The sequence below is a fragment of the Eptesicus fuscus genome, chromosome 10 (assembly GCF_027574615.1).
Source record: "Eptesicus fuscus isolate TK198812 chromosome 10, DD_ASM_mEF_20220401, whole genome shotgun sequence".
Lineage (NCBI taxonomy): Eukaryota > Metazoa > Chordata > Mammalia > Chiroptera > Vespertilionidae > Eptesicus > Eptesicus fuscus.
In genome coordinates this window covers 7,515,600-7,658,635 of record NC_072482.1, presented here as the reverse complement: position 1 = coordinate 7,658,635, position 143,036 = coordinate 7,515,600, and the positions used below count along the sequence as shown (strand labels likewise).

General features: G+C 50.2%; 2 protein-coding genes and 1 non-coding gene across 8 annotated transcripts; 1 reads left to right on the top strand and 2 right to left on the bottom strand.

Moving 5' to 3' along the window:
* Positions 1-53,077: 53,077 nt before the first annotated feature.
* Positions 53,078-53,207, bottom strand: LOC114235311 (small nucleolar RNA SNORA68). Its single transcript, XR_003621498.2, has one exon. It is a non-coding gene; the product is annotated as a small nucleolar RNA SNORA68 (small nucleolar RNA).
* An 11,554-nt stretch (positions 53,208-64,761) lies between these two features.
* On the top strand, positions 64,762-83,574 carry CCDC167 (coiled-coil domain containing 167). Of its 4 annotated transcripts, none has more exons than XM_054721906.1 (6): positions 64,770-64,841; positions 77,194-77,283; positions 80,210-80,304; positions 80,478-80,530; positions 81,845-82,017; positions 83,389-83,521. In XM_054721906.1, the coding sequence occupies exons 1-5, from the start codon at positions 64,800-64,802 to the stop codon at positions 81,946-81,948; spliced, it is 384 nt and encodes a 127-aa protein (XP_054577881.1). In that variant the 5' UTR covers positions 64,770-64,799; the 3' UTR covers positions 81,949-82,017; positions 83,389-83,521. The 4 variants fall into 4 exon arrangements, with proteins under 4 accessions (XP_054577882.1, XP_054577881.1, XP_028016991.2 ...); XM_028161190.2 differs by having other exon boundaries at positions 83,384-83,521; XM_054721905.1 differs by lacking the exon at positions 81,845-82,017 and having other exon boundaries at positions 83,384-83,574.
* Positions 83,575-83,589: 15 nt separating this feature from the next.
* On the bottom strand, positions 83,590-140,483 carry CMTR1 (cap methyltransferase 1). Of its 3 annotated transcripts, none has more exons than XM_054721902.1 (24): positions 140,331-140,483; positions 137,953-138,090; positions 124,640-124,782; positions 116,464-116,622; positions 113,586-113,678; positions 111,113-111,184; positions 109,698-109,792; positions 109,501-109,573; positions 103,924-104,122; positions 102,855-102,973; positions 100,604-100,700; positions 100,152-100,284; positions 99,285-99,464; positions 94,266-94,322; positions 93,473-93,530; positions 92,926-92,994; positions 91,872-92,003; positions 90,561-90,683; positions 89,818-89,909; positions 88,971-89,039; positions 87,556-87,603; positions 86,299-86,411; positions 85,588-85,696; positions 83,590-84,900 (listed from the first exon to the last, which is right to left on the bottom strand). In XM_054721902.1, exons 2-24 carry the CDS (start codon positions 138,083-138,085, stop codon positions 84,744-84,746), a joined length of 2,523 nt encoding a protein of 840 aa, XP_054577877.1. In that variant the 5' UTR covers positions 138,086-138,090; positions 140,331-140,483; the 3' UTR covers positions 83,590-84,743. The 3 variants fall into 3 exon arrangements, with proteins under 3 accessions (XP_054577877.1, XP_054577878.1, XP_054577879.1); XM_054721903.1 differs by having other exon boundaries at positions 83,590-84,876; positions 140,331-140,482; XM_054721904.1 differs by lacking the exon at positions 94,266-94,322.
* Positions 140,484-143,036: the final 2,553 nt, after the last annotated feature.

The window sequence follows — 143,036 nt, the reverse complement described above, 5'->3', positions numbered from 1 at the left end:
CTCACACACACACACCTCACGCACACACCTCACACACACACCTCACACACACACACCTCACACGCACACACCTCACACGCACACCTCACACACACCTCTCACACGCACACACCTCTCACACGCACACACCTCACACACACCTCACACACACACCTCACACACACACACCTCTCACGCACACACCTCTCACACACACACACCTCACACACACCTCACACGCACACACCTCACACGCACACACCTCACACACACACACCTCACACACACACCTCACGCACACACCTCACACACACCTCACACACACACACCTCACGCACACACCTCACTCTCACACACACACCTCACACACACCTCACGCACACACCTCACACGCACACAGATGGGAATAGATGCACCAGGATGGGCAGCTGCAGATGCCCCTCAGCTCCTGCTCAGATCTGACTCCAGCTTGGATGGTGCACAACTGCAGAGGAGGAGACAGGAGGAGCATAAGCCCAGGAGCCTGGCCTCCGGAGGGCGGGGTCCTGTCACTGCTGGGACAAAGGGCCCTTGCCCAACGCAGGCTTCACTGCCGCCTGTGGAAGCTCAGACCGAGCCCTCCAGGGAGGCAGACCTGCTGCCTGTGGAAGCTCAGACCCAGCCCTCCAGGGAGGCAGACCTGCTGCCTGTGGAAGCTCAGACCCAGCCCTCCAGGGAGGCAGACCTGCTGCCTGTGGAAGCTCAGACCCAGCCCTCCAGGGAGGCAGACCTGCTGCCTGTGGAAGCTCAGACCCAGCCCTCCAGGGAGGCAGACCTGCTGCCTGCAGGGCACAGTTCCCTTCAGCAGCCACTTATTCCCCCACCCCAAGGCCCCGGAGCACAGACCCTTGGCGAACCCTCTGCAGAGAGCCAGCCAGGGAGGCACAGAGAGCTTAAGTGACCAGCTCAATGCACCACAGCCTGGAAGCGCAGGGTTGTACCACCACCAAGCGCAGGGAGTCTCAGTCCTGAGAGTTCGGAGGGCAGCCAGGGAGGAAGAATGAGACACGTGGAGGAGGTGTCAAAGGTGGCATTGTGCACGTGCTGGCTTCCCCCCCAAACTGTGGCCCAGGCCCCACCCCTGCTTCACATGCCCTCCAGTTCACTGCCCTTGAGAAGAAAGAATCATCTGGCTACTTAGCCTCTGCCCAAAGTGATGCCAAAACTGTCTTTAAGACGCAGTGGGGGTTGCCCAGGATTGGCCAGAGGTTGAAGGGGGCAGAGGGGAATTCCAGGCAGAAGGGACCGCTTAGCACAGGCAGAGAGGCCTGGGGCGAGGGGAGCAGACGCTGCTTCTGGGTGACGCTTCGCAGGAGCAGAAAGGACTGCAGGAGACAGAGGCAGGGCCGGCCCCGGGCGGCCTTGTTCTCCATCTGAGACGCCTACAGTAGGGAGCTACTGAGGGGCTCCGAGCAAAGGAGTAACCGGTTCAGATCTGTAACGTGGAGGGTGGATTGGAGACCGCGGGTATGGAGACTGAGCAGCAGATTAGGAGGTGGAGGGGAATGATGGGGACCACATCAGGGTCACAGGATTGGCTTGGGGTGCGGGGGGAGTCAAGAAATGTTTTGGAGGTCAAAATATCAGGACCTAAGAGGATGGAGACAGAGAGACACGTGAAGTCAAGGCTGACTCCTGGGTGTCTGGCCTGGGTGGGGTGAGTGGCTGGGCCACCCTCTGAAGGGCCACGTGGGAGGAAGAGCAGGCCTCGGGAGGTGTCCAGTTGGGAGCATGTTGCACTTGAGGTACCTGATGGTGCAAAGACCGGCTCTCCGGGGGTAGGTTGGACATTCTGGCCTGAGCCCTGTGGGTGAAGGCTGGGTGGACCAGCAAGGTCTGTGGTGGCTGAAACCCAAGGGGGAGTAGAAGTGACTGACGGGGACAGAGCAGAGCAGGAGACCAGGCCAGCAGGGCCGAGAAGGGGCTGTCAGAGAAGGGAGTTGGTAGAGCACTGTGTTGGGGAGGGAGGGGGAGGGGGAAGGGAGGAGGAGGCAGTGGTGCAGGTCAGGGGCAGCAGAAAGCGCCAGTGAGAAAACACTGAGCGACCCACACACCTGGCACTGAGCGTCTTCATAGTCAGGGTCCAGGAGGAAACTCAGGCCACATTCAAACTGAATGATTCAAAGAGGGTTTAATGAAGGTGTGGGCAAGGTGCAATGGTGTGGGGGGTTGTAGGGCAGGGGTCGGCAAACCGCGGCTCGCGAGCCACATGCGGCCTCTTTGGCCCCTTGAGTGTGGCTCGGCGTTAGAACCACTTCTTCAAAATAGACTCGCCCAGGCTGAAAACCGACTTCTGCGCATGGACCACGAAGTTTCAATCGCACTGTACGTGCGCGCCAGCACGTGGTATTTTGTGGAAGAGCCACACTCAAGGGGCCAAAGAGCCGCATGTGGCTTGCAAGCCGCGGTTTGCCGACCACTGGTGCAAGGAAACTGACAGTGGGTCCTAAAGCTCAGGGCTAGTGACCGGGAAGCCAGGCCCAGGCGACCTGGAGGGTGAGCCACGTGGAGGAGCCACTGGACAGGAGCTATGGGGGTGGGGGGGGCGGGCGGAGCGGGGGGAGGACACAGCAAGTCAGGAGATTAAGCGCTGTCCTTCCCCTCCATCTCCTGTGAGTCTCCCCATTGGTGGGTCCCAGCCTGAAGCCAGAGGGCAGGGAGCCTGGGCCACATGACCCACAGAGTCAGCCCTGGAGCTCACACACCGACCATCAGGCCGCACCACCGTGATGCGCAAGCCGGTAGTGCACCGACCCACCTAAGTCATGGGCGGCACTGGATCCGGGCCCTTTGTTCCTTGCTCTCAGCTCTGCTTCTTTTGCCTGAATCACCATTCCTCCAGGGCACGGGTAGCCCCACACCTAACCTCATCCCAAAGGGCGAAGACACTCTTCCCTGCTAGTTCCAGCAGCAAAGTCCTGGGCAAAGTGTCTGAGCGGCCCGGCCCAGGCCACATGCCAGTCCCAGAGCCAGCCCTCTGCCTGGGCGGGGAGGAGGGAGCCTGTGCTGGGCAGGGCCACCCAGGGGCACTCCGACAGAGCAGAGCGTGGCAGCTGCTGGCAGAGGAGTCTTGCAGATTCAACGCGGGAACGTGATGAGGAAGCAAGCTGGGACCAAGTTATGGCCCTTTGTGTTTCTAAATGAAGCAGGAGGTGAGGAGACAGCAGGGGGAAGCTTTCCTTCTTTGCCTTCTGCTGGGCGTCTACCAAAAATACACGGAGATGTGTGCTCGCACACACCAGAAACACACATGCTTGCATATACAGGGCTATAAATGTACAGGCACATACATATGCCTATGCAAACATGCCTGCTCACTTTACACTCATGTACAGACTTATGCATAGTCACCGACATTATACACCTATCAGTCAGGATAGGCCAGGTTATGCTTGATTAACAAACAACTCCAAAATCTCAGTGGCTCAAAAACACAAAGACGTCTTGCTCACACTGCATGTCCACCATAGCCTCTGCTCATCCTGGTCACTGTGCCGGAGGGAAGGGTGACCCCGGAAAGGTCTCATACTGCTGATCAAACCCCTCCGCCCAGAAGTGACATTTTCTCATGTTCACAGGCCAGAACTGGTCATAGCCCCCCCAAGGAAGCCGGAGACCCTGGACTTTTGAGCAAATAGTGATGGCCACAGCTAACAACGGTGTGAGCTCGCACACTCCCCACTCTTCTCAGCATTCTCAGCTTATTCTTTTATTTCTCAGACTCCTGACAACTCCCTGTTCCCGGAAATGAAGGTCAAAAGTTCCCTGCCAGGAGCTAGAGGTCATGGTAATGACCCTCCCTGTTTATTTCAGGCCCCTTCTGCCACCCCCAGCTCCCCACCGGGGCCCCCACCATCCAGCTCCCCTCCACCCCACTCTCCCTTGCCTCCCCTGCCCCATGCTTCTCCCCGCCTGCCAAGGAGAGAGAAGGGACAGCTGCACGTTTAGTCAGTCTGCTCCTCCCTGACACCCTGCCACTTGCTTCGCGTTCCCCGCTCCCCCCCCTTTCTTCTGTCTGCCATTGCCTTGAGAGCTTACTGAGAGTGAGCCGGGGACACGCAGAGGGGCAGGCCGCTAGGAGCTGGAGAGACAGGGAGGGGAGGTCCCTGGGACCTGGGGGTGACACAAACAAAGACCCGACAGGACCTGAGATGTAGAGACACAGACACAGACAGAGGCAGAAAAGAGACATTAAATGTGGCAGGGAGAGAAGCGGAGACACAGCCAGCGACAGGGGCAGATGGAAAGAGCCACAGATTGACAGAGACTAAAACAGAGACAGAAGCAGGTGGGCGCAGAGACAGCGCCCGGGCAGAAGAGACGGATGAGCCCAGAAAAGAGCAGAGGGACAGAAAAGGCTGCTGAGCTCCAGGGTAGAGGCCGTGCTGTGTCCGGGCCGTGTGTGTGTGTGTGTGTGTGTGTGTGTGTGTGTGTGTGTACAGCTCTGGTGTTTGAGCCCCATTATCTTCCACTGAAAGCAGGCGCTGAGATATCTTTAACGATAAGGAGAAGAAGTGGCCTTTTTCAAGCAAGTGGCCGGGATTTGAGGCGCAAGCCCGGGGGACTGGCAGGGTTTCCTTGGAGATTTCTAGTGCTGAGTGTTGGGCTCAATAGCACTGGCGCTGTCACTTGGAGGAGCCTGCGGGGACTGGACTGTGAATACATTCTCAGCTGCCTGCACCCCACCTCTGCCTCCTGCTCGCTGTGGCAGGCAGAGGCCACCCGGGAGGGAGGACAGAGCCGGGAGGGAAGAGGGGCAGAGCTGGAAAGAGAGGAGGCATGGGCCTTCAGGGAGCCCTGGGTCTGAGCAGAGGTTCAAGCGAGTTCTCTCACCAAATGATTATGGAACCTGGGCCAGCCTCCGTGCCAGGCCTCGGAGACCCCGCGGAAGACAAAACCACGTGGCCCCCGCCTGGGTTTTAGTCTAGCAGAGCAGACAGACTCCAAATAAACTGCAAATATAATAGGGCAAGTGAGGTCCAATGCTTGCAAAGGAGAAGTTTCCCATGTGAGGGAATGACGGCGATGGGGTGTCTTTACACTGAGTGATATTGTGACCAGGACCTTCCTGAAGAGGATGAGCCCTGGCCCCCCAACAAGAGGGAAAATGTGTGTGGCCTGGGTGGGAGTGCGGACACAGGGCCCAGACGGACGGAGCAGCGACACCAGGCTGGGCACTAATACCAAGCGGAGGGTGGGCTTGACTCTAAGGACAAGGAGAGAGACGTGAGTGTACTCATCCGCGGGTCCGGCACCGCTCCAGGGGCTGACACCCAGCTAAGGTGTTGGGACACACGTAAGAGGATTGTGGAGCAGAGGAAACCGGCACATCTGATCATGTCACTCCTGTGCTCAACTCCCTTCCGTGGCTCCCACCATCCTCAGAAAAAAGTCTAGACTGCTTAGCAGAACTGCCAACGCCCTCCCACCCCGTCCCCTACTTCCTCTGTCTCCTCGGATCCTGCCATCCCTCCGGATCCTGCCATTCCTCCGGATCCTGCCATTCCTCCGGATCCTGCCATCCCTCCGGATCCTGCCAGTCCTCCGGATCCTGCCAGTCCTCCGGATCCTGCCATTCCTCCGGATCCTGCCATCCCTCCGGATCCTGCCATTCCTCCGGATCCTGCCATTCCTCCGGATCCTGCCATTCCTCCGGCTCGGACTCTGCCCTGGAGCAACTCCCGCTGCTCTCTCCCTCCACCAGCCCAGTCCTGGCCTCCTTCAAGGCTCAGCTCTAGTCTCCTGCTTGGTGCAGCGTTTGTTGAGCCCTGCCCCACCCCAATGCAACTGACCACTCCCCCTCGCACCACTCCCCCTCCGGGCTGCACAGCACCAGGTTCCCAGGAACATTTCATTGCCCTTGTCTATCTGTCTGTCTCCCAGATGGAGTCCAGGGAGAGCAGGACCATACCTGTCAGGATCCCCAGGTGAATTATCTCAGTGGTCAGGTAGCTGGTTAGAGGCAGAGCTATTTTTCCAAAGAGTTTGTTTCAATTTCCACCCCCAGCGCCTCCACAGGATAATCGGAGGTAAGGCCTTGTCGTGGGGAGAAGAGCCTGGGGCCAGGGTTGGGGAGACTCGTCCAAGAAACCATCCAGCCCTTCTCATTGCGTCCTGGACAAGGTGGGTCACCGGCAGCTCTGACGTGGCCGGGTCCTCGCTCTTGCCACGGCCGCGCACACTGGCAGTCTGATCTGGAAATCCCGCCTCTACCCACACCCTTGTGTTCCCCTCGGTGCCAAAAGGTTCAGGTTCCGTCGGGTCGGACTAAGCGATCTTCCTGGAGTGGGTCGTGCAGAACACCTACCCGGGCACACAAACAAGGCTAGCTCTTTGTATACAAAAATTTAAAACCTTTTTTAAAAATGAATTTTTTGAGGAAATGAGTGTGGTGAGAGCTCCCTGGGAGGGCCTGGGGGGCTGTGGGGACAGAAAAGTCGGGGAGGCGGGGAGGGGTCAGAAGAAGCAAGGCAGGGGCCAGGGGAGCCTGGGAGAAGGAAATACCACCGAGAATGGTGGAAACCGTGAGGCCCAGCCCTCACCCTGGGAGGCAGCAGGAGGAGGCCCATGGAGAGGGAAAGCTGGGAGAGAGAGGATGGAGGCCACACCTGAGTCCCTCCCTGCTGCTGGCACCTCCCCGCTGAGCACTCCTGGAGGAGAGGGGGTTCTCAAGTCCAGTGTGGTTTGGGTCCCCATAAACCAGTCCCCAGAGGACCACACAGCTAAGTCAGCTCCCTGGACATCATCCTGTCAGCACCTACGGAGGCTGGGGCTGTGCTTGGCCCCACTCGGCCCTGAGCCCCGCTGCCGAGACAGCTGCGCTCAGCCCCACTGGACAGCAGGACTTGCCGCCTGGCGTGGGGAAGGCCCGGTGAGGGGGCCTGAGTGGAGCGGCCGGCCAGAGGGATGTGGCAGCACAGAGAGCAGACAGACTCTCCAGACACCAGGCCCAGACGAAAGGATGGACAGGGACAGAGACAGGCCTGTTCTAGAAAGCCATAGAAATGAATGGTACTGATGTAGTCTTTTGTGCCTGGCTGTTTTCACTTAGCCTAATGTGTTGAGATTCGTTTATATTGTTGTGTATCAGTTAGTTGTTTCTTTTTAGTGCTGAGTAGTATTCTATTACATAAATATACTAGAGGCCCAGTGCACAAATTTGTGCATGGGTGAGGTCTGGCTAGCTCGCCCCGATTGGGGTTGATCGGCTGGCCAGCCGGCCCCACCCCCTGGTCGAACTCCCAGTTGAGGGGACAATTTTTATATTAGCCTTTTATTATACACTGAGTGGCCAGATTATTATGATCTCTGAATGCATAATAATCTGGCTACTCAGTGTGTGTGTGTGTGTGTGTGTGTGTGTATAGGCCTGGTGCATGAATTCGTGCATGCGTAGGGTCCGGCCAGCCTGGCCAGGGGGAGGGACATGGGCTGTTGGCCAGCCTGCCTGCTGGTCAAACTCCTGGTCAAGGGGAAAATTTGCATATTAGCCTTTTATTATATAGGATATACACTGAGTGGCCAGATTATTATGCGTTCAGAGATCATAATAATCTGGCCAGTCAGTGTATACCTGGTATAAGTACAACTAGCTTATGCATCTGTTGATAAACCAACCTTTGGGTTGGTTCTAGCTTTGAAATATTCTGGATAATGCCACTCGATATCCTTGAACAGGCTTTGCGTGGACAGATGTCTTTTTATTTATTCTGGGTAAATATGTAAAAGTGGAAATGGCCGCATCGCATTGTGTGTTTCACTTTATATGAAACTATAACCAGTTTTCAAAGACATTAGATTGTTCACAGTTCAATGTTCCAGTTCCATTGTTCACCAACATTTCACTTCGTCACCCTTTTTAATTTTGTTCATTCTCATGTCTGCCCCCTTTAAGACCACTGACTCCTCCCTGTTCGGCCAGCAGCAGGGACAGACTCCTGGCAAGGTGCGCCCATTCTTGGTTTCTGCCAGGACGGGGCGTGTCACACCCTGCGCATGCTCCATTGGTGAGGACTAGGAACAAGGCCCCATCAACATGCAAAAGGTCTGAAAAGTGGGACCCCCGCCTCGGCAGCTGCTCCCACAACACAGAAAGGGGGTCCCAAATTTGTGGTGGGGGCCGGCCAGCTGTGCCTCTGTTGCCAGCATTTATTGGACGTCGGTTCTGGGCCAGGCCTTTCACATGATTTGTTCTGTTCTTCACAACAATCCGTTGGGCCCATTTTATACCCGAAGAACGGCAAGACCAGAGAGGCTGAGAGGCTGAGCCCAGGTGGCACAGCCTGGATTTGAACCCAGGAGAGGATGGGAATAAGGCATTTGAAGGCTGCCGCGGCTCCCAGCTGCCCGTCAGAAGCGGCTTCCCTGACAGGGAGGGTGACGGGAAATGAAAGTGGATGGTGGTAAATGTTTTACTTCCCCGCTGTGTCATCCCTGCGGTGTGGGGCTTTACGGAGGGCCCATGTGCCACTTGACCCGCTCACCCAGCAGGTGATAGAGGGTGATGCTCCCCCCTAGCAGGCTCCAGCACAACCCACCCATGCGCGGCTTGTAAATTGTTATGGCCCAATGGAGAGCTTGCCCTTAAATGTCACTCATCCGGGAATTAAGGTGAAGACAGGCAGAGGGACCTGCCACGGGCACAGCCCGAGGTGGGGGCTGCCGCGGGGTCAGCCTCCTCCGGGAGGGCAGACACTAGGTCTGTGGTTAATGAAAAGTCCCCCTGTCCCCCCAGGTGTTCAAGATCTCCAATAAAGACCTCTGCTTCCGAGGGGGCGTGGGGCAGGGGCAGGCCTGAAAAGCTGGCATTAGACTGGACTGGCTAGGAATACAGACCAGGCTCCGTGGGGCCCTCCTCCCCACCTGCCTCCGCTCTCTGATGCTGGGCCTCTCCCCCTCCCTCTGCCCCTCCGTCTCTCCTTCTCCTTCCCTCCCTCTCCCTCCTCCTTCCTTCCCATCTTCCTCTCTCACCCCAGCTGTCTGCGAGGATCTTGGGTTTCTCTTTGCCTCAGTGGACCCTGAGGGCAGCGTTGAGGAGGAATCTTAATGAGGCTGACCGGGACAGAGGGCCAGGGACAGCACGCCAGAGGGATGGGCCGGCTCTGCTTTCCAGCTTCCCTTTCTAGCTTGTGGGGGCAAGGAGAGGTCGGTTCCAGCTTCTCCCTGGAGGCCTTTCTCTGGAAGAAGGTAGACCCTCCCTGGCTCCTCTCCCATACTTTCTTTTTCCATTGCCAAACAGATCTCACGTCCAGAAAAGTGCGTGAAACAAAGGCTTCATTTAACAAATCATTTTAAAGCAAACACCAGGGGAGCCACCACCTCTGATAAGGACCAGACATTGCCTGCACCCAACGACTCCATGACCCCATGCACCTCCACCCCCCCCACTCCCGCCCCTGCCCACCCCTCCCCCCGAGCTCCCAGGCAATCGCCCCTGCTTCTCCTATAGCTGTGCGCTCCCTCAGCACAACCGGCTGTTGCTGGGCCTGTTTCTGGACTTTGCACGAACAGAATCAGGTTCTGGATTCTTGTGTCTGGCTTCCTTTAGCCGACCTGGCGCTGTTTGTGCGGCCCATCCGCGGGGTTTGTGTGGTCGCAGTTCATTCATTCTCATTGTCGTCGTAGAGAGACCGTGGCTGTCTGTGCGCTGCAGCCCCGCCACCTGAGCCCAGCCCCTCGTCCTCACCAGCCGCAGCACCTGGGGGCTCCGGGCCACCTGCGCAGGGGTGTGTGGCTGTCCTCACCGCAGCCTGAGGCCTGGCTGGCAGGACCCTCTGCAGACAGAGCACACAGTTCGGATCACTGGGGCGAGCTGGACCCAAGCTCTCCTACCCTCCTGGGTGCCTAGTGGTTGCATTTGGTACCTAAGTGTTGCCTGGAGACGTTTGCTGAGTGAATGAACGACCGCCCTCCCAAGACCCCTCAAACCAGCTGCTAGGTGGCCAGTCCTTCCTCCCTTCCTCCCCGCTGCCAAGCACACCTGCTCTTGGCACACGCGTCTCTCTCTGAGACTCCGCAGGCTGGCAGACCCCGCCCAGACTCACCACCCCCCTCCTGCTTTCCCTCCGGACGGCGTAACTGCTCTGCCCTCACTAACTGCCTGTTCCCGGCCCAGGAAGGAACTATGTGGACTGTGCCACCTGTCACCTGTTGCAGGCCCCACCCCCTCCTGCCTGGAAGTCCCCCTAGGTCTAACCTCCATCCTCCCACCCGGCTTTGCTACTTGTCTGGCTCTGATAAGGTTGGGGGCGGGGGGGGGGGGAGGTTCAGCAAAAATAGCACATCAACGCCTTTGCAAGGCATTGTTCGATGTAAGAAGCACTTCCTGATACACTAATTGAGTGTGGATGGTTATTATCATCCCGCTCTAAGTAGTTTACATTTTTAACTCATTGAACCCTCAGAACAACCACCTCTACAGTAGGTACTGTTACTCTCCCCACTTACAGAGAAGGAAGCTGAGAAGTTAGGGAGCCTGTTTAAGATAGAGCTGCCAGATAAAATACAGAATGAGCAGTTGAATTTGAATTTCAGATAAACAAGGAATTTTTAAAAGTACGTCCCAAATGTTGCATATGAAATTCAAATGGGCATCCTGTATTTTTGATTTGCTAAATCTGGCAACCCTAGTCCAAGGTCACTGAGCAAGAAATGGTGGAGTCAGGACTCAAACCCCTGCTTGCCACCACCCTCCACTCCAACCGGGTCTGCAGAGGGCCCTGGTGCCCACGAGAGAAGCAGATGGATTGGAGACTATTTAGCAAACCAAACCAGCAGGGTTAGGAAGCAGATCCAACGGAGGCTGAAAGAAGCCCTGTTTGTGGCTCTGGTGGGTACGGCTTAGAGACGAGGCCTCAGCACAGAGGGGCAGAGCCCCCAGAGGCCAAGATCAGGTCCCCTGGCAGGTACAGGTCCCTAGGGCCAGGGCCATACCCTCTAATGCCCATTCTCCACCAGCCACCAAGGGGGATGTCCGTCCTGCCTGGCTCGCACCCAGTCACCTCAGTCCTGCCAGCTGCCCAAGGGCCCCATTCCCAGGTGGAAAGTGCCCCTGCCCCCCAGGTGGTCACTAGCTCCAATAAAGACCTCTGCTCCCCTGGAGGTGTCGGGGCGGTGGCAAGTGGGGGTTTGAATCCCGTAACCAAACCACCTCATCAGACTGACTGCCGGGACCTCAGCAGGCCAGCCTCCTGCCCCGGCCCCCTGCCCTCCCGCCCTCCCTCCCCCAGGGCTACTCGCGTTATTTAGATGCGAGGTAGCCATACAACTTCCCCATTGTAAAAACCCCAAGAAAGAATGCGATGGTGTCTGAGGCTGCAAATGCAGATATATGCCTTTATTTTGCACCAAATAACGCATTTAATTACTTCTTCGGGGGGGGAAGCCTGTTTGGCAGATAGCGAAGGCAAGGCTAATAATAGCACTTTGCACGAGGGCCTCAACTCCGAGGAAGAGCGGGGAAAGGGCCCTGCTTCTGTTCCCGACAACTTGGAAGCTCCTGGACAAGCGGGCCCCTTCCTCCAGAGCAGAGGGAGTCAGGAAGAAAATGCTGTGCGTTTTCACTTTTAACTCGCTGTTTTGGTCCTTCCCAGCCATCAGATTGGAGGACCCTGGAGAGACTGGGGTGGGTGTCGCCGTCTGGTGGAAAGAGAGTGTGGAGGTGGGGCATGTCCTTGTCCCCTCCTTCTACCCCCACCTCGAGGGGCACAGCCCGAAGGAGCCCCGCCCCCAAGGGAAGGCCTGCACTGGCTGGGATGCAGTGTTTTTTAAATATTATCTTTCAATCGCAGTTTACATTCCACACTGTTTTTTATTCGTTTTAAATGTGCAAAGAGCACAGAACAGCAAGTCAAGAGAATCTGTTCGGCCGGTTTGGGCTCACTATGCTCCATGTCTGGGGCTCAGTCCTGCTGTGGGTGTTGGGCCTCATGGTCCTGGCCTGTAAAATGAGGCTCATGAGACAGCACAGGGGAGCCGTGAGGGTGAAATGAGCTGGTTCCTGGCTGCTGGGTGTTTTGGGGGAAGTCGCTGCCCCTCTCCAGGCTCTGATTTTCCCAGGGAAATGTAGGGCTGGGCTGGGATATCAAAACAGCGTAGGGGAACAGGCCATCGAGGCCTGGACCTAAATCCTGGTTAGACGGCCTGGGCCAGGACGGCCAGGCCCCTGAGCCTCAGCCGTGGTCGCCATCCCACCGCCGTCATCACAGCGAGCTCTCTGGGGCTTGCTGTGGGGACCCTGTTTATTCTAAGTTGCTTTACTTGTTCCTAACGACATTTGTTCCTCATGACAACCCTGGGAGGCGAGTCCTATTATTATCCCCCACAGAGGCCCAGTCATGCACCTCTTAGGGTTGTCACTGGGAAGATTTCAATGTCGGTTGTGTGCCCACACGTGGTCTCACTGAGCCTCTCTGCTCCATCCCCACCCCCATTCAGTCAGCACCTTCCAGGAGTCTGTCCTCACAGCCAAGGCTCCCAGGAACCCTTTACACACCACATGGCTGCAGAATTAATAAAGTGCAGTAACCACAGATTGGAAAAGAGACCAGGGGACTGGCTCCTGGAGCAAAACTATTAAAAGAGAAAGAAGCCACTCAGCTCTGCAAAGGAGGAGTGGGAATGGGGCCCAGGCCTCCTCTTAGATGCTGGGCAACACCGGGCGAGGGAGCGTCCCTAACCAGCTCAATGTGTCTGCTGTCGGCCATAAAGGCGCAGCTTATGGGCGCTGTGGTGACAGGAGGACGAGGAGTAACAAAACAACCTCCCTGGAGGGGGATAAGAAGGCAGGTTTATTACCTCAGCAAAGAGCGATGCTGGGGCTGGAGAGCCCACCTCACCCCGCCTCGGGGGCGGCCACCCTCCACCAGCTGCTGGTCACAGGTGGGCGATGGCAGCAAGGCCTCCACTCTTTGCCCTTGGCCTTGTGGAGACTTGTCCACCTCCCGCCCAACAGCAGCGGCCAGGACAGGCTTCTTGACTTTGCCGTCCTCCATCCTCACCGATCGGGCAGAGTGTCCCCCTTCCTCTGCCTTTCCTGACGTCAGGGCTGACTGCCTGGGCTCAAATCCCAGCTTTGCCACTTACTGGCTGTGTGACCTTTGGCAAGTCGCTTCACCTCGCTGGGCTTCAGTGTCATCCTCTGTGAAATGGGTATAATAACAGAAACCACTTCATGCATAGGTGTGGGGATTAAATGAGCCTTGTAAAGGCTTAGCCCAGTGTGTGGCACCGAATAAGCCCTCCATAAATGTTGGGTTTTGTTATTAAGAGCGGTTTGGCCCTTACCATATTGTATTATAATTTCACTAGAGGCCTGGTGCACAAAATTCATGCAGGGGGGGGGGGTGTCCCCTCAGCCCAGCCTGCACCCTTTCCAATCTGGGACCCCTCGAACATCCCTCTCACAATCCAGGACTGCTGACTCCCAACCACTTGCCTGCCTGCCTGCCTGCCTGCCTGATTGCCCCTAACCACTTCTGCCTGCCAGTCTGATCACCCCCTAACCACTCCCCTGCCAGCCTGATCGACACCTAACTGCTCCCCTGCCAGCCTGATTGCCCCCAACTGCCCTCCCCTGCCAGCCTGATCGTCCCCAACTGCCCTCCCCTGCTGGTCTGGTCACCCCTAACTGCCCTCCCCTGCTGTCCTGGTTGCCCCTAACTGCCCTTCCCTGCTGGACCGATTGCCTACAACTGCCCTCCCCTGCCAGCCATCTTGTGGCGGCCATTTTGTGACCACATGGGATTGGCCATCTTGTGCGAGGGTTTGATGGTCAATTTGCATATTACCTCTTTATTATATAGGATGATGAGTCTGTCCCCCCAATTAGACCTCGGGCTCTGGACTTCTCATGTCCTCATAACAACCTCATGACATAGTTATTATGTCCCCATTTTAAAGATGATGACACTGAAGCTCAGAGCAATTAACCCACTGCTTTCCTCAAAGTCACCCAGAGGGAACCAGACGGGGGACAGATGTCAAAAGTGGACCCATGGCCCTTCCACTCTGCTCCCAGGGCCCAGCCCTCGTTGCCCCCCAAGACCCAGTTCTGCTGCCCCAGCCTGTGGCCGGTGCTGGCCTGCTAAGCAGGAAATGAAGACTCCAGAGCCCAGGCAGGAAGCAGGTAAGGACGAGTAGTCCCAGCTCCGGGGGCACAGCAGCCAGAAGTAGGGGTGCGGGCCTCTGGCTGTGGGTGCCAGCGCTGAGATCATCTGAGCTCGGAGGGGAGCTGTGGCCACTCAGACAAGGAACACCGGACAGAGCCCCTGTATCACCAGGAAGATGCAGCTGCTGAGAGAGCGTGTGCGCACACAGACACACAGACACAGACACACAGACACACAGACACACAGGTGCACACATACTCTCACACGTGCCCACTCATGCCCACACAACCGCTGTGCCCGCCTCTTAAGGAGGGACTCGGCGCCGTGATGGGGTTGACAGGGCTCCTTGTCACACAGGAGGCTGTGGGGGATCATGCACAACGCGAGGTGAGGTGGAGCCCCAGAGTTCTCCTCGGGAGTTCAGCGTGAAGGGTGAGAGGTCAGAGGTCTGCTGTCGGCCGGTCTGATGCACCCAAACAGGTCCACGACCCTGCCCGTCCCCTGCCCCGCAGAAGCCTCAGAGTTCAGGGACATCTGATCCACCTGCGGAGATATTTTAAAATCCTGGCTCCTGGGCCACCACATCAGATATTATCATCCCATTTAGCAGGTGTGAAAACCGAGGCCCAGCGAGGCTAGGCAATTTGCCCAGGATGTGACTCCAGGGTCCAACTCTGAACCACGGTATTGGGCCCTGTCTCAGGCACCTGCAGACTTGGGTGCAGGCATCTGAGGAGGCCACAACCAATCCCTTGGTGGGGCAAGACCGAAGCAGGGGGCAGAGATGGGGAAAAAGGGTCAGGACCCCAGGCATAGAGGCAGGGTTCCAGGCAGGGCTCTGTTTTTCCACTGTTTCCACACAGGGCTCCCCAAGGACAGGGCTGTGTCCCCCTCAGACTGGGGCTCCCTGAGGACAGGGCTGTGTCTCCCCTCAGACGGGGGCTCCCTGAGGACAGGCCTGTGTCCCCCTCAGACTGGGGCTCCCTGAGGACAGGGCTGTGTCTCCCTCAGACTGGGGCTCCCTGAGGACAGGGCTGTGTCTCCCCTCAGACTGGGGCTCCCAGAGGACAGGGCCGTGTCCCCCTCAGACGGGGGCTCTCTGAGGACAGGGCCGTGTCCCCCTCAGACTGGGGCTCCCAGAGGACAGGCTGTGTCCCCCTCAGACGGGGGCTCCCAGAGGAGGGGGCTGCCTTCTCCCTGGGTGTCACTCACTAATCTCCTGTAATAAGACTTTAGCCTCCTGGGGGCTCTAGGGATGGCACCATGTGTGTTCCATGTACAGTCGCCCCCTTATCTATAAGAATACGCTCTCAGACCCCCGGTGGGTGGCCGAAACGAGGATAATGCCAAATTCTATACGGATGCTCCTTGCTTTACGATGGGGTGACGTGCTGATATATCCATCATTAAGCTGAAAAGGCCTTTAATACACCTACCCTGCTGAACATCACAGCTTAGCTAGCCTGCCTTATCAGGGCTCAAAACACAATAGCCTCAAACAGCCGGCAACACAGCGCTGGGGTGTCACAGGGCTGCCGGGAGCGGCCGCCGCCCAGCGCCATGAAAGAGGATCCTACAGCAGATCGACAGCCTGGGGAGAGATCAAAGTTCAGAGTATGAAGTATGCTTTCTGCTGAGTCTGACTGTGCTGCTTTGGCACGATCTTAAAGCTGTACAATCGTTAAGTCAAACCATCATAATTTGGGGACAGTTTATATATACTAAATATTTTCTTATACGTACACACCTATAGTGAAGTTTAATTTATAAATTAGACACAATAAGAGATTAACAATAAGTAATGATAAAATAGAATATGCCTTGGCCAGATGGATACATACACCAAAAGGTTTTGGGTTTGAATCCTGGTCAGGGCACATACCCAGGTTTCGGATTCCATCTCCTGACGAGGCACATAGGGGTGGCAACTGATCGATGTTTCTCTTTTTCTTTCCCTCTCTCCTTTCCTCTCTCTCTAAAATCAATTTAAAAAACATATCCTCGGGTGAAGATTAAAAAACCAGAACAATAAAATAGAATAATAAAATAAAATTATAACAATATACTGTAATAAACGTTATGTGAATGCGGGCTCTCTCTCTTTCTCTCTCTCTGTGATAACTGAGATGCTACTAAGTGACTAATGAGCCGGGATCGTAGATATTGTGGATACACTTGACAAAGGCATGATTCGTGGCCCCACATGAGATTTCATCACGCTACTCAGAATGGCACACAATTTAAAACTTATGAATTGTTTATTTCGGGAATTTTCCATTTAATATTTTCAGACTGTGGTAGACTGCGGGTCACTGACAGCACAGAGAGCAAAATCACAGATAAGGGGGCACTACTGGACTCAGTAATGCCTTTCATCCTCCGGGAGGTGGGCATCCAGTTGGAGAATGAAAGGTCCTGGAGGAGGTATAAAGAGCCGGTGAGAGTCCTGGAGTCCAGGTTTTGGTGGGGGCGGGGCTGATGGAGGTCATGTCCGGGACATACCCTGGTCCCTGGCCCTGTCCCAGCCCAGACAGCAGCTCCCACAGACCCGGCCCTGCCCTGTCCCAGCACAGACAGCAGCTCCCACAGACCCGTCCCAGCACAGACAGCAGCTCCCACAGACCTGGCCCTGCCCTGTCCCAGCACAGACAGCAGCTCCCACAGACCCGGCCCTGCCCTGTCCCAGCACAGACAGCAGCTCCCACAGACCTGTCCCAGCACAGACAGCAGCTCCCACAGACCCGGCCCTGCCCTGTCCCAGCACAGACAGCAGCTCCCACAGACCCGGCCCTGCCCTGTCCCAGCACAGACAGCAGCTCCCACAGACCTGGCCCTGGCCCTGGCCCTGGCCTCAGGGGCAGGCAGGTGTGTGGATGGCTCCCGATGCCCAGCCCTCTCCGGAGCCCAGAGGAAGCTTCTGTGCTGGGGAACCAGAAGGACCATCTCTGCACGTGACCCGCACAGATTGCTTGAGTTATTCTCCCAGCCTGGACGGCTCACCCCTCCCAGATTCCATCTTTCCAAAACCTCCAAGGCCAGCCCCGTTCCGACCAGCTCGGCTGGTCCTCTCAGCCTTCTCTGACCCCCTGTGGCACTCAAGTGTGGCCCTGACTCCAGCCCTCAACCTCGGCGTTGACTGGACTCACCAGGGGAGTTTCCTCAAACACGAAAGCCCGGGCTTCATCACCAGGGGTTCAGATGTAATAGGAAGGGCCGCAGGGCATCGATTCTGTGTGCTTCCCCAGGTGACGCTAATATGCCACCAAGATTGAGAACAAGGGCCCCGGGGACCAGGCTGCGGTCTCCTCCAGAAAGAGGAGCCATTGTTCATCGCCAAGTCCCAGCGCCTAGCCCCATGTCCAGCTCATCGTAGGTGCTCCATAAATGTTTGCTAACAATTGCATGTTTAATGATTGCACGACAGGAGCCAATCCTGAAGGTGCCTGAAGGTGAACAGGACTGGAGTCGCTCTTCCTCTCCAGCAGGTGAGGCAGTGATTAAGAGCTTATCTCTCTTGACTGACAAACTGGATTCAAATTCTGCCACCCGCTCAGCCTTGGGCAGGCTGCGCCTCAGTTTCCTCATCTGTAAATGGGGCTAACAGCCCATTGTGAGGAGGAGGGACAGCGTATCTGCAAAGGCGTAGCTTAGTCTGTTGGTGGGCATCTGAGTCCTGGCAGGAAACCACCGAGGGGATGAGCCGTTTGCAAAGATGTGGGCAGAGTTGAATAAAACAACAGGGATGTTAGTTAGCACTGTTAGCACCCTGGTCCTTGAGGGGCCAGGGGAGGGAGTGGTCCGGAGCCTGGAGGCAGAGCCTGGTGCCCCTGGTGCTGCAGGAGAGGGGCGAGACAGCACCAGGGGCACTGAGCGAGCAGCCACTGCATCCCATCCCCAAGGCCTGCCTCTCCGCGCTCCCTCCCATCCTTCGTCCCCTAGTGCTGCCTCCCATTGGGCAATGCCAGCCCGCCCAGGTCACGGGAGCCCAGGGATGCAGTCATGCAATCCATGGAGGTCAGCCTCCACAGGGAGGAAGAGGACAGAGGGTGGCTACGAGGAGCAGGCAGAACATACTCAGCACCCTGCCTGTGGTAAACACTGATTAACTGTCATTGCGGTGGCCTCTGTATCCACAGGTCCAGCATCTTCATATTTGACTGATCGCAGATCGCTTGATGCCTGAACAATACAGCATAACTATTTACCTACCATTTACACTGAATGAGGTTTTGTAAGTAAACTAGAGATGATTTCAAACATAGGGGAGGATGTGCGTGGGTTATATGCAAATACTACACACTTTTAAAGAAGGGACTCGAGCAGGGGTGGACTTGGGTGTCTGTAGGGGGTCCTGGATGGCTGTACTGTTATGATTCTTCATGTGCCTCAGCGGATCACCTGGTGACGTCTGACCTTGACATTTCAGTGTTGTGTGCACATGTCGTCAGGCCCGGGAGCCGGGCCAGCTGCTCGGCAGCCCCGTCCGCACGCGGCAGGTGCCCCATGAACGACGGCACATTTCCATGTTTAGCCATGGGCTGCAGCGTGTTTGACAAGCCGTCGAAACGGCCTTGCGTCGCAAGCTTCATTACAGCGGAAGCGGGTGCTCCGGTATGCAGATGGGGCCACGCTATTCCTTTCCCATTTGTTTGCAGAAAGCCCAGGCTTGGCGTGCCATCTTTGCAAATAGTAACAAATCGGCATGCTCGCTGCCTCCACAGCTGCGGTGTCCCTGGGTGAAGAGGCCAAAACGGTGTTTGAACACTGTGTCTGGTTACCCGTAATAGAATCTGACACGCTCCTTAAAATGTGAGAGAGGCTAGAGGGAGGGGACCCAAAGTGTGATGTGTGTGCCCTCAAGCCCTCTGCGGACTCACTGTCTCCATCTACAAAGTGGCCTGGGCCCACTGCCCTCCGCTGCCTCTGCAGCTTTCCTATCCCTCGGCTTTGTGGACCCCCCCCCCCACACACACACACACACACGCACACTGCTCTGGGAGCCACAAACCTCCGAGAACCACCAGCTTCCCAGTCCCCAAGGGAAGCCCTGTTCACTAAAATGAAATAAAACCGACAATTACCAAATGTATTTGGAAAATGGGTCAAATTGAATGAAGTCTACTTAATGGAGTGTAACTATTCAAGTGACAGTTAAAATACTTCTACTGTAGCCCCCAAAGCAACAGTATTCATAAATCCATCAGGACCCTCAAGCCCCAGTCCCACTCTATCAGCTTCCTTAACCTCTCTGTGCCTCGGTTTCCTCGTCTGTAATGCGGGGGTAATAATACCTCCTCATGGGACTGTTGGGAGATTAGATGAATCGATTCCTATAAATCGGTGGTTGGCAAACTGCGGCTCGCGAGCCACATGCGGCTCTTTGGCCCCTTGAATGTGGCTCTTTCACAAAATACCACGGTCTGAGCGAGTCTATTTTGAAGAAGTGGCGTTAGAAGAAGTTTAAGTTTAAAAAATTTGGCTCTCAAAAGAAATTTCAATCGTTGTACTGTTGATATTTGGCTCTGTTGACTAATGAGTTCACCGACCACTGCTATAAACCATTCAGAATGGGTGTGGCACCAGTGAGTGCTCAGAAATTGCTAACTGCTGTCATTATTATTGTGTGTGGTGGTAGTATTTCTATTAAAGAGAAGGGACTGCCCGACCGGCGTGGCTCAGCGGTTGAGTGTCAACCTATGAACTGGTAGATCATAGTTCGATTCCCAGTCAGGGCACAGGCCCAGGTTGCAAGTTTGATCCCCAGTGTTGGGCATGCAGGAGGCAGCCAATCAATGATTCTCTCTCATCATTGATGTTTCTGTCTCTCTCTCCCTCTCCCTTGCTCTCTGAAATCAACAAAAATATATTTTAAAAAAAGAGAGAGAGAAAGAAGGGACTTACGACAATCTGTTACATAAAGATGCCCATTTAGCAGAATCTGCCCTGTCCTGACCATCCTGAGGAAGTGCCCTAGACTCCTGGTCACTACCCATCCCCGTGGTCCTTTCGCTGCCCCACTCATCACACCTCCACCCAGCACTCATCACACCTCCACCACAGCACTCATCACACCTCCACCCCAGCACTCATCACACCTCAGCCCAGCACTCATCACACCTCATCCCCAGCACTCATCACACCTCCACCCTAGCACTCATCACACCTCAACCCCAGCACTCATCACACTTCATCCCCAGCACTCATCACACCTCATCCCCAGCACTCATCACACCTCCACCCCAGCACTCATCACACCTCAACCCCAGCACTCATCACACTCCATTCCCAGCACTCATCACACCTCATCCCCAGCACTCATCACACCTCCACCCCAGGACTCATCACACCTCAACCCCAGCACTCATCACACCTCATCCCCAGCACTCATCACACACTCATCACACCTCAACCCCAGCACTCATCACACCTCATCCCCAGCACTCATCACACCTCATCCCCAGCACTCATCACACCTCCACCCCAGCACTCATCATACCTCAATCCCAGCACTCATCACACCTCATCCCCAGCACTCATCACACACTCATCACACCTCAACCCCAGCACTCATCACACCTCATCCCCAGCACTCATCACACACTTATCACACCTCAACCCCAGCACTCATCACACCTCAACCCCAGCACTCATCACACTTCATCCCCAGCACTCATCACACCTCATCCCCAGCACTCATCACACCTCATCCCCAGCACTCATCACACCTCCACCCCAGCACTCATCATACCTCAATCCCAGCACTCATCACACCTCATCCCCAGCACTCATCACACCTCCACCCCAGCACTCATCATACCTCAATCCCAGCACTCATCACACCTCATCCCCAGCACTCATCACACCGAAACCTCCTCTTATCTCTCCACTTAGTGCCCGTCTCTTCGCCTTAGTGTGGCTTCCACGAGGGCACAGACCTTGTTGTTCTGTGCACAGCTGACTCCCAGCCCCTAGAATGACATCCAGCTGTTTTTCCATAAATTCTTGTCCTGTGAATGAACATCTACATCCAAAAAGCGTGCAGCATTGACCGGGCATGAGGATACAGCACTGACAGGCGTGAGGATGAACTCTGCAAAACCCGGGTCAGCGCTGGGCCCCACGTAGACACCCAGCACGCACTGCACGTCTGTGCACACACATCCTGCCTGGAGTGCCAGTGCACAGGACTGTCCATTACGTGGATTTGTGTTTTGACTTCAGGATAAAGCAAGATCAGAAAAGAACATAGAAAAGAAACAAAACAACATCCCATTCCTTGGGGTGAAGTCCCAGGCTCAGCACCCTTAGGCCGCCGTCTCCCTCCCCCCACACACACCGGTAGATCTGGAATGCGGGAACTTCTCATCCTGGAAATGCGCTTCCTGGAGAGGGTGATGCACACTTTTGGGTGCCAGTTTACAAAGCTCACTGGAGCCCTCAGCCTACCTTGTGATCCCCCCAGGTACCGTGACCCCCTCTGAGAAATGCAGAAGCCGGGGTGGAGGCAGTTGCAGCCTTCTCTCAGCCTGGCCCGGCCCGGCTCTTTCCAATCACACCTCGAGGCCTGCACAGACCCAGCTGACTAGAGCAAGGAAAGGGGTTTGTGTATTTCAAATACATTTTCAGCTACAAGGGGAATGAAACTAAAAGCAATGGGTTAACCAGAATATTCTATGAACCAGGAACACACACACACATCCACCCCAACACTCTAGCTGGAAGGGACCTTAAACATCATCCTGAGGGTGCTCCCCAGGCTTTCGGGGAGCCGGTGTTCCTAATGGATCATCTGGCAGCCTCGGGACCCAGGGACAAGCACAGGAGCCCACCTTCCCCGAGAAGCAGTTAGTTACCAGGTTTACATCTGCTAAGCTCCAGCCCTTCAGGTCACAGATAAGTCATTTCCCCCCACACACTTTACAGATGAGGAAACTGAGGCACAGAGAGGTTCAGGAACATGCTCAACGTTACTCAGTTGGTAAGTGGCCAAGCCTGGATTCCTATCTAAGTAGTCAGACTCCTGAGCTCAAGTTTCACCACTACATCCCGCCATCTCTCCAAGGGGGATGGGGTATTGGCGAATTTTAAAGAAGTAAAAAGATATATTGGCAAGATATATCCATTTTATTGACTAGGTTTTAAATCACAGAGATAACAGTTGTGAAAAGTCATGATTATCCCTTTGGTTGTAAAACTTGCCTTGTAATAACATGGTCAGCGAGTGAAGCTGCAGCAGACAGCACATCACTTCGCCTGGTGGACCTGGCAGGAAGTGTGTTTGGGTCACGGTTATAAAACACTCCTGCCTCCCAGGAATGGCACACTCATCTCAACGTTCTCCTTTTAGATACAAAATACCTGAAGCCCAGAGAGGTTTGGTGACTTGTCAGAGGTCACACAGTAAGTTAGCAGGAGAGCCTAACCCACTCAGTTCAATGAACATTATATCACATCTGCCACATGATTAAGTTATGTTCTTTGCACTCGAAGCCAGAGAGGAAGCCGGAGGCCAGCTTGTTAGCCAGTTGGGGGCTGGTGGGGGAGGATTAAAACCAGCCCCTCCCATCACCCCAGCCACAGCCTGAGTCTATTTTCTGCCTAAGTGCAGCTGTTGCTGGGGGGTAGTCACTTAAGGGTTTTAGCCCTTGGTTCTCCTCAGGAGAGGAAAAGGAAAGGGCAGATACCTACTGATCCTTTTATTTGAAGGCCAATGAATCCCTTTCACCTCTGAGAAACTTCCAAATAGCCCTCTCTCTTCCGGTAATTCTAGGAGAATGAAAATGGACTCCCACCTGCTTCTCCTACCACTGCTTCTCCCACCATTCAAGCTAATTGCTTAGGGAGAAGCCAGAAACAGCTTCCTTGTGTGCCTGTGGCCTCCCACCCACCCCTCCTCCTCCTCCCCCCAAGTCTGGGGGGTATTAATAACCCCCATCAGTGATGTCACAGGACCGGGTGGGAAGGAGGCCACTGTCCTGCAGGGGACGTGAAGACAGAGGGCTCCAGCGAGGTGGCCAGGAGTGGGGCGAGCAGAGGAGGGGGTCCAGGAGTCCCTCTGAAGGTCTGCACTGGAGGCTTTCAGGGGAGGTGACAGCGCTTCTTACAGCTGATTTCCTCCCCCTGCCAAGCAGCAAAGCTGGCAAAGCCACAGCGTTTTCACAGCATATTTGTGTATCTGGCGTTCTCCACTCACGTGCCCGCGGGGACCATAAGAGATGCTGGGGGAGGAGCGGGGACAGCATGGTCCTCGAAAATTTCAAAGTCAGTTCCGGAGGTAATGACAAACTCAGGGCTGGGCGGGTGGAGGACTAGATGGGAGGCGCCCTTTGCCAGTGAAGACGGGCCCCTCCAGGAACCTCTTCTAGGGGTCAGGAGAACCATGGGTGCTGGGGGTCAGGAGAACCATGGGTGCTGGGGGTCAGGAGAACCATGGGTGCTGGGGGTCAGGAGAACCATGGGTGCTGGGGGTCAGGAGAACCACGGGGTGCTGGGGGTCAGGAGAACCACGGGGGTGCTGGGGGTCAGGAGAACCATGGGGTGTTGGGGGTCAAGAGAACCATGGGTGCTGGGGGTCAGGAGAACCATGGGTGCTGGGGGTCAGGAGAACGATGGGGTGTTGGGGGTCAGGAGAACTATGGGGTGTTGGGGGTCAGGAGAACCATGGGGTGCTGGGGGTCAGGAGAACCATGGGTGCTGGGGGACAGGAGAACGATGGGGTGCTGGGGGTCAGGAGAACCATGGGTGCTGGGGGTCAGGAGAACCATGGGTGCTGGGGGTCAGGAGAACCATGGGTGCTGGGGGTCAGGAGAACCATGGGGTGCTGGGGGTCAGGAGAACCATGGGGTGCTGGGGGTCAGGAGAACCACGGGGTGCTGGGGGTCAGGAGAACCATGGGGGTGCTGGGGGTCAGGAGAACCATGGGTGCTGGGGGTCAGGAGAACCATGGGTGCTGGGGGTCAGGAGAACCATGGGTGCTGGGGGTCAGGAGAACCATGGGTGCTGGGGATCAGGAGAACCATGGGTGCTGGGGGTCAGGAGAACCATGGGTGCTGGGGGTCAGGAGAACTATGGGTGCTGGGGGTCAGGAGAACCATGGGTGCTGGGGGTCAGGAGAACCATGGGTGCTGGGGGTCAGGAGAACCATGGGTGCTGGGGGTCAGGAGAACCACGGGGTGCTGGGGGTCAGGAGAACCACGGGGTGCTGGGGGTCAGGAGAACCACGGGGGTGCTGGGGGTCAGGAGAACCATGGGGGTACTGGGGGTCAAGAGAACCATGGGTGCTGGGGGTCAGGAGAACCATGGGTGCTGGGGGTCAGGAGAACAATGGGGTGCTGGGGGTCAGGAGAACGGTGGGGTGCTGGGGGTCAGGAGAACGGTGGGGTGCTGGGGGTCAGGAGAACCATGGGTGCTGGGGGACAGGAGAACGATGGGGTGCTGGGGGTCAGGAGAACCATGGGTGCTGGGGGTCAGGAGAACCATGGGTGCTGGGGGTCAGGAGAACCATGGGTGCTGGGGGTCAGGAGAACCATGGGTGCTGGGGGTCAGGAGAACCATGGGGTGCTGGGGGTCAGGAGAACCACGGGGTGCTGGGGGTCAGGAGAACCACGGGGGTGCTGGGGGTCAGGAGAACCATGGGTGCTGGGGGTCAGGAGAACCATGGGTGCTGGGGGTCAGGAGAACCATGGGTGCTGGGGGTCAGGAGAACCATGGGTGCTGGGGATCAGGAGAACCATGGGTGCTGGGGGTCAGGAGAACCATGGGTGCTGGGGGTCAGGAGAACTATGGGTGCTGGGGGTCAGGAGAACCATGGGTGCTGGGGGTCAGGAGAACCATGGGTGCTGGGGGTCAGGAGAACCATGGGTGCTGGGGGTCAGGAGAACCACGGGGTGCTGGGGGTCAGGAGAACCACGGGGTGCTGGGGGTCAGGAGAACCACGGGGGTGCTGGGGGTCAGGAGAACCATGGGTGCTGGGGGTCAGGAGAACCATGGGTGCTGGGGGTCAGGAGAACGGTGGGGTGCTGGGGGTCAGGAGAACCATGGGTGCTGGGGGTCAGGAGAACCATGGGTGCTGGGGATCAGGAGAACCATGGGTGCTGGGGGTCAGGAGAACCATGGGTGCTGGGGGTCAGGAGAACCATGGGTGCTGGGGGTCAGGAGAACCAAGGGGTGCTGGGGGTCAGGAGAACCATGGGGTGCTGGGGGTCAGGAGAACCACGGGGGTGCTGGGGGTCAGGAGAACCATGGGGGTACTGGGGGTCAAGAGAACCATGGGTGCTGGGGGTCAGGAGAACCATGGGTGCTGGGGGTCAGGAGAACGATGGGGTGCTGGGGGTCAGGAGAACCATGGGGTGCTGGGGGTCAGGAGAACCATGGGGTGCTGGGGGTCAGGAGAACCATGGGTGCTGGGGGTCAGGAGAACCATGGGGTGCTGGGGGTCAGGAGAACCATGGGGGTGCTGGGGGTCAGGAGAACCATGGGGGTGCTGGGGGTCAGGAGAACCATGGGTGCTGGGGGTCAGGAGAACCATAGGTGCTGGGGGTCAGGAGAACCATGGGGTGCTGGGTGTCAGGAGAACCATGGGTGCTGGGGGTCAGGATAACCATGGGGTGCTGGGGGTCAGGAGAATCATGGGAGGGCTCGGGGTCAGGCGAACCATGGAGTGTTGGGGGTCAGGAGAACCATGGGGTGCTGGGGGTCAGGGGAACCATGGGAGGGCTGGGTCTGAGATGCTGACGTAGCTTCCCAAGGTCACCTGCCCACTTGACCCCGTCCCCCAGGATGGCTGGGTGGGGGAGGGGAGAATTGAAGAGCACTTCCCCCCACTTGTCTCTTTCTCCCTCCCCGTGGAGGGTGGGGGCACAGGAGCAGGCCCCAGGCCCCTTGGAACACCCCATGACCCCACACTCTGAGAGAAAGGACAAGACAGCTGTTTCAGAGAGAACTGGAGAGCTCCTCTTCCCGGTCGGCTAGACTAAACCCACGCACCTGCGAGGATGTTTCTAGCCCAGCAGCCTAGACCAGCAGTCCCACGTGCCCGTGATTTCTTATTCTGTTTTGGGATCTAGAAAGGCTATGGCCTCCTGAAGATCGGGGGCTCTGCGTCAGCTGGAAGCTGGTCGGTGCTGGTCGGAGCTCTGAGGACACTGGGCAGGTTCACCCCCAGATGACGGCGTGGGGTACGTACAGGAGGGCTGCCCTGAAATACCAGAAGGCTGTCCTGTGGCTCCTGCGGAGCTCACTCTTCTGTGTGCTGCCCCAAGGGCAAGAGCTGGGACCGGGGAGATGGGACCGGAGACTAGACGTGGGCTCTAGAAAAGGGTCCATTTTCTGAGAGGGGTTAGCGAGAGGCTGTGAGCCTCGCTGGGCGGTGGAGCTTCCGGAAGGGCCCAAAGCACCAGGTGAGAGTTGGCCCAGGTGGCTCTTAAGATCCTGTCCAAACCCAAGTCGTGAGTGATGATGGATGCTCTGATCTCATCGCCCCCAGCCCTAGGGCTGTGACCATAGGGAGAGGCAGAGGCAGAGGCAAATGGGCCGGAGGCCGCAGGGACCCAGCCACAGCCAGCGAGGCCACCGAATAAGTCAGGCAAACAGCTGCGGCAGAGGGATGAGCACAGCGGTGCCACTGCCGGCCGGAAGACTTCCCCGCTGTCTGCAGCCCAACGGACAAACACCTAGGAAATAAATCTTCCTGCTGGCCAGGGTAGTGTTCCTCCTCAGCACCTCGGGGGAGCGAGGCCTCAGCTCATCCGGTTCCCTGCAGGGGGCCCCCTCATTCTTCACCAGAGAACCTGGGCCAGTGCGGGGAGTGACTTGCCCACAGTCACACAGGTGGTGAGGGCAGGGGTGGGGCAAGGCCCCAGGGCTCCCCACTTGCAAGCCGGTGCCCTTTCCTGCCCTTGGCTGCCCCCACAGCACCATCTGCTCCTGCGGCAGCTGGGATTCCTTTAAAAAAATATGTTCTTCTCGGGCAAGTTCCAAAGTGGACTCGGATGATGTATGTGCGCTTGCTGACCCAGGAGGAGCAGGCGGAGTGGGCTCCGGACCTTTCTGGAACACCAGGAATGTGTTACCCTCTGGTCTCCAGCCTCCGTGTTTCTTCCCCACCATCCTCTCTCCCATCCTCTCCCATTCTCGCCGAGCGAGCATTTGCCATCCTTCACCTTTCTGAGCCTTTGCTTCCTTCCGGGAACCCCCTCACACCTAGTCCCCCAGCTGCCTGTTGGGCTGATCAACTCCTCCACTGGAAGGTTCAAAGTGTTGCCACACACACACACACACACACACACACACACACACACACACCAACAAGAGAATGTGCATTTTAAGCCAGGCTCTGCTGGGGGGCGGGGAGGGGGAGGAGGCTGTATGTAGACTCCAGGACTTGACATCAAGGACTTTCAGGAGGATGTGAAGAAATGGGGGTGGGGCAGGTCAGAGATGCCTCCCTGGGCTCCTCAGTTGATGGTTAGGAGGGCTGGGCTGGCGGAGGGGGCACTAGCCAAGAGCGGAGGCAGATACCAGAAATGTGGGCACACTGCCGCAGGCACCAATGGCAGGACCGTCCTCGGCCGGGCGTGTTCTCCGGGACAATGACCTCTCCCTGTTGGCTGGTAGACCCCGGGGACGATAGGGGGATGGCCACCACTAATGCACATCGGGACAGACGACCACATGACCCATGCAGACCATCTTCTTTCACCGCCCAAAACAGACCCCCATCTCACTGACTTGGGTACCCTCCTGGGGTTCGTTAGCCACACACTGTCTGGATGCCAGAGGCTGAGACAACGAGCTCGGGAGGTCCCGCTGGAGGTTTGGGGCTCCACGGAGCCCCAGGAGCAGGGAGGGCAGAGCAGAGTCTCGGTCGGGAATCCTGTGGATACGGACCAATACCAACCAAGGGCGCTTGTTCAGCGGCTTCACGGCTGCGCGCAGGGTCCCGGGCTCCTGTCCCCTCCCCCGCACCCCTCTCGGACCCGGGCAATTTCCCCAGAAGTGTCCTCATGCTGCGCCCTGCGAGGCCTCCGTACCAATTGACTGGATTTCAATCAGAAATCCATCTCCCTTAAGGACCACTTTGGATAAAAGCAGAGTAACCTGCAATCTAGATGCTGATGCCAAGCCATAATGGGGGAGCCAGAGAGAGGTCGGCTGCCCAATTCCAGCCCCCGCCCCCAGCGGGGGTGAAACCGGGCCTCGGCCGCGCAGACTCCGCTGCCAGGGACCTGGGGAGGGTGGGAGCCTGATCTCCCCCATCTCTGCCGCTGGCGGGACAAGGGCTCCTGCAGGCCAGCTCACGGGGCCCGGGTGACCTTGAGGGCCGGAAGGGCCGCGGGCTCCCCACTTCTCCCCCCACCCCAACCTCATCGCCAGCTGCCACTTCGGCCACCCCTTCCTCTCCCGGCCTATGCTACAGTCGGGGAAGGGTCGCTCAGAGGGAGACGGTGACTGCTCCAGGCCCCTCTCCCTCGGAGACCCCGCACCCTGCGGGCGGGCGGGGCTGCGGGACGGAAGGGGCCCGCGGAGCGCGGGCGGCGGCGGTGCGCAGCGCGGGCAGCTCCCGGTAAATAATGCCGCCTCCCGGGCCAGCCGCCGCAGGGAGTGGATCAAAGTAACACCGCGCCGCGGATTGCAGTGTAATCGCCGTAATTTAGGGCCCCATGGGTGAGCCGCTTCGGGAAGGCTGAGCCGGGACGCAAGGTGACTGGAGCGTCTGCGCCGGCTTTGACCTCTGGATTTCCTCCAAGCTAAGTGAGGCCATAAAAAATTCAGAGCCCAGGCTGTCTCCCAGCAAATGGGCTGTGGGCAGAGAGATGGTATTCTCTAGCTAGAGCCAGCGAGACGGATGTCCGGCCCGAGCAAAGCGAGGTCGCTGGGCGCGCACCGCTGGACACACGGAGTGTCCGCGCTGCGCCCGTCCTCTCGCCGGGAGCGGAGGGGGCCGGGCAGTGTGTCAGGGCGACTCGGGCCGCCCCTGCCGCTGGCCCGAGGACCCGTCCCTCCCACGGACTGCTCCGCAGCCATCTTCCAGACCCTCCCAGACCCAGCTGCGCCGAGGCTGCTCCCTGCCCGGCGGCGCGAGGAGTCGGGACATTGAATACTCCCGCCCCGGCTCTCCGGCGAGGCCCGCTGCCTCCTCCCCTCCCCCAGCCCCGCCAGGGACAGTCATTCTGGGGCGGAGAGATGATAACAGGAAATGTATTTGCAGGCTCCCTTCTAACTTCTTGATGGGAGCCAGCTGGAAGCGCATGAGCTGTGTGCTGCCCTCTGGGGCTCCGCTCCTGGTGACCCAGAAGGTGATAATCACGAGCTTCTCTCAGGAAAGACAAAGAAATGGAAAGATTTATTGGGCCCTGCAGCCTGTCACAGTGCATCAGCGAGAGCCCTGTGTCCCTGGCCCCTCCCCGGTGCCACAGGGGCGGTGTGTGGATCTTCAGAAGCCCCCAGCCCCGCGCCTTATTGTCAGGACCCGAGTTCCCCTTCCTCCTCGCCCCTCTCCAAATCATTTCCGTCTCTCGGCGAAGGGATGCCACAGACCACAGGCTGTTCTGGACCGACAACCTGCTGGTATCCCCCAACACCCCTCCCCACTCTTCCCCTCCTCCCCCCCCCCCCCACACACACCTCTGGCTGTTTCTCTTTAGCGGGCAGCGAGCCTGAGAGCCAGCCACGCTGAGGTGCATTCTTACAGCAGAACATGCCACCGCGGCAAGAACGAGGGAGGGTCACATGTGCGTGGAAGGATGTCTGGGATATATTGCTCAACAGAAAAGCAAGTTGCAGCATAGCATGTAGAGAAGGGTCTCATTGTGTTGCATTTTAAATAAAGGCTATATATACTCACATGCTTGCATATGCATAGAAAATGTCTGGGAAGATTAAAATGACTGTTAACAGTGGTTGTGCTATGGGATAAGGAGAAAGGGACTTTAACCTCCCACGCTTACTCATTTGTACTGTTAAATTTTTCTAACAAACAATTGCATTGTTTTCATAATTTAAACATAAATCTTTTCCCCCTCAAAAAAAAAAGGAAAGAAAAATAAACCTTCCACTCCAATCCCTTCATTTGAAACTGGGCCCAGAGAGGGAAAGGGACTCTCCCAGGTTGCACAGTGATCACAGCCCGTCCCTGGTCCCGGTCCCTGTACCAGGCTCCTTCCCGGGCACACAGCTCTGCCAGCCAGGCCCCACAGGCCCCCGAGGGCCTCAAGGAACCCCTTCTCACAGCACCAAGGGCTCCTGACAGGAGCATGACCTGGCTTGAGGGAGCAATCAGATAAAGGCAGGGGAACCAAAAACTAGAGGCGGAGACAAATTTGGACACCTGGCTGGTGGCCTGCACTTGCCCATGACCCTGCCCTCACCCAGCAGACAGGCCCAGTCTCCTGACACAGCGGGCTTCTCGGGGTCCAGCCTCATCAGGGGTGAGGATGAAGGTCATGCCCAGGGTGACCAACCATCTTGATTTGTCCAGAACTGAGAGGGCTCCAAGGATGCGGGCCTGTCAGAGCTAACATTGGGACAGTCTTGGTCAAAATGGGACATGGCCACTCTTGCCGTGCCAGCCACGTCTGCAGCAACCCACTGAGAGTCTGGCAAGGGCATCCCTTGGCAACTCAAGGGTAAAAGTTCTAGAAGCTCGTCTCTGGGCAAAGACAGCCGGCCGCTGCTCTGGCTTTTCTGAGAAGTAAGAAGCTGCAAGAGTTAATTTATGTCTTGTCAGTTGTGATTTCCTCTGGATCCAAGCACAAGCACGCCTGCGCGGGCGCACACACACACACACACACACACAACATCCCTCCTTACCTCTATCTAGAGGCATGTCAGCAAGGGCCCAGATATACCACCCAGAGCTCCCTGTGCCTCTTTGAGCAACGTAATCCTCAAAACCTCCTCGAGTCTTTAATTACACACGGGGCACATCACAGTTTCTCATGCGCCCTCCCCACCTCAGGAGACAAAAAGGAAATTTCACACCCTGGTGAGCCGGCTCCTCTTCTCCTCTTTGATGCCAGCCTGGGGTTAAAAAGCAGGGACAGGCAACACCCGCCTCCTTCGAGTCCTGATTCCTTTGCTGATTTTGAGATTCAAAGCATGCATCTTAAAGATCATAATCTGATTTTGCCGCGCCCGCCTTCCCAGCCGATTAATGGCCCCCTGGCTTCCGCACTGCAGCACCCAGTGCTCTGCAGAAGGCCACATGTCCCAACCCTCCCCCCCACACACACACAACACCTGCCTCTGGCCCCACCTGAGGCTCGTTCGTTAGTAACCCAGAGAAGAAAAGCCTAAAATTAAGCCGGGTGGGAGGTGCATTGGGGGGTGGGGGGTGAGGGTGTCAGAGATGGAATGGGCAATCCAAGTTCAAATTCTGGTTCTGTCACCAGCTAGCTGTGTGACTTGGGACAAATTGCCTCCTCTGTCTGGACTTCAGTTTTCTCATCCACAAGTTGAGGGCTAGATCTTGGTGGTCTCTAACGTCCCTTTAGACCCAATGAACTAGACTTCCTCAGCTTAAATCCTGGCTCCCCCTTCTAGCTGGGTGAACTTGGACAAGTCACTTAACCTTTCTGTGCCTCAGCGTCTTTATCTACCTCACTGGGTTGTAGTAAGGATTAAGTGAGTTAATATTTATAAAGTGCTTAAATAGTGCCAAGCGCACGCTAAAGCAGTTACAACAGAGATATTGGTGGCCCTGCCATATGCCCTCGGCACAAACTAGTCCCACGTGTGGCTCTTGGACTTCCTCTAGCTCCGAGCACCTGTGCTTCTCTGCCTGACAGTCTGCTGTTGTTTTTTAAATATAGTTTTATTGCTTTCAAAGAGGAAGGGAGAGGAAGAGAGAGGTAGAAACATCCATGATGAGAGAGAATCATTGATCAGCTGCCTGCTGCATGCCCCACACTGGGGATTGAACCCGCAACCCAGGCATGTGCCCTGACCAGGAATCAAACTGTGACCTCCTGGTTCATAGGTCGAAGTTCAACTACTGAGCCACGCCCAGAGGGCCTGATAGTGTGTTTGATGCCCCTGCCCCACCCCAGCCTGCTTGTCCTGAGCCCCGGACAGGCTGGAAGTGCAAGGAGTTTAAGTGCCCAGAACAGCCCTTGGCCAATGAAGGTTGGGAGCTGGCATATAAATACCCCAACCCCCTCACTGAGATAAATCAGAGGCTTGTTCTGAGGCTCCCAGAGGTCCAGCAACACTGAGCCCAGACCCAGGGCGGCAACTGCTCTTCAACATGCCCTTTCCTGGCTTCCCTCCTCCCCTGTCCCCCTTGCCCAGTGCTTCCCAAGGTCACCCTCCACATAAACTCCTGGCACTCAAGTCCTCGCCTCAGTTATCGCCCTGTGCCCGTGCACTTTGAAGACATCACCTTCCCTGTGGCAACAGCCTTGTGACGGGCGTGTGACTGTTGCACGTTACAGGTGCGGAAACAGACCCCACCGAGCCTGGGCCCTGCCGGAGGTCGCACAGCGGGTAAGCGGCCCAGCTGGGATTTGAACCCACATGTGTCTGACTCCACAGGCTCTGTATCTCCATCGGCCTCCCTCGTCTCCCTGCTTCGGGGACAGACACCTCATTCCTTCAGAGGCACAGCGGCAGCTCCTTGCTCCAGGCAGGGAAAAGGGGCGCAGGGCCAGGGCCATCTGTGAAACTTCCTGTCTGGCAGCCCCCCACAAGGACTCCTTTTCCAATCACACAGACACCCACTGAGCCCTTGGGTGGTGTAGTCCTGGGCAGAGCTATCAGGCTCTTGGTATCACAGCCCCTGTTTAAATGCTAACATATGGGGACCCTTGTGGGAAAGTGGCCTCCCAAGGTGCCGGGCTGCTGCCTGCCCAAGGGGGCCCGTGCTTTCTAGCCCCCAGCTGAGCCCCCCTCGGCCTCTGGAAGTGCGTGCTGACATCAAGAGCAGGGGCTGCTGCCTGAGACTGCGGAGCCTCCCAGTCACCTCCCAGAGAGGACCTCGCTTCACACTTGGGCTCATTACAGTTCCTGAGGCTTTGCCAGGCATTTAGTTATCAATAGCTTTTATACGCACGTGGTTGCAATTTCACAAAGCCTTCCTCCCTCCCTGTACCACTTCCCCCACTGAACACAGCAGCCGCTGGTGCTGCTTTACTGTGAATCCTTCCAAGAGATCTTCTCCAGCAGAAAAGCCACAGAGGAGGCATTACAGCACACCCTTTCTTTCCCTGCCCCCCAGAACAATGGATCTTGCAGATCTTTCTATCTATCTATATAAAAGCCTAATATGCAAAGTGTCCCCTTGGGAGTTCGACCGACTGGGAGTTTGATCGCTCCCTATGATGTGCACTGACCACCAGGGGTGGTGCGGAATGAAGGGAGGCCCCGGCCGGCGACCAGCAGCCGCTAGGGACCCTATCCATGCATAAATTTCGTGCACTGGGCCTCTAGTATGTCATAAAGAACTTTCTTGTCCTTTGTATGGCTGTCTAGTATTCCAGTGCATTTTTGTCCTGTAATTGGTTTAACCAATCCCCATTGGCTGGATATTTGAGTGATTTCCAAACTTTTGCTAATACAAACCTTGTACAGTGTGATTTTGCACCTTGGAAGTGTATCTACAGAAAAAATGGCTGGAGATGGAATTGCTGGGGCAAGAGGTATGTGCATTTATAATTTGAAAGATGCTGCCAAACTGACCTTCAAAGATGGAGAATCATTTCCACTGTCACCAGGCTTGTGCCCTGCTGAGAGCCAACCGTGTGTGTATGCCCTTGCTGACTTGGATCTCACAGCAGCCCTAGGAGGGTGGCATATTATTATCCTTGTTTGATGAGCAAGTTGAGAGATTCGGTGTTGCCCAAGACAACCTGATACACAAACCTTTTGTTGAGCATTTAATTATATGCCAGGCTCTGTGCTAAGTGCTTTACATTCATTATCTTATTGAACCCTTCCAAGTAATACTACGTGCCGTCACGCTTACCATCAGCATTAATTTTACAGATGAACCAGGTGTTGGAGCTCAGAGAGGTTAAGAAGCTTTCCCAGCATCACACAGCTGGTAACTGGCACAGCCAGATTGAAACTTCTCAGTGTGGCTCCTGGGCTGTAGCTTCAGCCAGGGGCTCTCACTGACTTTGTGCTTACTGTCTTATTGTGTACCCCCAAGTTCTTTAGTCTCTGTGGCGGGGGGGCCGGGGGGGGCGGTACACAGGCAGACTTCCTTCAAGGCTTTTGACATATAATCGAGGAGCCAGAGACTGAGAGAAGGTCAGAGCTGGAAAGAACCACAGAAATGTTTTTTAAAAGGGGTCTCGGTCCAAAGCAGAGAGGGAGGGGATGGAAATATGAGGGGATGGTTCTGGCTGCTTCGATGCCTCCATGCCTCGGGGCTCACTGGGGTGCTAAGCTGCCCCACCCTGCATGGGAGGGTCTCACAAAGAGCTGTTCCCTGAAAATGCCCACAGCACCCCTACTGAGGAACTCTGGGACCTTTTATTCTGCAGAGGAGGAAACACGGAGGATCCGCTTGGGGCAGGGACAGGAATACAGCCGGTCCACTGGGAGGCAAAGCCAGGAAGCAACTGCTCTGCTGACCCCCAGGCCAGGGCTCAGCGCTCTGAACGCTGCCTGCTGTTGCCTCCTGCACACACTTAAACCAAGAGAACCTTACCAAGCAGCTTAGTGTGTTCCTGTGTGTGTGTGTGTGTGTGTGTGTGTGTGTGTGTGTGTGTGTAGGGGGGTGTAATTATTCAGCACCTGCTGCACACACATAACCATTTAAGTTCCATGATAACTCTGTAATTTCACAGTCCCCGGCTGGAGAAGGAGGGTTCTGAGAGTTTGAGAGCATGGTGGATGCTAAGTGGAGAAGATCTGGGGAGAAGCCTGAAACCCAAGCAGAGGGCTTAACCTCGACTATGACATGGACCCCGCTGAGCTAACAAGGGGATGGCAGGTTCTTGAACCAGGACATGACTTGGTCAGATTTGTGTTTTAGGACACGAACGCTGGTGGCGGTGCCTTGCGCATGCCCTCCCCGGCCTGGAACGCCTTCCCAGCCTGTGCCCCTGGAGAACGACAGCTGAAAGTCTCTGTGAAGCACTCCTGACCCTGGAAATTTGACCTGGTGCATCCATGCCTCTTTGTTAGATGGGGAACCCCTAAGGCAGTGTCTGGGTCTTACCTTTGCACCCCCAGTGTCAGGCAAGCAATGGAAGCTCCATAAATGCTAATGGAATGAATGGATGGATGAATGAATGAATGAATGAATGAATGAAGTAACAAAGGCCTGACTGAGATAATGACAGTAGGAAGAAAAAAGGAAACGTGAAGCCAAGTTGAAGGAAGATGGACAGGGCCTCTTGACTGGTTAGATATAATAATAACAGCTCGCACTTATACAGCACTCACTGTATACCAGACTCCATAAGGGAGATACTATTATCGTTCCCGCTTGACAGATGAGGAAACAAAGGCTCAGAGAAGTTACACATGTTATGCAGTCAAGTCACACAGCTAGTAAGCAATAGAGCCGAGATTTGAACCAAGACATTCTGGCCCTATTGTCTGTTTTACAACTTACAAGGGGCTAAAACTGGGATAATGATGCTCAGAGACTTACGTCTTCTGACCTCTGATGTGTTGCATTATTCTTGCCATTGCCCCTCCTTCCCACTCATCACCTCCTTGAACCTTCTTACAGGACCCCAGCTCCAGTCCCTACAAAAGGTACAGCCTGGACAGAAGGGCCGAGTCCTCTCCTTCTCGAGGCCCAGTGTGATGGCTGGGGAGCCCCCAGAGTACGGACAGGAGTCAGAACCCCACCCAGCGGCTTAGGGCCTGCCCCAGCGGGCTCTGGGCGGACAGCCAGTCCAGCCGGCGCCCTGTCTCCGCTGCACCTCCTCCCTCACCCAAGTCACACTCCACACGCTCAGGTTCCTTTGTGGTGGGTGTTTTGATTAATTTTATTCTAATTAATTCAGCAATCTCAAGCTGTTTGCAAAATCTGCACCGAGCGCGGCTCCGTGATGGATCTGCAGAAAGGGGCTGCAGACAAACACACGATTCACTTCTCCGCTGGTGCTATATATATCTTACGGCTGGGAGAGGGTGGGCTGGGGAAAGGAGCAGAACGCTGCCTGCCTGCTGCCTTTCAATGTCATTTCCCAAATGCCCTCTGCTTGCCAAGGCAGGCTTGCTGACTGGCTGGAGGACAGACATCCCCAAGGCTTTCTTGCAGGCAGGGGGCCAGGCTTGGTGACAGGGATGTGAGCCCCACTTCTGCCTCTTCTGTGGAGCCTCTGGTGGTTTGCTGAACCTCACCAACGTCAGCACCCTCACCTAGGAAATGGAGCGGGAACACCTGCCTGGCCACTCCATGGGCACTCAGAACCAGCTAGGGAATGGGGCAGACTCGGGAAACTGCACCGAAGCTTAAAGTACTGCTGAGGTCGTTATTGGAGAGAGTGGAGTGAGATGGTTGGGATTCAGACTGGATTTCCTCCCTTAACCTCTTACTACCTGGGCACCTTGGAGAGGTTACTTCAAGTCTCTATACCTCAGCTTCCAAACCTGTAAAATGGGGGTGAAATGGAGTTCTTGTAAAAATTCAATGAATATGAGTTTTTAGAACAGTGCTTGGTATGGGGTCAAGCACTAAACAGAAAAGCTTTCACTGTGGTTATCTTAGTCATCTTTGTCTCTAAAATCTTCCCAAGCAACACAAATCCCCAGCTATCAGGAAGCCTTCCTTCCCGGGTGATCTGTAATGACACGTGCACCTCTTTCCTACAGCACCTGTCCTTCCCGCACTTCTCTGGATGTGTTGAAGTCTTCATCCGTAATCTCTATGTCCTCCTGGGTGGTCCACTTTTCTTCTTGCAAAATGAAACACCCCCGATTGCAGGCTCCTCTTGCCCTAAGCCTGTAGCTCCCACCACAGCAGGATTAAAGGGGCTTGGTTTACGGTTGTTCCAGAAGATCCATCCAAAGGGACTGGAAGGCAGAAAAATGATTATTCTAAGGGAACTCATCTTGAATCTGGGTTTGCTAAGCATACACAATGATTTTACTTAAAATCTAAAGAAATATAAGCAAGTTTTTTTAATTGAGTCAATGTCAATTGTCTTTATGAATGATGATTTCCTTTTATATGGGGCAACATTGGGAAGAGCATATGGAAATGGTGGAGGAGAATCCCTCCCAGTACACCTCTGGGATCTGTAGAGTGCCATGAGAGGGAAAACCAACCAACCAGTCAACCACGAAGGTACTGGGATGGGGAGGGAGGCGACGCTCTAGGTGGGCACTCAGGGAAGGCCTCCCTGAGAGGGTGTTGTGTGAGCCAAGCCCTGAGAAGTGAGAGGAAGCCCATTGTGTGGCCGTCTGGGCAAGGAGCACTGCAGAGAGAGGGCCCCGTCATGCAAAGACCTTAAGATGAGAATAAACTTGGGGTGTTTGGAAGACTGGCTGAGGAAGACAGCAGGGCTGTGAGGGCACAGGGTCCAGACCAAAGGGCCTTGTAAGGATCTGGGTTTCATTCTAAATGCTCTGGGAGCCTTTGGAGGATTTAAAGCAGGAGCTTATCTATGATGTTAAAGGTCACGTTAGCTGCCTCTCTAGAATTCATCCATGCATCCTTCAATCCATTCATAACAAGATTTACTGCATACCTACACTTTCTGCCAGCTGTTGCAGGAACTGGGGGTTCAGAGTAGAGTAGGACATTGCCCTCCCCTCATGGAGCTTAGCACTGATGCGGAAAGAAACATAGAGACGCTTTGAAGGCAGGTGGCAAGTGCCATGGTAGAACTGTGCACAGGGTGTGACTATGACGGGAAAGAGTGGAGCCAGGGGTTGGGAACAGGGAGAGCTGTTGGTTAGAGCAGTGGTTCTTCAAACTGAGTGGCATCAGAATCCCCTGGAGGGCTTGTTAAGAACAAATTGCTGCTGCACATACTCCCCCCATTTTGACTCATTAAATCTGGGGGGGGGGGCCTGGGAATGTGCGTTTCTAACTAGTTTCCAGGCGGTGCTGATGCTACTGGTCCAGGGACTGCACTTTTGAGAACCCCTGGGTAGGAGATTGCCAGCTTCTATGGGCCAAGAAGAGCTATTTCCAGAAATCCGTTTCAGCACTCCGGGCCCTGGACAGCTCCCAGCATCCCCCTTCAATGTTCATCTCCCAACCAGGAGCCCTCTGAGGACAGTCATTTCTCCACCATCTCCCGCCCCCATCTGCTGCCCCTTGGATTCTGCTCACAATCCCTCCTTCCCCTCTCCCTCCCTGAGAGGCACTTCTTCAAACTCTGTTCTGCAACTGAAGGAGCCATTTCACTCTCAGTCGCCTTCATTGATTCCTTTAGGATGCAGAAGACCTCAGTTACCCTGAACCTGGCTCCCAGCCAGCCAGCTAAGAGCCCTCATCCTCCCCTCCCCTTCTCAAAACTGTGTCCTGGGCTAGGGATTCCAAGTCCCTCACTCTTCATCTGCATGCCACGGGTTTTAGTCATTTCACACCCTAGTGGTCAGCCATCTCCCCACCCCTTCCTCTCTTCCTGTCCCCACCTTTCTCTGTGACCTGAATGTCCCCTGTTCTCCCCATCATATTTCCCCAGCCCCCTCCCATACTCACCCCTTTGTCCATTCCCTTTGCGCTAAATTGGGCAAGCTTTTTCATAAAAACCTAATTTGCCGGGGTTCCTCAATGAGACAGATTTCCAACATCAATCAGAACCCAAAACTTAAAATTTATAAAAAGTTCTCCAATTTGGGAATTTCCTAACTACCCTTCAAGTGCAGAATTCTCCAAGGATTTTCAGTAAGCAGCTGATCCTGCTCCCCTCGCCTCCACCAGATTGTAAACTCGCCGAGAGCAAGCACCTTGGCTACTCAGCTCCGAGATAATGTGCTCAGCACAGCACCCAGCACCTGGTAAGTGCGAAGTGAATGGCCCATTATTGTTACGATGATCACGATTGCATTGCTGTTATTAATGATGCCTCCTCTCCTTATGCCTTGCCCAACGCTTGGCACAGAGGGTCCCAACACAGTCTTCAGGGAAACACACAACTGGACGCGGAGTTGTCGCTCACACCTTCCTGGTCTCCCCTCTTACTGCCTCATTCGCCTGTAACAGCTTCTGTCTCATTTGCCTTTTTCTTTCTTCCTTAACTACTGCCGCGTTCCGAGCTGGCGCATTTGAATGATTTTTGTGCAATAACTCCCCACCCCCAACGCCCAGATTTTGGAGGCCTGGGAGATTAGTGTCAGGAGATTTGGTGGGTAATGGGTTCTGGGCAATAGAAAACGGCCCCTTTACAGAGATACAATTATGCAGGTTACACTTGCCTGGCTTCAGACACAGCCACAGACCTCAGGGAACCTGCCGTCAGCACAGATGGTGCACAGGGCCACATTATATAGAATATTCTCCACTTGCTGTAAAGCTGTTGACAAATATATAAAAAACGAGATGATTTTCTTTTCCTTCTTTTTTTTCCCTTTAGCCAAACACTGCAGGCCCTCGTGAGTCACAAAAGTTTTGAGATATTACTCAGAAATATAGGAGGAAAACTCCATATTTCCCCCTGTCAAAGGTTTGGTTTTCTTATTTATTTACTAGCGTGCCACTGGGTAAATTGAACCCTGAACAACATTAAAGGGAAATAAACATATCTCTCAGCCGCTCACGAATCCAGGGCGCTCATGGGCCCAGCGCTTGCAGAGAGCTGGATTTCCAACACGCCTCCCCAGCCTGGAGGTAGGGTGGGTCCAAGGGCTGCAAAGCAGGGAACCTTCAGCTCCCCAGCCCAGCGCGTCCCCCCACATCGCCAGCCCCCAAGACCCACAACAGACAAACACCCGCCCTCGGTGTGCACAGCAACTCTGGGCAGATGAAGTAATTTCCTTTTTATCCCCACCTTTCTCTCTCTCTCTCTCTCTCTCTCTCCCTCTCTCTCTCTCTCTCTCTCTCTCTCACACACACACACACACACACACACACACACACACACACACACGCGCGCGCGCGCGCACGCATACACCAGCAATGACAAACAGACTGGAGCCACAAGAGGAATGCCACCTCAGTCCTATCTGCATGGCCGCAATCAGAGGGTGGGATGCCTGAGAGCATTCTTATGGCCTGTTTACAGTCACAGAGAATCAATACTTACTTTTGGGAAAGAAAACACACACACACCCAGACACACACACACGTATCTGCGGTGGATGGATGGATCTCTCTCACACTGAAAACCATGACAGATGAGTTTTGTTCAGACCTCTATGCATTTTAAAGGTGCATTTCAACTCACTAAATTAGAATCTGGGTCGGTGGTGGCACCCACCCAACCCTGACCTGGCCTCCTCTCTCCCTCGGCAGGGGGGGCAGCCAACCAGGGCCTCGTTCAGAATTCAATCTCACCTAAATGGTGTGGCTGACTCTCTCTCTCTCTCTGCTCAGTTTCCAGGATGAGAAAAGCTGGGCCCTGTGCCAGAGGGGCAGGCCTGGACTAGGGGGGTTTATAGGGTGAAGACAGATGCTCCTTTGCCCTGTGGTGTTCAGAGGTCTCAACCCCACCATGGTAGTGACTCAAAGCTGATTGGGATGATGGCAAGCAGTCACACAGGCTCCAGGAATACAAAACCCATTCAGAAACTCGCCTGCTCGAGAACCTGTGGTGGCTCCCAGTTACCCACAGGAACTAAGTTTCCTCTCAGTTGCAAGTGTTGGCAGGAGCTTGGGTTGAAAAGTACTCAGCCCGGCCGGTATGGCTCAGTGGTTGAACATTGACCTGTGAACCTGGGGGTCACAGTTCAATTCCTGGTCAGGACACATGTCCGGGTTGTGGGCGAGATCCCAAGTAAAGGGTGTGTAGGGGGCAGCCAACTGATGACGATTCTCTCTCATCATTGATGTTCCTATCTTTCTAGCCCTCTCCCTTCCTCTCTCTGAAATCAATAAAAACATATTTAAAAAGAAAAGAAAAGGACTCTGAGGCCCCACGTGGCTCTGCAGGGAGTGTAGTGGTTGATTAGTGGTGTCTCCCATGAATGAAAGAGAGGGATTGGGGGCACTGGTGCTAAAGAGCTGTCTTCCTCGGATTTCAGAATTAAGTTCAAATACCTCGGCTGTTCTTCCAAACCTCTCCAATGTCTGGCCCCTCTCCAGTGCCATTGCCTACTGTTCTCCAACAAGGCCATCCCACCCACATACTTGGCACGTGGCACTTCAGAACAGCCCCTGTGCCTTTACTCAGGCTGGCACCCCTTACCCTCCTGCCATCTCTCCACCCTTGGTGTACGAGTTTAATCCCTCCTGCTTCTTAAAGCCCAGCACAAACCCTGCTCTCCCATTAGGCTTTCTTCACTGCTTCAGTCCACACTGGCTCTCGAGGTGTTCAGGGGCAGCACCACGCATGGAAATAATTGAAAGTTAGATGTGTTTCCTATTTCTAAGAGCTCATCTCCATAACCCAATGGGCTCCCCCTCCCTCACCATTGTCTCCATATGACGACCACATCTTAATTTTTTTTGCATCCTCCACAGCACTTCACCCAGTTCTTGCCAAGACTCAGCCTGGCCACAGACACTTGCTGATTACCAGGCCTTCCACAGGTTTAACCAGGGGCTTTGAGATTTCTGGGGTCTTAGAAACCAAACCTGTGGGGCCAAAGGTGGAGTTAGAGGAGCCTGCTCAGGACCAGGAGTCCCCACGACCCAAATTCTATCCCTGACTCACTGTGAAACCTGTGGCCTGGTTACAGCTTAACTAAATTTCTGGGCCTTGATGTGTCCTTCTGCAAAATGGGCTCCCACTTTCTGCCCACCATGCACGAGCCAGAGCTTCAATCTCTAGCCTGTCACTGACTAGCCAGAGACATGGGGCCAGAGAACAGACCTCCTTGATTCCCAGTGTCCTCACAATAAAATGTAGCATTCTCGCCCTAGTTCATTTGGCTCAGAAGGGTCCGGGGTTTGATTCCAAGCAAGAGCACATACCTTGGTTGCAGGCTCGATCCCTGGAGCCCGTCAGGGAGCTGGTTGGGGTGCGTGCGGGAGGCAACCAACCCAGGTGTCTCTTTCACGTGGATGTTTCTATCTCTCTGTCTCTCCCCCTCCCTTCCACTCTCTCTAAAAATCAATGGAAAAAAGATCCTCAGGTGAGGATTAACAACAAAGGTGTAGCATTCTCATGGGGAGCAAGTGTTAGGGAAGGTTCCCTCCGTTCTCTTTGGTCCCACTCCCTGAAGCACAGAAGAAAACAGCTTGGGGAGAGGTGAAGGGGGGAGGTAGAGAGATGTGAGCCCCCGCATCTTATCTTTGGTACCACTTGCCTTTCTCCAGAGCCCTCTTACATTTCCCCTCCCCCGGGCTAGGAAAGGGTTTGAGAAGACAGATGTGCTTGGAGGAATAAAAAGCCAAGGTGACCCAAGTCAGCAGGCCTCTCCCTGTCGGATGCGGATGCACACGGATCCTTCTTGACCCCACACAGGGACCACTGCTGCTCCACCCGCCCACCCCCGTGTGGTCACCGCAAATGGTCGTTACAAAAGTTACAAGAAAATATCTGTGGCACAGTTACGTGCAGAAAGCGGGCCACAGCACAGTCTGTGCAGTGAGTGTAACTGTCGAAATGTTGAGAAGGGACATCCGGTAGAGGCTAAGAGGACAGGCTCTGGAGCCAGACCACGTGGCTTAAATACCAGCTCGCTCTCTCCTCACCTGTGTGGCCTTGGCAAGTCACTTGCTCTTCCTGTGCTCAGTTTCCTCGTCTGTAAAGCAGACATGACCACTATGGGCGAGTGAATCTTCAGAAAGAACTGAGTGCAATGCTTCCTATCACTGTACAGGCCACTGGGATGTGGGCTCAGAAGGGGGCAGACTTTGTCTATTTCAGCCACTGCTTGATCCCTGCACCGAGAGTAACATCTGCGTCCACAAATATTCCCAAATGAGTGAGTGGAGACACACATCCATCAGAGGCTGCCACACACCTGTTCTGTCGGCGAGACAAACGCACACCTTGTGACGGTCTACACGAGTCTGTCTGTGTGTCCAGAAATGTGCTAGGGAGGGTCGGGGCACAGCACAAGGATGAAGGCACCAGGGCCCTAAGGCGGAGGCTGCTAGCTGTCTCCATTCCATTCTCCTGTTCTTCCCTAGTCCTGGAACTTCTGGAATTGCCTAGCCTCCCTTGTAGCTGGACATAGCCACGTGACTGAATTCTAACCAATAAAGTGTAAAGGGAAGTGTCAAACAATAGCTTCTGGAATTCTCCTTAAGAGATAGCTGGCACTCTTCCCCCAGCTGACAGGAAGGTGGAGGTAATGGCTGGAACTGGAGCAGCTATGTTGGCCTGTGAGGGACCCTAGTCGGGGAAGTCACCCCTCACATAGTGACAAGAGAGTAGAAGCCTCGGTAGACTCTAGACTTTCAAGATAGAAAGAAATAAAATGTCTAAAGGTACAAACTAACATTTGGGGGTTTGCTATGACCTGCAGCTCATTTCAATCTTAACTGGAACTGACCTCATCACTGGAAGCTCACAGTCAACTGGGGGAGGCACACAGGAAAACTGACCAACTCTGCCGAGTATGGCGGTAATAGACAGGCACAGGTAATAGATGTGCACAGGAATAGACAGGCACAGGTAATAGATGTGCACAGGTGATAGACAGGCACAGGTAATAGACAGGCACAGGTAATAGATGTGCACAGGTAATAGACAGGCACAGGTAATAGATGTGCACAGGTAATAGACAGGCACAGGTAATAGGGAGGCACAGGAATAGACAGGCACAGGAATAGATGTGCACAGGTAATAGATGTGCACAGGTAATAGACAGGCACAGGTAATAGACAGGCACAGGTAATAGATGTGCACAGGAATAGACAGGCACAGGTAATAGGGAGGCACAGGAATAGACAGGCACAGGAATAGATGTGCACAGGTAATAGATGTGCACAGGTAATAGATGTGCACAGGTAATAGACAGGCACAGGTAATAGATGTGCACAGGAATAGACAGGCACAGGTAATAGGGAGGCACAGGAATAGACAGGCACAGGAATAGATGTGCACAGGTAATAGATGTGCACAGGTAATAGATGTGCACAGGTAATAGACAGGCACAGGTAATAGACAGGCACAGGTAATAGATGTGCACAGGTAATAGACAGGCACAGGTAATAGATGTGCACAGGTAATAGACAGGCACAGGTAATAGATGTGCACAGGTAATAGACAGGCACAGGTAATAGACAGGCACAGGTAATAGACAGGCACAGGTAATAGACAGGCACAGGTAATAGACAGACACAGGTAATAGACAGGCACAGGTAATAGACAGGCACAGGTAATAGACAGACACAGGTAATAGACAGGCACAGGTAATAGACAGGCACAGGTAATAGACAGGCACAGGTAATAGATGTGCACAGGAATAGACAGGCACAGGTAATAGGGAGGCACAGGAATAGACAGGCACAGGAATAGATGTGCACAGGTAATAGATGTGCACAGGTAATAGATGTGCACAGGTAATAGACAGGCACAGGTAATAGACAGGCACAGGTAATAGATGTGCACAGGTAATAGACAGGCACAGGTAATAGATGTGCACAGGTAATAGACAGGCACAGGTAATAGATGTGCACAGGTAATAGACAGGCACAGGTAATAGACAGGCACAGGTAATAGACAGGCACAGGTAATAGACAGACACAGGTAATAGACAGGCACAGGTAATAGACAGGCACAGGTAATAGACAGGCACAGGTAATAGACAGGCACAGGTAATAGAAGTGCACAGGTAATAGACAGGCACAGGTAATAGACAGGCACAGGTAATAGACAGGCACAGGTAATAGATGTGCACAGGTAATAGACAGGCACAGGTAATAGACAGGCACAGGTAATAGACAGGCACAGGTAATAGACAGGCACAGGTAATAGACAGGCACAGGTAATAGATGTGCACAGGAATAGACAGGCACAGGTAATAGGCACGGGAATAGACAGGCACAGGAATAGATGTGCACAGGTAATAGATGTGCACAGGTAATAGACAGGCACAGGTAATAGACAGACACAGGTAATAGACAGGCACAGGTAATAGACAGGCACAGGTAATAGACAGGCACAGGTAATAGACAGGCACAGGTAATAGACAGGCACAGGTAATAGATGTGCACAGGTAATAGACAGGCACAGGTAATAGACAGGCACAGGTAATAGACAGGCACAGGTGATAGATGTGCACAGGTAATAGACAGGCACAGGTGATAGACAGGCACAGGTAATAGATGTGCACAGGTAATAGACAGGCACAGGTAATAGATGTGCACAGGTAATAGACAGGCACAGGTAATAGATGTGCACAGGTAATAGACAGGCACAGGTAATAGACAGGCACAGGTAATAGACAGGCACAGGTAATAGACAGACACAGGTAATAGACAGGCACAGGTAATAGACAGACACAGGTAATAGACAGGCACAGGTAATAGACAGGCACAGGTAATAGACAGGCACAGGTAATAGGGAGGCACAGGTAATAGATGTGCACAGGTAATAGACAGGCACAGGTAATAGACAGGCACAGGTAATAGATGTGCACAGGTAATAGACAGGCACAGGTAATAGACAGGCACAGGTAATAGATGTGCACAGGTAATAGACAGGCACAGGTAATAGACAGGCACAGGAATAGACAGGCACAGGTAATAGACAGGCACAGGTAATAGATGTGCACAGGTAATAGACAGGCACAGGTAATAGACAGGCACAGGTAATAGATGTGCACAGGTAATAGACAGGCACAGGTAATAGATGTGCACAGGTAATAGATGTGCACAGGTAATAGACAGGCACAGGTAATAGACAGGCACAAGTAATAGACAGGCACAGGTAATAGATGTGCACAGGTAATAGGGAGGCACAGGAATAGACAGGCACAGGAATAGATGTGCACAGGTAATAGATGTGCACAGGTAATAGACAGGCACAGGTAATAGACAGGCACAGGAATAGATGTGCACAGGTAATAGATGTGCACAGGTAATAGACAGGCACAGGTAATAGACAGGCACAGGTAATAGGCACAGGAATAGACAGGCACAGGAATAGATGTGCACAGGTAATAGACAGGCACAGGTAATAGACAGGCACAGGTAATAGGCACAGGAATAGACAGGCACAGGAATAGACAGGCACAGGAATAGACAGGCACAGGAATAGACAGGCACAGGAATAGACAGGCACAGGTAATAGACAGGCACAGGTAATAGGCACAGGAATAGACAGGCACAGGAATAGATGTGCACAGGTAATAGACAGGCACAGGAATAGACAGGCACAGGAATTGATGTGCACAGGTAATAGACAGGCACAGGTAATAGACAGGCACAGGTAATAGACAGGCACAGGAATAGACAGGCACAGGAATTGATGTGCACAGGTAATAGATGTGCACAGGTAATAGACAGGCACAGGTAATAGACAGGCACAGGAATAGACAGGCACAGGTAATAGGCACAGGAATAGACAGGCATTCCTGGGAGGAAGGGCATTCCTGGCTGAGAAACAGCAAGTGCAAAACAAAGAGGCCATGCCTGAGGGCAGGGTTTGAGCGCAGTGTGCCCAGGAATGTGGCAGGAATAACGGAAGATGAGCTATGAGTGTTTAAAGCCTATGTGGAGTAAGACTAGGAGGCTGGGGAGCAGGTGCCTCATGATTTAAGTATGTAACGTGTATAACTTCACAACAACCCTGAGGCCAGCACTCTTATCATCTCCTTCCGCAGATGCAGAAACCAGGCCCAGGGAGGTTAAACCCGTGCTCCAGGCTGCACAGCAGGGAAAGGCGGGGCTGGGATTAGAGGCTGGGCAGGGGGACTCCTCAGCCAGCATGCTCCCCTGAGACCCGCCACTCTCACAGAGCCGTGGGCTTCTCGAAGGGCGTGCTCAGCCCTTTCCTATACCCACCATGGACCCCCACCTCCCCACCATACACACCTGGCAGCCTCTGAGGCCACAAATTAGTGCTGGGATGACCTACAGGAATGCCAGGAGATTTTGATCTTGGTCCCAAAGAGAAAGGGAAGAGAAGGGGCTCCAGGAGGCCCGGAGAAGCCCAGAGCAGCCAGAGAAAGGCACATCTGAAAAGGGGGCAGGGATGTACTCAGACGGGGTCTTCCTTCCACCTTAGGGGTGAGACTTTGTCAGAAGCATCACATCTCTAATCTGGTGTGTGTGATAGGGAGGGAGCGACCATCTACAGATTGGTGCACTTCTTACACTATCCCATTTACGCCTCACATTCATTCTATGAGGTTGACATTGCACCCTCATCTGAGGGATGACAGAAGGCCCAGAGGTGGTAAGTAACTTGCCTGAGGTTGCCCACCTCATAAATGACAGAGCCAGGACCTGTCCAAACTCAGAGTCGCCTCCCTCTGACCAGTTCTCTGTCTGAGATCTTTATATCCATGGCAGAATTCTGTTCAGACGCACTGCCTCCTCCCTCACACCATGCCGTCCCCTCCCCCTCCCATCCTGCTCCCACAATCTGTAGTCGACATATGCCTCCAAAAGGCAACAAGCCACACACGTCCTCAGAGGTTTTTCAAAGCGTAGTATCATTATGCAAGAGCTGAGAAAATCATTGCTAGAAACACCCTCTGCCTTCCTCAGTCCTGGCACGTTTGGCAGAGCCGTCCTAAGCCATGAATCTGAGCACCTTCGGGCACCAAAGACCTTGGCCGGTCTCCATCCCCTGCCTCTGGGAGGGCGGCCTCTGCAAGACGCTGAGCGGGAGAAGGGCTCCTGGGGTGGAGACATGCGCCTCTCTCTCCCCCCGGCCAAGGGTCTGTAATAAGCTCTCCACAGGGAGAGGCCCGCGGGATGTGCCACCCTGCACACTCCAGGGGCGCCCTCTCACAGCCTGGTGTGCCTCGGTCCCTGCAGCCGCTGCTGCCCGCACTTCCTCGCCCGACTGGCCTCAGCCCTTCCGTGCCCCACCGCCCTGCCCAGCCCACTCCAGGCCTTGTGGCATCTGAGGCCCAAACTCGAGTCTGAATGTTGGCTGGACGTTGGGCAGGCGGTCTGCACGTCTGGAGTTCTTCCCAAGAGAAGCCCCAAGTGCAGCCCAGTAAATCAATAAACAAATGAATAAGCAAATGCTGCTGTCTGCTGAGCCGAACTGGGACTCCCGGGCAAACATTTCAAATCAACAGCCGCCGCCACAGAGCATGCTGGGAACCAGGGCACCTTTCTGGGTGGAATTTTCAAAGTCCCCGTCTCTCCCAGGACTAGAGACAAGGCTGGGCGGGCGGCCGGGAGCAGCAGGGGGACCGGCGCTGCAGAGGAAAAGGCCTTTCCATGGAGCGGCATCTGCCATCCTCCCGGCTCAGTCCTCTGGCTCCTGCTGAGAGCAGGCTCGGTGCGCAGCGGAGGAGCTTTGATCTGGTACTACCCACGCGGATGTGGGTGACAAAGCAGCCTCAGTCACACGAGGCCCCAATTAAGGGAGCTGGCCCTTTCCTGCCGGCTCGCAGTTACACAGCCGCTCTGCGCACTTCTCCGTGGGGCCTGCGGAGAGGGAGGCCGGGAGGATGCAAGGGACTGCGGCGGGGGACCCACCGCTGCCGAGGCCACCGCCGTCACCCCGTTGTGAGAGAATGGGCCAGGAGGGTGCCCGGGCCAGGGAAGACCATAACTCCAGCTCTGGGCAGCCACCCCCAAGTCTTTCAGGCAGGGGGGCCCTGGCAGAGATCCCCGCACCAGCTCCCTCCCGCCAGGCAAGCAGGGGCCCACCCTTCGGCGCCCAGCAGCCAGGGGCAGATGCAAACAGAAATGCCTGGACGGCTGAAATAGACTCACGCAGCCCTCAGGAGACCAGCCGGGGGGCCTGCAGCGCCCTTTCTGAGCGCCTCCTGAATGCCCGCATCTTCTCTTTTGTGCTCACAAATGCCACCCAATCGCAGAGGCTGCTGAGGCTGAATTACAAGCAGAGAGTGTCTGCCTGGGGCGCTGGCCTCTGGGCTGTCTGCCAGGGCTGTCAGGCCGCCCAGACTTCAATACCAACAGAGCTCAGGAACAAGAGAACAGCTCCAGGACCGGCTTGGAAGCTGGGGAGGGAATGACCTGTCTTGTGAGGCGGAGGAGTTCAGCCTGCCCGGGGCACTCTGACACGAGGCTGTCTGCAGGCCCGGGCGGGCTCTCCCCGGTGGGCGCCATCGCAGTCAGAGAGGCCGGCCTTGTAAGCGCTGCCCTGTCTGGCTGCCCGAGGCTCGTGCTGCTAATGAGCCTGGGTCCCGTTTCCTCTGCGGCCCTTGGAAGGGGTCTCCCCCACGCCACAGCTCCCAGCAAACTCTTCAGAAGGGAGGGGAGACGTCAGCCACACACCCGGACACGTGGCATGTTCTGCTCAGGAAACGCACGTGTGAAAACCCGCCGGCGGCTCGCTGTTAGCCCACAGAACAAGGTCAAAGCTCACGAGCAGACCGGCATCTGAGGGCAGGCCCGCGTCTGCTTCCTACACCCAGGGAAGCTGCATGCGGTGGGTCAGAGCGCAGGCCCCGCAGAATCCTAGCTCCCCTCACCAGCTGTGTGGCCCTGGGTGCCTCAGTTTCCTCATCTGTAAAATGAAGGCGAAGCGTACCCGTGTCCACAGCGTTGTTGGGGATTGAATGAGTTAATGCACATTAAGTGCCCAGAGCAGCTCCCAGCAGGCAGGAAGAAAACACTATTATTATTCTGAGAGAGCCAGGTGGTGGGCCTCCTGGGAGGGAGGTGTCCTGGCCCGTCAGCCGTGTGGGGACCGGGGAACAGAGCGAGAGAGGGACAGGGAGAGGAGTAGCCCTGAAACAACAGGCTGCTCCGGCCTCCTGGGGGGACGATGGAAGAAAAGTGGGAACCCGCTGGGCCCACGCGTGAGCTTTACACACGGTCAAATGTGCTGATCCGAAGTGTGCGGCTGCATCGGTTTTTACGTATGTGTACACGCTACTAATCGGCACGCAGTTCACGATACTCCCATCACCCCAGAATGTCCCTCCAGGGACACTGGCCCTTTACACAGTCCTCATCAGAACAGGGGTCCCACACCCGAAGGGGCATGAAATAACCTATTGGGGTGCCACTTTTATCTCATCCTTTCAATTTCTCTTCTTGTATGCGCTATATAATATACATAATATATTAGCACATTTGTGCCTGTTTAGAATTTGTTAATAGACAAAACATTTGCTGGAGATAGATGCTGAATCTCTCCTGCTCATCCCCTGGACACACCCCCTGCCCCCCCTCCACACCCACCTCCCCACCCCCGCCCCCCGTCCTGTGGGTTCAGGTAGGATTTGGCTAATGGAAGGGCCCGTGAGGAGGAAGGCGCAATCAGGAAATTTATTCCGAGGGCTCCCTCCCTACAGGGTCAGCTCAGGAGCTGGGTCCCCTACTGGGAAGCTCCCCACAGATTGGCCCTCTCCCTCCAAATGTTGGTAACCACCCGGATGCCGCCTGTGGACTGAGGGCTGGTCACAGCTCGGCCGACTGCACTGCCCTTGTGGCTCCTCCATACCACACCTGCATAAAGAGTCCTTTGTAAATGAGCCTCCTGAGTTTACCGCCCGGAACGGGGCCCAGCCCGGACCCAGCAGGGCGGTCCTCCTCCTCCTGGGGGAGTGAGGGCAGCAATGGTGTTGGCTCTCCCCTCCAGGCCTGGAGGCAGCGTCATTTAGAAAGTCTGCCTCTGGAGGAGATGGAGTTTACCAAACTCCCACTTGTGGCTCTGCAAGAGCCCTTCCTCCATCCCCTCCCAGAGACTGCTGGGACTCAGCTCCTTCCTCCATCCCATCCCATCCCATCCCAGAGACTGCTGGGACTCAGCTCCTTCCTCCATCCCATCCCCTCCCATCCCATCCCATCCCATCCCCTCCCATCCCCTCCCCTCCCATCCCATCCCCTCCCATCCCATCCCCTCCCCTCCCAGAGACTGCTGGGACTCAGCTCCTTCCTCCATCCCATCCCATCCCATCCCATCCCATCCCATCCCATCCCCTCCCAGAGACTGCTGGGACTCAGCTCCTTCCTCCATCCCCTCCCCTCCCAGAGACTGCTAGGGGTTCAGCTCCATTTGTTCAGATGAGATGAAGCTCACCCTGGGCAGGGGGGGGAGGGGTGTTTAACAGTTTGTTTGCAAAGGGGCAGGCAGGGGTAGGGAAGCCGGCTGGGTGTTGCAGCCCCCAGGGCTAGCGAAAGGGGAGCCTGCAGAGAGAGTAACGGTGTGGACAAGGCTGCGTGGCCATGAGTGACTGTGAGTAGAGGGAACAGCCAAGTCCGGGTGACCTCCAAGGAGGGAGCTAAGGAAATAAATTCCCTGTCCCCACTCCTCTCCCTTCCCCCAAACCCAGCGGGAGCCCTGGGAGATGGCAGCCATCTGGGCCAGGGAGCAGGTGTTGGAAGTGGGGTGCGGATCTGGACCGGCAAAGAGAAGGTCAGCACCGGAAACCACCGCTGTTCTGGGAAGGCCTTGCCTCTCCACGGGGCTCCCTGCCCCTGGCCCTCAGTCCAGCTTCACACCCAGGGGGAGTGGTGAGAAGTTGTGGCCCTGGAGGAGGGAGCTGCGGGGATCCAGGCACGTGAAATGTCAGAGCAAGAAGTCAGAGCTTCCCCCAGGCAGCAGGGCAGGCAGCTAAGCAATGACCGGCTAACGCCAGGCTGAGCGCGTGGAGGGGAATCCGGGAAGGAGGTGGGAAGGGGCGTGCTGGCTGTCTGATCCCTTCCCACCTCAGAGAGAGGGGAGGGGGACTGGAGGCCACAGATAAAAACACTGGTGCCTCCAGCAAGCCGGTTAGGAAGAGCTCCCGCGCCTTTGTTCACTGCAAAACACACAGATCAGGTTCTGGCTTCCTCTCCAGAGCCGGGGTTCTGGTGTCTATGACGAGCAGAAAGCGGGGAGGCTGGTGGAGAAGGGGGAAGGGAGTTCTGTCTCCCTCCTCCCTGGGAAAACGGGGCCCCCTCCCCTGCAGGCCCATCTCCGCATCTGTCTAACTGCGGCCCCAAGCAGCTTCCCGCATTTCTCTGGCCACAGTGTTCTCATCTGGAAAGTGGCAGTAATGGCACCCACTCAGCGGGTTCTTGGAAGAGTAAATGTGACGATGCATGTGAACGCATATGTTCCTCCCCAGAGAAACGAGGGTGGTGGGCAAGTGCCATGTTATGGAATCCCTGGAAGGAACACTTGTCTCTAATTGTGTCTCCTTGAAATAACAGGACCTTGCCCTGGGGGTTCCTGGGTTCCTCCACCCAGCCTTGTCTGGGGGCTGCCCTGAGCCTGGGAGGGGATTGAGGCTGGCAGTTGAGCTAGAGAGCAAACAAACAGGAAACAACTGAGAACTCTGGAAGGGACACAGTTTCCATGTACAGGCATTCCGAGAAGGGGAGATTGGGCCCCAGGAGGCAGGGTGCACGGCTAAGCAGCAAGGGCGAGTCAGAATTCCAGGTACCAGGCAGAGTCTGGAACAGGAACGTCACCCAGGAGGGGGGCAGGGCGGAGCGCTCTCTGTGTGGGGGGACAGGCTGGCAGGAAGGGCCAGATCCGGGCCCGCAGCCCATGCTCCACACGCAGTGTCCTGATAACCACCCCTGCGAAGCCCTTCCCAGCCCTTGTCTATCTTGCCATCTTTCCTCTGCCCCCTGAACCAGTCCAGCAGTTTGCTTTTATTCTTTATAAAGCTGCTGAGGTCAGCAGGAGAAAAATGATACCTTCCTGCCAGTCCTGGAGTCCCTGCAAATTCATCATTCATTCATTCATTCATTCATCCAACAAATATTTATTTATTTATTTATTTAATCCTCATCTGAGGATATTTTTTTTCTTCTTTCCTTTTCCTTTTTTCTTTTTTCTTCTTTTTTAAATCCTTTTTCTTTTCTTTTTTTCTTTTCTTTTTCTTCTTTTTTCCAGGAGTGTAGAACCTTCCAATTCACTTTGAGGGGCACAGTCACAGCCCCCAAAGGCGACAAGGTCCACTTGCTATTAGCACCTGTTTCAACTGCTGCTACAACAAACAGCAGTTCTTGGATTTAGGTGCTTCTGAGGATATTTTTTTCCATTGATTTTTAGAGAGAGTGGAAGGGAGAGGGAGAGACAGAGAGAAACACCAATATGAGAGAGACACATCGATTGGTTGCCTCCCGTCTGTCTCCAGCCAGGGCCAGGAGTCTGCAACCAAGGTACCTGCCCTTTAACAGAATTGAACCGGGGACCCTTCAGTCCACAGGCCGACACTCTATCCATTAAGCCAAACCAGCTAGGGCCATCCAACAAATGTATATTGAACATCTACTATTTATATTCACTGCTCTAGGTCTTAGGGGATACATCAGTGAATGAAATAGAGCTACATTCTGGTGAAGAGAGACAATAAACAAAATGTATAGTAAATGCTCTGCAGGAAAATAAGGAGTCTTGGGAGGGGGTCAATCTGAAGAGAATAGCCAGAAAGGATCTCATCAAAAAGGTGACTTCTGAGTGAAGGCCTGAAGGAGGTGGGAGAGGACACACGTAGGCATCTGGAGGAGCACATTCCAGGTACAAAGATCTTGAGGTGGGCATGTGCCTGGCATGTCTGACCAACTGCCAAAGGCCGTGTCGCTGGGGTAGAGTGAGCAAGTGAGAGTAGTAAGAGGGGACATCAGAGAATTAGTGGGGGACCCAGTGGGGAGGACCGTGTTAGGCCACTATAACATCCTCATCCTCAACTGGACCCTCCACACTGTGCTCAGTTTCCCTCTTTCTAGACACACCTTAATTTTTTCCAAAATCAAATCCCCTGTACCAATCAGGGTGCATGTGGCTGCAAGTAACAGAAAAACCAACTGGCAGTGGCTCGAATCATAAGGACATCCTATATAATAAAAGCCTAATATACTAAGTGTCTGGTCATTCGTTCAACCAACCAAAGTGTAATATGCTAATGATATGCTAAGGCCACTCAACTGCTTTCTATGATGTGCACTGACCACCAAGGGGCAGACGCTCCAACTGGTAGGTTAGCTTGCTGCTGGGGTCTGGCCAATTGGGACTGAGCAAGATGGGCCGGACACGCCCTGGAGCCCTCCTGGGGTCCCTCCCTAGCTGGCCAACCTCCCACGTCCTTCCCTGGCCCCGATCATGCACCCATGGGGTCCCTTGGCCTGGCCTGTGCCCTCTCACCATCCGGGACCCCTCAGGGGATCTCAGAGAGCTGGTTTCGACCTGATCCCGCAGGCCAGCCAGGGGACCCCACTGGTGCACGAATTCATGCACCAGACCTCTAGTATATTTATACTGGACAAGTGCCTGAAGGGAGTGGGTGGCAAAGCTAGTTTAACAGCTCACAGGTGTCATCAAGGACCAAGGCTCTTCCTGTTCTTTCATCCTGCCGTCCTCAGTGTGTCCTCATGGTGACTAGATAGCTGCTGCAGTTCCAGCATCACACCCTTCCCAACAGCTCCCCAAATAGAAATAAAGGGGTCACTGTGTGTGCAGTGAGAGAACAGGAAGCCTTTCTCCTTTCATTTGTCTCTCAGCATGGAGGGAAACAGTTCCCCACAGACCCAGCAGACTCTCCCTGCCTCATTGGCCATTGGGGTCACATGTCTCCTCCTGTGCCAAAGGGGTGTAGATGGTCATAACTGATCTGTACCAATGATGACTTATCTCAGGCTGAGCACATTGACTCCTGGAAGAGACTGGAGTTCTTCCAGCAAGGAAGGAAGAATGGTGTGGGGTACATGACGGACAGTGTCTGCCATGCCCATCCCAATCCCACTGCACCCCTTTTGTAGCACAAAGGAAACAAAGGCCTTCAGGCTCCCTCAACCACCCACCTGCCGTCCCACCCCATCTATGTCCCCTCCAAGGCTACCACTCCACTGAACTCACCATTGTTCTTCCCAAATCAGCCACTCTGCCTGGCTTTCCTGTCCCAGCCAATGGCAACACCATCCGCTGGTCCAAGGCAGAAAGGTGGGTGGCTTCCTGGACTCTCCCCCTTACCTACTCTCCACATTCTTTTTTAAAATCACCTTCTTCGTAGCTCTCCAAAATGTCCCCTCCTTTCCATCCTCACTGGGCCTGCTTTGGCTCAGCCCTGGACCATGCCACAGCCTCTTACCTTCGCCCCTGCTTCCAGTTCCATTCTCTTTCAGATCAGGGCTGGAAGTAAAGTGAGGGGAGCGAGGCCCGTGGGGGGCAGAACAGAAGATGGTGCTCAGCCACAGGGTCGTGTTACAGCTCTGCTCCTCACCATCTGCAACCAGGCTGATGCTTCTAAATCGCAAATCTGATCAGGGTGCCATTGGAGCTCAGAACTGCCCAAGAGCTCCTCTCTGCCTTGGTAAGAAACCAAACCTTTTAGAATAATCTAGAGACTCCACCTGTCTCTCAGCCTCCTCTCCTTGTTTCCACCTTTTCCATGCACTTCATGCTTCAGTCATTCTAGTCTTCCTCACGCTGTCATCTTTGCCTCCTGGGTCCTGGGCCTAGAACACTCTTCACCCATCTTCTGTGCTCCTCTAACTCATTTTTTTCTGTTATGAAATATGTAGGACCTACTAAAAGCTATAAGTAATCATGCAATTAATTCCCTTGTACTGCCACCATCACTTCAGACATAAAAGATTACCAAACAGTGGAAGGCCCCGGCACCTGTCCCCAGTCACATCCATCTTCCCAACTATTGGGATGATCATCATCCTGCTTTTGATGTTTACTATTTACTCAGCATAGGTTTGGATAGTTAAGCAATATATTGTATTGTTCTGAATATTTTGCATGTTTTTAAACTTCAGGGTAGCTCAATTGGTTAGAGCATCATCCTGATACACCAAGGTTATGGGTTCAATCCCTGGTCAGGCACATATAAGAATCAACCAATGAATGAATAAATAAGTGGAACAACAAGTTAATGTTTCCCTCTCTTTCTCTCTTCCTTCCTCTTTCTCTATTTTTGTTTTTTTGTTTGTTTGTTTTAGTTAATCTTCACTTGAGGATACTTTTTCACTGATTTTTGGGGAGAGTGGAAGAAAGGGAAAGAGAGAGAAACAGTGACGTGAGAGAGGCACATTGGTTGGTTGTCTCCTGCATGAGCCCTGACCAGGGCCCGGGCCAGGGAGGAGCCTGCAACCAAGGTGTGTGCCCTTGACCGGAATCAAACCCAGGACCCTTTGGTCTAAGGCCGACCCTCTATCCACTGAGCCAAACTGGCTAGGGTGTTCCTTCCTCTCTCTAAAAATCAATCAATAATTTTTTAAAAATAAAATAAACTTTATGGAAATAGTTCATATGGTTTACATTCCTCTGCAATGTGTTTCTTCATACAACATTATGTTTGAGAGATTTATTCATATTGATGTTTGTAGCTCTAGATCAGAGGTCAGAAAACTTTTCTGGAAGAGACAGATAATAAATATTTTAAATTTTGTGGGCACAAGAGTCTGTTGCAACTACTCAACTCTGCCATTATGGTGTGAAAGCAGCCATAGATAATATGTAAATGAGTCAACGTGACCGTGTTCCAATACAACTTTAATTACAAAAACAGGCAGCAAGCTGGAGAACATATCTCTGCCCCATTAACTTTGGGTTTGGCCTAATAGAATTTAACCCACAGAATGCTAGAGAATATGATGCATGCAAACAGAGATTTTTGTTTTGTGTTTTTGTAAAATATATTTTTATTGATTTCAGAGAGGAAGGGAGAGGGAGAGGAGATAGAAACATCAATGATGAGAGAGAATCATTGATTGGCTGTCTCCTGCACTCTCCCTACTAGGGATTGAGCCCACAACCCAGGCATGTGCCCTTGACCGTAATCGAACCTGGGACCCTTCAGTCTGCAGGGCAACACTCTGTCCACTAAGCCAAACCAGCTAGGGCTCAAACAGAGGTTTTAAACATACTTGTATAACTTGGCCTGTTGCAATCCTGCCATTTGCCCTGAGAAGAGCATGCCTCCAGCAAGCTGTTGTCTCTTTGACCTAAGTCCCTAAATGAGAGATAGAGTGAACCTGAGCAGAATCACCCCAGATGTCCTGAAATCCTGTGAGCAAGAAGTAAATGTTATTATAAGTCAGATTTTTTTAAAGGATTATTTGTTACACAGCATTATTGCCATAGTACCTAATACAAGGGACATTTAAGTTGTTTCCAGTCTTTGATATTGCAACAAAGCACATGCTTGTAATATGTCAGCTGGTGCACCAATGCATCTTCAACTCTTCTAGTCAATGCTGATTTGTTTTCCAAAGCTTTGTGCCAATCTGCACTCTACCAGCAGTGTCTCAGAGTTTCCATGGCTCCATATCCTTGTCAACACTTGGTTTTGTCAGATGTCTGCTGACCTGATGGGTGTGAAATCGCATGGCTGTCTAACTCTTGTTCATTTTTCCTTTTCTCAGAACCTCCTTTCCTAATTCCCCAGTCTGTACTAGATTCACATTCTCAACGCATCCATACCTCCTTATGTTTGCCTCTCTTACGGTGCTGGTAACATGGCATTGTATTTATCTTTTAGTCTGTCACCAAACACAGACCTCTGTACTCCAGCCACTATATAGAGCTCAGCACATAGCAGGCACTTAGTAAATAATTGTTGCATAAAGGTTTGATGAGAAACCTTAATCAAACTGGTCAGCTCCTGCCCTAGGGGAATGTACAAGCTGAGACAACTAACACAGGTCCAAGACACACACCAAGGAGGGTGAAAGGTCAGAGGCTGATTGCTTTTCATGTGGGCAACTGATTTGAGCTTGAATGCTACTTGTTTGTATGCTAAGATGTGATCACACCCAGGTGGGTCTCAGGAGACTAGCAGTAGCTGGAGAAGGGAGCAAAAACTAAACCCTGAGGGTCTGCGAATGTTTTGTGGGCAAATGCAATATAAAGAAGCTGGAAACAGCAGTTGGCTAGCATTTGTTGCACACTGTTCTAAACCCTTTGCACATACTTAGAGCCTTCCAACAACCTATGGGGGCAAATATCAGAGGAGGAAACAAAGAAAAGCAACTTGCCCAAGGTACACAGCCGGGGGTGAGTGGAGGGCCTGGACTGGTTTGAACTCAGGCAGTTTGGCTCGGCTGCTATCTGATAACCACACCTCAAGGAACTTGGCACCTCCCAGAGGTTTCTTCTCTGAAGCGCTGAGAACCTCTTTGGATGGCCTGGTTTGGTTTGGTATACCCAAGGTCACAGCCAAGGTCAGAGTTCTGAGAGATCCTTGAGAAGGGCATCTCTGCTGCCAGTCAGCATGATAGAAAGAAAACAGGTCTGGAGCCAGGAGACTTTGGTTTTAATCCAAGCTCAGCCACAGACTTAGTTTAGGTTATTTTTGTTGCAAGAAAAAAACAACACATTAATAACTTCAAATTTGCTCAAATGAAGAGAAAAGCTGTAGTATAAGGGATGGGTGGTGCTGGTGGGACACCCAAGGATTGGGCCAAGAATTGGACCATGGATAGGACTTGCATTCATTCTGTGACTTTTTCTCAGGGCTAAGACCAGCATCTCATTCCAGGTTCAGATTCCTGGGAGATGAAACCTGATTGGCCCAGCTTCAGACCGCTGTTTTCCTCCAGCCAATCGGCTGTGATGAGGAAGGTGAGAGCACATAACCTCGGGAAAAGGGGGCCATTGTGAGCTAGGCAGTATCCCTAGAAAGTGTCTAACAACCTTACCAATTCACTGCAGACCTCAGAGAAGCCATCTTCCTTCCTGGGACTCAGTGTTCTCCTTTGTGAAATGAGAGATTTGATCTGTGTCTTGTTCACCATTATGTCTACTATGCCTGGCATATTAGATGCTTAACAAATGTTTGTTGAATTAATGAATGGACTAGAGCTATCTCTATATTACATTCTGATTCTGATAGTCTATCTTCTAGAGTTATTATATGTGAGAAGTGTGGGTGCTGGGAGCTGACAGTGAGGGAGGGAGGGTACACAGGCACTGGCTGGAGGTGCCCCAGAAGCCAATTTAAGCAGTCTTTTCTCTGGGCATCTTTCTAGTGCCAATCCTCTGTCCTCACCACGCATCCTTCTGGATGGGCTTCTCTAATGGACTCTGTCCCGAGAGAGACAGTGACCTTTGCAAGCTGTTTGGCTAGTTTCCTGACAACAGCAGCACAGTGCCCTATGTAAACATGGTCCAAAGGAGAGGACCCTGGATCGGAAGCCAATGTCTAGAATCCAGACTCTTTCACTTACTATGTGAACTGGGGGGGTCGGGAAGAGGGGGTCCCTTAACCTCTCCTGAACACCAGAGTCTTCACTGGCCAAACAGATATGAGCATATGTGTTCTGCCTTTCATAGCAGTGCTTGAGGAATACTGATTGTTAAATAAATTAAACTATGGTTATGGTATGCTAAGACTTTTATTTTGTATAATCCACACAAGAATTTTTTTAGGTACCTACTATTATTATCCCCATTTTACAGGTGGTGAAACTGAGACTTGGAGGTTAAGTACTGGCCTAAGATCACACAGTTGATGAGCAACAGTGCCACATTCTAAACCACTAGCTCCACTGCCTTTGTTTATGGCCCAGCTATAAAGTGATGCATGAGGATGGGGTGGTAGTTATTATTATTGCTTCACAGGACATAGCCCCCCTTGGATAAGCTAAACATTGAGGGTGGAGAGCCATGGTCTTATGAGACCCAAACTTAGATTCCAGAGAAGCAGAATTTTGGGGTTTATTCCTTCTGGGGGGGGAAATCAGTCTAAAAACCACATGAATGAAGAAATCTTTGGGCTCTCAGTGAAAGAAACCCAGCTCAATCTAGCTTACTCAAAACAGGAGATTTATTGGCCTCCCTCCTGGGAGGGGCAAGAGTTAGGCACCTGCAACCTGAGCTCCAAACATCAGTAGGGCACCCCCTCTCATCTCTCAGCTGCTGCCCAGGGGCGCTGCCTGCCTCTCTCACTTCCCACGGGAGCTCCTCCTCAGGGAAGGGAGCAGAGCTGCTCCAGGATCACATCCCAACAGCTCTGTGACCAGAGCTCAGGTGGATTCCGTTTCCCAGCGAGAGATTAAAAATCTCAGTGAAGAACTCCTATTGGCCCAGCTCAAGTCCTGGCCTCTGAAACAATCAAAGTGTGGTTCTGCGATTGGCTGCCCAGCTTGGATCACATGCCACCCACCCGTGTGACCAGTGAGAGTGGTTAGAAAAGACGGATGGCAGGCAGAGATGGCAACACAGACATGGATTCTGGAGGAATCTCTGAAGCCAGTGGTCACCCTAATTTGTGTCCCCTCTAACTGGTGACCCCAACCTTGGCTTCCTCCTTGTCAGTCTACATCTACTAATAAAAAGACATCTAATGGGCTGTTAGTTTCATGTTCCTGTCTCCTTCTTCAGAGGTAGTCTTCTAAATAGATGGAGGGGTGGGTCTGTCCTCTTCTGTAAGCCACTTCATGCTTGGAGGTACCTCAGCTTCCTTGTCTGTAAAATGGGGGTGATTGGGTCTGCCTGACTTCCCTTGCAGAGATTTGTGAGGACCCACAGCGCTAATGGATGCGAAAATTGCTCTGGAAAGAACAAAGTGCCATATTTACAAACACAGGATGTACTTATTGATTTATTATGCTCCTGTGTGTTCCAAAAAAAGAATTTGAGGTAGTTCACCAAAATGCACACAATACAGTGGGATAAAAATAAAGCAATAGAGCAAAGGGAAAACAAGGGTAGAAAAACAAAATAAAGCCAGGGAAAATGCTAGCACATGGAAACCCACGCCCAAAATTCCAGAAGTTCAGATCTGAGCTTCCTCATGAACAAAAATGTGGGAGGCATGATCAGTTACAAAAGGCACTGTAGCCATAAAGTAAAAACGTACCAGCACAGCTTGTCTAGTTTAATAAATGCTTAATGAAACTAATGTTTAATAAAAATCTCTTCTCATCAAAGAAGACAGTATGGATATCAAGATATTATGAATATTCCTATTCAAAAATATTTAGAATCCTGTCCTTTTGTTTTCATGATCTCATCTGACATGTACTTCAGAGTATCATGTGGTTTCATCATCTATTTATGATTTGATTTACTTTAGCTAAAGACTGGATACCAATTAAATATCAAGCAAAAACATCCATGTCATCTCTTCTGCTTTCTTTTCTTTTTATGGTAAAATGAGTTGGAGTTCAAGGAGTGGTACATGAGTTCCCCAGTGAAGTATGGGACCAAAAGTTTGAGCATCTTGGCTATGCTGAAACATAAAAATCACCAAGACATAAAACTGATCCAAGCAGGCCATAACGACACTGCCTTTGCCTCAGAACTTGGACTATAATCTGCTGCCCTGGAACAAAATTCAGACATAAATCAGCCTCCACTATATTTTAGCCACCTATGAAATTCTTCACTTCCTGCCCGAAATGTTTCTGACAGTGAATGATCCCACTCTCCTCCACTCCTGCTCTGAGAAGGTGCCCTCAGGGTGGCAGTGGGGGTCCAGGTCTGGACCCCACAGGTCAGGCAGGCCCAGGATGGGACAAGGGATGAAATAACTGACCCAAAGGTCTTCATGGCAGATAAGCCAGGCCCGTGGCTAGCCTGCACAGTGCTTTAGTTGAAAAGGGAGACTCCTGCAGGCATGGGAAACCCTTTCGGTTCCCACCTGGGGTGCTCTCTCCCCCGTCTGCACCTGATCCAATCTCGATTATCCTTCAGGCCTCAACAAAACCCACAGCACTCTCTTTTTCCTGAGCTCCTAATTCATCCACAGTAAGTACAGACAGCTGGCATTTCATTATATGATGTCTGGTATTCACTATTTCATGTTGTCAGTCTGTCTCTCTAACTAGATTAAAGACATCTAGAGAGTAAGGATTTTTCTTATTTTATATGTTTACCTTATAGCCAACAAGGGTGCTTTATGTCTGGGCTCTTTACAAATAACAAAGTCATCAAAAACAGAATTTGAGGGTGTCTAAGCCGACTAGTTCTGCCCCCATGCATCCATTTCACAGACAAGGAAACGGGGAGCCAAAGAGGAGAAGTGACCTGCCCAAGGTCATACAGTGAGGACCTGGCCCACCCAGGAATAAACCCAGTTCTGTCTGCCAATGTAGTGCTTGCGCTATTTCCCATAAACATGTCACCCTAAAACTCCTAAGTAGAAAGCTCAGAACCACAGCTCACTAAAGAACAAAGACGGACAGACAAACAGACAGCTGGTCCACAGTAATCCATCTGTGTGTGGGCAGAATTTCCAGCACAAAGCCAGGCCGAGCTGCAGCAGGCTCAGCAAACAGTCCCCGTGGAAGTCAAAGCTGGTCACTGCATGTACTGGGATGAAAGGGCCTCTGCAGGTTCCCGGGGCTCTTTCAGCTTCCCCCAGCACCGCAGGGGTCAGCACCTTCCGCAATGTCTGGACACAGGAAACCCATGATTGATGGTCTCAGCAGGAAGGACCAGTAGAGGTGGAAAGGGCACCTCCTCTCTAGGGAGAGACACTTGTGCATGTTGGGGGCTGCCTTTTCAGTGAACTAAGTGCCTTCGATAGCAGGAAACAACCCAAGAGTTTGTCCCTAACTCCTAACAACAGATACTGTACAGTCGTGTCAAAGCTGATAGAAACCAATATCAAAACAATAATCAAAATAAGAATGGCGACAATTGCTAAGCGAAACCCTATAATGAAAACTGGCAGCGGGCCCATCCGTCCTGCTGAATCTGTCCTGGTCACTCACAAGCCACAGCACTGGCCATTTAGTGATTCTCACAACAGCCTACAAGCCTGGCCCACCAGCTTGTTCTACGGACCTGGAAACTGAGGCCCAGCCAACTTAAGTAACTGGCCCCCAACCCACCACTGCTGAGTGGTAGAGCTGGGATAGAAATCCAGGTCAGTCTCATTCCAAAGGCCCCCCTTCCCCGTTCACTCAACCCACTTGGGCTCTCATTCCAGTCACATTTCAAGTATTGGTCCCATTATGGGAACCAGGGAACAAGTTTGATTTGGAAAATCCGAGCCTCTTGAGGGAGAAGGATGACAGCTCACCCATTATTTCATGGGGAATGGCGGAGAAAGACAAAGCACTGACAGGAAGCTCACCACGCCGCGTGGCTTTTTTGTGGTGCCAAACACACGCGGAAGGAACCACTTCTAAAAGAACACAGTGTTTTCCCTCCTCTTCTCGCCTCCCCTGGGCCCGTGCCTGTGATAATTGGGAAGCACAGAGTCTGGTTTTTCTGGGATTGGAACCAATGCTGTGAAGAGTGTTCTGACAATAAATGCCGTTGATTGACAGTTGATAGACAACGATCTTGAGGAAGTTTCTCCTGTGCTGGGTGTTAAGCTAAGAACTGCACTAAACAACTGCTCAGCAGCCTGCTGACTGTTCAGAGAGAATTTGCTATGATTTTCCTCTGTGGGCCTCAGGCAGGCGGCCAGCCGAGATGAGATCTCAGGTCCCCTCCAGCTCCATCATTCAACAACTCTATCAAGATGAGAACACAGACCTGGACACATTCACACACCGAAACCACAGGCACCCCCACCCCAGAAAGATAACTGCTCAGAAAATAAGGAGCTTCGATTCCGGACTCATATTCTTTGACCCAATAATTCCACTTCTACACATTTATCTTAAAATTTTCAGAAAGACAAAGCTATGTATGCAAAGATGTTTCCTTCGCATTACTTGGAGGTGATGTCCAACACCAGATTGGCTGTATTCACTTGGCGGCATTTGCCACCATCACAGATAGTGATTTCGAGGGCATAGGGACATGCCTGACAGTGTTTTACAAATTGCAGCTCAATATCCATTAATGGGTCACGAAATAAACTTAATGGGTCTCCAGCCACCAACTTTTAAAAAGCATACATAAAATAGGCTAGAATAGAACATATGAGAGGGCATCGCAGGTGGCAAAGGTGTTTATTTATCGGGAAACGTTGCCTGCAGTTACATGGGTAGCTGGGCCATGGGACAGAAGAGCATTTTGTACCATGGGTCATCAAAACATTTCAAAGTGCCTGGTCCACAGTGTCTGTGCGAGAGGGTGACAACAGTGTAAAACACGCTGTCTGACAGGAAGCCTGGAGGGCATGCACAGAAACTTGGTGTTGAGAGAGGTAGGATAAAGGATGCTGCTCGGGTTTTCCGTGATGTTTGTGTGTAAAATAACACAGGACAAAAAGGAGGAATAACAACAGAAGGTCGTTCTCAGATCCCAAAAGGCCACGGAACTCAAGACAGGGCTTCCTGGAGCAGCAGTGCTTCAGGATGGGCTTTGAAGGTTGGACAGGATTTAAACGGGAGGGTGGGGGGTGCAGGTTGGCCTCCAAGTGTGCAGGGCGGTCACTAAAGAGGTGGAGGGCATGAAGAAGAGGTGGAAAAGGTCTCTCGGTGCCCTAAAGGGCCTTTGAATTAGCAAGGCAAGGGGCAGCTCTGCCGTAAGTGCCCCAAGGCCATCTAGCCTCTCCCCGGCCCCAGGCTAAGGCCAAACTAGAGGTTGCCCCTCATAAACATGGCGGCGCCACGCTGGCCGCGCCCCTCAACAAGATGGCGACCGTCAGTAGCCCCACCTCCCTCCGCCTTGGTGGCCAATAAGAGGGGAGCACGAGTGTTTGCGCATGCGTAGTGCTACCAATGGGCGCGTCCAATAGTGACTGGGGATCCCGGCAAGTAACATGACTAAAAAGAAGCGGGAGAACCTGGGCGTCGCTCTGGAGGTGAGGGGAGAAGTTGGGGTGGGCCACATCGTTGGTGGTCCTCTCCCCGCGGCGGGGAAGGGGGTGCGCCTGGCTGCGGGTGGAGGAGGGGCCTAAGGAGGCGTTCAGGGTAAGGGCGACGCGAGTTTGGGAGAGATGCGAGGGTCTTGCGAGGGCGCCTGGGGGTACCTGGAGTTGAGGGGCTGGGGAAGGAACCGAATGTTGGGGAGCCCGAGGGGGCAGCGGAGATGGGAGCCGGGGGAGGAGAACTCCAGAGGGAAGAGACGTGGAGTGAACAGGGGCCCGAAAGAGGGCGGGACAAGGAAATGAGGTCCTGAAGGGGTGGGTAGTTGGAGTCCCCTTAGGTCACCTCCCAGAGGTTACAGTCCCCTTAGGTTACCTCCCAGAGGGTACGGGGGGGGGGGGGTGACACAGGGGTAGAGGCCTGTGGGTGAGGGACCCCTGAAGGTTAGGGAGCCCACACTATGTCGTGTACTAGTAGTGGCTTCACTTTACTGAGATGGGACAGGTTTCCTAGGGGCTGGAGCTTGAACTGGGAAGTTACTCTGGGAACCTGCGGGGATCTGTGGAGAAGGGTGGAGTGGTGATGTTCCCAAATTGCTTAAAAAGAGTTTGCTGCGCCCTGGCGGGGCCCTCCAGTTGCCTGGAGTTTCCTCCCTACAACAAAAGGTTGTGGGTTCTGTCCGGGCGTGTGATGGGAGGCTCGCTCGCTCGCTCTCTCCCCGGCTCTCTCTCAAATCAATTTTTAAAACCCTCAGATGAGGATTTAAAAACTAAAAATAATTTGCTTCATACGGGAGGGAAAGGAAATTGATGCACATGGATATAGCAACAGCTGTATCTACTTCGTTTGCATTCTCAGTTCGCCTCAGGACAAGCCTGTGAGATTTTTACAGATGAGGAAACTGAGGTTTCAAGTAGAGCCTAGGATGAGGAGTTGGAGGAGCTGAGAATCAAGGTGATTTGTCTTCTAGTGCATCTTGTTTCTGATGTGTTACAGCTCCCTTAGGTCACCCCCCCCCCCCCCCCCAGAGGTTACAGTCCCCTTCGGTCACCTCCCGGAGGTTACAGCTCCCTTCGGTCACCTCCCGGAGGTTACAGTCCCTTAGGTCACCTCCCAGAGGTTACAGTCCCCTTAGGTCACCTCCCAGAGGTTACAGTCCCTTAGGTCACCTCCCAGAGGCTACAGCCCCCTTAGGTCACCCCCCAGAGGCTACAGTCCCTTAGGTCACCTCCCAGAGGCTACAGCTCCCTTAGGTCACCTCTCAGAGGTTACAGCTCCCTTAGGTCACCTCCCAGAGGTTACAGTCCCATTAGATCACCTCCCAGAGGTTATAGCCCCCTTAAATCACAACCCAGAGGCTACAGCTCCCTTAGGTCACCTCCCAGAGGTTACAGCTCCCTTAGGTCACCTCCCAGAGGTTACAGCTCCCTTAGGTCACCTCCCAGAGGTTACAGTCCCCTTAGGTCACCTCCCAGAGGTTACAGTCCCCTTAGGTCACCTCCCAGAGACTACAGTCCCCTTAGGTCACCTCCCAGAGGCTACAGCTCCCTTAGGTCACCTCCCAGAGGTTACAGTCCCTTAGGTCACCTCCCAGAGGTTACAGCTCCCTTAGGTCACCTCCCAGAGACTACAGTCCCCTTAGGTCACCTCCCAGAGGTTACAGTCCCCTTAGGTCACCTCCCAGAGGTTACAGTCCCTTAGGTCACCTCCCAGAGGCTACAGTCCCCTTAGGTCACCTCCCAGAGGTTACAGTCCCCTTAGGTCACCTCCCAGAGGTTACAGCTCCCTTAGGTCACCTCTCAGAGGTTACAGTCCCTTAGGTCACCTCCCAGAGGCTACAGCTCCCTTAGGTCACCTCCCAGAGGTTACAGCTCCCTTAGGTCACCTCCCAGAGGTTACAGTTCTCTTAGGTCACCTCCCAGAGGCTACAGTTCCCTTAGGTCACCTCCCAGAGGTTACAGTTCTCTTAGGTCACCTCCCAGAGGTTACAGTTCCCTTAGGTCAGTGGTCGGCAAACTCATTAGTCAACAGAGCCAAATATCAACAGTACAACGATTGAAATTTCTTTTCAGACTGAAAACCGACTCTGCGCATGGGCCACAAAGTTTCAATCACACTGTACGTGCACGCCGGCACATAGTATTTTGTGGAAGAGCCGCACTCAAGGGGCCAAAGAGCAGCATGTGGCTCGAGAGCTGCAGTTCGCCGACCACTGCCTTAGGTCATCTCCCAGAGGTTCTATTCTTGGTCAGGCATCTTGGGAGGCAACCAATTGATTTTCCTGTCTCACAGTGGACCGCCCCCCCCCCCTCCCGCTCACGTGCTCTCTCTCTCTCTCTCTCTCTCTCTCTCTCTCTCTTTCTCTCTCTCAAAATCAATTAAGAAAACATGTTCTCCAGTTAGGATTTAAAAAGACAGAGATAGGGTAATAGTCTTCTTGAGCTTACTATCAGTTCAGCGCTTCTCAAATTTAAGGCTGCATTAAGAATCATTTGTAGAGCTTTTTACAATGGAGGGTTGAATTCTCCCCTGCCTGGAGTAATTCAGTAGGACTTGTGTGTGTGTGTGTGTGTTTTGGGGGGTTGGGGAGTGGTATTTTTAACAAATAATTTGGGTTTTTCTATTGATTGATTTGAGAGAGAGAGAAACATTGATTTGTTGTTCCACTTATTTATACAATCATTGGTTAATTGTTGTATCTGTCCTGACTGGGGGAACCCACAACCTTGGAATATTGGGACAATGAGCTACCCCGGCCAGGGCCAAGTCATATGCTTTTAACAAGCTACACACACCATTCTGAAGCAGGAGATTTTAGTACCACCCCTTGAGAAATATCAGCCTACTTGGTAGAAAAAAAAAGGTTGGTGGAAATAGCAATCTCCTTCTGAAAGAGAATAATAGATGGTCAAATGAGAAGCCACTGTGTAGTGGGAAGAGCATAGACTTTATAGTCTGTATTAGGACATGGTAAGCTGCTATAACAGAAACCCCAAAAGTCAGTGGTTTCAAGAGCAAGAAAAAAAATTTTTTTTCTAACATGGTAGAGCAGAGATGGGCAGACATTGTTTCTAAGGTTCAGATAGTAAATATTTTAGGATTTGTGGGCCATATGGTCTCTGTTGCAACCTACAGTTGATCCTCATTATTCATGGAGTCTGTATTTGTGAATTTGCCTACTTAAAATATATTTGTAACCCCCAAATCAATACTTGGAGTGCTTTTGCAGTAAGTCACAAACTCAAAGCAGTAAAAAAGTTGAACACTGGCTGGTGGTGTTCAGTGGTTACAGCATCCAAAGGGTCATGGGTTCAATTCCTGGTCAAGGGCATATACCTGGGTTGCAAGTTCAATCCCCAGCCCCAGTCAGGGCAGGTGCTGAAGGCAACCAACCAATCAATGTGTCTCACATCGATGTTTCTCTCCCTCCCTTCCACTCTCTCTAAAAAACAGTGGAAAAAGTATCCTCAGGTGAGGATTAACAAAAAAAATTGTAGTCACTGGAGGCCTACAGATCCTACTAAGTTTGAACAAGGTAGTGTTCTGCCTTCTTATTTTAGTTCTTCTTTATCTTTTTTAAAAAATATGTTTTTATTGATTTCAGAGAGGAAGGGAGAGAGAGATAGAAACATCAATGATGAGAGAGATCCCATCAAGCCCGCAGCCCAGGCATGTGCCCTGACGGAATCAAACCATGACCTTCTGGTTCATAGGTCGATGCTCAACCACTGAACCACACCAGCCAGGCCTTATTTCAGTTCTTATGTAGTAAACAAGTGTCCTTTTTGTGGTCTATTTAGTGCCACATTTTTTATACTTTTGTGCTTCTTGCTGGTGATTTTGCTGTTTAAAACGCCCTCGTGTGTAGTGCTGTCTAGTTTTCCAAAGTGCAAGAAGGCTTCATGTGCCTTACAGATAACGTGTATGTGTTATTTTGTTCAGGTCTGAGTTATAGTGTTGTTGGCTGTGAGTTCAATGTTAATGAATCAAGAATATATATGACAGTAGGCCTTTTTAAACAGAAATACACACAAAACAAGGTTTTTTATTGATCAGTTGATAATAATGTTGTGACCGGAGGCTCACAGGAACCTAACCTGGTTCAGTATTTGCTCATTTATTTTTGGAGGCAGCTTTATAGAACATAACTACCACAAATAACATCCATCAACTCTACTCAGATAGGCTGTCTTAGCACAAAAGCAGCCATAGACAGTATGTAAATTAATGGGTGTGGCTATGTTCCAATAAAACTTTATTTATAAAACAGGTCCACAGGCTATAGTTTGCCAACCTCTGGTCTAGAATACTAGGACCGTAGTGGTTCTGCTGTATTCCTTCCATCTTGTGGCTCTGTCTTCCCCTAGGTCAGTGATGGGCAACCTTTTGAGCCCAGTGTTTCAAACTTCGCCAAAAAACTGAGCGTAATTCGGGTAGTGTGTCCCTTTGAGGAAAAAACATTATTTTGCGATATTTATAGTTTAAATAACATAAATGTTTCATCCTCGGCATGCGGCTGCCTCAGCGGCCGCGTGTCATCAGAAATGGCACTGACACTCGTGTCAGAGGTTCGCCATCACTGCCCTAGGTCCTTGTTGTAACCTCATGAAACACCCACTGGTTGGGAAAGAGAGAATGGAGAAGCACACCCGCTGTCTTAGAGTCCTGGGCCTAAAGTGCCCACTTTCCATTGGCCAAGATGCAAGCTAAGAATCGAGGCCTCACCTGACTGCAGGGGCAAGCTGGGAAATACATTCATCAGCTAGGAGGCCACATGCCCAACTACAGCTTGATTGCATTGGAGGAAGGAGCTAGTGTGTTTTAGTGCAGCGCTCGCCAACCTTTTGGACCTCACAGACCACCGGTTGGCGACCACTGTTTTGGTGGACATCCCACAGTCTACACAGATTGCAACTTACCTACAGTGTGGTTTTGAGCATTAAATGAGAAAAGCTATTTAAAGTGCCTAACAGATGCCTGGCAGTGTTATTATCAATAAGCAGTGTTCTGTATTAGCAGCCTTTGTGGTTCTTGTGCATGTTTTTTTATCAAGGCTAAGTCAACCCCCTTGTTTGGACTTTAGTTTCTCATCGGTAACTTCACCAGGGGTTACAGACTCACTATGGTCAAATACAGATGACAGATGTCTTTTGTTTGGCTGACATGGTTTTAAAAAATGCTTTGAATTTGGGGGTGGGGGTGGGGAAGGGGGTCCTAATACCACCTTATACCAGTCACATTTGCCAATTTTTTTTTTACCTGTCAGTACCAATATAGATATTTACATTTGCCATCTTGATCTCTAAGGTTACTTTTTGCTTGGATATTCTAACATTTGAGATCTGTAACTGTGCACCTTAGAAAAAACTTGGCATCTGACTGTCTCCTCACCTTGTTCGTCCATTGCTCCCAGCGGGTCTGAGTATTGAATGTGCACTGATGCTCAGTAGCAGTAGATATTGTCCTCATTAAAAGTTGTGTGCTTAGAGCCAATGAAGTGGTGATTTAATCAGAAATGTTTGTTAATCTGACGAGCGCAATAAAACCCCCACAAGTGAGTGATCTCAGCACCTGCAAACAGTCTCCACTTGTAATGAAGCAATTACTGGGCAGGCAGCACTCACCCCGAGGGCTGGCTCAGGCCAACTGTACTGGGCAGTCACCTCCCAGGACAACCACGGCACCTCCTCGCCTCCCCCACTCATGGCTACTCAGGAGACCTTTTTATCCAACTCATTTGCCACCTTGTGAGATTTCGGACTTGGAAAAAACTGGCTGTGAGTTTTAACTTCTGAGAGTTCATTCTGAATAGCAAGAAAGAATTACAGTTCAGATGAGAAATCACCATTCTCTGGTACTGATTTTAATGCTGTGTGGGAGGAGGGGGGAGTTGTATTTCAGTCAAAACTGATAGGAGGATTCTTGCTGAGGGAAGGGTTGCTTTTCAGTATAAAGTGATAGGATTTTGGCTGTTTGTTTTTAAATCTCTGGTAGTAATGAGCTGTTACTTGGTCCTTGTGCTTTTCTTTCAAAACTGGACCTTTCAACTTAATGTCTTTAGATGTTTCAGCAGCCAGTTGTCTTAACAGATGTGCAGTGTCTTAGTTGACATCTTACAGGAAATACTTGGTTGGATCTGTTCCCTAGCACAAAAACATATCAGTTTGTAAAGCTTTTGGCTACAGGTTACAGAAAACTGACCTCAAGTGACCAAACCAGGATAGGGGAATGTCCGCCCGAGGGCTGTAAAGGCCCATGAAATCATTTGATCTGGTCCTGCCAAGGCATTAGGGTGAGTTAATTAAATGATTGACCAAAGATAGCAGGCTAATTTTTAAGTTGATCATTTTGAATGGCCCGCAAATAATGTTATGTATATCCAATGGCCCTTGGCCTAAACAAATAGGAGTATGCTTTCCCCCCATACAGAAAATTTGGAGATTGATGGCATTGGTTCTAAAGCGCAGCTATGTCGGGGCTGGTATTTCTGCTTTCTCTTAGCTGTTTCTTCGTAGTCACAAGATAGCTGCTCAAATTCCAGTCATCATATCCAACTTCAAATAATGAAGAAGAAGAAAGGAACTACAACACTCTTTGTGCCTTTTATAAGTAAAGCATAAGCCCTCCCCAGAGTTTCTTAGCAGACTTCTGGAACATCTTATTGGCCAGAACTGGGTCAGGACACGCCTGGCTGCAATGAGGCTGGTAAAGCATCTGTTGATCTTTTCTAACTTCTGTAATGGAGTCAGACAAAGAAGGGGGTTGGTAATCGATGCTGTGTTGGCCAACTAATAGTATCTGCTGTAGGGAATAAAAGTTAATGGTAGTCGTTTAAAATTTACTGGAATCCTTATCAGAAAAAGAGGCCCCAGATCAGTGACAATTAAGTTGCGGTGGTAGGTTGAGAGGAGAAAACGGCCTAGACAGGATAAGCGCCAGAGGGAAGGAGCCTTGACACTTACAATTATTTGTGTAATGTCAGTCCTGCGGTAAGCTCCCTGAGGGGAGGGAGGGGCAGGAGCACTAAGTGTGGATGAAGTCAGTCTCAGTTCTGGAGCTGGCTGTGCGCAGGGCTGACGGAGCCTACCAATTTTCTGAGACAAGGGCTACAAGCAATAAATATCTACCGAATTGGCTTGAGTGGCTGGAGGAGGCACTTGAACCCTTGTCTCTGATACCTGAGTCCGTTTGAGTGGTTTGCTAGTCAGGGGTTAGGAGGCCACAGTGGAGCAGGCAGTTGGGTACTGCCCAGCCAGGGGCTGAGAGAAAGGCTTGCAACATGTGGAGACTGTTCAAGGGCCGCTGACCATTAAATGAGCCTCACCTGCTGCCAGGCGCAAGCGACAGGTCAGCAGCGGGCAGGTGATTTCTCTCGGCAGCCTGTGTCTGGCTCCGCTCCACTTGACGGGGGTCAGGAGACTAAAACCTCATTACCTAACACGGCTGGATGTCAGCATGTGTGGAGTGGCTGTTTGCCAGCATCTTAATTAATGAATTCATAAGGCGCAGGGTAGATGCCAGTTCTTGAAAAATGCTTTCAGCCTTTCAGCGATGAAGAAGCTTTTGCTAATTTATCAAAAAATATATTTGGGGAAAGAAGAGAAAACAAACTCCAAACAACGTTCTGGCCAGGGACAGATGAAGGCTGCCGGCGCGTTTCTCCTCGCAGCTGCTCGGCTCACGAAGGTCTCGGGGTACCTCGGAGCGGGTGGGCTTCAGCAGGGCCCCTCGGGTTCCTGACTCTCCAGAGAAACAAGCCCCTGTGCGCTCTGCTTCTCCTGAAAACTGTTCATTGGTTGAAAATGGGAAAGGTTCCCTGTCTTCATCGCTCGGCCCCGGAGAGGAGTGTCTCACAGGGCCTGATCTTTGAGGAGCCACGGGTGGAGGTTTTTCTGCCCCCACAGAGCCCTAGGAGCCTCCTCCATAGAAAAACGCCCTTTAAGTAGTGCCAGAGTAATCAGTCCTTTGGGGGTTGAAGCCACTCACCGGAAACATTGAGGCCTGTGACCCCCATGTGACTTGGCTGTGTGGCCTGAAGGCCCCAGATGGAAAGCCCCAGTGCTCTTGCCAGAGACCATCTGGGCAGGTGGTGTGGCTTCTTTGCCCGTTATAATAAACACCCGGCCTCCCGGGCTGAACATGGGTGGATCTCCAGAAACCCAGCTCCCAGACTGCGGGGGCTGGAGCTGGAGCTGGGACAGCTGACCAGGCTGCGGGGGCTGGAGCTGGGACAGCTGACCCCGCTCTCAGCTGTAAATTAACACGTGAAAGGAAAGACTTTGATGCCTCCTGGGGAAGGAAGGGCATATCAGACCCACTAGCCCACCTTTTCCTTCTCCAAACTGGGTCTGGTTTGTTTGTTTCAAATATATTTTATTGATTTTTTACAGAGAGGAGGGTGGGGGGTAGAGAGTCAGAAACATCAATGAGAGAGAAACATTGATCAGCTCCCTCCTACACACCCCCTATTGGGGATGTGCCTGCAACCAAGGTACATGCCCTTGACTGGAATTGAACCTGGGACCCTTCAGTCCTCAGGCCGATGCTCTATCTACTGAGCCAAACCAGCTAGGGTGGTTTTTTTGTTTTTAAATTGAATTTGGGTGGCATTGGTTAAGAAAACCATATAGTTTTCAAGTGTACAACTCAGTAAAACATCATCTGCACACTGGAAAGGGGGTAGGAGAGGTGGAAGTGGGCAAACTGGGTCTGTTTTTGTGGATTTGGGAAGGTGCTTTGGCAGTTTACACTGTTTTGGGGAGGTTGCCTGGGGTGTTGCAGCCAGGAGTTGGAGGGTAATTGCCTTCATGAGGACAGATGCTCCGCTCCTGTCTCCTGTCTCCAAGCAAATGGATTTGTCAGGTTCTTCCCTCACAGAGCATATCTGTTATGTGGACAGAGACCAGCAGAGCCCTGGACACGTTTATTCATAGTAGAGAATCTGTTGAGACCAGATCGCAAGCTTAGACGGACTTGGACCAGGACGTGGAATGATTTCCACAGAGCCCTTCTTTGTCATGAATGTTTTCATGAGGGGCTTTAAAGAAGGAGCATGCGCTCTGGAGCAGAAAAACTCAGATTCCAGACCCCACTTCTACCACTTCCCAATCACATAACCTTGGGCTGGTTGCTTAAAATCTCTGCCGGGTGTTTGCTTCTCTCTAAAATGGGGCAGTCCCTTCCTTGTAGAGTTGATGTTGACCTTGGGTAGCATATATGAAGCTGCCCACCGTCTAGCCCAGGGTGTAAGGAGTGGAGGTTGCACCAGGAGCTACGAGGGGCTCAGGGCTGGTGGCTTACGGCTTTCTTGTAGGCTGGTGGCTAGCAGCCCAGACTCGGACTGCCTGGCTCTCCCATGGACTGGCTGTGTGAGCCTGGCACATGACTTCATCTCCATGGCCTGAGTTCCCTCAGCTGCAAATGTGGATACTAATAAGACTGCGCATTCGGGGTTATTGTGAGCATCCCACGAGGGGATCGAGAGGAGCACAAAGTGCCTGGCGCCTGGCGCATGCTGCAGTGGTGGCTGCTCCTGGGTTGTTACGGTTTAGTGTGTGTGGGCCGTTGGCCTCCCTCCATGAGGCAGCTTTGACTCCTCTGTGCCATCTAGACACACAAAACTTGGTGGTTAGAGTTGGGCTCAGATACCCCAGCAGCATGCTCTTTAGTAGGTCTTGGTGCCCAGCAAGGACCTGGCCAGGCAGGTGCAGGATGTGCCCTGTAACCACTGCCTGGCTCCTGGGGTTAACTCATTCCCGGCCACTTTTCTCACTCACCGGTTGGAAGCTCCTGAGAGCAAGGCCAGCAAGACCGAAATGACTTCCTGAACTAGAAAACAGTGGCCAGTGCCAAGCCCTGAGGGTGCCTCTTCCCTTTCCCAGAATAAAGTCTGGCCCTAAACAGTGGCAACTTAGGGAGCGGGCAGGGAACCCCTCTCAGACTGTCAAGATGATCGGGGGGCACCAGTTAGCCACCTTCAAGAGGGGAAGCTTCCGTAATGGAGCACAGCCTATGGCTCGTTCTTGTCGGCAGAATAAAAGCTGCATGCGAGGCCCTGGCGGCAGCCAGGCCTGGAGATGGCCCCTTGGGGCCTGACCCGACCAGTGTGCTGGGCAGTTTGTGTGTGAGCTGGCACTCATGTTTCTTGCCCCCAAAGAGGTCTCATTGAGGACTTTAATTCCAGGAGGCTCCATACCACTGAAAAGATGCCTCACGGGGATCTGAGACGAATTTTACAGTTTCTCTTAACACAGTGGTTTTATGGCATATAGGACCCCAGGGAGACTTCCCTAAAGCTCTGAGAATAAGGTGTTATTCCCCAAGTCAGATGGCAGAGGGGATTTTGCTTAGCTGCTCGGGGTTCCTGAGCTGTCATCGGAGCGCCAGGGAGCACACAGCACTCGGAGCTGCATCTGAAGGAGGGGGCTCGAAGGCCACCGGGAGAGTCCCTGCCCCTGACGACTGAAAATGAACAGCCCTTTGTTTCCTTGGCATCTGGAGCAATGGCCACACTTGGCTGGGGTCACGGCCCATGGTGACCTTGACTGCTGGACTGACTTCAGATCTTGACATTCTTCTGCAGGAAACATCCCTGCATCTGTGGAGGATCCTTGGCCTCATACTTCTCGCTGAGCCTGCTCCTCTGCTCACTCTCAGCCACTCACTAGGCACCCAGTCCCCAGTCTGTGTTTGGATAGGAAGGCAGTGGTTCTGCGGCAGAATTACTCATGGGCCTTTCCCATTACAGTACAGACTTCCTGGCTCCTGGCTCCGGGCCTCCTCTAGATCATCAGCTCCCTCCTTGAGGAATGCTCCTTCCCACTTCCTACCTTATCGACCTTGTTTTCCCTCCTTTCTCCTCCCCTCATGGATCTGCATCTTCCCTGTCTAGGCCCAGGCCAGCAGTCCCAGGGGCAGGTTTTAGCCACTGCTGGTCTCGGGTCAAATTACAGACTTACCCACCAGGACACCCTGCATACTCACCACTGACTGCTTGGTCCTTTAACTGCTTGCATATGAGTTTCCACAACACCTACCAGGCACAGTTTGCTAACTTGTAGGGAGCTCACACCACTGCCTTTTTTACTTCCTTGGGTTCCTTTGCAGCCATGCTGCACCTGCTGTCATCTTAGTGACTTAAAGTGTTCATTTTCCTGTATAAAAACGGGCACTTGGTCTTCTGAATATAAATGTAATGTGTGGACACTTCTTAATGTTATTGTACATCAGGGGCATCTACTCTCCGCCCCCCGCACTGTCTGAATGAGTTCCCTGTCTCAGTCCCCACCTTGACTGAAACCACTTTGCCTGTGACAGTCAGAGCCAGCATTGCTACCCACCTACAGCTCCAGGAAAATCCCAGCACTGGAGCCAGTCTTGGGCCCGCCACACTCCTCCTGCTAATTATCCGCTATCCAGCATGTTGGGCAAGAGTCCTGGGAGCCTCCATGGCCTCCAGAGTGTAACTCTCCCCACTAGTGTTGGTTGGATCTCTTATGGGGCCTCTTTCTGCGTTAGTCCTAGGGCTTCGCATTCCTGCTCCCAGCTGAATACCTGACCCCATAGAGCCGTGGTGTGGGTGAACCGAGGCTCCACCTGCCATTCATTCCTTGTCTCCCCAGAGTGCCCAGACCACATGAGTCTGTTCTGCCCTTAGCCCCTGTCATCCTTGGTTCCACCAGGCACAGCCTCTACAACCTGGTGCTGGCTCCAGGGCCCCAGCCCAGCTCTCCCCAGGCCAGTCACGAGGTTCCGAGAATGCATGTCCTGAGCCAACCGAATGGGCTGGCCTGTGGAGGCCTTGCTGTCCTGATGGTCTACCCTGCGGTCTCCACCCCAGCTGAACTCGCCCGAATCAGAGGATGGCCATATCCAGCCAGAGGGGTTCCTCTTCCCACTGCTACCAGCCAGTGGCCAGGGCAGATTTGTCCATCAGCCCCCCATACATCTAGCTCCTTCTCTTACTCCAGCCACAAATTAACTTTTCTTTTTATTCCCCAAAGATCCAGTGAAAACTTCTCTGATGATAATGGCAGCAAACACTTCCTGAACTACTATGTGCGTTGAGTACTGTTCAAGCACCTTACATGTATCACCTCACATCCTTGGAAATATGAAACAGCTTTGTTCTACAAAGATAGGATTAAGGAATATGGCAAGTGAGCCACAAGCTGAGGCACCTGGGTACAGGCCCCACTCCGTGTGACCACACTTTTCAGGAGCCACAATTTCTGGTTTCTAGGCACTTGGGCTTTCAACTGCTTGCCCAGCTTTGACTCTTATGTTTCTAGAATCTTCTTGTCATTTGTCTCCTTATTCTGGTTGTAACCCCCATGTCTTCTCTCCTAGCCTTGCTGTCTTTGTTGCCTTCAGCCTGCCGGCAGAGTGAAAGCTAAGGACTGCAGATTTGCAGGGGACTCTGCAAAGAGCATAATCCAGGTGCATGTTATTGAGAGTGGACTGAAAATCTAACTAGGGTCTTCTTTAAGGCCCACTTTCTGAGTCTTCTCCCCCATTTCTGGGCCCATCTTGTCAGCTCTGCTCCTGACCCCAGATGCATCCTGAGCCTCCCTCCCTGCCTTCTCTGCAGCCCGAGGTCACCTGGAATCTCTGCACCCACTATTCCAGCTGCCCGAGAGCCAGCTTCTGCTTCAGCAAGTGCTGCAGGGGGTTGCCAGCAGAGTCACCTCCTGCGGATGGGTTAGCGGCCTTCTAGGAGCCAGCCAGCTGCCTGGCAGCCTCGGCCTCCACTCACTCAGCCCCCATCCAGCAGCTGGGTTACGAAGAAGGGGAACTTGCTATTTAGAAGGGAGTCAGAACGAGCTGTCAGCAGGACATAAATATTCATAGAGGGAGGTTAGAACTTGAGTCCCTAAAACCTTGATTTGTGTTAGTCTGTTTAAGCCTCATTAAAAAGTAGTAAATGAAAGTGGGGATATTCAGTGGAACTGCAGAGAAATGGGGCTTGTTCAGATAAAGGCCTCTGACTGCCAGCTCCACAGGCCCTGCCCGGAGTGCAGCGGCAGATTGGCTTGGCCACTTGTAGTTTGCCAACCTCAATTTAAAGATTTTGCTTAGCATGAGTTCCTGGCCTTGCTCTGGGCCAGTTAGCACTTGTTTGGACACCTGGTAGCCTTCTAGAAGCGTTTAGGGATGGAAATCCCCAAACTTTTCCTTCCCAGAATGACATGCAAACCATGGTCTGGCCCGGAGAAATCTAACCAAGGACTAACACTGCACTCGGTGATCCACAAAGGCCGTATCTATGTGCATGATAGTTGCTTCTCCTAACTTCTTCCAGCTTCTATGGCACAAGTGGAGGCTTTCAGAAACCATTGCTACATGAGGCCTAAATCCGTCCCAGCTCCTGGGCCCAGCCATGCCCAACCCTACCCCAGGGCTACAAAGACTGCAGTGGGCCAGGCCTGTGGTCACAAAGGAGACAAATGGCCCACATGCTTCTAGGGCAGGAGCTACAAAGTCAGCCCTAGGGGCCAGGCAACCACATACATGAGTGCAATGGGTCCATCTGGGGGACTCGAACCCCGAACTGCAAGTTTACACCTTCTGCCCTCAGACTGCAAGTTTACACCTTCTGACCTCAGGGCTCCCAGCATTTGGGAAGAGGAGGTTTGGACACACAAAGTTGGAATGACATAGCACATGCTCAGCCTCCTGAGAAGACTGACTGACTAATTTGCTGGGGGCAGGAGGCAGTACCCCTCCAGCAGAGGCCTCACGGAGGAGGTAGAGGAGGAGGTAGAGCTTCAAGAATTAAGCTTTGTTTGGGACCCAGCATGGAATTTGGTATTCTGATTGGAGTTTCTACACAATGGAATGGAAACAGCAAATCTCGGGGCCCTGAGGGGCTGGGCTCTGTATGTTGGGGGTGCTGCTGTCGAGACTGGGCCTCATGGCTGCCTGAAGAAGTACCTGCTTTCCTCAGCTCCAGCTCTGGGTCCACTGACCATCGCATCAGCCATGGCTGTTCCTGGAGCCTGGCTCCCCAGAGCTCATCTCCCTCCAGTGCCTATTCTAGGATGGCCTTTGGCCTCCCCAGGCACAGGCCCTGTCTCCTGGTTGGGGCTGTTTCCCAGGACAACCGTCCCTTTGGTGCCCATTAGCAGAGAAATGACACAATTAACCAGGCAATTAGCTCAACACTATGCAGTTGCTCCCTCCCACAGGGCCCTGTCTCCGGAAGCAGAGTTGGCAGCAGGCTGGGCTGCAGGGCAGGGGATAGATGGTGCATCTCTGTGCCCGGCCCTGGGATGAGGAACATGCTGACCCAGGCTGGGTGCTGGCCAGGGAGCGGGACAGAAGGCCTACGGACTTCAAGTGCAACTCCGACACTGGCCCAGACCACCTGCCTGGGACTTGGATTCGTACTTGTGATCATTGGTCCCGCCCCTTCAGGGGCCACTCTAAAAGGGACTGGAGCAGGGAATTGACTAAGACCCTAAGGAAGGAGGAGTGTTTCGCTCTGACTCCTCAGCGAGTTCTGTTTGGGGGCCCTTTCTCCCATTTGTGAAATAGAGGTCATAGTTGCTATCCTTCCCAGGGACGTGGTGAGAATGAGTTAAGTCAGATGGAAAATTGAGCATTACCGGGCCCTCTGAGCCTTCCCATCTAGGCTCCTGCCAGCAGGGCAGGGGTTCAAGAGAGCAAGCCAGTCCCAGGCCCAGAGAGGTGGCCATTTAGACAGACATCTGGGAACAGATGGACACAGATGAACTTTCAAGGCCAAATGCATGATACCAGGACCCAGCATTTATTTTATCAAGTATACATCTCTGAAATTATAACCAAAACAAATAGGGAAACTGATAACTTTGGCAACCAACCTTTCAGAAGCAATTTTGCCCAACAGGTTACAGCTACCTTGATGATGGGCAATACTTTGCCTCAAGAACCCAATCAGAAAGAAATAGGAGTGTTTTTAAGCTGCATTTTTTTACACTCAATATTTTCTATTGGTTCTCATGGTAAAATATATATTCTTACAACTTAGACTAGTTTAAGATCAGTGGGAAAATACCTCTGTGTTCTGCCCCTAGGTTCCAACCACCCATCCCTCACGTGTGTGGGGTGCTTTGGAGAGGCTGAGCCTTCCCAAAGCATCTCGTTTCATTCCAGGATACCCTTGTGTGGCTGGCGTCTGCCATGTTCAGGGCAGCTGGGAGGCCCTGAGCAACACCCCCCGCCATTTCCAGTGGGGCCCAGGTTGTACCACATGGAGGCCAAGGACAGCATAATAGAAATGTTAGGGATGACAGGGCTTCCTCCTCCCCACCCCAGAACCCTGCCTGTTTTGGAAGTGAAAGGCTCTGCTGCCCTCTCCAGCGGCTGGTGTGCTGTGTTTCAGATCGATGGGCTGGAGGAGAAGCTGTTGCAATGTCGGAGGGACCTAGAGGCTGTGAACTCCAGGCTCTATGGGGCGGAGCTGAGCCCAGAGGCCAGGTAATGCTCCTGCCCCACCTCCCGCCCTTCTTCAGCCCCTCATATCTAACCTGGGCCCTGGCCTCCACCTGCCACAGAGACCTTGGCCCTTGTCCAACTTGCCCTGGAATGCCAGCTGCCCCTCGGGTGGGAAGGAAAAGGGCTTGAGCCATAAAACTCCTTCCCCCTCACAGGAAGTCTCTGGAGAAGGAGAAAAACAGCCTGATGAACAAAGCCTCCAACTATGGTAAGAAAGTTCCCTTTCGTTACCAGCCCCGCCCTCTAGTCCCAGGGTCAAGAGGGACAGACAGCCCAGGGAGCCCACAAGGTGACAGGGATCCAGGGGGATCTTCAGGAGGGGTCAGCCCCCAGGAGGCTATAGGAACCCACTGTAAGCCCAGCAGCCTGGAAGAAGAGCAGGTCTGTTCCTTTGTTCCAAGGGAGATAGAGAGGCCTGTGGGTCTGTGGGTCTGTTCTTCCTGGGACGAAGGGTATGACGGTAGCCAGGCCCAGAAGATTCTCACATCCACCCAGACTTGGGAGGGCTGTTCTCCCTGCCCCCTCCCCAACCTCCCTGCCCCCCCATCCCCGCACCAGGAAATCCCTGTGATGGGAGTCGGGGCCTTGGGGACCATGAAGGAGGATGAACTTGGGAGCCCTGAAGGGCTACTGGAGTGGAGCAATGCTGCCACCTTCTGGGTGCTGGGGGCACAGTCAGGTAGAACCCTGGCAGGGCAGAGCTAGAGGGCAGCTGCTGGGCCCACCACCACCCCTTCGGCCACCCTGCCCCTGCCTGCCGGGAGAAAGCTGATCTGCAGAGGCTCATCCAACTTGTCTGTTCTATTCTCCCTGAGAGGCCAAACCTGGCCTAGAACCAGCCCAGAGCAGTCCACATGGCAGGGAACCTTCCAAAGGGACCGATTTTAAAGAAGTAAGTGTGTGCAGTGCATGTGCACACACCCCTGAGCCTGGGCTCAGTCTGGCCTGCCCAGAGCTGATCTGCAGGATCTCCCCACTCCCTCACACAGGCAGAGGCGGGACTTCAGTGCCCCCCACCCTAGTAATTTTCACACAAAATCGCAGCATCCCCACTGAGACGGTGTGGCTGCAGAGTAGGACTGGCTTTTGCCAGAGGTGAGCCCGATGACCTCACGGCACGAACTGCCTCCTCCTAGTGTCCCTCATTCGTTGGCTGGGTGTCCAGCAGAGGGCCCGAAGCCCACCCAGTGACAAGGGAGGATTCACCTGGTGACGCCATGCCACCACATCGCTTGGCTTTTACGTGTGGCCTTTTGGTGACCTCTCACACATTCCATCCTCCACTTCAACTGCATCTGAAGAGAAATGGTTGGGTAGCATTGTGTTGGGACTTTTGGAGGCTGGGTGGGATCTGTAGCCAAAGGTGGTGAGGATCAAGGACAGAGTCCTTTTCATGGATAAGGAAGTGGCTGGCAGGGAACACCTCGGCCCTCAGCAGTGTGTGTACCCACTTGTGGGAGGCAGAGGCAGCTGAGAATAGCAGATGGGCCTAAACTACCTGTCCAACACCGTGTCCTCCCAGAGAAGGAGCTCAAGCTGCTTCGGCAGGAGAACCGGAAGAACATGCTGCTCTCCGTGGCCATCTTCATCCTCCTGAGCCTCATCTACGCCTACTGGCCTATGTGAGCCTGCGATTTCTCCAGTCAACAGCCCGCTCACAGCCAAGCAGGCCCTTCAGGCCTCAAGAGGACCAAGGTACAGGGGCGTTTCTACCCCACCACACACTGAGCAGGGCTTCCTGCTGGCTCAGCCCCTCCTGCCTCCGCTCCTGGTCTCCAGGACTGTGCCGGCTCCTCCCTTAGCCCAAGGGAGAGGCAATAAAGAACACCCAGGCTGCTGTGTGCTGAGTAAATGTCACGTCTGACTGCAGCTGGGGGCGGGGGCGGCACGCAGGAACCAAGGAAGAAGAGATGTTCAAGGCAAAGCTCTTGGCTTAGAACTCAGAAGGGAGGCTGTGAAGGTGAGCCCCCAACTTAAGCAGGGAATAGACAGCAGGAAGCCTCCGCAAGCCTGAACTACACTGAGAGCCATTTCCAGGGCTTGGGCATCGTGCCACGTGCCCACCCCCCACACCAAACACGTGGTCGTGCCCTGCCTGCAACTATGGCAGGAAAAGGTAGCCTATGCAGCGAAGGGCAACTGGGGACTTAGAGTGGTCGCTTGGCAGTCCTACGGAGGCAAGGAGTTAATCCGTCTTCAAGAGGCAGGCCGGGCTGGCGCGGTCTGGCGGAGTGAGTGGGCAACAAGAGCCATGGTAATGACCAGACTGACTTATGGTGACAGTGGGCAGTAAATCAGGCGGGGTCTGCTGGGAAAAGCATAGAGGTGGGGCTGACAGGATGGGGAGGCAGCAGCCGCAAACACAGACATCACTCGCTGCCTCTGAGCACATCCCCCAACCCTACTGCCAGCACAGGGCCCAGGATGCTGTGTTGGGAGGCTGGAGCAAGGGAGCCAGAACAGGGCAGCCAAAAGGGTGAAGGGCTTAGGAGCTGAGAGCACCCCAATTAGGTAAGTGAAACATGGAAAGGAGTTGCCCTGGGAGCTCAGGGAAGGACCGTGAGGCCAGGGTGAAGGAGCCAGGTAAAGTGCAGGCAGGCTCTAGAGGCAACCAGCAGTGATGCGACTGGGGAAGGAACGAGCCTGGACCGGAGTGGGAGGTGCCCTCAGCACCTGCGTGTCTCCCACCCCAAGCACAGCCCCCAGTGCAGGCACAGGAAGGAGGGATGCTGGCGGGGAGTCGGCAAAACCATCTCTTCCTCCCTCCTTCCTCTGGTCTGGTGGTACTAATTGGTCTGACACCTCTGTTATTTTAGTCACAGACTGATCCTGGATTGTCACAGTACCACCAGAGTGAGCTGTGTGATTTATGTAAGGGGGAAAGTGCCTCCCTACCCTGCTGGGCTGTAGGTTCATTCATCCTCCCATCCTGGCTTCTAACAGGAGCTGCATAATTTCCCGACTTCCTTGGGCCCCTCTCTGGCAGCAAGCAGCAGCTCTGGGAGCCCTGAGCTTGGACAAGGCTCTGACTAAACAAACCCTCTCTTCTCTCTTCTTCCAGCACAGCTTCCTCCCCTTCACCTTCAGCCCAAGCTGTTTTATCCAAGCCAGTCCCAGACCAAACACCGAGGACAACCAGCAGCAGCCCCAGCACAGAGCCACACAGGCATTAAAAATATGTTTATCTTTAATGATCCAAGATTTTGCAAGACACACATATACCCAGAACTGGGTGGAAATACAACATTTTAGCAGTGCTGCTGCCAACCCGGGGGAGGGGGGAAGCACGAGGGCTGGATGTTGGCTGGAGACACACCCCCACCGCAAGGTGGGGCCAATTCCAACCTGACAGGGAGCCTCAGTGCCCTATCTCCATGGAAACCAGTGTAGCACTGGGATGGGGCCCTGGGGAGCCTGTATGAACATCTCTGGCAGGTATTTCCCATTAAAAACAACCCCCAGTGCCATCCCCATCCAAAGCTACTGCCCAGCTTCCCCTCTTCCCCCTCAGCCAACACTATAGAATGGCAAAAGTGACTGTACCCCCTATGGGGAAGAAGGGGGGGAGGGTAGCAAGGTGGCTGTGGCAAATGAGGTACCCTCTGTTGCAGTGGGGACTGCTGCTGGGGCACAGACAAAGGCAGGGCTTTGAGGGTGCTTCCTTCCCTTCTAGAGCTGCCCAAGATTTGGGTCAAAAGGGGATGGGGCCCAGGAAGGCTATCACCCCAGGAGGCAGTCACATGCACTCCCAAAGACAGTGCTGCCTGCATCCTGGTGTGGTGTCAGGGACGTGGGCCACACCTCCCTTCCCGGCCTGCGGGACTGTCAGAGGTCTAGGCTGAGAACTCCAGGGAAGACCAAGACAGGGTGAGGGGACAAGACAAGAAAATCTTCTCCAACTTGGCATCAAAACAGAGCAAGTTCAAAGAAACAAAACCTTGATTTGTACAGCAGGTACTCCTGGCCAGCTCCCAACAGTGGGCTCACCCACTAAGGGTTGGCCCAGTAAAAAGTTGGGCAAAGCTAGGGCATGGCCACCTTCAGGGCAGTCACAGAACTCAGAAAAGTGAGTCTACAGGATACAGGAGAGAACAGCAGAGCCAAAGCCCTGCTGCTCTGACACGTCCTCCGCAGCCCCACGTGCCCTGGGCCTGACCGCACACCACGTAGGAGCAGCGTCTTTCAGGCTGAGTCCTGGCAGGGGAGGCGGGTCTCCGGGGAGGGAAGTCTAAAAGATGTCCCAGAAGGAACATGTGAGTGTCCTCTGACAGCCCCTGACTGAGCTCTTCAGGGGAGATGGAGAGGAGACCATCCACCCCTCACGGCCAGGCTGTGCTCCCCTGTCGCATTCAAGGGGCCCAGGTAGAGCACCCTAACTCTGAACAGCAGGGTGGTCAGTAGCAGTGGGCGTCCCCGGGCCCTCAGGCGCTGTGCGTCTGGATGAAGGAGAGGACATCCTCCTTGGATAGCTTGTCCGGGTCCTGGGGCTTCTGGGAGTCATGTACACGGATGCCATCTCCCCATTCCCAGAAGAGCCGACCATAGTAGCAGATGCTGGGGAGGAAGGAAGTCAGAGGGCTGTACCCAGAGATCAGGACCAAGAGATTACCACCCACCCCTGGCAACTGGTTTAGGGGATGAGTATTCTTAAGTGGGGAGGTCCTCACCCAGGACCCCAACCATCACAGCAGGTCCTGGCATCACATTCAATGATGCCACTTGAGGGTCTTCCCTCTGGCAGCCAAAACCCCAGAAGGCTCCCACTCCTCGCTTCCTAGGAAACCACCTTTTCCCAATAAAGAGCTGCTGCTGTTCGCATCCATCGGAATGGCTGTTGAAACCTATAATCAACAATCTGGCAAATGGACACTGGGTCCTGACAAGGACATTTGGGACCCTGAGTTACTAGAGGCAGGGCTGTGGGCACTCAGCGTGTTCGCACCACCAGGACAGAGTCAGCAAGTCAGGGAAGCAGCGGCTGCTCCATGGGGCAGATGCCCTAAGTGGGATCCTTCCCGGAACCCAGGACCCCCAACCATCCAGCAGTTCCTGGCATTGCTCTCCTCTCTCTGAGCTCACTGCCCAGGCCCAGCCACTCCCTGGAGGGGCCACCCTCCACACCCCTGTAGGGAGGAGTGTGGCCCTTGCTCAGGGGAGCCCCTGCATGGGCAGCAGTTGATCCCAGAACCTGGGCTATGCCTCAAAGGACTGGCTAGCACCCTGGCAGGAGTGGGGGGGGGGGCTGCTGAGGGGCAGGCTACTTACTGAAATGGGGCAATGGCATCTGCAGGGAGCTCATAGGTAGAGCTCTTGGTTTTCTTGTTGTAGAAGAACTTCCTCTTAGAGCTTTTGCTGAATCCCATCGTCCAGGGCTCTGAGGAGAAGAGGAAGAGCCCAGGAAGGGCCCAGTAACCGAGGGGGAACAGGGCAAGCCAACGCAGGGGTGTGCTCTCCTTCACTCTGTTCTCCTTCCCTCTCCAACGTGCAGGCAGAGAACAGCCTGAGAGGACGCAGCCTTCGTCTCCAGCCCAAAAGGGCTTCAGAGGAGGACTAAGAGACTTAACAACCCCACCCAGGCCTGTTAACCTGCACCAGGGCAGCATCTGTGGGACCCCAGCAGAGGGAGCGGGACTCAACCAGAGGGCCCTGAAGAAGGGGGTTCTACAGGGCATGCAGATGGCCAAGCCGGACTTTCTGGATCTGCTGCGGCCCTCCGAGAACACCCTCTTCCTGCCGGGAGGACACCATGTGCATATACGAGTTGGGCTCCTCTCTTCCCAGCCCAAACCTAACCCCCAGGACCCACCACAGAACAGAAGAGGCTCAGGGCACACAATCCCCCTGCCATGCACCTCAAAGGAATGCCAGCCTGGCTGCTCCCCACATTCGTAGGGAACCCCTAGCTCTGGCGTCGGCAGGACCTGGGCCAATCGCCCTGAGGGAGGCGGGGACAGGGAACAGTCGCTCCTCACCCACCGTTCACTGTCCTGACGATGTAGAGGCCGGTGGGCACAAAGTGCCGGTCGTCCCGCCCTGTGTAGCTGAGCTTTGGGGTGCCGCTGGAGCCCTTGATGATCTTCATCTCCAACCTGGTTTCCCAAGCAGGCATGCGAGCAGGAAGTGGAGTGTGCATGAGAGAGAGGAAGCCCTAGCGATAGTCTCTTGCAATCATCAAAATCACACCAATCACAATGGTTTATCTTTTTTTTTTTTTTTTTTTTTTTTTTTTTTTTTTTTTTTTTTTTAATATATTTTATTGATTTTTTACAGAGAGGAAGAGAGAGGGATAGAGAGTTAGAAACATCGATGAGAGAGAAACATCGATCAGCTGCCTCTTGCACACCCCCTACTGGGGATGTGCCCGCAACCAAGGTACATGCCCTTGACCGGAATCGAACCCGGGACCTTTGAGTCCGCAGGCCGACGCTCTATCCACTGAGCCAAACCGGTTTCGGCACAATGGTTTATCTTAGTTCAACTAGGAAACTGAGGCAGAGACATGAGTGAGCTGCTCCAAGCCCCACTACAGGTGAGTCCAGTGCTGCGTTCGGAGCTCAGGCTTAGGCGCTGAACTCCCAACTAAGCAAAGGCAGGTGGGAGTGACAGATGCCCCCGACAGATTGCTGTTGTTGAAGAGTTTCAGGGTGACACCAGTAAGGATAAGCTCTGACACCACGGTTGCCACTGGGTCTACTGACTACCACCCATAACATCACTGTGATCACTGTGGCCAGTAAAGAGTTAACACGAGGGCACTGAGCTGAGGCTAGAGCAGGCGCACACCCAGAAAGAGACCCACAGGTCTGAGCTCTCCTGGCCCCCACACACCCCGCCCCTGCAACTAAAAAAATCCAAGGAAGCAGTTATGCCCCCCTCCCCTCCAGGCTCAATCTCTCCGTCAGCGCCAGGAGCTGGGATTTATGGTGTTTCAAGCAGCTTGCTGCTCTGCCCTCACAGGGACAATCGTAACTATTACAGCATCAATGAGCCCGTATTTCTGCCTGACACACACCCGCCGGCTCCCCTCCTGACAGGGTGCTGAATCAGCTCTCAGCCAGCTCCTGGCTGCAGTGGAGCCACGCTGCCCGGAGGCAAGGCAGGCAGGGGTAAAGGCAGGCTGCCAGGGCCAACTCCACCCACCCGATCTCCACAAAAGACAGAGCAAATCCTGGCCACTGCTATGCGCCCACCTCAACTCCTCAAATCCTGAACTACCCTGGTTGAGGCACTCACCTGACAAAAATCTTCTCCATCTCCTCCAGCCTGTACACCTCCTTCACCCTGAGGGTAGAGGGATGGAGAGAGGACAAGGGCTTCCTGAGGGGTCATTCTTGTCCAGCAGCAGCTGATAGGCAGGAGGCTGTGCCTGTCCTTGCTCTCTGCCTCAGGCCCTGCACCCCCCAACCCTTCAAGGTATGACTCCCTCCCACTCCCCAGCGTGGCACACTGCTATCCTACAGACAAACACTAGCTTTCAGAGCTGCCCAGCATCCTCTTGGGCCCACCCCAGGGCAACTGGGGAGTGCAACTTTGGTTATGGAAGGCGGGAGGGAGTGGAAGGGGCTGGCAGACCAAGAGGTCTCTGCCCGCATCGCACCCCAGTTCGTCCCGTTAGAGGCTAGACACCAAGGTGCAGGCACTCGCCCACGTCTGACCACTTGGGATTTAGGCCTTCCTGTAGCGGTTACTTCCAAATAGTCCTAACAGGCCTGTTACATCGGGGGCAGGAGGACTCCTACCCAGGGTGCAGGACTCCTGTTTGATGCCCAGCTCTCCACCTCTGGGGACCCTTGAACACACCCTGGGAATTGCCACTGGGGAAGGTCCCCAGAGACCCAGCAACCAGGCCACAAGCAGCAGAGGCAGGGTCCCTGGGAGCTGCCCGTCAGGACCAGGCAGAGAGGACCAGGCAGACAGGACAGTGCAAGCACAGAAAGAAATTGCTTTGAGACTTTCAGAGGATATCTAGAAAGTGCATTCTCAGTACTGGATTTAATTTTAAGTAAATTCTTATTAGAAATAATAATGATTTTGATAAAGTACAAATAGGCATCTCAGTCTCTAGTCAGATGAAGTCCCAGAGGTAACAACTTCAGACGCTGGTCCAGCAATGAAAAGCCACTCTCCATCGTCTGCTCCCTGAATGTCCCAACCGCCTCTGGACCCTGGGACTCTCACACGACCTAACAAGGCAGCACACCCTGGCCTTCTTGCCAAGCAGTAAGGGTCCCACTCCTTCAAACCATCCTCTTTTTCACATTCAAAACTCCCATTCCTTCTGGACCCTTTTCTCACTGGAAAAGAATGAAAAGGCCAGGTGACATGCTAATGCTCCTCAAGTGTGAATGCGTGGCTCTCAGGTGTGAGCTCTCAGAAGCCGAGCATCTTAAATGAGGACATCTAAACCCTCAGCATGACTCTTGTGGAGGCTCACTGTGACAGGCAGGATGGGGAGTTACTCTTGGGTGAAGGAGCCACCCATCTAGCAGCCCCTAACAAAGCACTCACCAAGGGCAGTCTTATCGCTAACACCAACCTGGCCTGGTCCCCTCCACTGGGCCTTCCCATCCCCGACAGGACAGGGAAGGAGGCAATGGCCAGAAAGCAGCAGTGAGGAAGAGGTTTGGGGAGGAGGGAGAGACGCTTACCTGATGGGATTCATGTCAGGCCGACTAGGCTTGGAAACGGCTTTCACAAATTTCTCGGCAAGCTGAATTCTACAATCCAAACCACCACTCAGACACAGGCCGGGTGCCTCCAGCCGGACCCCACCCCAGGGCATTTCCACGGCACCAGTGGAGAACACTCCTGAATCCGCAGCAAACTGCTCCAAGAGGCCGCTCTCACGTCCCCTAGGAACTCACCCTGCCCCTGTCCACTGGCGTCTGTCTGCACGCCCTCTCCCTCTCTCTGGATTCTGAGCTCTAATCTCGCTACATCTTGGTTGGTTTCCTGAAGTGTGTCTTCAGCTGCGCTCAGGCACCGCCTCCAGAACTTCTACGTCATCTGAACTGGACATGTCCTTTCTATCACCCCAACCACAGGTGCCAGATGAACCAACTTAGGAGTGACATCAGCATCCTGGTGCAAGACGTCGCTCCTTTTTGTCCCTCCCTCCTTTTCAACAAAAGTGCTTCTGGAGTTGTGGGCTCCAGATGAACTAACTTCAGTGGGACCACCAGGCATAAGACATGTTCTTCAGAGAAGACCCTGTTCCCCATAGGTCACCCTCTTGTTCAACCTGAACACAAATATCTCCTGTGATCTGAACAGCTGTAGCGAAACAGGAGTGTGTGTATCTATGAGCAGCAAGGCCCAAGCCCTAGCAAACTCTGAAGTGCCAGCACCATTTCTCACCCTGCCCTTGGGACCAGCCCATGGTGGAAGAAGGGAACTCTAAGGATGCCCTTAAGCAGAGAAGGCCTGGTGACTGCTGCCACAGAGGTGCCCCGGCCCACCCCACCTCCCTCCCCACCCCCAGGGCCCAGGTCAGACCGCTGGTTAAAGTGCTGCTCCCGCACGTCGCTGCCATTCAGCACAAGGACATCGAGGATGTGGATGGCACTGATCTTCCGCTGGGCCTTCCCCTAGAAGGACAAGGACACTGCCCACCTTGCCAGGCATCGGCCTGGCGCCCACTCCGCCCACCACTGGGCCTACAGCCGGGCAGGGGAGGGGAGGGCTCTAAACACAGGGCATTTCTTTTGCCTCCCTCCCAGTTGATTGTCAGCCCAGACGGGCTGGACTCCTGAGCACACAGAGAGCTGAGGCTCTGGGTGATGACCCCCTTGAATCTCAACCCGGTGAGGCTGCCACCATGGTGCTCCAGCCAAGGGCCTGGCTTCCCACCCTTGTCAACCATTCCCACACTGTCCTGAAAGTCACCCGTAGGCTGTAACACCCAAAGCTCGTGGGAAAGTTGCTTCTTTCCAAAGGGTTCCCTGGTTAAAAACCAAATCAGCAGCTAAAAAATACCCAGCAGGCCCAGCAGGCCTCGATGCAGAGATGACCGAGGTGTCCTCCTTCACACATGGAGACTGTGGTCCTTCCTACCTGAACATACCATGCCAACTGCTTCAGGGGAAGGAGTAGTCACCAGGCCTTCCCCGGCCCTTGTGGGACAGTCAAGCACCACAGACACTATAACCTCGCTAACTCTGGGGAGCAAGGCCAGGCTCAGCTGTGCCCCAGGTTCCTAGCTGGCAGGGCCAGGACACATGAGCAGAACCACCTCTGACCTCCCCTTTCAGCTCATGGACAATCTCCACAGAGAGCAGAGTGTCCCGGGGCAGCTCTGTCTTCAGGTCCAGCTTGACCCAGCGGTCTGACTGGCGGCCATCCCACGTGTAGATCTGTGACTTCTACGGGTGGAGAGAAAGGGCTGGGTCAGACAACCATGGAAATGGAAGGGGGAGAGGATCAGTTCTAAAAGGGCTTTTAGTTGGTGGCTACAGCTGATGTCAGAAGAAAATGTCTAGATCAGTGGGTTATACTTCAGTGATAAAACACTGTGTCCTCCACAGCCTCAGCAGAAGAGAAGGAGAGATTGGCTCAGTCCTGGTGTAGGGAACAGACCCAGGGCACCATTCAAAAGGCCTAAGTCCATGATTAGTGGACCTCAAGGAAGATCTGGCTTAGTGTATATGTCTGAGGTGGGTTTGGTAAAGGGTCCAGACAGCAGAGGGGAGAAAAGGAAGTAACAGAAAAAAAGGTAAAGTATGAGAGGACATAGAGAAAGTAAGTGAGGAAGAAGAGAGAAAATTATATAGAAAGACAAGTCAGAGTGGAAAGCAAGCAATGATGACTGGACCCAATCAAGTAACATACAGAACTGCCGAAGAGTTCCCTCAGCTCACCTTAGATTTCCCTGCTCACACCTGCAGGAAATCTAAGGCCCCACGTAAGTCCAGGTAGTGTCTTTGCAAGAAGGGATGACACTACCTGGGGGGCGGGGGGGCGGGGGCGGGTTCTGCAAAGAAACAACTACATAGCCCTAGCCAGTATCGCTCAATGGATAGAGCATCGGCCCGTGGACTAAAGGGTCCCGGGTTCGATTCCGGTCAAGGGCACATGCCCTGGTTGTAGGCTCAGTTCCCGGCCCTGGTCAGGGTTTGCGGAAGACAAACAATCAATGTGTCTCTCTCTTATGGATGTCTCTCTGTGTTTCCCCCTCCCTCCCTCTCTCTCTAAAAATCAATGGAAAAATATCCTCAGGTGAAGATGAAAACAAAAAAAGAAAGAACTACATAGGCTCAAGCCAGATGGGCCTGCTGGCCATCCTACTAGCTTAGGAAGCTCCATATGACAAGGAGAGAGGCAGTGTCCCATTAGCAATGCAGAGATGAATAAGCAAATACATAAGTAAATGAAAGAATGAATGAAAACGCCTAACTCAGGAAAAAAGGAAGTGAAGTTTCATGAACTAGCTTCCCTGGGTGAAAGCCCAAGCTCCTTGGTACCAAGAGAACATGCCCTGAGTGGCAGGCAGCTGTCCAGATTCCCAGAGGCAAGTCCCCGCCCGCGCTGGGCGGGAAGCCCGCTGCACTTACCCCGAGGCCCAGGAGGAACTTCTGCTCACTGCCAGACACCATGCAGCGGTAGTCGAGCACTGGGCGGATCTTCTCCAAGGTTTTGGAGGTGAGCAGCGTGGGCTTATAGCTGAAGATGTCGATCTCAGTGCCCTGCAGCCCCGGGTCAGAGAAAACACGGCTGGGTTGGGGGAAGGGACAGGCGCTCAGTATGGGTGTGGGTGCCTGTACAGGAGTGGGGCAGGCTGGGAGAGGTGAGGGACAGGAAGCACATGCTCTCGGAAACATCCCCTGCACCCCCGCTCTCCCTAACCAAGCACTAACTGCGGTTAATTCCACCTGCCTGGAGTGTTCCTTTAGGACCGATTAGGGGAGGCTGGGAAAGGAAACCACACCAAGTCTCCAAGTACAGATCGATTTACCTGAGCTCTAAGGAAATGTCACCAGGATATAAAAGTCACCCTTTCAATAAAGCTGAAGGCAAGGACTTGCCAGCATTCAATTTGAGAGCAAATAAGTGATCTCTCCGGCCCATTCAGAAAAATGGACACATGCTATTCTTTTGAGGCCATCTTCAACCTCATTCTCAAAACCAGCACAATGGCCCATGACCTGGGCCAGATTCAAATGAAACCCAGGGAAAAGCTGGAAGGCGGGTGGTAGGAAGAAGAAAAAAAAGCAGAAGAATTCCAAGGACCAGGTCATCAGAAACAGGACAGGGAGCCTAGGGTTAGGCCAGACCCATTACAGAGCTCTCCTGGCAGCCCCTCTCAGCCCTCTGCCCAGCTCCCCTGCCCCAGTTCAACCCATAATTCATTTCTCCTCTGCAGGCAAATCTCACGGGACCCTATACTTGCCAGCACCATTGTCTGGGCGGCGGGAATGCTGAGCACAATGTATCTTAGGGACAAGAATCTTCAGGGAGCCTGATGGGCTCTCGGGGACTCAACACCCTACACCCCAGGTTCCCACTCAGCCCAGCCCTCTGGAGGCCAGGCATCTGGGGTCTCAGTGAGACCTCCGACATCTAGAATCAGGCCTCTCTGACTTTATTTTCATCAGAGACCAAACTTACCTGGATCAGCTCAAAGAACTTAGACTTCGGGTCTGAGGAGGAAGGCGCCACACGAGCCTGGTCAGGGATCTGAAAACGGGCAGCAGAGAGCTTTGGTTTTCAAATGTACTTTAGACCAAGCCTGTGCTAGTCTACGTGAGCGAGAGGGTAGGTCAGACTGGGGAGGAGGAAACGGCATGTAGCACAGGAGGCTAGAAAGAAGGGGTGGAGGTGGGTAATGCAGTCACCGCTCCCTTTCAGGCCCTGTGGCAGCACAGCCCATGTGCCACTTCCCTTCCTCTGGGCTGTCTATGGTCAGTGTGGCTACACAGGACCACCAGCTGCAAAATGAGGCCTGTTCACACACCACCTTTGTCCTTTATGACCCAGCTGTAGGGCCCAACTGGCAATGAAAGGCCCAAGGAGGTAACGCCCAGCAATGCTGAGACTTCCAGCTCTGGAATGCTTTGAGGGGAGGCAGACATTTTCATGGGCGATTGGGAATCAAACCTATTCTTTACAGCTTCCCTGCCCTGGAGCAACAATGGACCGGGGTCAAGATGCTCACCCCCCAAAGACGGAGGCACTGTTTCCGGATCTCTGCCTGCCGAGGCTCACTCAGGGTCCTGGGAAAATGAAGCCAGCAAGTGATTGGAGACTTCATGAGGTACAGTGTGCCTCCCGTGCACCCCTCAGAAGCCCGGGGAGGAAGCCCATGAATGAACATGTGCACACGCACGGAGGCCACGTTGCCATTAGCCCAAAGTGCTTATCACACTCACATGGCTCTGCCTCTTGAAGATGGGAGCTCGGACGTACACAAAATGGGACGACCTCCCCTTAACACCACAAAGGGAAAGGAGGAGGCTAACCTGACCTCTGGATGCCAGGGTTCCTCACACACCCTTCCTCCAGGGACCCAGCGCTACATTCTGGCTCCTCCTCTGCTGCCACAGGCCAGTGAGTCCATCCCAGTGGACATCAGAAAGCTGAATTAGCTTATGCTTGGCCCTGTCAGAGGTCTTCCCTGACCAGTCCTACCTTTCCTCTCTGACCACTCTTTATTCTGGGTCTCCGGAGTTATGTATTCTGCACCCTCTGATACACTGTTAATAACTTCTCCTGCATCCTTTTCCTAGGATACGCTCACCTTCCCAAAGACATCATAAAGTCTCTGAGGACAAGGCTCATGCCATATGCTTCTCTGGCATCCTTCACAGACCACAGCAGAGTAGGAGATAAAAGAGCACAGATTTTTAAATGTTTGTTGAAATGAAATAAACCAAGAACGCAGGGGGAGGAGCAAAACCAAGAGCTCTTCCCTTGAAGCAGATGAATCCTGTAAAGGGGGCAAGACTCACGTGTCTTGAACAAAGGCATGGATTTTGGCCAGAGCTTTGATCTGCAGACTACAGTGGCTAGAAGAAAAAAAAAGTTTTGATCTCAGAAGGATTACCAAGAGATAGCCAAAAGACATCAGGACAGAGAAGTTTAGCAGGAGCATTGACCATCTATATTTGGGGGAGGGGCTGGAGAGTTAAAGAGAACCCCCTCAACCACACACCAAAATACAGTTATATGGGAGAAATGAGTCAAACCCTTCATACACTCAGACCCCAAGTCCTGCTAAAAGCAAGGTTTGGATCCCATCCTTACTAACGTGAAAGTGGTGAACTGATTCTAAATAAAACAACAACAAAGTCCAGACCCAGTTTACAGACTAAACTGACTCAACCCATCTATACTAACAGCTGCCCTTTCTACTCTAGTCTCCATTGTTCTTTTACATATACTTTCTGACATTAAAAAAAAAAAGTATGAGACGTGATAAAGCAAGAAAGTGTGACCCACTGGCAAGAGGGAAACAGTTCAATAGAACAAGACCCAGAGATGGTTCAAATGGTGAAATTACTAGACAGGGCCTTTAAAATAACTGAAAAACTTGTTAAAAGATCTACTAGAAAAGGTGTATAACTTTAATAAGAAGATGGAAAATATCAGCAGAAATATAGAAACTATATTTTTAAAAAGCAAATAAGGCCTGCCAGGTCGCTCAGTTGTTTGGAGCGTTGTCCCGTACATCGAAAGGTTGCAGGTTAAATTCCAGGTCAGAGCACATACCCAGATTGTGGATTCGATGCCCAGTGGGGGAGCATACAGGAGGCAACTAATTAATGTTTCTCTCTCTCTCTTTCCTCCTTCCTCTCCCTCTAAAAATCAATAAACATATCCTTGAGTGAGAATATAAAGAAAGGCAAATAATAATAATAATAATAGACATAAAATATATATTAGAGATAAAGAATGATTTTGATGGGCTCATCAGCAGACTGAATACTGTAGAAGAAAGAATCAGTGAACATGAGGGAAGACAGAAACTCAAACTGAAACATAAAGAGGTAAAAAAATGAAAACTATAATAGCTCTGTGGACAATAACAAGCAGTTTAACATAAAAATTAACTGAAATCTCAGAGCAGAGGAAAGAAACAATAGGAAAAAAATATTAACAAGTTACTAGCTAAGAATTTCTCCAAATTGATTAATGAAATCAATCTATAGACCCAAGGTAAAAAATCCTAAGCAGAATCCATACAAAAAACACACAACACATATAATCACATCATGGTCAACATGCTGGAAACAAAGTTCATCATGAATGCAATCAGAAGAGAAAGGACAGCCCTAGCCGGTTTGGCTCAGTGGATAGAGCGTCAGCCTGCGGACTGAAGGGTCCCAGGTTCGATTCCGGCCAAGGGCACATGCCGGGGCTGTGGGCTTGATCCCCAGTAGGGGGCATGCAGGAGACAGCCTATCAATGATTCTCTCTCATCATTGATGTTTCTATCTCTCTCTCCCTCTCCCTTCCTCTCTGAAATCAATAAAATTATATTTAAAAAAAAAAAAAAAAAAAAAGAAGAGAAAGGACACATGACATACAGGCAAACAATGGTAAGAATAATGCCTGACTTCTCATCAGAAAACAAGGAAAGCAGAGAACAATATATTTAAAGTGCTGGGGGAAAACATTGCCAACTTTGAAATCTGTATCTAATGAAAATATCCTTGAAAAGTGAAAGGGAAATCAAACATTATCAAAAGACAAAAGCTGAAGGCCTTAGTCTCCAGCAGATTTGTTCTACAAAAAACAGACTAAAAGGCTCCTCTCCAGCCCGGCCTGGGCCCTGGTCAGGGCGCATGTAGGAGGCAACCAATCGATGTGTTTCTCTCACATTGATGTTTCTCTCTGTCTTTCCCTCTCTCTTCCATTCTCTAAAAAATAAATGGAAAAATATCCGTGGGTGAGGATTAACAACAACAATACAAAAAAAATAGACTAAAAGAAATTCTTTAGGGTGAAAGAAAATGATCCCAAATAGAAACCTGGTTCTTCAGGAAGGAATGAAGAACACCAGAATGGGTAAATTTGTCAGTAAATATCAAGGAACCTTTAAAAATAATTAGATGCACAAATATAAGAGCTGTGTATATCTTTAAATCTCTTTAAAAGATTATACACTGTTTAAAATAAAAACAATGGCAATGTAAAATACGGTTTTCTATAAAACAAAAGCACAAAGGAAGGAAAACTGTAAATGCATGTTTACTGTGGTATGGTTTTTAAATTGTTCATGAAGCAGAATACTTTTTGAAGATAAAGTATGATAAATTAAAGATGCACATTGTAATCTCTAGAGTTAACAATCAAAACATTATACACAAAAGGCATAAAAAAATCCAAAGAGATAAAAAGAAATACTACAAAAATATACTGAATTCACTCCCCCCAAAAAGAAGGAACAGAGAAACAAGTAAAAGGCAGGATAAACAGAAATCAAACAACCAAGACAGAGGGTTTAAACCCAAACATAGCAACAATTACAATCCTTGAAAATGTACTAAACACCCCATTTAAAAGGCAGAGACTGTCACAATGGATAAAAAGGTAAGACTCAACCATATGTTATTTACAAACAAAGACAAATTGAAAATAAAAGAACATAAAAAGATAAGCCATGTAAATACTAACAAAAGAAAGGTGATGTGGCTACACTGATTTCACAAAGTAGACTTCAAAACAAAGAGTATATGCTACAAATAAAGAAGGATATTTCATAATGACAAGAGGTCAATTTATTAAGACAAAATAATCTTAAATGTGCATGTGCCTACTAATAACAAAGATCCCAAATATATGAAGCAAAAACTAAAGAAATAGACAAATCATAATTGAACAATCATAACTAAAGACTTTAACAGCCCTCCTTAAGCTATTGACAGAATAAGAAGTCGAATATCAGTTAAGATGTAGAAGATTTGAAAATCACTATGAACCAACTTGACCAAATTAACATCCATAGAACACTATACTCAACAACAGCAGATGGAATATTTACCAAGACAGATCATATGATAGGCCAGAAAAAAAGCCTCAATAAATTTCAAAGGATGAAAATCATATAGAGTATATTCTGAGTACAATGGGACAAAATCTAATAGGTATCTTGGAAATCCCAAAATATTAAATTTCACATATTTCATAATCCATATATCAAAGAACAAATAAGGGAAATTTTTAAAATATTTTGAACTGTACAATGACGAAAAAAGATAACATATCAAAATGTGGGAGCTAAGCAGTCCTTAAAGGCAATTTTAATATGGTTACATTTAAATGCTATATCTAAGTGATTAATTAAAATAAATAAAAGAAAATTATTAATTCCTTTATTCTTACTTTTTGGGGTTAATTTGCTCTTCTTTTTCTAGGTACTTTGATTTTAGACTTTTTCTTTTAATATATTTATGTATTAATAATAGTATAAAGGGAAATTTATTTCATTTAAATATACAAATATATTCAAACCACATAAGAATGTCAAAAGAATACATATTTAGAGACTAATATCCCTTATAAACATAGACACAAAAATCACTAATAAAAAATTAGTAAATCAAATGTAGCATTATATGAAACATAACTCATGACCAACTTGAGTTTATCCAAAAATGCAAGATTTTGCCCGGCCAGCGTGGCTCAGTGGTTGAGCGTCAATCTATGAACCAGGAAGTCACGGTTCGATTCCTGGTCAGGCCATATGCTCGGGTGGCAGGCTCGATCCCCAGTGTGGGGCATGCAGGAGGCAGCTGATCAATGATGCTCTCTCATCACTGATGCTTCCATCTCTCTCTCCTTCTCCCTTCCTCTCTGGAATCAATAAAAATATTTTTTAAAAATAAAATAAAATAAATGCAAGATTTATTTGCCATCTGAAAATCATCAATGTAATTCACTGTGAATGAAATAAAAAAATTTCTATAGATACATAAAAAATATCTGACAAAATTAAACATCTATTCATGATAAAAACTTCAGCAAACAAAGAATAGAAGAAAATTTGGTCAAACTGATAAAAGGCAACTACAAAAAACCTACAGCTAACATCATACTTAATGGTTAAACATTTTACACTTAAAATCAAGAACAAGGGTAGGATATCTGTTCTCATCCTCCATCATCATACTGGAGGAACCAGTAAGTGCAATGAGGCAAGAAAAGAACAGAATTACCATTAAGATGCAGCAATTCCACTTTTGGTATTTCTCCAAAAGAACTGATATCAGGATATTGGTATTAGCACCCCATGTTCACTGTAGCACTATTCACAATAGCCAAGATGTGGAAACAATCTAAATCTCCATTAACAGATAAATGGATAAAATTACCTTATTTGCCCTACCCCCAAGAAAGTACTTCTACTGACTCATTGCTGCTATATAACTCTCCAAACTATTTCAAAAAACTTTTTTCTAATGCTTGCCCACCTAGAAAACTGAGCCAACTGTCACAACTTTATATTATTACCACTAGTAAGGAGGAAAATAATTAAACAAGGTTAAAAACAAAAAACGCCAGCATTCAGATCATCTATCTGGAGAACTCATGAACTGGCAAAAACTTTGGTACCAGAACCTCCAAAGCATGTTGTATCTTACGTTCCAGCCACCTCCTGCCTCCAATCAGAGGCTTCACAAGGCAGTAACCATGACGGCCTTTTACAAACAGAAGCAATTAAAGGGAAATTACTCCTGCCTCCAGGGGCACAGAGCTGCTCTGTTAGATTTCACTGCCATACCATCAGGCTCCCATGGGCATGGCTATGGCAGCCAGGCTCCCACCAGCCACCCTTTTGACAGGGCATGGGAGCAGGATGAGGGTCCCCAAGGTATTCTTAAGTCCCAGGGAGCCCTAGAACCAGCAGACCAATGCCAGTTACCAATTTTTCAGGGTTGACAACATGATACCAAGAGCCAATCATTTTAGTCCTTCATTCTCTGCTCTTCCTAATGTTCCCGGCAAAACACACCTGGTTTGCTTACCTTTCATTGGACCGTATCATGTAGTCGGTAAATTCATGGTCTCCCTTGATCACCTCCAAGGGAACCACAAGGTTGACATCGGACTCGGTGTTTCGCAGCTGGTTGAGTTTAATGTTGACTGAGAAGAGGTACTCCCGCACGTCATCTATGCCCACCTTCAGGCCCTTGCACACCACATACCTGGCAGGAGAAACCCTGTCACTCCACTGAGCAAGGACCTCCCTGCCAGTATTCCTCCTCTCCAAGCCCCTTGCTGAGTCATGAAGCTCAACAGCCTTAAGTCTATGCACAAAGAACAGCACAGACTGTGCTGCAAAAGTTCACCTCAAATTCTTCCTTTTTATGTTGGGCTGTATTTTCTACTCTTTATGACAGTGGCTCCCAATTGCCCTCTGCCAGGCTGGAGGGGTCTAATTTAACAGACTCATCGACTAGACTCTCCAAAATGGGGCGCAGAAAGCTCGTGCTTTTAACAAGCCACCAGCAATTCAGATCGGCCACATCTCTCATATTGTGCCTGGGCACTGTGTCCCACTGGGATGCCAACAGTGCCCTGGCTGGTGGCCCCCTGCCCTGACCCAACCCATGTCTCTCCAGGTTTCCCTTCTACTGACCACCTTCTCCCTCCTGGGCAAGCCAAGGATCCCCCACATACGTGTGTGAACCGGCTTGTGGAGAAGAAGGCAGAGGCTGACTGGCACAGCACAGGACCAGTAAGATCCAAATCCTGACCCCCCTTGGCTCTCATCGCTTCTTTAAAGTCAAGGCTTTTAATGTAGCTTAAGTGGTCATGCCAGAGAGATGTACCAGGTCTTGTGTTCTGACATTTAGCCAACTAGTCTGATGAAAATGGAGAGGAAAACTCACCTCTCTGAGTTGGCAGGACGGCTGGTAATCGGCTTAAAGAGACATACTCGTTCAAAGCAGCAGTACAGCAGGTAGATGAGCCCCACACTGAACGGTGTGAACAGGTCGAAGGTTTTACAGATGAAGTGGCCTCCTGGATTAGAGAGAAAATACCAAGAGCAGTCAGTGGTTCTAGTCCAGGAGGTGGGTAAGGTAATCTCAGGGAGTAAATATGACCAAGTCAGGGACTCAGAACCTGGGTCTATTAAAAGTCAGAGGCAACTTAAGGGGGAGACTGAGCTTTAGAGGGGACCTGGAGGATTCTACAGCACATTCTTCCCTAAATTCCTCATCAGCTACCTGTCACCTGACATAAGAATTTTTTTTAACTTCCAAGCCAACTCTTAAGCATGCTCTTATCCAGCAGGGCTCTCGTGGGCCCCGGGGTGGGGAGAAAGCTAAGGGAGTGTCACCTGTCCGGACAACAGAGAGCGCCATGAGGAACTGGCAGAGCAGCAGCTGCTTGCTGAGGATCTCCTGCAGGTTCTCCTGGCCCTCCACGGAGAAACCCTGAAATGGAGCACAAGGATCAGGGTGGGAACCAGAGTGATGAAGACCGAAAAGGCATCCTTACCTCATCCTCACGGACTTCTTCAAGTGTGTTCCCTGCTCTCCACCACCTGACTGATGGAGACACAGCTCGGCATTTGAATTACTTTGGCAAGGTCACCTGGCTCATTACCAATAGGACCCGGGCCTGACGACTGGACCAGTGTCATTTCCAGGGGGTGGAACCAAGTCTACTTTTCCAAGAAGATGGTCCAGAAAATTATAAAACTCACTTAAGAGTCCAAGGGAAGAGTAAGACAGAACCAAGGCGGAACCCTGGCTAGTCACAGGCCAACTGCAGGACAGGAAACAGAAAGCCCCGGTGAGTCTGACGAGGCCCGGGAAGCACGCATGGCACCAATGCTCTGCCTGGGCTCACTCAGCCTCTGTACTGACCGCAGGACAGGCCCATTTGGTGACAGGAGGAAAGTCAGCAAAACACTGACAGACAGTGACCTCTCTCTGCTGAGTAAGGATTTTCTCACAAAACCCATTCTCCTGTCCCAAGACCATGAAGCCTCTCCTTCTAGCGAGCAGGATCTCTGGCCAGAGCGTTGGTTTAAAGAGCGTAGGTACGCTGCTATTCCTGGAGTGGTGCCCCTCCCTGTGAGAGCCCAGCAGGGAGCAGAGAGCCAAGCTCAGTGCAAGGAAAGGAGCCAGGGGCTGGGGGCCTGGGATAGGGCAGATCTTTAATGGGCACAGTTTCAATTCTGCAAAATGAAAACAGCCTGAAGATTTGTTTCAGGAATATGTTAATATATTTAACACTACTGGACTGTTCATTTGAGAATGGCTGAGATGTTCAATTTAAGTTAGGTGTTTTCACAATAATAATAATAAGTAAACGAGGCTGTCATCTGTTAAGTTGGCCCAGCCAGGCCAGGTCTCCCTGACTCAGTCCTATGAAGCTGATAGCTAAGTGACCCAGAATAAAAAATGTTGAGTAATGTATTCCAAATTTCTAAATGCCCCTCAAAATGCATGCCTATTTATAGGGTAAATCAAAAAAGAAACAAACAAAACCCAGCCCGGGTCACCAGTCTAGAGCGCTGAAGCCGAAAGACAATCCCTGAGTTGCCCCTCCAGCTGCCAGAGTGCACTGGCTGCCGCCCCAGCACTATCAGACCCCGCAGCTGCTCACCCGGAGCGGCTTCCCCCGCACCCAGCCTGTCTGTTGTTCCCTGCTGTGCACAGTGCTTTCAGACCCTCTGCTGACACCCTGCACAGTCCTTCACCTTTCCACGCTAATACTTGAAAGGCCACCCAAGTCGCTCCCGAGGTTTCTCTCAACTCTAGCCATGTGACCTTGGAGCAACTGCCACATTCTCTGTCCTGCCTCTAAGCCAGTGGTCGGCAAACTCATTAGTCAACAGAGCCAAATATCAACAGTACAACAATTGAAATTTCTTTTGAGAGCCAAATTTTTTAAACTTAAACTTCTTCTAACGCCACTTCTTCAAAATAGACTCGCCCAGGCCGTGGTATTTTGTGGAAGAGCCACACTCAAGGGGCCAAAGAGCCGCATGTGGCTCACGAGCCGCAGTTTGCCGACCACGACTCCAGGCTAAGCTGCGGCTCACTCCAGAAAAGACTATCTGCCATGTCACCCACTAGGTGAGAACGCTGCAGTGGGCTCCCCTCAGTGGCTCCAGCAGCTGCCCAAGGAACAAGGCTCCTTGAATATTCACTTTAGTCCAGCCACTGGCAGCCTCCAGTGAGTTCCCCGAGCTGCTGCCTTGTTTCTGTGGTCATCGATCAGCCCATCCCAGGCCTCTGCCAGGAGCAGCACCCGGGTGACAAATGATGGAAATGCTCTTCCCGGTTAGTTTTGCCTAGCTGGTCTCCTTTGCTGCATCTCACAGCCGACCGAGACCCTCTGAAGAAATGAGCTGAGAAGGGCCACCTCCTCCACATAAACATCCCGCCTTGACAAAGTTGTCATTGAAAATGTGTACAAAAGAATAAAACTTAAATCATACATCCCCTACCACCTGAATAGTGAGCTAGCACCTTCGAGGGCAGCTAAAAGGCTAATAAAACAAAGCAAAAGCAATTCTCAAGCCTCTAAGGAGATAAACCCCTAAAGCACCAGCCTATGGAAAACGGGTCACCTACCCCATCGGCCATCAGAAAGTGGACACCCTTTCGATCTGTGTTATCCAGGACAAAATTCCGAAAAGCAGTGATGTTCTCTGGGCGGGTGATGTCTCCATCTCCATCGATCCCACCCTCGCCTGCAGGACACAAGATCCACATTAACCTCATCGGTCCTGTGCATCCCAAGACTGGGACATGAGCTCTCGGGGGCTGTGAAAAGGGTACCAAGTGGGCCTTGGGTTCCAGGAGAAAAGCCCCTGAGGAGCAACTCACTGCAGGACCCCCCACTGCAGGGCTGCCTTACAGTGATGGGCCAGGCGGCAGACACAGGGCCCTGCTGTATGGAATAAAGCAGAGATGACAAGAAGTTAACCAGCCAAAAGTCATCAACTGAACACAGGGCTTTCCTCCTCAAGCCCAAAGTTGTGTTTAAAGCACCTACATTTCAGAACCAATTTCAACTTTTTTTTGGCTAATCCCCACCTGAAGGTATCTTTTCCCATTGATTTTCAGAGTGGAAAGGAGGGGGGGAGAGAAACATGGTCAAGAGAGACACACATTCAATTGGTTGCCTCCTGCACGCACCCCAACCAGGGCCGATGATTGAACCTGCAACCCAGGTATGTGCCCGTGACCGGGAATCAAACCTGAGACCCTTTGGTCCGCAGGTCGATGCTCTAACCACTTAGCCACAAAGGGTCCAATATCACCTTTTACTAAGGACTGTTAAAAAAGAACTTGGGATCTGGTGCCAATCACAACAATCAAGCCAGGGTAGGTGAGGGGACTGCTGCAGGGCAGCTGAGCTGTCTGTTATCAGTACTTTTCATACCCCTACACACGGTGGTATGTTAATGACCCTGCCAGTTCTCAGCCAGAGATCAGGCAATTTCATTATCTCCTGTCACCAGAGAAGAAAGAAGGAATGAATATGGCCTGGATGCAAGTGTAACCTGTATCCCACAGGCCTAGGCAAAAAGGGACAGACTAGGGGGAACCAAACATGGCAAGTGGATAATAGCTGCTTCTGACCTAAGTCTCCACAGAGGCTGACCCATAGTCCCTAGTATCCTCCTGTGTGTCCTACCGTAGTAAGGTTCAAAGAGTTCACTGGAGGCCGAGTAGAAGTCCTCCAGCTTAAAGTCATTCGGGCCCTTCAGAGTCATTCCAAAGCCTTTTGCGTGCCACTTCTTCCTCCACAGCACGTACTCCGAGAAGCCACCGGGGCCTGCACAGACATCAGCAAAGTACAGAAGCTCCGCTTCCCGGTCCTTCACCAGTGGTTTCTGCAAAGGCCAGGAGGACAGGAGGAGGGGAAAAGATGGCTCAATGGTAGGAAGGAGAAGGTGGGGAGTGAAATCAGCCTTTCCCCAAGCACAATGCAGAGTTCCCACCAGGACACACACCCAGCAAGTGTATCCCGAGACCATCACCCCACCTCAATATACCCGGATGCCTTTCACACCACCAGGCCTAGCTCAGACTCCTAATGAAAACATCTTAATGGGCACCTGGGTGTGCACTTTTTGTCTCTCAGCATCTTCACCATATCCTGCCTTATACAAGTCCTTGAGCAGAACAGACGCTACATCCCCCCATTACAGACGGGGAAAGAGACACCAAGACACAAAGCGTGCAGATGCTGTTCCCAGCCATCTGCAACAAAGCTAATCATAGTCCAGCCAGCCTGACTGCTAGACTCAGGTCTTCCTGTCCAACCCAGCATGGGGAGCCTGGCCGTCCCGGTCTCAGCCACAGCACCCACCTCTCCAGACACAGTGTCTGCTTCCCTGCTCCCTCCCCATCCTCCTCGGTACTCCCTTTTTTCAATTAACTTTTTATTTTGGAATAACTTTAGATTTACAAAAAAATTGCAAAGACAGAGTTCTCACATACCCTTCACCCCGTCTCCAGTTTTACTAATACCTTACACTGTCAAAACTAAAAAGCCAACATTTGTACACTGCTATTCACTAAGCTCCAGGCAGGGTTCCAATTTCACTAGAGTCCTTGCTCTGTTCCAGGATCCAATCTGAAACACCACAGTGCATTTAGTCTACACCCCTTTCTCCTTCTCTACACCCCTTTCTTCTGCTGCCTTTGCCCCTCTGCTAGCTGGGGGCCTGGGACGGGGCACAGCTGGGAGCTGACAAAACACAGAAAAGGAGACACCAGTGTGCAGCTTCCAGGCAGCCCTCAGAGCACCCACCCACCTCAAGAGTAACTAACTATATCACAATAATCATCTGAATTTTTATTGGATTATAATTTTGGTCACCTGAGTAGCTTTAACTCTTATTAATATAAAGTTCATCCTGAGCCCTAGCTGGTTTGGGTCAGTGGATAGAGCTTTGGCCTGCGGACTGAAGGGTCCCAAGTTGTGGGCTCGATCCCCAGTTGGGGGCGTGGAAGAGGCAGGCGATCAATGAATTCTCTCTCATCATTGATGTTCCTATCTCTCTCCCCCTCTCCGTTCCTCTCTGAAATCAATAAAAATATATTAAGAAAATAAATGAATAAAATTCATGCTGAACGAAGCATGGACCTGTATTGTGTGTTTACACTTCCTTTTACACACCTGGGCCTTAGATAGTGCATTCTACTTGCCCCGACCCTCCACAGCACAGAGGAGGGACCATCTACACCAGTGACAAGAGGCTGAGCTCTCGAGTGGGTGGCAGGAGGACACTGATGACCATCAGCAGGGGGGGCTCAGGCAGCTCAGCCTTCGCTCTCTACCAGCTGACATGGCTGAGTGCTTGTCCAGAGCCCTATAACTGCTAGATCAAGACCAGAAAGCTTTAGGGGAAAGTTATGAGAGAAATGGAAAACGAATGTGCACAATCCAGTCCATTTCTAGGTGACAAGGGCCTTCCCTCTGAGGATAGCTATCAGCTTTATCAAAACAGTGAAAAAAAGTTTCTGGAAAAAGTCGCTTTAGCTAAAAATAAACACTGTCATCCTGTGACAAGCCCACGCAGGCATGCTGGGATGCATCCATTCTTTCTCTCCTCCCCCACCACTCCACCCCAGCATTCTTTGTTCCTGAGCTATCAACTGTTTATATTTTTGGATTTTATTATTTGCACACAAAAAAAGACTAAATGGCATTTGCCAAAAACATTATTTTAGCACTTTCCTGACAGTGAGGTGGTAATGAGGCAGGGGTCACAAGTTGAAGGCCTGCCCAGACTGGAAAATGGGAAACTAATGTTCCTCACTGCGGGGTGTGCCCTAGCCCCCAGCCCAGGCTCCAGCCTCTCCACTGAGCCACTGGCCCAACGGAAGACTAGGGGAAGGAAGAGGAATGAAGCAATGAAAGCATCTCACCTCCAAAACGAGGACATAAATATGATCTCATTTTGTGATTTCAAGATAAGTGGCCCTCCCAGGCCACAGCCAGATCTTTTCATAGAAAGGACAGCTGGGCTTCTCACCTCTCCCACCTACTGGCTGTGCAGTCAAGGGCAAGCACACAATTTATGTCTTTAAGCTCAAGCTTCCTCAACTATAAACTGGAACTAATATAGGTTATTTCTCCTTTTTTTTTTTTTTAATCCTCACCCAAGGATGTTTTTATTGATTTGAGAAAGAGAAAGAAAGAGAAACATTGATCAGTTGCCTACTGTACATGCCCTAATTGGAGGTTGAACCCACAACCTAGGTATGTGCCCTGACTGGGAATCAAATCCACAACCTTTTGGTGTATGGGACGATGCTCCAACTAACTGAGCCACCAGGCCAGGGCTATAGGTTATTTCCTGAGTGTTGCAGGATTAAATAAATTACCATCCATCAAAAACCTTTATAAACTATAAAATACTAAACAAACATAAGTTATCAATTCAGCTAGATCAACTATCATGGAGTCAAAACTTTGTCCTTCTCCATCTTTTTCTCTTCTCAATGCCTCAGTGGGCACTTTGAACATGCTAATTTCCTCTAAGACAGCACACAAACTTAAAGATCTACATTCAGTTTTTGTCTGTTGTTACACTTCAAAACATGTTTTCTTACTTCAACAACATCCCCAGGCACACAAATTCCTCACATAAAGTTATCCTATATAATAAAAGGATAATATGCAAATTGACTGAAAGGCAGAACAACCGGTCGCTATGATGCGCACTGACCACCAGGGGCCGATGCTCAGCCAGAAGCCGGGCTCATGGCTGGGGAGCGCAGTGGTGGTGGTGGGAGCCTCTCCCGCCTCCACAGCAGTCGGACATCCCTCGAGGGCTCTCAGACTGCAAGAGGGCGCAGGCCAGGCTGAGGGACACCCCCCGCCCCAGTGCACGAATTCGTGCACCGAGCCTCTAGGGGTTTATAATAGACTTCCAGATATCCAAAGAATCTAAACTCCCTTCTTTCCCTAGTCTCTTCCAATTCTTGTTTATAATTTATTGATTTCCCTACCCTAGTCTCTTTTCAACTCTTACCACAACCTGAAGAACCAGAAGCACATGGGAAAACCTGAGTCGTGTGCCCCTCCCCTTTCCACCTCTAACCTCTCCATCCCACCCCAGCTTCAAGTTCTGCATCCACGCTCGTGTTCTATAACCAGCCTGATCCAGGAGGCAGAGACCCTAGCAAACCTGGTGTGTGCCCGGGGCTTCAGCCACTCCCATCTCTCCTGGGAACTGCTCTAGCGCATCTCTGCTCACCTGAAAATCATGCTAAGCCTGCTGGCCTTGGCTGTCACTCTGGCCCTCAGGGAAAAACCGAGAGGAAAAGAGAGAAGAAAAGACTAGAGGCTAGAGAGAAATCACTTTTTATCATGGAATGCAAAGAAACATCTCAGAAAGGGGAATTCTCCATGGTCACTAACAATCAATTCAGGTCAAAAAGATGCCTGAAGTGTTACAGACTCGGCTGCCTCTTCCTATGTAACTAACACCTCTACCCTCCACCTGAATGGTACAACCTGGTGCCTTCTTCTTTTTCCTGAGAGCAAAAGACAACAACCAGACACTAGCTGCTGGAGGCATTTTCATTCAAAAGCCCCAAATGATGCTGTGACTTCCCATCAGCTTGACAGAGTTCTTCTGCTAGGCAGGGGTTTAAAATCATTTGGAACTCAGAAAATTAAATCAACATTATATCAACCTAATTTTCTCAAGATGCTAATTCCAAGAGCCCCTTTGTGCTGCCTGCTGGTACTGGGAAATGGGGAGGGAGACAGGGGAGAGAGAAATGACTAAAGGCTTGAGGGGTTTACATGCCAGTTTTGCCAGCATGGAGAAAGCAGTGAGGTAGGAGGAGCTGAAACATTAAGAACTTGGAAAGGAAGTTTTTTCGGTGAGTGGATAGTCAGAAGCCTAATGGAAGGAGGGTGAGTAAAGCAGAAACAGGCAAAGAGAACTAACTTTCTAGAGCTGAGTAAAAGGGAGCTCCAGTGGCGCAATTGGTTAGCGCGCGGTACTTATAAGAACTGAGTAAAAATGCTTTGAAACCCTGACGTTAACACTAGAATGAAATTTCCTTTATTCTTTCTCTGTCATCATGGAGGGTCTGTGTTCAGAGAAATGAGATGCAGCAGAATAGAAACTCATCTTGCTTTACCATTTCTTGAGAAGGGCCAAAGCCTGATAATTATGATCCCACGCAAAGCTTGTTCTAAGAGGCAGGAAGGGAAAGTGGCCACATCAGGACTCACAGATCTAAGAGCTGGAACAACTCTTAAGAGCCGTTTGGTCCTACCCTGGCCCTCTAGCAGGTTAGCAGGGCTAATTTCAGAGATGAAGCAGCTGAGACCCAAAGAAGGCGTGTACTGAAGTGACAACACCCGCAGTGGAAGTGATACACTCCCTACCGGCCTCACTGAACAACACAGCCATGCCATACTGATTTTAAATGGACCAGTGGAAAAGATAGGATGCCCACATGTCATTCAACTCTCAAATATTTCCCAGAGTACTCTCCTCTCATACCAGAAACACCACCCAAATCAGACGATGTCACAATTTCAATAAGCTCACTGTAAGTTCTGTACACTCACCCTTCTACTCCCCCTCATCCATGGTAGAAAGAAGGCAGGCTAAAGCCCCTGGTGGCAACTGGTCTCCACACGTCAATGAGCACAGAAAGGCTTTACAAAATCCCAGCCCTACACCCCTACCAGCTCTCAACTCCACCAGAACGTCCAGAACCTAAAAGCGCCATGGGGAAAGGGATCATGTCTATCTCATTCAAAACTATATTCCTAGCTATATTCCTAGCGCCTAGCACTGTGCCTGGCACAAAGTAGGGGCTGGATAAATACATGCTTACCGAAAGCAATAGGGGCCCATGCTCTAACTCACGGCCTCATCTCCCTGTTCTCTAGGCCTTTAGATGCCACAGCTGCTGATTTGGCCCAGGAATGTCCCTTCTGCACTGCTGCCAGCCCTGCCCACCTCCACGGGGAGTGCACAACAGGACCTGCAGCATCAGGGGCTGGGACTTTGGGACTGAAGCTCTAGAGACAATGCTTATTGGGGCACTCTTAGGAACACAGGGACGCACTGTGGGGCCCGTTCTGAGGAGCTCAAAGAAAAATATCTAACATAAAATCCATCTCTAACACAGAGCAGCTATAATTACATTGCACAAATGGCGATTTCTGAGCCACTGAAGCTTAAGCCCATTTAACACTATGAATTCAGAAGCAGAAACTTGTTCTCACCCCATAAGAGTCCCGTGGATTTGTAAAAATGCGATCAAACACAAAATCCATATTGGCCATCTTCATTGCCGCCCTGCAACAAAGACAGACAGAGCTCAACTCAGGACCAGACAGACGGAAAGCTGAAGCTCAAGAAAAGGCGGGAGGGTCATGTCAGGGGAGGGGGGGGAGGGGAGGGGAGAGAAAAGTCAGCAAACCTGTTCAGGAAGAAGACTCCTCGGATCATCTCGTAGGGATTGGCGCGGGTCCGAGCTCGCCGCATCTCCTCCCCATCCAGGACATCAAACACACTCTGCCCAGAGAGAATCAGAGCCTCGGGGTGAGCATCATCCGCCGGGAAGGGACAGGGCTCTTTAGAGCCTGAGGAGCCCAAACAGCGTCCAAAGCCAAGGCTCCTGCTGTACCCAGCTCTAACACAATAAGTGTAAGCACGTCCCTGACACATGGTAGGTGGTTAATAAATGACCGCCGTGGTTATGCACAGGGCCACCTCCTGGCGTTGCTAACCCTCATAGCAAATCGCCTTCTCCACTCCAGCAGCGACTTCCCAAGGGACTGGCGTCTGATACCACGGCCCTCTCCACTGGGCTCACTGAGAGGGCAAACAAACCAAGGCCAGGCTTCCTGGTGGCAGCCACCACACAGTAGGGATCCCTCTCCTTCCTCCAAATTCCTCTCTGATTAAAAAAACAAACAGCCTCACTTCACAAGAGCACCAGTCGCTATAAAGATATTCCCAACCCTCTGCCTGTCAAAAGATAAGCCCTGAGGCCAGGTGGCTCAGTTGGTTGGAGAGTCATCCCATACACCCTAAGGTTGCGGGTTTAATTCCCGGTCAGGGCGCATGCAGGAGGCGGCCAATCAATGTTTCTCTCCATATCACTGTCGCGATCTTTCTCTCTCTCTCTCTCTTCTCTCTCTCTCTCTCTCCTTCCTCTCTCTAAAATCAACTTTTAAAAATCAATAAAAATTAATAAGCTCTGAGGCCTCGCTGCTTCTCCAACCCATTTCCTCCTTAGTTTCCTTGGCTCTTTCTATCCGGGCAATGCACTTCCTGGCCCAAAACACAGGCCACAAAATATCAAGGGAAGGCTACTCATCCAACACCTTAGCAGCCTCCCACACAGAATTTCACTTAATTCTCACAGCAACCCTGGGAAGTATTTTCTCCCTATCTTATAGATGAGGACACTCAAACTCAGCAAACCTAAAGCAACTGGCCTAAGTTCACACAGCAAAAAAAGTTGCAAAACTAGGATTTGAATTCAGGTCCATCTAATGCTAAAGAATGATTTCAAATCTTTCATTATACCAGCCAACCTCCCACACACACACACACACACACCCCCACCCAACCAGGATTAGAATGAACCAACCCACTGAGGTTAAGTGGATCCTTTCCTGGCTACTGACCACAGGGACAGCACAACACTACAAAGCAGGGCAGTCACCAGGAAAAAGGACACCTTGGCGAAATGTACAAGCTACGCATCGGACCACCAGGAAAGTATCAGCTAAACTTCTGCCCCCACAACTGAATCAAAAGAACTAGAAAAGCCCAGACAGCCCTTCACACACAGGTTTTAACTCCAGCTCTCGCCACAGGCCTTACCTTACATTGCAGCACACTGTGAAGCAGGTCTTCCCCACAAAACTCTGTTTCATCTTCAATAATCATCTTCCTCTACAGGGAGAAGAAAACAGTCAGTAATGACCATGTGTGACTGCACTTGGGGGATGAATGGAGAAACTAGGGTTCCAAATCAGTAGAGAAGGGGCTTGAGTTCCTGCCAAGAAACATCAATCTCTGAGGAGCAGGAACTTGTGAGAAAATCCTAAATCCTCTGGCGAAACTCCAGGCGGCTATGAGATGAAGCAGTCCCTTGGGTACTCTGACTAGAGCACATATGGATACAAGACTCGTGAATGCCGAGGCTGAGAAAAGCAAACAGGAAGGAGACATTCAAGCTGTCTGTCCCTAAGGCATAGAGGCAGAAGGATGGAGACTACCCCAAATGACAGAAGCCTGTCCTTCGACGGGTAAGCCTCTTGCTCTGAGATGAGTGTGAATGCACGACACTAGGCACTGACCTGGCAGCATCACAAAAAATAAGGGCTCAAGAGAGCCTCACAGCAACCCTGTGATGATGGATGTCAAGTCCAACATCATGTCTGAGGGAGGCCACCTCTACACCATCGGTGCTCAAGCTTGGTGTTCTCAGGTTTTATACTTTTCAAAACCCTGAGGACCTCAAAGAGTTTTTATTTATGTGGGAGACATATTTAGATATATACATTGAGGTTTATTAGAAATTAAAACTAAGAAAATTTTAAAATATTAATTCAGTTTTAAAAAAGTTAATAAAAATGACATTTTTATGAAAAATAACTATATTTCCAAAAATAATTTAGTGAAAAAAATGGCACTGTTTTCCAGTTTTGCAAATTTCCTAATATTTGGCCCAGCCTGTGTAGCTCAGTGGTTGAGAACTGACAAGGAGGTCACAGTTCGATTCCTGGTCGGGGCACATGCCTGGGTTATGGGTTCAATCCCCAATGGGGGGTGAGGGGTGTGCGCATCATTGATGTATTTATCTCTCTCTGAAATCAATAAATATATATTTTTTTAAAACTTTCTTAATATCTGGCTTAAATAGATGACACCAAGATTCTCCTTTATATTCAATTGGTTGTGAAATTATCTCATAGGCTCTGGAAAACTCTACTGGACACTTTGTGAAAGAATGTGAGTGAAAAAACTTTCAGCATCATTACGAAAATAAGTAACCTTGCAGACCCCCTGGAAGTGTCTTGGAGATGCCTGGGAGCCCCTATACTTTAAGAACTACTCTCTAGACCAGCGGTCACCAACTGGTGGTCCGCGGACCACTGGTGGTCCGTGAGGTCCAAAAGGTTGACAACCGCTGCTCTAGACCACACTGACTTAGTAGCTATCTACTTTATTCTTACAATTTTCCAGAGGATATTAAACCAATTCCCTCTGTAACAACTCCCTCATTACTTTCTGAGGACAGGTACAGTGTCTTTTCATCTACCTGGAACAATGCCCAGCTGTAACCAGTGAAGAAGATAAAAGTTGTGCATTTTGTGTTGTCTTGCAAGCTAAATGACTGGGAAAAAAACCTATCTGCCATATCTCCCAGGGGCATATCTATAAAGCCATTGAAACAACCTCTTAACACACAGTTTTATTCCCGCCAGAATGGTCAGATTCACATTTTTCACATCTATACTAACAAAAGGGTAATATGCTAATTAGACCGGATAGACCGGACGTCCTCCCGGACAAAGCCACAGCGGCTGTGAGGGCTAAGGGCCGGCGGCACAGGAGAGGCGGCGGTGCAGGCTGGTCCAGCGCCATAGCCCCTTTCGCAGAGGCGGCGCGGGAGAGGCCTCGGCGCAGGCTGGTCCAGCACTGCAGCCCCTTCCACAGAGGCAGCGGGAGAGGGGGCTGCGCGTGCCGGTCCCAGTGCTGCCCCTTCTGCAGAGACAGCCACATAGGCAGCGGCACGGGGCCGGTCCCAGTGCCACGCCTATGCAAAAGCTGGACGGGGTGCAACCTGCTGTGCCTCAACCTCCCACAGCACCTCCCCAGCCAGCCTGGCCCCAGATTGCCCCCCACCCACCAGTGGGCAGGGGACAGAGCCAGCACTACGAAGTGAGGGCCAAGGGCCAGCTGCATCAGCTGGCAGCGGAGTGATGGGGACGGTGCCTTCCTTGGTTTCCTCCTGCAGAGGGAGGCCAGAGGCAGCAGCAGTGGCGGGGTGATGGCAGCCAGGTAGCCTTCCCCTGATCAGTCCGGTAGCCTCCCGCAGAGGGAGGCCAGTCTGTGACTTAGGCCCGCTCCCTTGGGGAGCGGGCCTAAGCCATCAGTAGGACATCCCCTGAGGGCTCCCAGACGGTGAGAGGGGGCAGGCTGGGCTGAGGGACTCCCCCTACAGTGCACGAATTTTCATGCACCAGGCTTCTAGTGTGAGTATAAACACATACATACCAACTCGAAGAAGGGAAAAGTCAGGAGATAAGTGCCAACAATTTTAGGGTACATTTTCCTGAAATCCTACCTTTCCCACAACCATCCAATCACTCATTTCCTCAGTGTCAGGAATTTCAGTGGTACATTCTGGGAACCATGACACCTGCTCACAGGCACTGGGCTACAAACAAAAGAGAGGCAAATAAGTGAGATGATAAGCCCTCAGAAGAACTGTGCTCCAACTCATCAGGGCTTCCCAAAACAATCAAGAGGGACTCAGACAGAGTGGGAAGAGTCTGGGAAGCAGAGGCCAAAGGCAGTTGTTAAACATGAAAATTGAGAGCTGGAATTCTCAAGTTTCACTTCTGAAGGCCAGGTCCAATTCTGGTTTCAGTCCCTAGAAACTTCCCAAACCTTCAAAGTATCTTTCATTTGTTCCAATATTTTTTATGAATACCTATTATGGACTATGTGCTCAGAATGCAGAGTTAAAAAGACATAGTCCTTGTCCCAAGAGGCAGTGGGGATACAGAGCAGTGGGGATAAGATATGTGTCTCTGATAGGTAATCACATCAGGAAGACACTAAGCAATGAATCTCACCTCCTGATGCCTTTCAAAGTGTTACTCACAAAATAAATTGGATTCCTCACCCATTCATTCTAAGCTAGGGCAGAAACTAGCACCTCTAATGAACTACTTCCTAATAATTTCCTTATCAAGCCAAAACAGTGGTTTTCACCCTGCTATCCATTAGGGTCATCTGCAGTCCTTTTAAAAAGTTCTGGTGCCTGGGGCCTACCCACAGAATATATGATTCTGCTGATCTGAGGTGGGAACTGGGTATAAGTGCACTGTTAGAAGTCCCCAAATGATTCTAATGTGCAGCCAGGGCTATGTTCACTGGGCTAGAGAGACATGGATTATGAAACTTTAACAGGTGGCTAACCTGCATGGCAGCTTTACACATTCCCTCCTGAGCAGGTGTGGAGAAGAGACTCACCATTGCAAATTGAAGCAATATGGTTAAAGGTAATATTACATGCTCTGAAAGGCATAAAATGGTATCACAATGCAAGGTCTGGAGGGCAAGCCAACCACCATCAACAGAGAAAAGATTAAAAGAAAAATTACTGAAGCCTTTTGTCAATGAATCAGGCAGTGAATCATGGCTCCTCTCCTTGGTCAAATCCATCACCTTTAAGCATAAATGGTTGTGATTTATATTATAAACTCTTCTTTAAAAAAGCAACTCATGCCCAGCCAGCGTGGCTCAATGGTTGAGCGTTGACCTAGGAACGAGGAGGTCACGGTTATTCCTGGTCAGGGCACATGCTCAGGTTGCAGACTCGATCCCTAGTATAGGGGGCGTGCAGGAGGCAGCCGGTCAATGATTTTTTCTTATCATTGATGTTTCCATCTCTCTCTCCCTTCCTTTCTGAAATCATAAAAATATATTTTCTAAAAAAAAAGCAATTCATATACACTTTGGATACCCCTATAGAGATAAAAAGAAGACTCAATCTCCCCATGGAAGTCTAAATAATAAGGCTACCTGCAAAGCGGACTTTGTCTGAAGCTTCCAACCTTGCACTCTCCCTCCATCCTGGGCTACAGAAGTCACTAAGCACCTTCCTGTAGTGACTCCAGGAATGGGTCACCTCAGGCCACCCAGACTCATCTATCTTAAAGAAGTGACCACCATCTAACAGTTAAGCCACATTCTTAACCAAAAGATAGGGCATCTTTGTAAGAGAAAAACTGGATTATGGTAGATGGTAATTAGAACAGCTTTGTCTCAAAAAGAAATTTCAATAGCCTGTCTCAATTAAAAGCAGAAATTTTATGGGCAAATTTTGTATCTCAAGTTTAGCAGTTAGTTCTAATGCTGTCCCACTGAGAGAATTTGGACTTTTTACTTGTTTTCACACAAATGAGGACACAGAAAGCACCAAGCATTTCTGAGGTAAAAACCTACATCTAGCACCCAATTACAAATATTTACCCTATTCTGCACTGTCTCATCTGCTATTCTGCTGGTCTCGTCTCCTCACAACTACAAGGCAACACAGCAGGACCACATCAGAACCCATTAGCTCTTGGCTTGTCAGCTTCTTACTCTGAAGCCTTATTAGGCTTTTATCATGCACAGGTTGATGGGAGATTTTCCTGAACTGAAACATCAGAGAGACAAATAAAATATCAATTTTCCAGAGTTCAGAACCACATCTGAAGCTAAATTACAGCAACTATGTAGAAGACTAGACATTTGTTTTCTATTTCCTCTAGTTTCAACTCCATAATGGTAATATTACATCATTATTTTTAGGGGCTTTCATTATACCTACTTCAAATCCTTTGTGGAATAAGGTAGGACATAAATAAATGGATAAAAATAAAGTCTCAACATTATCTGTACCATGAAAAGGAGTAAGAGTCTCTTTGGGTATTCAGGGTAAAACAAACAGGTACCCAAGTAGGTAAGCAGACGAAATCCACAATGAAAAAGCCATATGGTATAAACAAACACCTGTTTGGAGGTGCAAGGACCTTACGTGGCACCTAATCCAATCACTGACACAATGGGAAAGTAGGTCCTCAATCGGCCACATGAACCTTTTCAGCAGAGGAATCTCACTACCTTGTGAGGTATAAAGCTGGTGGAAAGCTGTATTAAAGTTCTTTGTAGAGGCAAACCCTGCCTTCCAGTATCTTCCACCCATTGGTCTTAGATAGTCCTATATGAAGCAACAGGAAACAAATCCACATCCTATCATTCCCCCTCCCCCAGACTTGTTTTCCATTCTGGACATCCCCAGAACCTTCCATGTAAGAAACTGGTTCAACCCCACTAACCGCCCTGATCAAACTGCCTCTGGAGACTTCTAGTGTGTCAATATGACAACTTAAAGGCATGCACCCAAAAACACAAGTGGCTTTCTGCCTTCTCCTCCCCACACCAGTTACCTCGGGCTCATCTCGCCAGTCCACATTCAACTCCTGTTCAAAGCCTTGCAACGTCAGACCCAAGCCTCTTCGACCTTTCTGATTAGAGGCCTCAACGATGTCCTTCCGACCCTGGCTGTATTTACCCAATCCTTCACCTTCCCTGAAGCCCATCTTCGCCTGAAAGAGAGAAATGATGGTACATTTATATAAACAAATAGATAAAATGGAGCATTTCATACAAACAGACATTTATGTAGCCCCTATCATGTGCCAGACATTCTGCTAAACCTGAAGAAATATAAAAAAGGCCTCACCCAGCTGGTAAGGTTCAGTGGTAGAGTCTCGACCCATGAACCAGGAGGTCACTGGTTCAAATCCTGGTCAGGGCACATGCCCGGGTTGTGGGCTTGATCCCCAGTAGGGGGCATGAAGGAGGCAGCCAATCCACGATTCTCTCTCACCATTGATGTTTCTATCTCTTTTTCCCTCTCCCTTCCTCTCTTTCTAACGTCAATTTAAAAAAAAAAAGATTTTAAAAAGGCCTAAAGTTTTCCTTCTAGCCTAATAAAGAAAAGAAGCATAAATAAAAAACTGCAGTTTAACTGTGGGTCCAATAGCTGTCTATTTTGGAGGTGAAAGTCTAGGACATCCAGAAGTTGGATAAATGAGAAGGGACCTCACAGCTGTAATTAAAAGTACCAAGGGTACCTAATGAATGTCATTGGACATTTGTACAACTTACCCTTCCAGCTAATGTGTCTGATTAAGTGAGAAGTAGATCTACAGTAGAGTTGATAAAAGAGAACATAATTTAAAATGGAACTTCCTCAGATTCTTGCTAAAAGGTATAACTGTTTAGAAGTTTTCGGTTTGGTCTTATTTGGACTTGTTTTGTTCTGTCAGCACCTGTGTAAATAGTTGGCATGATGTGGTCAGGGTTGAGCCTCACAATCAGCAAGCCTGAGGACTGAGCCCACCCATGAAAAGGTCGCCAGTAATCAACATCCAAATACAACAAAAGAACCCACACAACACACACAAGGGACATTCCTAGAACATCCTGCTCAGAAGATGAAGGAAACTACACAACTGGGTTCCACATGATGCCAACCTCAAAAAGGACATCTCACCAAGACTGGGAGTCATAGCAGTCCCATCCAATGCACAAAAACAAACACAAAGAAACAGCAAAAATGGGGAAACCAAGAAACAGTAAAAATAGGGAAATAAAGAAACAGGCCCCAAATGAAAGAACAGGAACAATTTGCAGAAAAAAGAGCTAAATGAAATGGAGGCAAGAAATTTATCAGAAACTGAGTTCAGCCCTGGCCGGGTTTGCTCAGTGGATAGAGCGTCGGCCTGCGGACTCAAGGGTCCCGGGTTCGATTCCGGTCAGGGGCATGTACCTTGGTTGCGGGCACATCCCCAGTAGGGGGTGTGCAGGAGGCAGCTGATTGATGCTTCTCTCTCATCGATGTTTCTAACTCTATGCCTCTCCCTTCCTCTATGTAAGAAATCAATAAAATAGATTTAAAAAAAAAAAAAAAAAGAAACTGAGTTCAAAGTAATGGTTTTAAGACCGCTCAACAGCCCTGGCTGGTATGGTTCAGTTGGAGTATCATCCTGTACACTGAAAAGCTGTAAATCTGATTCCCAATCAGGGCACATACCCAGGTTGTGGGTTTGAGTCAATTAATATTTCTCCCTCACTTTTTCCCTCTCCCTTCCTCTCTCTCTAAAATCAATATAAACATACCTTCAGGTGAGGATTTAAAAGAGAGAGAGAGAATGCTCAACAGCAGGACATAGAAACCATGAAAAACAGCCAGTCGAAAATGAAGGATGACATATCCCTAACTGGTTTTGCTCAGTGGTTAGAGCATCGGACCACAGACTGAAGAGTCATGAGTTCAATTTTGGTCAAAGGCACGTACCTCAGTTGCAGGCTCAGTCCACAGCCCTGGTCAAGGTACATGCGGTAGGCAACCAATCAATGTGTCTCTCTCACATCGATGTTTCTCTCTCCCTGTCTCTCCCCCTACCTTCCACTCTCTCTAAAAATCAATGGGAAAGAAATGTCCTCCGATGAGAATTAACAACAATAAAAAGACATAGCTGAAATAAAGAACATACTGGAAGGAATAAACAGTACATTAGAGGAAGTGTAGGATCTAATCAGTAAATCAGAAGACAAGGTAGAAAAAAAAATTACTCAGAGCAGCAAAAGAAAAAAATAATTAAATAATTTCAAAGCACGAGGATAGTTTAAGGGAACTTTGGGACAACATGAAATGTAACAACATTCATATCACAGGGGCACCAGAAGGAGAAAAAAGTGAGGAAGGGATAGAGAACCTGTTTGAAGAAATAATGACAGAAAAATTCCCTAATCTGGTGAAGGAAAAAGGCACGAAGTTTCAGGAAGCACAAAGAATCCCAATCAAGATGAACACAAAGAGGCCCACACTAAGACACGTCATAATGAAAATGGCAAACATTAAAGATAAAGAGATAAAACAACAATGAGTTATCAACTCACATCTTCAAAATGGCTACCATCAACAAATGACAATTTGTGAGGATGTGGAGAAAAGGAACCTTAGTATACAGCTGGTGGAAATTCAGAATGGTGCAGCCATATGGAAAACAGTATGAAGTTTCCTCAAAAAATTAAATATGGAACTGCCATTTGACCCAGTGATCCCACTTCTAAGAATATATCCTAAGAAATCCAAAACACCAATCATAAAGAACGTATGCACCCCTATGTTTATAGCAGCACAATTTACAATAGCTAAAATCTGGAAACAGCCCAGGTGCCCATCAGCAGATGAGTGGATAAAAAAGTTGTGGTATATTTACACCAATGAATATTATGCAGCAGTAAAAAAGAAGGATCTCTTACCCTTGGAGACAGCATGGAGGGAGCTGGAGAGTATTATGCTAAGTGAAATAAGCCAGTCAGAGAAAGACAAGTATCACATGATCTCACTCATATGTGGAATCTAATGAACAAAATAAACTGATGATACAACCGGAGACACAGAAACATGGAACAGACTATCGAATCTCAGAGGGAACTCGGAAGGTAGGTGGGTGGGAAGAGATCATCCAAAGATATTGTATGCATATATGCATAACCCATGGATACAGACAATAGGGTGGTGAAGGCCTAGGGTGGGGAGCAGGGCAGTCTGGAAGGCGTCAAATGGGGGGATATATGTAATACTTTCAACAATAAAGATTTAATTTTTTTAAAAAAAGATAGAGATAATCTTAAGGGCAGCAAGAGAGAGACAGTTATCTACAAGGGAGCTCCCATAAGGCTGTCAGAAGATTTCTCAACAGAAACACTACAGGCCAGAAGGGAACAGCATGAAGTATTCAAAGTAATGAAAAGCAAGGATCTGAAACCAAGACTACTCTATCCAGCAAGGCTATCATTCAAAATTGAAAATGAGCACAGCCAGTACAGCTATGTGGTTGAGCGTCGACATATGAACCAGGAGATTACAGTTCAATTCCCAGTCAGGGCACATGCCTGGATTTCAGGCACAATCCCAGTAGGAGTGTGCAGAAGGCAACAGATTCTCTCTCATCATTGATGCTTCTATCTCTCTCTCTCTCACTCTCCCTTCCGCTCTCTGAAATAAAAACATATAAAAAATGTATTTTAGAAGAAATTGAAGGTGAAATAAAGAACTTCCCAAACAATCAAAAGGCAAAAGGATTTTATTACCACCAAACCAGAACTGTAAGAAAGGTTAAAAGGAGCCAAGACCAGTTTGGTTCAATGGATAGAGCGTCAGCCTGTGGACTGAGGGGTCCCAGGTTTGATTCCGGTCAAGGGCATGTACCTTGTTTTCCGGCACATCCCCAGTGGGGGGTGTGCAGGAGGCAGCTGACTGATGTTTCTCTCTCATCGATGTTTCTAACTATCTCTCTCCCTTCCTCTCTGTAAAAAAATCAATAAAATATATATTTAAAAAAAAAAGAAAGGTTAAAAGGAGTGTTGTAAGAAGAAGAAATAGAGACAGTAAAGAATAAAAATAGTAATAAATAAGTACCTATTAATAACATTACATGCAAATGGATTAAATGCCCCAATCAAAAGACATAGGGTAGCTCAAAGAATAAGAAAACATGACCCATATATGAGCTGTCTACAAATAACACACCTCACAACAAAAGACTCACATAGGATGAAAGTGAAGGGACAGAAAAAAAATTTCCATGCAAAAAATAAAAAAAAATTTCCAAGAGACAAAGAAGGTCACTACTTAATACTAAAGGGATCTAACCAACAAGAGGATATAACCCTGGTAAACAAATATGTACCAAATATAGGAGTACCTAAATATATATTAAAAAAATAAACTATTGGAAGACTTTAAGGGAGAGATTAACAGCAATACAGCCATAGTAGGGGATTTCCTAACACCCCACTTTTATCACTGGATAGATCTTCCAGACAAAAAAAATCACAAGGAACCAGCGACCTTAAACAACACATTAGACCAGATGGATTTGATATTTACAGAATATTTCACCCCAAAGCAGCAGAATATACATTTTTTCAATATGCATTGAAAATTCTCAAAAATAGACCACATGTCAGGACACAAAATAAGTCTTACAAGTTCAAGAAAACTGAAACCATATCAAGCATCTTCCAGATCACAGTAGCATGAAACTAGAAATTAACTACAATAAAAACACTCAAAAGCATTCAGACACAAGGAGGCTAAATGGCATGTTATTAAATAATGAATGGGTTGCCAATGAGATCAATGAAGAAATAATAAACTTTCTGGAAATAAATGAAAATAAACACCCAAAATCTATGGGACATAGCACAAAAGGTTAATATTGCTATTTGCCCTCTCTCTATAATAGAAGTGCCAGAGATGAAAGAAAATTAGTAAAATGTATATGAAAATCTCCCTCCGGTCAGAGTCTGGGGCACGCCGTGGGACCTAGAGTCAAGTCCTTGCCCACACGCACTTCGAAAACATAGGAGACCCATACCAAGACGGCCCTACTCCCGTCAAGCCCCTCTGGGCGGGGGTGCAGCCTCAGGTCCCCTGGCCCAGTGCTGGGGTGGGGGGGCGTGGCCTGAGGTCCCCCGTCAAACTCCGCCTAGCAGGGGGCATGGCCTGAGGTCTCCCAGCCTGGCGCTGGGGGCTGTGGCCTGAGGTCCCCTGTCAAACCCTGCCAGGCGAACAGCGCGGCCTGAGGTCCCTGTCAAGCCCCGCAGGGCGGGAGGCATGGCCTGAGGTCCCCCGGCCGTGCGCTGGGGCGGGGGGCGTGGCCTGAGGTCCCCCTCAAGCTCTGCTGGGCGGGGGGCGCGACCTGAGGTCCCCACCCCCGCCAGGCGCCATGCAGCCTCAGGTCCCTGCTGTTCGGTCATGACGTTACGGCACCCCAGCTAATTTGCATATTCCCCTATTATTATTATGATAGTACTGGAAGTCCTAGCCACAGAGAACAGACAAGAAGAAAAAATAAAAGGCATCCAAATTATAAAGGAGGAAGTAAAACCATCATTCTTCACAGATGATGTGATATTATACATAAAAAACCCTAAAGACTTCACCAAAAAACTACTAGATTTAACCTTTTGCACTCGGATGTCGAGTGTGACTCGACACGGTTAGCATCGGTAGCAGCTCGTATGTCAAACTGTATTGAATGTATCAATAATTTGAAATATAAAAAAATCCAAATAAATAAGTTTGTATGAAAAGAAACTCCAGTTTTTTATTCTACTGCCGTGCTTTGTAAAATCTGGGGTATTTAAAAAATTAAATCCCGAGTAGAATAAAGGAATCGAGAAAAAAGCAAGCGAGTGCAAAGGGTTAATAAATGAATTTGGCAATGTAGCAGGATACAAAATTAACATCCAGAAATTAATGGCATTCTTACATATCAATAAAAACTCTCAGAAAGAGAAACTAAAAACAACAATCCTATTTATCATTACAACAATAACAACAAAATAAGATACCTAGGAATAAACCTGACCAAGGAGGTAAAAGACCTTTATTCATAAAACTGTAGGGCAACCCCCTGGCAATGGGCAAGGAGACACCTGATTGGTGGTGTTACTCTTAGTTCATCTTAGCTTGATGCCTGTGTTGGTGGCCAGAGCTGTTTCATGACTGAGGCACATTTTTAAAAAAACCCTCTAGGACACTGGTAAAAGAAACAGAGGAAGATACAAAGTAGTGGAAGCATATATCTATGTTCATGGATAGGAAGAATGAACATCATTAAAATGCCGTACTACCCAAAGCAATCTATAGATCCAACACAATTCCTATTAAAATACCCACGGCATATTTCACAGATCTAGGACAAATATTCCAAAAATTTACTAGGTGTATCAGTTAATAACTCAGATTTTTTTCAATAGATGGCGTTACACATATGTTGATATATATGCGATTTGATATGTATGCTATTTTGTTGTATTGACAAGCTTCAAAACTTCATATGTCAAATTTGCTGAAGGTGTTAACATCATAGATATTTTTACACTTAAAAATATCGAATTTCGTGCCCAAAAAAAAGAGCATTTATGGGAAGTTTTAATTCATTACTTTATTTTGAAGAAAAAGTTACCATGTACTTTGGGAAGCTTATGGTAAACATGCTCCATCTGAAGATACTTGTGAACACTGGTTTAAACACTTAAAAGTGATGATTTGGACGTGAAGGACAAAGAACATCCAGGTCAACCAAAAAAGTTTGAAGACAAGCATTATTGGATGAAGATGCATGTCAAACTCAAAAACAACTTGCAGAAAGATTGAACGTTGCTCAGCAAACAATTTCCGATCCTTTACAAGCAATGGGAAAAAATGGGTGCCACATCAACTGAATGAAAGACACATGGAAAACTGAAAAGTCATCAGTAAAATGTTGCTTCAATGGCACGAAAGAAAGTCTTTTTTACATCAAATTGTGACTGGCGATGAAAAGTGGATTTATTTTGAGTATCCCAAATGCACGAAATCTATCATGGGTTGATCCAGGTCAACCATCAACATTGACTGCAAGGCCAAATCGCTTAGGAAAGAAGACAGTGCTCTGCGTTTAGTGGAATCAGGAAGGTGTGGTGTATATGAGCTTGTAAAACCAGGTGAAATCGTTAATACTGATCACTACCAACAACAAATAATCAATATGAACCATGCTTTCATTGTGAAACGACCAGAAAGTGCCAGAAGACATGGCAAAGTAATTTTGCTTCATGATAACGCACCATCACACACTTCAAAACCAATTAAAGACACATTAAAAGATCTTTGCCGGGAAGTATTAACCCACCCACTGTATTCACCAGACCTTGCTCCTTCAGATTATCACTTGTTCCCATCAATGGCACATGCACTTTCTGAGTAGCACTTCAAAACGTAGAAAGAAGTGGAAAATTGGGTCTCTGAATAGTTTGCCTCAAAACAAGGAAAGTTCTATTGGGATGGTATACACAAATTACCTGAAAGATGGGGAAATGTGTAGCTAGTGATGGACATTACTTTGAATAAAGCACTTTTGATGTTTCTCTTGAAATTATTGTGTTTTCTTTGGTTACAAAATCCGCATTATTAACCAGTACACCTAGTATATGGAACCCAAAAAGATCATGAACAGGCAAGGACAATGAGGGCCTACAGAAGCCCAAATCAAGAGAACAACTGAAAAATTGCTTCATGCAAAACTGAGGTCTTAGAGGTACTATCAACTCCTGGACAGAATCATTTTTTTAAATGTTATACTGAACTCTAGAGTCAATGGGCTCAATTATATACCCCCAAAATCAGAAACCTAAATCTCAAACCCTAAAGATCCTTGTCTAATAAAAGAACTCAATCCTAAGATTTGTGTCTATTCCCCCTGGAAGGCGATTACCAGAAGCAGGCCTGAGCAACCACTTCACATGGATGAACTCCAATACAGTGGGTGCCAACCAGTGGTCCTCGAGGTCCGAAAGGCTGGCGACCGCTGCTCCAATGTGAACAATACCTCTATTGAAAAGAGAGCCACACTCTACTAAATTTCAGTAGCAAAAAACAAAGGAAAAACTCACTCCCTAGCATTTCTTCTTTTCATACCAATCAATACAAATTCCCTTCTCTCTCACTCTTCTGGTGCAGCTTTAGAAACCCCACCATGGTAAGTGCCAACATACCATAAGCTTCTGGGAGACGCTGTTGTACATGGAATAGCGGGAAGAAGTTCCCTCCACAAGAGAGTCTGCTTTGAATGCATCATCAGAGCTGCGTTGCTTCCCCTCAGTCTCACTGTCGGACCCACTGAGGCTTGTGGAAGATACTAGAAAAGAAAGAAGAAAAATATTTAGGTGAATTTATAGCACAAAATAACCTCTAGAAGTCTAATTTCATTTATCTAACTAGTGTTTAAAATATGCATTACACACATGAAGTTCATAAAATGACCCAGGGTCAAATGTATTCTCTACATCTTACTAACTGTGTAATCTTGGGCAAGTACCAAAAGTCCCTAATGGTACTTGACATACAATGGTGACTCAAAAATATGTTTTCTTTTCCCATCTTTTCACTTTCTTTCCCTACCAACTAAGATGGTAATAATTTCGTCATGGGTAATTGGAAAATGAAATAATGTATTTAAAGGACATTGCTAAATATAAAATACTAGAGGCCCGGTGCATGAAATTCGTGCACACGATGGTGTCCCTCAGCATGGCCTGCACCCTCTCCAACCTGGGACTCCTCAGGGAATGTCCGATTGCCGGTTTAGGCCCGATCCAATCAGACCTAAACCGGCAGTCGGACATCCCTCTCGCAATCCAGAACCGCTGGCTCCTAATTGCTCACCTGCATGCCTGCCTGATCGCCCCTAACCACTCTGCCTGCCGACCTGATCGCCCCCAACTGCACCCCTGCCAGCCTGCTTGCCCCCAACGACCCCCCTGCTGGCCTTTAAACTTATAGGTAAGAGGACAAGTCCTATAGCATACCCTTGTTGCAAAAGATCTTCAAATAAGAAACACCTTAGCAGCTGCCAGAGTTGTAGGTTATGTGACTCCTGGTCAAAAGCAGGAGAATCAACAGTCTAGATCAGTGATGGCGAACCTATGACACGCGTGTCAGCACTGACACGCGTAGCCATTTCTGATGACGCTCGGCCGCTAAGGCAGCCACATGCCGAGGATGAAACATTTGCGAAATAATGTTTTTTCCTCAAAGTGACACACTACCTGAGTTATGCTCAGTTTCTTGGCGAAGTTTGACACACCAAGCTCAAAAGGTTGCCCATCACTGGTCTAGATATTCACTGTGACTGGCTCTTTCCCTCTTTTATAGATATTCTAGAGGCCCGGTGCACAAAAATCGTGCACTCGGGGGGGAGGTGGCTCAGCCTGACCTGCGCCCTCTCGCAGTCTGGGAGCCCTTGGAAGATATCCAACTTACAGCTCGTCACACAGGGCAGGCCTAAACCGACAGTCGGACATCCTTAGCGCTGCCGCGGAGGCGCGAGAGGCTTCCACCACTGCCGCTGAGCTGCCAACCATGAGCCCGGCTTCTGGCTGAGCGGCGCTCCCCCTGTGGGAGCACATTGACCACCAGGGGGCAGCTCCTGCATTGAGTGTTGGCCTCCTGGTAGTTAGTGGGCATCATAGCGATCAATCATTCTGTCATTCGGTCAATTTGCATATTAGCCTTTTATCATTTAGGGATGGGTAGCAGAGTTACAGTTTGGGAAGAAGTAAAGTTCTGATGGTTGCACGACAATGTGAATACACTTAATACCACTGAACTGTACATTTAGAAATGGTTAAATGGTAAATTATATGTTATGTATTTATGTTTTACCACAAAAAGTATAACTAAATTAAAAATTCATTAGAGGGACTTAACAGGAGATTCTAAATGATACAAAAAAGAATCAGTGAACTTGAATATAAATAACTAGAAATTACCGAGTCTGAAGAGTAAAGAAAAATACACAGTGCTCAGAGATCTGAGGGATAGCATCAGCATACTAACATATATCTAATTGTTGTATCCAAAGGAGAGGAAAGAAAGAGAAAAGGACACACTTTTTAAAAAGAAGTAATGCTCAAAAACTGTTCAATTTATATAACCAAGAATGCAACAAACCTCGAGTAAAATTAATACAAAGAGATCTGCACCTAGACACATCATTGTCTAATTGCTGAAAGACAGAGGAAATCTGAAAGCAGCAAGAGAAAAATGCATTACTACAGTTGGCTGACTTCTCATTTGAAACAATGGAGGCCAGAAGACAGTGGGATAGCATAGTCAATGTGCTGAATGAAAAATTCTAAACCAGCAAAACTGCCCTACAATAATGAAAGTAAAATACATTTCTAGATAAAGACAGATTTGTTGTGATTGGGAAGTCATTTAGACTGAAAGGAAGTAACACCAGAAAATGACTCAAATCCTTGGGAAGAAAGGAGGAGCACTACAAATGGTAAATATGTGAGTCAATATGAAAGAATGTATAAACATATTTTTTGCTCATTTCTTAACTATCTTAAAAATATAAGATTATTATTATAAAGCAATTATTGTAACACTAGAGGCCCGATGCATGAAATTCGTGCAAGGGGCTCGGCCCTCGCAGCCCTAGCTACCTTGGCCGGCCCTCACCACCTCGGCTAGCCCTCGCAGCCTTGGCCAGCCCTCGCAGCCCCGCTTTGTCCAGGAGGTCGTCCAGACATTCATTCTGCTGTTTGGTCTAATTAGCATATTATCTCTTTATTATATAGGATTGCATTATTGTGTGATATTACACACACACACACACATATGTGGTAAAAATTTTGTGAAAAACTGTCAATGATATAAAAAACAGGAACCATTATTTCTAGGAAAGTATAGAAAGCCATTCAGTGTCAAGTGCAGCAATAGCCAGATACTTGGTAGGTTACAATTCTTGAGCTACTTACTGCTGCTATAATCCATATGTCTATCTGAGGACTGAAAGTCATTAAATGTGATAAAGCCAGATAAAATATAAGACTTGTCTTGTTTTATAGTATACACTAGAGGCCCAGTGCACGAAATTCGTGCACGGGTAGGGTCCCTAGCGGCTGCCGGCCACCAGCTGGGGCCTTCCTTCCCCTGGCTGGCTGCCACCACCCCCTGGTGATCAGCGCACGTCTAACTCCCGGTTGGTCGAACTCCCACCCATGGGGACAATTTGCATATTAGCCTTTTTTATATATGATATTTCTTGAATATTTTATTTAGCATACAAATTATTTGTTTTTCTGCAGGTTCATAAAAACAATTAGCAACCATTAAAAAGTGAGTTTCAAAAGTCACTTTGAACATTAAAACAAATAACATTAGTAAGGTATAATGACCTAATGCTGCTATAACCATATAAATATATACATACATACATACATACATACATACATTAGTGAGAAGTTTTCCTTCTTACTTACAAATGAATGCCAACCACTAATGCAGAAGGAATGATGGTATTAGAAATCCACAATTCAGCAGATATCATAATAAAAATTGGTTCAGGCAAGAGTCATCATTGGATGCTAAAACTAGTTGGTGAAAGTTTGATGAGGCGCAAAACATTTACATAGTTTCAAACTACTTGTTAATTGTAAAGGGAAAAATAGGAACTTTACAGCCTGGCCAGGTGACTCGGTTGGGGCTTCAGTTGGTTTGGTTCCGCATCAGGGCACATACCTGGGCTATGGATTCAACTCCTAGTCAGGACATCTACAGGGGGCAACCGATCAATGTTTTCTCTCTCTCCCTCCCTTCCTTTCTCTCTATAAATCAATAAAGAAAAAACATATCCTTGGGTGAAAATTAAAAAAAAAAAAAGCTACTTCACAGCTGAGAAACTTGACAGACACACCCATAAACAGATAATCAAAGTTACCATCATACTGATAGGACAAATTGACTTACACCCCCACCCCATAAGAGGGACACAGTATCATTTCTATGTAACCTTGACAAAGGTACAGAACTTCAATTTAATTATGAAGAAACGATAGACAAATTGCCAACTGAGGAGCATTCTACAAAATGCCTCTTTTAAAGTGTCAAGGTTATGAATGGCAAAGATTTAGGAACTATTCCAGGTTAAAGAAGACTGAAGAGATGTTACATAATTTGATTATGACACTGGATTGGTCCCTGGATGGACCAGACACTTCTTCCAGTTTTAATGAGGTATAATTAACAAATAAAACTGGAAGATATTTAAAGTATATAACATGATGATTTGATATACGTGTACATTGTGAAGGGTTTCCACTCATGAGTTAACACATCCATCAACTCATGTATTTAGCTTTTTTAATGTGTGAGAACATCTAAATTCTACTCTCAGCAAATTACAATTATACAATATAGAGTTGTTACCATGTTATAATTAGATCCTCAGACCTTATTCATTTTATAACTGACAGTTTGTACTCTTTTACTAATTAACCTCTCCCTGTATCTCCCACCTCCCAGCCCCTGGGAATCACTTCTCTACGCTTTCTATGAGTTCAACTGTTTCTTTTTTGGTGGGTTGTTTTTTTTCCAGATTCCACATGCAATATTTGCCTTTCTCTGTCTGGCTTATTTCTCTTAGCATAATGCCCTGCAGATTTATCCATGTTATTGCAAATCACAGGATTTCCTTTTCTTTCTTAAGACTGAATAATAGTCACCTAAGTATATATACATATATACTAGAGGCCCAGTGCACGAATTTGTGCATTAGTGAGTTCCTTTGGCCTGGCCTGCGGGATAGGGCTGAAACCGACTCTCTGACATCCCCCGAGGGGTCCCGGATTGCGAGAGGATGCAGGCCAGGCTGAGGGACCCCACTGGTGCACAATTGGGGCCAGGTAGGGACGCAGGAGGGCCCCAGGTGTGTCTGGCCCATCTCACTCAGTCCCTATCTGCTGGACCCCAGCAGCAAGCTAACCTACGGTTCGAAGCATCTGTCCCCTGATGGTCAGTGCAAGTCATAGCGAGTAGTTGAGCGGCCTTAGCATATCATTAGCATATTACGCATTGTTTGGTTGAACAGATGACCGGATGACTGGACACTTAGCATATTAGGCTTTTATTATAAAGGACTAGAGGACCAATGCACAAAATTCATGCATGGGGTAGGGTGTGTCCCTCAACCCAGCCTGCATTCTCTCCAATCTGGGACCCCTCGAGGGATGTCTGACTGCCTGTTTAGGCCCGATCCTAACGGGCAGTCGGACATCCCTCTCACAATCCAGGACTGCTGGCTCCCAACTGCTCACCTGCCTGCTTTCCTGATTGCCCCTAACCACTTCTGCCTGCCAGCCTGATCACCCCCCAACCACTCCCCTGCCAGCCTGATTGATGCCTAACTGCTCCCCTGCCAGCCTGTTTACCCCAAACTGCCCTCCCCTGCAGGCCTGGTCCCCCCCAACTGCTCTCCCTGGCAGGCCTGGGTGCCCCCCAACTGCCCTTCCCTACAGGCCCAGTCGCCCCCAACTTCCCTCCTCTGCCGGACTGGTCACCCCTAACTGCCCTCACCTGCAGGCTTGATCGCCCCCAACTGCCCTCCCTTGCAGGCCTGGTCCCTCCCAACTGCCCTCCCCTGCTGGCCATCTTGTGGTGGCCATCTTGTGTCCACATGGGGGCAGTCATCTTTGACCACATGGGGGAAGCCATCTTGTGTTGGAGTGACAGTCAATTTGCATATTATTCTTTGATTAGATAGGATTAGATAGGATAGAGGCCTGGTGCACAGGTGGGGGCCAGCTGGTTTGCCCTGAAGGGTATCCCGGATCAGGGTGGGGGTTCCCTTGGGGCGTGGGGTGGCCTGGGCGAGGGCCCTGTGGTGGTTTGTAGGCCGGCCACACACACCCAGCAACCCAAGCAGAGGCCCTGGTATCTGGGATTTATTTATCTTCTATAATTGAAACTCTGTAGCCTTGAGCAGAGCCAAGCCTCCTGCTTGCTCTGTGGCCACAGCCATTTTTGTTGGAATTTATTTATCTTCTATAATTGAAACTTTGTAGCCTTAACCCTTTGCACTCGCTTGCTTTTTCCTCAATTCCTTTATTCTAATGCTAACCGTGTCGAGTCACACTCGATATCCGAGTGCAAAAGGTTAAGCGGAGGCCAAGGCAGGCCAGGGCAGGCGGAAAGCTTGGCTTCCTCCATTGCCGGGGAAACCCAAGCCTCCTGCTCTCTCTGTGGCTGCAGCCATCTTGGTTGGGTTAATTTGCATACTTGCTCCTGATTGGCTGGTGGGCGTGGCTTGCGGGTGTGGTGGGGTACGGTCAATTTGCATATTACTCTTTTATTAGATAGGATGGGCTCTGGGTGAATGATGTGCCATTCTGTCGACCAGTCTCTATGACATGCACTGACCACCAGGGGGCAGACGCTCCAACTGGTAGGTTAGCTTGCTGCTGGGGTCCAGCCAATTGGGACTGGGTGAGAAGGCCGGACACACCCTGAAGCCCTCCCACGGTTCCTCCCCAGCCAGCCGGCCAACCTCCCGCAGTCCCTCCCCCGCAGGCTGGCTCTCGTCAACCCCGAGTGGGACTAGGCGAGATGGCCTGATCAACCCTGATCACCCGCCAGGCCGAGGGACCCCACCCATGCACAAATTCGTGCACCGGGCCTCTAGTCAATTATAACAAATGTTCCACTCTGGTGAGGTATGTTGATAATGGGGAAGGCTATGCATGTGTAGAGATACCTTTGTCCTTACCTCTCAATTTTGCTGTGAACCTTAAACTGCTCTAAAAAAAAATGAAGTCTTTAGCCGAAACCGGTTTGGCTAGGTGGATAGAGCGTCGGCCTGCGGACTGAAAGGTCCCAGGTTCGATTCCGGTCAAGGGCATGTACATTGGTTGCGGGCACATCCCAGGTGGGGGGTGTGCAGGAGGCAGCTGGTTAATGTTTCTCTCTCATCGATGTTTCTAGCTCTCTATCCCTCTCCCTTCCTCTCTGTGGAAAATCAATAAAATATATTTTTAAAAATAAATAAATAAAATAAATTTTAAAAAATGAAGTCTTTAAAAAAATTTTTTTTAAGATAAAACACTAACAAAAAGTTTGAGCATGAGAATGGAATACCTATATCCTAAGAGAACTGGGTCCTACTAGATTATATTATTAGGAAGCCTCCCCATCACCCCAGTAGGCTGACATATGGAATCCGTCAGTCCAAAATATTGGTATTATTTAACAGATCAGACAACAAATTTGGTTCAGGACCTATTCTACAAAAGGTCCATGCTACATACAACCAGGTACTATCCAAAAGTAACAATCCTACCCTAAGAGAGCTTAAAAATCTATTAGCTAAGATAAACATACATTTTTTAATGATTTAACGTTTTGCAAAAGAAAGAAAAGGCAGGTGAACATGTTTATCAGAATAAACTTAAAACCAAAATCCTGGCTCCTAAGCAGTTAGCAAGGAAGAATTTTGGTTGAGAATGTCTGTGTATGAAAGGTACCAAATCTGCCCCTTCCCCTTAAGGTGGCTATCCAACCCCCTTAACAAGGAGCCAACTTGGTGTTGTTTTTGTGTGTGTTTGTGTGTTTTATTGATTTTAAAGAGGGAGGGGGAAGAAAGGGGGAGGGAGGGGGAAGAAAGGGGAAAGGAGGGGGGAGGAAGCAAGGGAGCGAGAGAGGGAGGGAGCGAGGGAGGGAGGGAGGGAGGGGTGGGGAGGGGAAAGAAACATTGATTGGTGTCTCTTGTATGTGCCCTGACTGGGGATTGAACCCACAACCTGGGTATGTGCCCTTACTGGGATGATATTCCAACCAATTGAGCCAACCAGCCAGAGCAGGAGCCAACTTGTTTACATGGACCAATGCAGCACCACATCACAGAGTGCCAAAGTGCCACTCAAAGAAAGACCCAGAATATTAACAATGAGTAACCATGGAAACTGAGAAGTGATATTTATTTTGTTTTGCACTTTTCCGCCTTTCTATGGGAGAAATAAGAATACATTCGTCTGAAAATTAGGGTTATGCCTGGCTGGTATGGCTCAGGAGTTGAGCATCAACCCATGAACCAAGAGGTCACAGTTCAATTCCTGGTCAGAGAACATGCCTGGGTTGCTGACTCGATCCCCAGTAGGGGGCCTATAGGAGGCAGCCAATCCGTGATTCTCTCTCATCATTGATGTTTCTATCTCTCTATCCCTCTCCCTTCCTCTCTGAAATCAATAAAAAAATTTCAAATAAAGAAAATTAGGGTTAAAAAAATAAAACTATTGAGAAATAAAGTACCATTCCAAGCCTTGGAAAGAGTTTGGTTCCTTTCCAGAGAAATCTTCAGAGGACATCAGATCTGAGGGAAAAGAGCTCCTGAATGACTGGAGACTGAGCTTGGGCCTTTCATCTATTCTTCCGATGAGGAGAGGCGCTCTGTAAGAGAGTGCCCACATGCTAAAGAACCACCCGTCCAAAGGTGCAGATTCTCTTCACGCAGCTGCTTCCATGCCTTCAACCTGTACTGCTTAGTGCAGAAAAAGGTGGTGTCAGGAATGCGGGCAGCTCCCCACTCGGGTCCTATATTTTCTTTCGGGGCGCCTAGGGATCCAGGGTCCTGACTCAACAGAAGCTATAAAGTTAAGTAAGTTATTATGCCATTCACCGGCTGTCTGGGGATGCATAGGTCTATCTATGGGAAGGTTAGGAAAACCTGGCAGCCTCAAAGGAGAGTGTACGCTTGGTCCAGCTCTAGGGAGCTGCCAGGATGTCAGGTTTGCTTGACCCATTAATGGGCATCCATCAATAGTATAAATATCATTCCTGAGCATGCAGGGTTCCTGCCACCTCAGATCTCAGAGAAAGATCTTTTGTTTTCTTTGTCTTCATAACATTTTTGGACCAAAATGGCAGAAAGAAGCAAATTGGGTGGAGGGTTCATTTGGCAAGTCAGTGATGATTCTGGTACAAAGATCTTTCCGCTCCATTCCTCTTCCCTAGGTGTCACCTAACGTACAGCTGCCCTGTCCAGATCCTGAGAGCGGGGTTGATGGGAGCTAAAATACCATCCTACTAGATACCGTAGACATTTCTTTGTGAGATCAAGAAGTATGATGGATGAACAGATAATCCTTATTTCTCTTTTATTTCATGTGGTATGTGAAGCCAATTCTTAGCCTGACAGGATTTAAGACAGAGTTCCCCAGATTAGTCCTGATGTCCACAGACTATCACAGCCACTACTCATTTTTACCCCTGGGCCTTTGGGGCCACTCTTTTCAGATGAAAAGGAGACAACTGCCGTGGCTGCAGCAGAAACTAAAGCGGAGGTTTAGCCTCCCAAGACTGCTAAAAATTTAGCAAACACTGAACAGACACTCCTGTAATGAGGGTATAAATTAACGGGACTAATAAGGTCAGTCTATTAAAATCATTAGTTTCATTAAGAATGTGCCAAAGCTGGTGGCATTCCCATTTACCTCCCCAGGAGCTCCTCTTCTAAAACCTACCAGAGCGCCCAAAGCATCACTTAGAGTTTTCATTTAGGATTTCTTCTCTACCTGATAGAGGGCATTACTCTTAAGTCATTTTAAAGAAGGAAGAGGCTTCCCAGCTACTGGCCAAATTTTTGATAAGGCAACAAAACAGTAGAGCAAACATGCCAAGATTAGAAATGACAGTGACAACACATAGGAGGGGCAGATTCAAACACTAGTGGCCAAGGTGAGCAGCACCAAGATACAGAAGAATAAATTATGGATTTTAATAAACATCCCATCCTGCCTAACAACTGCTGTGGAATACACTCATTCCTGTTTAAAGACTCAATTTCTTCTTCGTGCCAGACAAATGGTAACTCGTTAGAGCAATTTAAACAGGTACCGATAAAGGAAGTTTTTGATTAAGGTCATGAATCTGGACTGACAGGAAAGCAATGGTGTTTCAGGGAAAATAGCCTATTTAGGGAAGACTTAAGTCTGGTAGAGGGGAGGCACTGTTAGTGTGGTGCTGGGCAAGGACGCTGGCAGCTTCCAAGGCACATGCTATGGGAGGGCCAGACGCACACACCTAAGGACCAGTTTTCCTGTGAGAAACAACAAAAAGGCCCTGGCCGGTTTGGCTCAGTGGATAGAGCATCAGCCTGTGGATGAAGGGTCCCAGGTTTGGTTCTGGTCAAGGGCACGTACCTCGGTTGCAGACTCCTCCCCAGCCCAGGCCCTGGTCGGGGCTTGTGCAGGAGGCAACCAATAGATGTATTTCTCTCACATCTATATTTCTCTCTATCTTTCCCTCTCTTTCACTCTCTCTAAAAAAAAAAAAACACACACAAAAATCAATGGAAAAATATCCTCAGATGAGGATTAAAAAAATATATACCGAAATGAACAAAATGATCTCCACCCGTCTCTCCTTACTTCAAAAGGTTGTTACTTAACAGCAAATTTTCAAGAGTTTATTTAGGCTTGAAAGTGCCTTTAAACTCCTCTTAAAATATTCATAATAATCACATGATGCCACAGTGGCCATGACAACATCCCTTTCTTCTTTACTCTGGTCAGATGATGTCAGTCTCTGACCTGGCAATACAGTTACCTTGTCAATAATAATGTAAAATAAACTGATTAAATTAAAAAGATGTATTAGTGAGTCATCACACTGATCTAGCAGAAGCCACACAACCCAACTGGCATGGCTCAGTGGTTGAGCATTGACCTATGAACCAGGAGGTCACAAGTGGACTCCTAGTGAGGACTCATGCCCAGGTTGCAGGCTGGATCCCCAATGTGGAGCATGCAGGAGGCAGCCGATCAATGATTCTCTCTCATCATTGATGTTTCTATCTCTCTCCCTCTCTGAAACCAATAAAAATATATTTTAAAAAAGGAAGAAACAGCAGCACAAGCAAGGCCCAGACAGACAGAAATAGTAACTACCGTTTTTTTGTTTTTCTAATTATACCCCCTAAAGAGCATGCTTCAATCATCCATTTGAACAGTATGTGCAGGTTGAAGTGGTTGGAACAAAAAGAAACACACCTGCTTTAATGCTATGACTTAATGAATATGTAGTTTCTGGTGAGAGAGTAACTACCAGGGCACACTGTCCAGGGATGGATGCCTTAGAGGAGCCAATACAGAACAGAAATGACATAAATGCTCAGAAGTACTTAATGAAATGGTCTTCTGTAGACTGGAAGAAGAGCAGGCAAAATGAAAGAGGTGAAGCATTTTAAGCTTCTTGGAAAAGATACTACTGTTGCCTTCTATCCATTTTATTCAGTAAATATTTACTGAGCATTTACTCCATGTCAAGCACAGGGTTGGGGTGGGAAGAGACAAAGGAGTAATCTTGCTGAAGACACTAGACCCTAGTCCTCAGAGTTTCTGTGTCAAGGTGGAGCTGCCCCTTCCTAAAGTAAGCTGCCCCAGGGAAATCTGGCATGCTAGCTTGCCTCTACCTCCTGCCTCATTTTCTACAAATGAAAGGACCAAATGGCCTACTGCCAGAAGCATACACAGTCCTGGCCACCTCTAGACTTCCATTCTGCACACACGGCGGCAACAGTCAATCCTGAGTCATATGGTGCTACTTCCAGAAAAGGTTAAAGCTATTTGGTACAATTCAAGGGAGTCTGTGAGGGGGAGAGAGCTAATCTCAATTCACAGTCACATTTTTAAAAGCTTGAAATTTAAGTCAGACTGGTTCCCTTGAACGATCCTTAACCATATACACTCACCTTCCCCTACCTGGACACTGTGCTCTCCTTACTTCAAAGGATGTTACTTGAGAGCAAATGTTCCCCAAGAGCCCCTTGGAACTAGATACCGCCACCACCTAAGTGTCATTTATTCCTCCAGACATGCTCTCCCTTTTTCCCTTGTAGGCCTCTCTCTCCTTATACCCCAGAGCCCTACCCAAGGAGACCCTCTACCTTCACCAAGCTGCTTAAATTGCAGACGAGAACCAAAATTCCCTTTCCTTAATAGTCCCGAGAGCAAATGCACCAATATGTTTTTTTCCTTCCTACTTAGTAATCTGTTACATACAGCCTTTCTCACCTATCCTGGAACTCAACATGACAACTTTAAAGGCACACATATCTCCACACACAAGTTTATGAGTCTCTTATCCAGCCAGGACCACAGCCACACCAAATGCTTCATTAGCTGTGCCACCTGTCAAGCTTCTCCTCTCTGGACCAGCTTCTCAGACAGCTGATGAGTAACTGCCCTTCAACTAGCCTACCACTTATGAATAAAATGAATTTTCTACCTCCCTCAAAGGATGCTTCACACCCTTACAGTTACCAATCTGTTACCAAATTTCATTTCAATTTACCAGTGACCCAGCAGATGATCCAAAATGCAAGACAGCTGGTTAAATAGTGTCTCCCAAAAGGTAATGTCACCTAGTCTGGGAACCGGACATTTGGCAATAGGATATTTGCAGATGTAATCAAGTTAAATGAGGTCATATTAGGGTGGGCCCTGATGTCCTTATAAGAAGAGGGAAATTTGAACACAGAGACAGAGGCAGAGACTGGAGTTATGCTACTATAAGCCAAGGAACAGCAAAGACAGCCAGCAACCACCAGAAGATAGAAGAGGCAGAAAAGCCTTCTCCCCAAGAGCCGTAGGAGGGAATATGGCCTTGGCTGACACCTTGATTTCGGACTTCTGGCCCGTGAAGAATAAATTTCTGTTGATATAAGCCACCCAGTTTGTAATTTGTTACAGCAGTCATAGGAAATTAATACAACTAGTAATTCAGGGTAAATGCAATATAGCTACTTCTAATTGCTTGGTATTTGAGGCAAGCTCCTAGACACTTTACAATTTCTCACAGAAAGCATCTGTGTAAACTGTGAATGTCCATAATCCTAAGAAACAGACAAAGCAAAATCTAGATGAGTGACATCCTTTGAGCTTAATGTAAACAGTGAATACTGGCATGTTCCAATTCATTTGGGTATTTTTGTTCAGAACTGCTGAGGGAATTGAGAAAACAATGCAAAACCCTAAGGGGAATTAGGCCTCATCACTGCAGCAAAGAGCCTCAGGATCATTAACAACTGTTAAGAGCACAAGATGAGCAAGGCACACCTGGTTCTATTGCCCTTTGCTTTACTGTGCTTCACAGATGTTGCAGTTTTTTTTTCGAATTGAAGGCAAGACACTGATTACGACTCACTATTGCGGTGATCTGAAACGAAACTCGCAGTATGTTCAAGGTATGCCTGTACTTACACCTGGTTTATGGCAGCAAGAGTGCCACCTGCTGAAGGACCAGCAACAAAACTACCGCACTTTGTAAAAATTCCAATTTTTTATTTAAAACAAGTCCCCCACTCCTATTAGGAGAATGGCAGAAAGGAAGAGAGTCTACAGCCAGCATATCTCTGCAGAATTTGCCTAATTTTTCGCAAGAAGCAGTGGACTGTAGTCTGCCCAATTTAGGCTCCGGAGACTCATATAACCAGATGACCAGTGGCCTCAGACCACACAGGCAAGCATACCTTTTGCTGCATGATTGATAGAGGAGGGAGGTTCATCATCAGATGTAGAGCTGAGGCTCAGGGCAAGCTCTGCAACTCTTTTCTTCTGTTTCTTGATAGGGGCAGTGCATTCTGGATCATTTCTCCTCTTCATTGTGACTGCAACCATAAATCCAGACAAGACAATCAGCTGCTCATGTCAGAGTCTCTAGGATCAGAGCAGGGATTCTAAAGTATAAATTATAAATGGGAAGGGATTTGGCAACTCCAAACAACTTCCAGGGCCAGCACTTGAATAGCCTCTTCCTCAAAGAGGTCCAGTATGGATGCTAGCCAAGCTCGGGTTTTCAAAAATAGCCGTTAGTTTCACTATAAAATGTGGTATTCAGACTCAGAGGCCTCTGGGCCATTGATGTCAGATACCAAAAAGTCATGGACCAACTCCACACACCACAGGGGAAAAGCCTTGGGAAACTGTTATTCTATACTTTGATGCAACACTAGCCATATGTAACAACAATGTACACTGGAAATGTATTATGAAACTATTAACCAATGACTATTAACCAATAATTTCCAAGGCGAACAGACCATCCCAGAATGATTGTTCTATCACTGTTATTATTTTACCCAGATAATTAAGACAGTCCATATGATACAAACTCTGTTGTGGGTTTGTTTGTTTGTTTACTTCAGGATGTTTAAAAACATGAAAAAATTGGGAAAGTTTTTCACCAGTGTAAGGAATGGAAGCATTGGTTGACTTAGGACTGAGGAAATACGAGTGAGAAAGTTACTGGAACTGGATGTAGCCATAGCATAAGCCTCACATACAAAAGTAATTTTAAGAACAGAAACCCACCTCCACAAAAAAAAAAAAAAAGGAAAGAAAACAGGCAGGCTCCATGCCACCATCATCCATGCCCATGGGTAGGTACATGAGGTAAGCATAGAAAAAAAAAAAAAAGCCTTAGTCGGTTTGGCTCAGTTGATAGAGCCTCTACCTAAGGACAGAAGGGTCCCCGTCAGAGTCAGGTCACCGGCACTACCACCACCGTTGCAGGCTCCTCCCCTGCCCCTGGCCCTTCTAAGGGGCCAGCAGGAGGCAACCAATCTCTCTCCCAACGACGATATCTGTCTTTCCCTCTCTTCCACTCTCTAAAAATCAATGGAAAAATATCCTCGGGTGAGGACTTTAAAAAAAAAAAAAAGTGTGAAGGAAGAGATTAAGAAGACCCTGACATCTTAAGAAATGATGGAGTTAAAAGCAACCAATAGTAGTGAACACAGTGTGGTTTATACACAGTTGATTGGCCTTAACAGGACTCAGAAAAAGGACTCAAAACAGAAGCAAACAGGGCTGCAATCCTTGGGGAAGAGGAGGTGCAGGGGCAAAAGAACAGACTTACAATAAAATCCAAAGATACCAGTGATCCTGTCAACCTCACAAAAACCTGAATCACATGTTTTATTTATTTCCAGCTCAAAGATGAGCTCGTCAACCTAATGCATAATCCCACCCTTCCTAGGGAGGCAGCCTCTAACCAGGCACAGGTAGAGGCTCTCCTGGGGTCGCAGGAAGAACAGAAGACACTGAACAAACAGGACCAAGCTGAGCCACATTTCTCTTTAAACCTATCTTCTATCAACCCCCTCGTCCCGCCAAAAAAAAAAAAAAGGGTCCATAACAAAAGCAAAAAAAAAAAAAAAAAGGCCCCACTGGTTCTTAGTGACTCTGGAGACGGAGCAGGGGAACCTCAATGTGGACAGTGTTGGGGTGGGTGCAAGAAAAGGCAAGGAAATAGTTGTGTGAAAGGAAGGATGCTGACGCTTCCTCTCCAAACCACCTTAGACTGGAGCCTTCCAAACCATCTCATCCAACCCTCTCCTTTTTCCACTGGAAAAAACTGCGGCCCGAGGCGGGGAGGCCGCACAGCGATCTAGTGCCCCGCTCAAGTGACCTACACAGGCCCAGGGTGCTCTGGCTGCGAACTTCCGAGGAGAAGGCCTGGTTCTACCTGCTGCTTCCCCAGGCAAGGGTTTCACAACCCCCTCTCCAGTCTTCGCTCCCTGGGCCTCGGGCTCGCACTGCCACCCCTGCTCATAGCGGGAAGAGCTGAGCTCCCATCTCCCCGGACCAGTCTTTCCATTTGAAGAGAACGTGAATGTGGGAGTGTGTGCGCAGAGGCGAAGTCAGCGGCGGCTCCGGCTCCGGGAGCAGGAGGAACGAGGTGGGGGTGGGGGTGGGGGGTGGGAGGGAGGAAGGACGAGAGAAGGGGCGAGAAGGCGGTGAGGGTCAGACCGCGCGCGGGTGCGGGGCCGAGGCGGCGGTGGAGGGAGGGATGCTGAGCCCGCGCGCCCGCCCGCCCGCTGCCCCCGGGCCGCGCGCCGGCACTCACACGGAGGGGAGAGGGCAAGCTGCCAGGGAGCGGAGAGGGGGGTCAGGCCGCCGCTGCCGCCGCCGCTACCGGGCCCGGCCCTGCTGCCGCCAGAACCGCCAGCTCCTCCCTCACTTTCGTTTCCCCAGCCAGGCCCGGTGCGCCGCCCCGCTGTCGCGCTCAGGTCCCGCCCTACGGGCAGCGCCGCTTGATGACGTCACGCGGCCGCTCCCGCGCCCGGCCGGGTCCTGGCCCGGGGAAGACCTCCAGCGTTCCGGCCCGCCCCGCCCCCGCCCCGGCGGCGCAGGGCGCCTGCGCGGGAGCCCGGCCAGGAAAGGATACGAAAGCACAAGAACCGAGTATCTTCTCTTCCGGCTCTGGGGCCGGGAAACAAATAAAAACTGCAAGGGTCAGGTGTCGTCACATCACCTCATCTCACTTAATCGTATTGTATTCATTTTACAGATTAGGAAAAGTTTAACGAGGTAGCCGGTAAACTGGTTGAGGGCAGAAACCTAGTCTTCTCTTCCTGTTCACGGATGTATCCCCAACGTCCAGCAGCATACAGGACATCCTCACAGATGTTGAACAAAGGTCGGGAAGATAGAAGGAATGCCGTCTTTGGCAACTTACCATATGGACACGGATGGCTTCCCCTTCCAAACCCCTCTTTCAATTGTCAGGCCAATATGACAAAGTCTGCAGAACATCCCCAGTCACTTCACACCCAAAATGCAAATCCGACCTTATGTTTTCTCATAAGCCTACTCTTTTCCCAGGGAATAGCACCACCATTCATTCTGTTGGTCCCAACAGAAATCTGAGGAGGCCCCATCTCATTTTCCAGTCTCCGATATCTACTTCATTTAGTTTACCACCTAATTACTTATCAAATCCATCCATTCTTCTCCCACCCCATTGCCACTAGCCTCTCTCACTAGGATTTCTCCAATAATCTCCAACTCATTGTGCCTGTCTCCAGTCGAAAGCCCTCTAGTGCATAAAAACAAAGTGATTTTTTAAAACATTTTTTTTTGTGATCTTGTCACAACTTGTCAATGATTAAAACCCACCAATAGCTTGCCACTTCTCTGAGGATGAAGCCAATGTCCTTAAGATGGCTGCAAGACCCTCTGATCTGACCCCTTCTGCAGCAGTGCCTTGTGCTACTGCTGGTCTCTTCCCTCTCCCTATCCTGGTTTTCGCTCAGTTTCTCTACCATGCCATGTCTACTCAGGGTTCATTCCACTGACTGGATCACTCCTCCCCCTTCTTTGCTTGACTAATGTCTACTTATTAGTTTAGTGTCCTCATATCTGGAAATTTTTCCTGACCCTACAAGTCTAGGCTGGGAGCTATCAAAGCACTTACCACAATACTGCTGACTCATCTGCCTCAACCACTCAGTTGTAAACTGGGTGCAGGAAAGGTTATACCTGTGTGTCTGTATTAAATCTTGAATACAGTGGCCCATAGTAGGTGCGCAATAGACATTTACTGAATCTGTGGGAGTATGGAATATGAGTGAAGGTTAAGTGATATGATCAAGGTCACAGAGCTAGAAAGTAGCAAATGAGCATTTAAACCCAGGTCTCTCTGGTTCTAAAGCTGAGTGTTTTTCCCTCTCACCAGGGCTTCTGCATGTGTGTTGTGCCTTGGACACATTTGGTAATCTTTAAAGTTTATGTGTCCATTCTCAACATAATAATTTGAAGGGCATAAAAGAAAATGTATAGGATGAGAAAGGAAAAAAATTATATTAAAATACAGTTAACATATCTAACATATTGTGCAATTTGTTTTTAATTTTAATGTAAAGCATTAAATAATGAGAAAATACATATAAAATATAGAAAAATTAAAATGTATTTTTTAATAAACATGCGTGAATCCAATGAATAGTACTGTAACAACCAAACAAATATATGGGAGAAAGATAAACCTTGATTCCTACCCTACACCATATATAAAATTAACTCAAAATGGATCAGACCTAAAAATACAACACTTATAAAAGAAAACATAGGTGACTATAGTTAACAATACAGTATTGTGTATTTGGACAGTTCTAAGAAAGTAAATCTTTAAAATCTTTATTACAAGAAAAAAAATTGTAACTATATGAGGTGATGGATGTTAACTAAACTTATGGTTACTCATTTTTCAATATATACATACTAGAGGCCTGGTGCACAAAATTTGTACACGGGTAGGGTCCCTAGGCCTGGCCGGCAATCAAGGCCGATTGGGACCTCCCAGTTGCCAGCCAGGGCCTTCCTTATGGCGCACGTCATAGCAAGCAATCGAACTCCCGGTCTCCTAGTCGAACTCCTGAGGGGACACTTTGCATAATAGCCTTTAATATATATAGATATCAAATCATTATATTGTGTACTTTAACTTAATACAATGTCATATGTCAATTATCCTACCTAATAAAAGAGTAATATGCAAATTAACCACCACTCTGCTATACCCACACGCCACGCCCACCAGCCAATCAGAGCAAGTATGCAAATTAACCCAACCAAGATGGCTGTGGCCATGGAGGAAGCCAAGCTTTCCACACACCCTAGCCGGCCCAGGCCTCCACTTAAGGCTACAAAGTTTCAATTATAGAAGATAAATAAACCCCAGATACCAGGGCCTCCGCTTGGGTTGCCAGGGGGCATGGCCGGCCTGCAAACCACCACGGGCCCCTCGCCCAGGCTGCCCCATGCCCCAAGG

Bases quoted from the DNA above. Each gene is read 5' to 3' on its own strand.
- CCDC167 (XM_054721905.1), top strand. From the start codon at position 64,800: ATGACTAAAAAGAAGCGGGAGAACCTGGGCGTCGCTCTGGAG. The intron at 64,842-77,193 runs GTGAGGGGAGAA...CTTCTCTCCTAG, and splicing joins ACCTGGGCGTCGCTCTGGAG to CCTTGCTGTCTTTGTTGCCT. The intron at 77,284-80,209 runs GTGCATGTTATT...GCTGTGTTTCAG, and splicing joins CTGCAAAGAGCATAATCCAG to ATCGATGGGCTGGAGGAGAA.
- CMTR1 (XM_054721902.1), bottom strand. From the start codon at position 138,085: ATGAAGAGGAGAAATGATCCAGAATGCACTGCCCCTATCAAGAAACAG. The intron at 100,285-100,603 runs GTGACACTCCCT...TCTCTAATCCAG, and splicing joins GCTCTCTGTTGTCCGGACAG to GAGGCCACTTCATCTGTAAA. The intron at 89,910-90,560 runs GTCAGAGGTGGT...TTGTCCTTCTAG, and splicing joins TCCATGAGCTGAAAGGGGAG to GGGAAGGCCCAGCGGAAGAT.